Source organism: Wyeomyia smithii, chromosome 2 (assembly GCF_029784165.1).
Source record: "Wyeomyia smithii strain HCP4-BCI-WySm-NY-G18 chromosome 2, ASM2978416v1, whole genome shotgun sequence".
Classification (NCBI taxonomy): Eukaryota; Metazoa; Arthropoda; class Insecta; order Diptera; family Culicidae; genus Wyeomyia; species Wyeomyia smithii.
The window spans coordinates 25,305,023-25,449,201 of NC_073695.1; the positions used below are offsets into that span (position 1 = coordinate 25,305,023).

General features: G+C 40.6%; 2 protein-coding genes across 2 annotated transcripts; both read right to left on the reverse strand.

Annotated features, from left to right (window-relative positions):
• Positions 1–2,446: 2,446 nt before the first annotated feature.
• LOC129719534 (uncharacterized) lies at positions 2,447–104,747 on the reverse strand. The gene is made up of 3 exons (XM_055670929.1): positions 104,588–104,747; positions 104,251–104,537; positions 2,447–2,599 (listed from the first exon to the last, which is right to left on the reverse strand). The coding sequence occupies exons 1-3, from the start codon at positions 104,745–104,747 to the stop codon at positions 2,447–2,449; spliced, it is 600 nt and encodes a 199-aa protein (XP_055526904.1).
• A 211-nt stretch (positions 104,748–104,958) lies between these two features.
• LOC129719535 (uncharacterized protein K02A2.6-like) lies at positions 104,959–106,073 on the reverse strand. Its single transcript, XM_055670930.1, has 2 exons — positions 105,887–106,073; positions 104,959–105,812 (listed from the first exon to the last, which is right to left on the reverse strand). The coding sequence occupies exons 1-2, from the start codon at positions 106,071–106,073 to the stop codon at positions 104,959–104,961; spliced, it is 1,041 nt and encodes a 346-aa protein (XP_055526905.1).
• Positions 106,074–144,179: the final 38,106 nt, after the last annotated feature.

Genomic DNA, 144,179 nt, shown 5'->3' on the forward strand with positions numbered 1-144,179 from the left:
GGGATATCGGACGATTTGCGAAACATGTTCCAATTGTTTTCGTCCACGATGCGACCAAATTTTTTTAATTTTGAGAGAGTTTTAATTCTAACGCCGGTCAACGCATTTTTATAATCGAATCGCGTATTCCGCCAAATTATTTCAAATCGTCGTCTTTCTGAGATCGATTTAGTCATCGATTGAAATAGCTTTTGCATATCGTGGAAGTAGTCCACGAATTTTTCTCTAGGTTGCTGCCGACGATTGGTAGCCTGACTTTCGATTTGATAATCGAGATCTGGCGGTAAAAATTCCCGTTTCAATTCTCGTTTTAGTTCTGCCCATGTCCGAAATTCCCGATTTTCGAAACCATCCATAAACCAATCTTTAGCTCGACCGGAAAATAAATGGATCGCGCCTCGAAAAAGTTCTCGCTCGGGAATGTCTTCCGCTTTGCTCCGCATTTTAATTTCTTTAAGAAATTCCGAAAGCCTTCGTCCTTGATCTTTTCCGTCGTACTTAATTCTCCATTCTGAAACAGGAATTCTTTTCAAACTGTTCCTTCTTGTTTTCCGTTTCCGATTCTTATGTTTAGTGTAACTCGAGTCTGATTCTGTCTCAGAACTCTCACTAAAGCTTTCTGCTGTGCTTGCGCTAGACGGCGAAGAGCTTACATAACGAGTATGTTTCCTGCTCTGTTTCCAATGTGTCTTTTTCTTTTTTCCACTTTTAGTTGTTTTCCTTGTATTCTTTTTCTGATTTCTATCCGATGATTCATCGGTACTTTCCTGTGTTTCATAGTTTTCCTTAACGTTATTATAGAATATTTCGTTAACATTTATATTAAACTTTTCTGAGGGCAACGCGGTTTCTTTATCATTCTCTCGCTTTGGCTCGACAATCGAGTCGGTTTTCGGTGCTTCGTTTTGTTTTAATTTATCGTTCAATTCAATTAATAATTTTTCTAGTCGTTTTTTCTTTTTCATATTCTCTTCTGCTTCTTCTATTTTCTTCCTCTCTAGTGCAGTTTCTCTTTCCTTCATTTGTTTCTGTAGTTCTGAAGTCTGTATTACAAAATCTTTAAAGATTTTTAATAATTCTGTTGCATTATCCAAAGAACCATTCTCGTAGTTTTTCAATACCTTCATCACGTCTTCTGACCTTTCAATCGCTAATACAATTTCTTTTTTCTTTGATTCTGATGATTTATTTCCAATTCCTCCACTTGCTTCATCTTCTATCATCTCATTTTCCAAATCCTTTCCTGTTGCAGTTTCATTCAAAATTTCAATTTCAGATCGAACGTCCTCTAAAGCTACGGATATATCATCTTCTAAAGGTTTCGGTGCGGGTGTATTGCATTCGGGTTTTCCCGCAACAAAATGTTTCTGAAAAATTTCATTGGCTCGTTTGCCAATGTTTACCACCCAGTTAGAGGTATTTGCTCCCGGAGATTTCATAAGCAGAAATATACGTACTCTATAGTGAATCACTCGTGTTTTCAATTTTAACCGTTGCCGGATATCACATTTTGGATTATCCAGTAGATCGGCAATAATCGTCAATGTCGTACTAATCATTGAAATTTCTTCAACTAATTTCATTCGGCTTGGGGCAAAAGAAAAAACCTCAGTCTCCCTTTCAATTCGCATCTTATCTTTTAACTTCCTTCTTTTAACACTTTCGTGTTCCTTGGAATCAAATGGAACACTTCGAACCGCTAATTCATGCTCAACCTCGTTAATTGAGAGATGAGACACATCCAAGTTTCTGTAGAGCTGTTGTAAATCCATCGCGCTATATTCTATAATTACTGAGACACACTTTAACCGACTCAACTACTTCTCTAAATGTTTATGGTAGGTAATAAATAATGAGAAACCAAAACCGAAATGAATTCGCTTTGTTTGAAACAACGAAATTGTTTGAATATATTGATCGAATCAAGACCCACTAATTGATACAAAATTATTTGAAAAATCGCTACTCCCGCTATTAGATTAAATAACTACACTTTTTGTTCGCTTTTGCATGCGTACGCGCACTAGTAAGCTTGTGCAATGTAAATCAATTTTGGATTGGGGGAAATAATTTTCATGTTACCCTTTTGGCACTACTCCTAATTTCCCTGAGACTTTCCTAACCTCTCATACACTCCAGATCCTGTCGACTATCCAAAACCTTGATCAGCTTATGTATTTTAGTTGGGCGCCATTTATTACTTGGTCGGTGGAGGACCTACCAAAACTAAACCTCGATCGCTGGGCAACACCATCGGCGATCTAGTGAGGGTGGGCAACACTAGCCTCTTTTAAACGGCTAGCACAGCCGTGAGCTGCTTTCTCGCTCTCAGGGTCGGCTCTGACATCGAAGGGCTGATCAAAGAATTGGATGTTCGGGCAATAAACGGACAATTGTTAATTTTAATACTATATTAATCTGCTATCCACTTACACGATCGCAAGTTTTACTGTGCCGGCCGGGCTTTCACTGCTGCTTCTGTTGCTTCGGGTGCTGACGATGCTCGTTGCTGCTGGACTTTTATGCTGCTTGGCTCGTTCACGCAGCGGTTAACGCTGCCGCTGCCTCTGCTGCCGTTGATCGGACTCTGCTGCTGTGGCTGGGTACTTGGGGAACGGTTTATTCCCGCTCTAATGGGCTAGGGGTTTACGCTGTCCCATCTCCGGTGCGTTTCCTGGGCGGAATAAGGCTCTCGTGGCCTAATCAGCTTAACCCGTCCCGTGAAACCGGACCAAGGGAGTATTTGCCGCCAAGTCGGCTGCTGGTAACCGCTTACTTCCGATCTGTATCTAAGATACAATTCTGGGTCCTGATTCGACAATTTTCCGAAAATTAGCACAATTTGCTTCACTGTCGTAATATGAAGAGGAGTATCTTCTTTTTATTTTTAACTATCTTGAACTTTATTTTAAGGCCACTTAACGATTAGCACATTCGACCTTTCTCTGATGGTAGCACAGGTGTAAAAGGCCTCTACTATTCGTTGGACCCAGTAGCTTACCCCAAATTTCCCCTTTTTTTCTTAGTATAAATTTCCCATTATAACGCCGGGAGCATTCTTCTGACAGCCTACTTGGGTGGTGCATTTTATTCAGCAGCATCAGGGTTGCGTGTCGAGTGGATTTTTTTCTAACTGTTCTACGGGAGTGTATATTTAATTTTAAACTATCCTACTTTTAGCTTTTAAGTTTTTTTAATAACTACTTAACAAAAACGTATTTAGACAAGCAAAATGAGCAAAGTGCCTCAACGGTAACAATCTTAATTCCCCCATTGTTAGGGCAGCTCAAAGGTTGTAATTAGCAACCGATTTTGAACAGCAGAATGCTTTTTTGAAGGCAAATAAAAAAATAATTGAAGATTAATAATTTTCTGGCATCAACACAAGCAGACATTCTGTGCGGGATGCTATCAAATTCTGTTGTAGTTGTCTAATTTTTACTTTCACTTTATTTAGTAAACCCCCCACTGTAGGGGCAGCGCAAAGGCTGCGATCAGCATAACCGACATTGAATAATTAACTGCCCTGTTAGTACGCATTCACAAAAGCAGTTAGTCCGACTATGCAGAGCTAATATGAAGTCGATTCAATCAATCAGCATAAACAGAATTTCGTCGTCCCCCAGCTGCCAAGTTGCAACATGATGCAACACGCAACAGCGAGCAAACGAAATCGCTTGATGTTACAAACCGCAATAAGATACGGGTTAAAACCGTTGCGTGTGTGAGAGCACCATCGGTGTTTATTCGCTGGATACACTATCTACTGTCTACTGAACGCAATAATCTGCTTACATGCGACATGGGGACGGGAACATTTTCTTCAACCAAGCTGCACAACACGACACAAAACATGTTATTTTGTTGCTTCAATGAGAGTGCTATCGGTCCGGCTCGACAAGAAATCATTTTTGTGCATCCGTGCTACGAAACTGAGGAAAAACTTTAGAAACTGAAAAAAGAGGTGGAGCTTATCAAATGATCTCTCTGAGCCGGAATGAAGTCACACATATTTTTCAAGTTATGTCGATCCACCACGTACAAAAAATGATTCATTCCTATTTTCATCCCTATATAAGAGCCTGTTTCAGCCGGAGCCGCTCATAATAGTTCTGAACAGCGACGACAGCAGTCCTCCCTTAGCAGCAGCGGGAGCGAGCAGTGGGTACCATCGATAGCGGAAGCGGCCACAACTGTGGCATGGCTGTGGATAAGCGTAGCAGTTCCAGCGGATCTCACCATCGATAGCAGCAGGGCCAGCAGATGCAGTTACAGTGGATACCAATGGCGGCCACAACTGTGGCATGGCTACGGATAGTGTTGCAGTTGCTCAGCAGTTAGGCCAGCGTATAGCGGCCACAACTGTGGCATGGCTATGCATAGCGTAGCATCAGACAGCGACAACAGCAGTCGTCCTTCCTTAGCAGCAGCACTAGCCCTGTGGTTGGTTACCACGTCTCAGGAGCAGCGCGGTTTTTCTCAGCGTGTGTCGCCAGACAGCCATTATTCACCCCGTGTTGGGGCAGCATGGAGATTGCCATCAGGAAATCCAGTTTTGGAAATCAAAATGCCTTTTTGAAGGCAAATAAACAAGACATTGAAAGTTAATAATTTTTGTCAACGCAAGCAAGCATTCTGTGTTGGATCCTAGCAACTTAAATCTGTCGCACCCGTCTAATTTACTGAATGTGAAATAGCTTCCACAGTGCATGTTGTCCGTGTATCTTAATTCCCCCAATGTTAGGGCAGCTCAAAGGTTGTAATTAGCAACCGATTTTGAACCGCAAAATGCTTTTTGAAGTAGAATACTTCTTTCAGGAAGTTCGGCTACATAGGGATGTGAAATGAAAATCTAAAACCGAAGAAAGTGAAAAATACGTCCAATTTCAAATGCTAATAAATCGGTTAGTATTCGATGGATTTTCTTCGTTCTTGCAGCAATAGATTGGAAAATCTTCTAAGATTCATTCCAAAATAAGATAATTGTAATTCTATTATTCACACTATTGTACTATTGGAAATAGTCAAGCCTTGTTAAAACGAAAAATTCGACCTCTGATTGGTAGTTATATGATTGCTTCTCAAGCACGGTCGACAGAATCATATACCTTGCAATTGAAAACATGCTATTTGGCCTATATAAGAGCCTCAGTTTCAGCCGAAGCCGCTCATAATAGTTCTAGACAGCGACAACAGCAGTCGTCCTTCCTTAGCAGCAGCACTAGCTCTGTGGTTGGTCACCACGTCTCAGGAGCAGCGCGGTTTTTCTCAGCGTGTGTCACCAGACTGCCATTATTCCCCCTGTGTTGGGGCAGCATGAAGATTGCATTGAATTGAATTTACGACAACACAAGCAAGCGTTCTGTGTTGGATCCTAGCAATTTAAATCTGTCGCGCCCGTCTAATTCACTGAATATGAAATAGCTTCCACAGTGCATGTTGTACGTGTATCTTAATTCCCCCATTGTTAGGGCAGCTCAAAGGCTGCGATCAGCAACCGATTTTGAACCGCAAAATGCCTTTTTGAAGACAAATAAACAAGTAATTGAAGGTTAATAATTTTCTGGTATCAACACAAGCAGACATTCTGTGCGGGATGCAATCAAATTCTGTTGCAGTTGTATAATTTTAACTTTATTGAGGTAACCCTCCACTGTAAGGGCAGCGCAAAGGCTGTGATCAGCATAAGCGATTTTGAATAACAAACTGCCCTATTAGAACATCCTCACAAAAGCAGTTAGTTCGACTATGCAGAGCTAATGTGAAGTCGATTCAATCAATCAGCATGAACAAAATTTCGTCGTCTCCCAGCTGCTAAATTGCAACATGATGCAACACGCAGCTGCGAGCAAACGAAATCGCTTGATGTTACAAGCCGCAATACGGTTAGGGGTTAAATAAAGTATTCTACTTCAACCTTGCGGTCGTGGCTTTGCACACAACCCTCCTGTGATTTTTTACCGCCGACGAGAGACATGGACCGCAATTGCTTACAATCCAAAATCTTCGCCTGTGTTTCTGTATTTTTGAAGCAACCGGTTGCGCTTTTTAGGATACACTCGACAGACAGACTCGAATCGGTTATGACACCGTCGATCTCCACGTCTCGTGCGGGTATGTAAACGCGATACTCGCGTGTGAAGAGCTCAGAGCAAGCGATAGCATTGGCCTGTGTCAGATCACTGACCACCACACGGAGCTTGTTAGGTCGGACCTTGGAAATTTCGGTCACGGCCTTGTACCCCTTCGTCAGGTCTTTTGAAATTTGCAGTATGTTTAATCGCTTTGAATTCACTCCTGCCTTTGGACGAAAATAAACAGTATAGCTGCCCTGTTGAGATCCGTCCGGGTAAAGCCTGGGGCGAGGGGGGACTGGAGAATGAACAGGGGAGGGGGTAACAGAAGGGTCAGGGTCAGGGGGGTTCGGGGATGGTGGCACGGGAGGCGAGGGATCTATATCCATCGCGCTTAATGTAGCGCACTAGCGCACTTGCGCCGACAAGAACACGTACCTCTTTACTTCTTCCTTCCAGCAGTGGTTGTCCGATCGTTCGAAGCTGCACCCAAAGCAGCCAGCGGCACCAGTACAGCAGCACCAATACAGCCACCAGCAGTGAGCCGGGTGTGAGATCACTCAGCACAGCGACACGGACTCGACTGTCAACTGATGGCCTTGAATAAAACACTCTTTTGTTTGGCTATTCGTACACACGGACCGGATTGTAATAGAACCACTTTGCACGTCCGTTTCTGTCGAGTGTTCGACGCGGAATCAAAAGTCGAACTGTTATCGTTGCAATATATAATTTAGGATATTTTTATTCTCTTCATTCTTATTGTTTTTGTAATATTGGAAGATAAAATTGTGTTGATAAAGTGTTGGATTGGTAATAAATTCTTAAAGTGAATTTCAATTTCGATGAAGGGCTAACATTTTCTTGAGCGAAAAACAGTACACCTCAAATTCGAACAATAAATTCAAAAAATTGATCTTTAAGATCTTGAGAAAATTACGTTTTCATTTACAACTTTTATCTATTGCAAAATTTTCATCCTTACCGAGGCATTCACTTTATTTTATAAGACAACATTAGAGTTATTGATGAATTCATAAAAAAATATCAACTTGGAATGCAGTTCCAAACATATACAAAACTTCGAAACTTTCCAGAGTTTGTAACTACATACAATTATTTATGTTCCCGTCGTCGGTCAATGGGAACCGTTTCCCGGCAGCAGGAAAGTTTCCCCAGCTAGTTCGAAATGTTCACTTTTGTTTCATGTCCTTCTCGCTGAAGCCGGCACCATTCGTACCATTGTTCCTCTCAAGCAGAGAGCCAGCAGCAGAACTCACCGCCGCAAACTAGCAGATATCTAATTGACTAAATTCGCTTAGCAATTATTTCACCACATACATTTTAATTTGAATCTGTTCGAGCGAAAACGATGTGCGCCCACTCTGAAGAAAAGTTTGTTCCGTTTTTCTCCACTCACGGACCACTGCGCTGCACGCAAATATCCCCACCATGCCTCTATGCGACCGCAAAAATAGTTCCGAATCTCACCGAAAATGTTTCCAAGCTCCCTCTGCATATTTGGTTACCCGTTCGGGTTCACACACATGCACTTATTTGTAGAGCAAAAAGCACCCGCGCCATGAAGAGCACATTAGAGTAAATACCATTAGCAACAGTAGTAGTAACACAGTAGTAGCTGCGGCAACAGAAACGAACATCCACAGTTCATATATTAAAAGGTTATGCGCAAATTCTGCCGGCGAGTTTCATCCGCCAGAAAACCGTCCCTACTGGCACTGTCTATAGGGGACAAAGCGTGGACACACGAAGTCCTCCCGCAGTCGCCGGCGAACCGCTATATGCCAGAAGCATTAGTTTTAGTTTCATTTTAATTCATTAAAATTTTAACATCAAAAGATTTTCTCTCACGCCTCGATTGTTTTGGACTCCACAACGTTCGGGTTCGGCTACTGGCACTAGAGTTAGAGCTTTCACCACATTCTGCATCATCCGCCGGACTCGAGAGCGTACAGACGAGAATTTCCTAGGAACAAGAGTTCTAAGTGTACGGAACAGGACTATCGACTGTATAGAGTGGGTTTCGGGGTAAGAAGGTGCGAAGAGTTTCCAAAACTTTTGCGTTCGTGTCGCGAAGGGTATATTCAGCCGCAAAATTCTTTCACTAGGCAGAAGCAGCTAACGTTTTAGTGGGATTGAGACGTTGTACAAACAGACACATCCAAGCGGTAATCACTCACAGTCCGAGATGGTTTCGAGCAAACTTTACCAATTTACCCCATACCACTCCCCGAGCGAGAACGCCAGAAAAGCTATAGATGCAACTGAAAAGCTGCTGCTGCTGCAGTCTCCAATTCGGCTGTGGCTGCGGTGGCGGCGGTCGTTGCGGTGGGTGCAAAACTTGCGCACTGTGCGGTGCCGGTGGCTTTATTTATCTTTCTTCCATCTGCACTAATTTTCGCCTCAGCACTAGGCAGGACTAGTACTTGTACAGCAGCTTCGAGTCGTTTCCTGCTTGAGCAGTTTGAGGCCGCCCGAAATCGTTGTTCATCAATTTGCTCAGGTTTACCTCGGAAATCCGTGCTGAATAATGGAAATGTGAATATGATTGCCAGTAAGTGACTGCCGGGTATCTACTGCTGCTTGCCAAATGGATGCTTTTCATTAGACAAACCGAATCCGGCGCAGGTACTGGCGGGTAGTGTTGCTGTTGAGAGCATTCTCGCCGAGTAATATTTCGAGCGGAAGCAAGATTGCCCCGGTGGATCGTATGAACGATATGTCTTCCGTAGTTCTGTCCGAAAGGAAGTGGAGTTTTATGAACTTTTAATTACTTACTACGATTTGATGAAGTACTCACATTAAATAAGAATTGCGTCTTCATCAAGGTAAACCATATGAAGTGAAACGAAGCACAGCGCAAAACGCCTGTCACGTTTGAAACGAATAGAGAATGAAGAATTTTTTTTTCATATGACCTAGCCGCTTAGTGAAAATTCTAGAAACATAAAAAAATAAAGAACTTTCTCTCTGTGCTTTAAATGTAAACCGTTACAATCTTAAGGAAACATCAATTCTAAAATGGGTAAAAGCAAAAACCAATTTCATTCTATACACCGCCAACCAGCGAAACAGTTCAGCAAGTCATCTCTATTCAAAAGCTGCTGCATCTTTCGTACCCGTGTGATTCCGCTAATCAAGAACTCACGCCAGGGGGCCATCGCTTGCAAATTAGATCCCCGGCTGGAAAGCCCTGCTGCGCGCACTTCCGCCGTTAACGATAAAGTTAGCCGGGAAACTTTGATTCTTTTTCCACTCATTCGTGAAATCGGACCGATTGAAAATAAAGACCGCCCAGGAGACCAACTGGCCGCCAGCAGCCAGAGCGACCCACATTCGGTGAACCCCAGAACATCACCATTCGGAAATTGGGGAAAATTTATTTTTATTGCAAATTAAAAATTGGATCAATAAATTTGCATGCCCGGATCGGATTCCAACCGAGCCGGGTCCATCTGCATGCCGATCCGTGTAATGGCTGCAACGCAGGACAGCTTGTTCGCGCGTTGCATTTCCCGGCTGTTTCGCCGCCAGCGGTGTTTTTAGGGTCGGCTAAAGTTTGATCATCTAGCTAGGAGCATTTATTTTTTTTCTACCCATCTTCCCATTTGAGTCCGATTTGTCTTAGGGGGCACTCGGGAGGTATGGGAGGCTGAGAGACAACAGAGCGTTGGCTTGTGTGTTCCATGTGCAGCCCCAGGCGAATAAAAGCAACTTGTAATCGATTTTGCCGTGCACCGAATCCAGTTTCAATTTGTAAAGATTCGAAAGTTTGTATGTTCCGTCCTCCCTTTCTTGTGTATTGGATTCTTTTTTTTTTTTGCTGTCGGTGAGCACGATCCTGCAATTTGGCTGCCAGTTGGCCGTAGCATCGCCGGCAGGATATTTTATTTGTTTAGCGTTCGCTTGGGTTACCGATTGCTGCTCTGGTGCTTCCTACCATGGCAAATGTGTCCCTTCCAGGACAACTGCTGCCAATTTGTCACCGGGTTGAAAATTTTCTTGTTGCCGTTTGGCTCGCAGACTCTAGGGGCCAGGCACAGTGCAGTCCCCGGTGTCCTGTTGGCGAAAAATGACTTTACTCTAGCAGACTGGGCCCGGTCGGAAAAGTGCGGTCGATGCTATGCTCTATGTGTGTGTTTGTTTTTTTTTTATTTTGTTCAATTTTTATCCAACTCCATCACAATTTGGAAACTGAAACAATTCCGTTTTTGTGTATGTGTGTGTGTTTTCACTGTGTATCTGGGCAAAATTGGCTTTGTTTGATTGGATTTTCATGCACGTTTGGTTAACTTCAGACACTTTGGAAAACCTAGCGGTAAAGTTTTGCCACCATGACGCTCGAATCGCTTGCGTTCGTTGAATTACACGACAGAACTGACAGAAAACTGCACTAGCTTATAGTGTTGGTTTTTTTCGATTGTGGAATAACCAAATATTTAGACAGTTTTAGGGTCTTCAATGATTCTTATGTACTGGTCTTTTTTCAATAGGAGTTCAGAGACACAGTTTCAGTCACATCAGTGATCAACGTCGAAATTAGTAAACCATATCATATATTGAAGACCAAGGAATCCTTCACATCAACCACCAGTATCTGGATCCTCGGTAGATCCTGGTATCTGAGTCTACCGAGATTGGGGGTGCCATATATATTATAAAAACTTACGAGCGATACCGGTTCCTTGCTGTCTTTGGGCATTCGACCACCAAGAATTAGTTTGTTTAAAACCGTGTCCGGGAGAAAAATGTACCAAGCGATCGAATGTCTTGAAAAACTTTATTCGAGAGCGTTTCTCTGTAACAGTAGTGGTATTGGCAAAATAAAGACAGCCGACAGAAAAAAATATTTAGCGACTATAACGTCGCCCTCTAGTTCCCCATACACGAATGTAACATCCGATATGCAATACACACATCGCTCATTACACAGCTGCTCTATTGCCGAGTTTGCTTTTCCTTGCGCTATCGGTAAGGTGTTGCGTGTTATTTTTCTCGTGACATTACTGGACAAAATCATAATAACGCGCGCGGGCTATAATAAATAGCCCTCTATAAGAGGAAACTAGAACATGCTTGAACGGGCTCGTTGAAATGATGAATAAGCTGATAAGCTGAATAAGCTGATGACCAATGTCATAAAAAATGGGTAACCATTTTACCATTTTATATCTAGCTGAAAATTTGCTAAAAATGAAGGTGTAATTTTGTGCTATAACTGATTTTTTGACACACGAGAAAATTTTTGAAAAAAAACATATGTAAAAATTGTATTGTAGTTTAAAAATATTTCTGGAACAAGAAGGGTTTGTTTGGTTGGTTTGACGTCTTCGGTAAACTTGTGGATATTAGCTTTATCTTTCCAAAAAAAATATACACCGTTATATTTCAGAAGAAAATAATTTACAAATATGCAGCTTTATTATCCCTTTTTGAAAATCGATATTTTTTACGAAAACTTTAAAAGGTTAGCTAAACATTGAAGTTTGCCTGTTCATGGAAAAATGATAAAAAAGTTACCCCGAACGATTTGTTTGGTTGGAACGATGTCTTCAGCAAAGTTGTAGCAAGTAATTTTTGTCCTTCCAGAAAAAAATATACATCATAACACAAAAAAATAAGAAAACAACAGAAAAATGTTTTTTAATTAATTATCTCAAGAACCCACTTCATAAAAGCTGAATGTACGAAATTAAAGCAATATTAGATGTACTGATAGTTGTTTGAGCTTAGAGAAATCAAAACTAAAAAAAAAAAAAATTAAAATTGGAAAAAAAATCTTTTTTAACGATTTTACTCTGCATTTGTTAGTAAGAACAACAAAATTACTTTCTGCAATACACTGGATTCTTTTTTTACGCGATTGATGCGTGCGTGCAAAAAAAAAGCGTAAAAAAATCACAAAAAAATTACAAAGCGTAATTTTGAACAAATCGCGTAAAAAAATCGCGTAATTTGGAGCAAAACGCGTGAAAAAAAAAGCGTCGTTACAAAATCTTTCGCTATGTGGTAAATGTATGTGTGTGTAAGTGTGTATGTATGTGTATGCATGCGTATGTGTGTGTATGTTTGTGTGTGTGTGTGTGTTACATCTTAGCTCATAAACAATATTTCCCATGTTACATATCGCGTAATTTCAAGAAAATCGCGTAAAAAAAATCGCGTAATTTCGAGAAAATCGCGTAAAAAATCGTGTAAAATAAAATCACGTAAAAAAAGTCGCGTAAAAACAGAATTCAGTGTATAAGCAAAGCACTAATCAAAACATTTTGGTTCAGAGAATATTTAAAAAAAAAATTTCCCCGTTGTGAATATTTTTTTCGGAGAGACAAAATTATTATCAACAGTTCAAACTTATTCTTATTACTTTGAAAATATTTGCAATCATCAATACCCTTTTACATGAACCCTTTTCAAAAATTAGTCGTTATTCAATAACAAAAAAAAATACCTTGAGCACAATAATGACAATCTAAACATATGAAAATGAAGTTCTGTCTGTCTGTCTGATCCATATAGATTTGGAGATGACTGAACCGATCGGCGTGAAAATTTGTATTTAGAGATTTTTGGTGCAGGAGAAGGTTCTTATGCTGGCTTGAGTGAGACTCCTCCCTCTTCTGGAAGAAAGGGCTCCCATACAGATGAACACAAATTTCTGCATAACTCGAGAACATGTGAATGTTTCAAAAAGCAACAAATAATTCTATGGTAGTTTGACAAGAATAGGCTTCCATACAAACAAAACACAAATATCTTTATAACTTGAGAATAAATTAGGTATAATTGGAACTAAATTTGGCGTGTGGAGGTTTACGGGAACAAGAAATGTTTATGTGGTAGATCGACACCCCTTCCTCCTCTAGCAGGAAGGATTCCTATGCAAATGAAACACAATTTTTTTTATAACTCAAGAACAAATCAAACAAACGGAACTAAATTTGGATGTGAAGGTTTTTGGGGGCAAGAAATTGTATTATGGTGGTTCGATACCCATTCCCTTCTCTAAAAGGAGAGGCTTCCATACAAATTAATACAAATAACTCAAGAACTAATCAAGCAAATGAAACCAAATTTGGAAAGTGAGGATTTGAGTGCACAACGTTGATAATGGTTTGACGCCCTTTTAGACGTAGGAAATGAAACACATATTTCAACCAGTTTTTCCGGCTTGAAATGATCGGGATGACACACACTTTCTTCCTTCTCAAACGCTTTTACATGAAATTGAAAAATAGCTTTTACATGAAAGAGAAATCTACCATCAAAAGGACATATTTTGCTTTCATGCAATGCATATATCAAGATGGCTTGACAAAACACTTTTTTTTTACTCTTTCATCACCAATATTTAGTGGTTAATTTGTGAGTTCGAAATCCAATTTATGATAATTTGTGGTAAAGTGGTTTCCGAGAAATTTTCAAAATACTACAAGTATACAGCCCTAGGGTTGTATGAAACGGTGACGTGGAACTAAACACTGTAATTAGGGGATTTTTTGTTACAAAATATACAGAGTCTGCAGACAGAATCAATGTGTTTGCTCAGCGACTATACGTATTTTTATTTCCAGCCTCCCATGGAAATCAATTTTTGAAATATATTCAACAACACTCGCAAGAATATCGTTTATATCTGACTATATTATGCCTGTAGTATTTTTTTGTGCAAACAACATGTATTTGACAAGGCACAAGCATATCGTACTTGTTGAAGAAGCACCAAGAATTTCTCGTAATGCGTCAAAGTCAAAATTACCTATAAATCCTCAAAAACCACATCCAACAATACTCACGTTAGCATAATGAATGGTTTTGTCTGTCTGTGTGTCTTACGTTATCATAATTAATGGTTGGTTCGATCAACTCAAATCTATAATATGGATCTTACTTTCAATATAATATGGAAACCCTTACAAAGGTTCATTAATTGGCAAACATAAGAAGATATTTTTAACAAAATTATTAACAAGTTCCAGCAAAAAATCGTAGCAATCCACAACTACATTTTTGTTTTTTTTTGGTTTTAGCTTGACAATTTCATTTACCTTTTAATTTTTTCATTTACCTACAACTACATTGCATTGCATAGCATTGCAGTTTTTCTTCGATTGCACAAGTATAGAAATGTATGAACAAAAGTGTACCACTGCAATACGAATAGTACTGCTGCAGTACGAATAGAAGTGTACCGCTGAAATGTACGAATAGAAGAGTACCGCTGCAATCATAGACGACTAGAGACCTGCGGTTCTTCACTCCACTGGTACTGTTGCTTTTACTGGCATGTTTTCTTTCAAGACATCAGTTTTTATTAGGTTTTGAAAGCAGGTTTAGAAATTGTTCAAGAATGAGGATTATTTCAAACTTTATGGAAAACTTTTACCTTCGGGACATCATATTGGTCTAAGCTTATGGAAGTAAAAACAAATTGACCTATTGGGACGGGGAGACTCTGTCAATTTTTATTTCGATATTGATACAGAGAATATCACAGGGAACGGATGGTGTCCATTCACGTCGTCTGTGCTAGGAATGCTCGCATGTAATTGGTTCATTATTCGCGTAAATTTGTTATTGAAACTTTTCATCAATTTTACCGCTTAGCAATGAAATTTGAGTGATAACTAGCATATTACAAAATTGTTATACATTTTATCTATCCAACAACATATTGGTTATTGTTATCCATCATGTGGTTATACTGTTATTAACGTTTGAAATCTGACGTAACATTTGCCAGTTTCATTTCCAATTTTACAGAATGCATCCCAGTATAGTAAACAAAGACGTAGTCCCACGTCAAAACTGAGTCAAGCAATCTTGAAACATGACTTTTCTTCAAATGAATCGTACAACGATGATATATACATCAATCGAAAGCTCTTAATTTGTGGTTCACGAAAATGTAATTTTTAAAGTCATAATTACTAGAGTTTGTACAGAAATTTGTGTTTTATTGTTTACGTAATTCTACGTTCTGTTTATTTGTTGATGACGCTGCTAGCCGCTAGTGGCGTTGGCTGTTTGCGGTGTTTGTCACTGCTATACTGAGCGTGCGTGTGGGGAATATGGTAAATATCGAGATTCGGGGAACTAAGCCAACACACTTGCTATTATAGGTAGCCCAATAGGCGCAGAATGGATATTAGGGTGGAACAAAAAATAAATGTTAGCTCCCATGCCCTTTTCGTGTTCCTTATGGGTCCCATAACAACTGTGTAACTTTTCAGATCGATCGGCGAAACGCCCGATTTGCGCCCGATTTTCAAAGTTTCCATACGATTTTATATGGGAAAATTCCCTAGAGATGTCAAGTTGGCTCTTAAAAAAATATCAATACATGCTGCTTGTAGGAAATTTTTCTGGGAAAAAAATAGTAGGAGGGTGGTATTTAAGACACGACCGCATGACGTTGACTACCGTATTCTTTTATTCCATTGAAGCAAATAGTAGAGGGAATTGCAACGCTTCTTTTACAAAACTTCTGTAACAAAATTTCGAGGCACTGAAAGGTACCAGTTGCCGATTATTCTCGTTTACTGGTTAGTCCGTCCAGAATTCCAGCCATTTTAGTGTTTTGCATAAGCCATTTATTACTAACAGCCACCAGCATAACGGGTGAAACCGGCACGAGATGACCGGTACTATTTTGTTTATCCTCCGTTTTGCTGCTAACACCTAACCTGCTAACACCACCATCGATCTGAAAAGTTACACAGTTGTTATAGAACCCATCCCGGGTAGACAAACAATTTAACAACCAGCAAAGAAATGACTATCAGCGCGAAAAAAATTTCTTCGGCGGCGCGTCGACTCAAAATCATCGGCGGCGGTGGCGTACGTAGAAGTGTAGGCGGCGGCGGCACGGCGTGGCGGCGCACAGGATTAGGTGCGAGTTATTTTTCAAAAAGAAGGTATTTGGTGGAAAAAGATTAATAAATCGGAGAAACCGATTAGTGAAAGAATAGAACCTTAAGGAGTATTCAGGTAACCACGGTATAAGATGATGGATCCGCCGCCGTAAAATATCTTTGAACCAGGCTAATTTTGGGAAAACTGTTGTGTGCATACAACGCAAACTGGATTGCTAGAACCGAACCTGCTCAACGGAAATTTGGACGGCACGCCCTACGTTTTCTTCCATGGCGAAATCCGCAGCAGTTACCGGTATATTTTGATCGCTGTGAAAACACTGCAACAAAAACGTTTTGATACATAGACTTCCTTTGGCTACTGAATCGCTCGGCTCCCAATTGCTCTATAGGCCTAAACACAATGGAAACGTTGTGACAGTTACCCCATACATTTTCTGTCAAATTAACATCAACGCAACGTATCCATTGTGTTTGTGCCTTATGTCAGCTAGCTTTAACGTAACGTGGCAGGTTTAGTCTATTTCATCATTCTCGGTAGCAACGTTCAAGCAAATTCTCCGTAGATGACAAGCTTAAATGTTTTTTAAGTTTGTCGTCTGTATATATTATTAGTAATAAGTAGTTTATTTTACAATTAAGACCACCACCTTTTGCCTGGTTACGTGCCTTCGATATTCGTATTACATGCTTGAGTGATTCATCTAACAGTTTTCAGTTCTCGAAAAAGTTGGTTTACCATTATAAAAGATTTTGAAGAACACACACAAATATTGTTGCAATCATTTGTTGCAAACTTGAAAAAATTGCTCTTACTCCTTTTATAGCAAATTTCAGCACGAAAAAAGCAAGCTGATACACATAGGTACATGAACGATAGTTATAACCAGAAGTACAGCGTAAAACAATGTGGCCAGCTTAATTAATTACATGTTTCTTCAGTTGTATTACAGCTTACACGCAACATGTGGTAGCGAACTATATCCCATACCCTTTGTATCATAAACGTTTGTTCCACTTTCGTTCTAAGGTGTATTCGACTGTATAATACCAAAAAACCGGTATTCGGCATTCCGATTACTAGAATACAGCCTTCAAATATCGCTCTTAGCTACCAAATCAATAAAGCTTCATAGCAGGATGAATTGTTATCACCTCCAAAATTTCAAGAAATATGTCGCGAATTCTATACTGTTTGGAGTTTTTACTTCAAAACTTACGAGTAAACAACAATTTCAGTAGTTTTGCTACTAAGATGAGCAATCCGACTGGTTTTGGTACATTTTTTACGCGGTCGTTATAGAAGTTGAAATGAGCTATTCTCATATCACAGCTTAGTTATTTACCCGTGCATTGTCTCGATGCGTGAATTGAGTATATCTAAAGTACACACTCGAGGCTGGTTTTCAAAGTTATTTATGTTGACACTGCTGGTGAAGCCAAAAAAACGTACTGCCACCGCAGGGTTGATTTCCCTGGGCGATAAAACGAACTGCTTCTGGATTCTAGCGATTTTTCATGTCCAAAATTAGCATATGTCACATAAATAGCTGGAGCAGTGACTCGGCGCCGGGATTTCCGTCAACAGAACATTTTGGTTGCGAAATGAATTTGACCCAATTGCCGGTCGGCTTGGAACGGGAATGGTTTAAAACGGTCACGAGATGCGTTCAGGAAATCACAATCGGCTTTGTACATGCAACAATATCACAAAGCTCGAACTGTTCTTAAACATCGTTGCTCGTACTTTCCTTCCTGTCTCTTAGCGCTACTACCGGAGAATGAAATCAGCTGAAATGAATTTCCATTGTCGGGGCTTACGGGCAGCAGTAGCTATTAGCAAGTAAAGCAGGCAGTTCGGAATCAGGAATGACATCCTTCAACCCCGACCGCCAACCGTGTGTCACCATCGTCGGCATCCTCATCGTCTACGGTGGTTTGTACTTGGCTGGAAGCTACTGGTTGCTTCTGCTGCTAGCCAGCGGCCCACACAGATCTAATCTGCATGCGTTGTGGCACTCGCAGCCTCGACACTTTCGGCTCCGACAGCAAAACGAATCCCCACATCGGGACGATTTAGCTCGGAGAAAGATTTCTCTTTTACACACGAATCTCGTCCGCAGCACAATAAGCCAACCTTATTTATCTCGCCCGACGACGGTCCCATACTAATCGTATCATTCAGGTCCGCCGGCAAGCCCAGGACCATAGTTGGCACCATAAAGTGTATTCACACCCTCCAACCATTATGTCTGTGTTTGTTTTTCTTTGGTGAAAAGGCCATGTGATCTGTTAGAAAATATACTATTGATTAACCTTGGTGAGAAATGATTCATGCAATTGAAATATTACAAACTTATTCCAAACTGATAGATCTCCATATATAGAGTGTATGGAATATAGAGCAAGGTGATTAAATGAGTCATTCATGAAAAAGTCAGTAAGTGGATAGAAACAGGCTCTCACTATCGATAACCTGTGTTACAGAGAAGACGGTGTGTCGAATAGTGTAACTGTACTGACAAAAGATTTACCAGCTGTTGTTACACTTTTAACAATATGAATATTTTTTCAAAAGACGAATTGTTACCATGCCCAAGCTGTATTGATACAAGCGATTAATTATTTTTTTTTGTATTTATAACCAAAAGCAGAAATTGTTTACTGATTTTTGATTGACTTTCAAAGTTTTGTATTTTCCAAAAAATGGTGTCGTAATTTTCTCGCTTGCTCACTACACTACTTTAAACTTTGAAATGTTTACCTCAAATTTCCAAAAACAAGCTTGAATTAGCAGAAATATATGAGTTAAGTTTCTACAAATCCTAAATTTCAACTGTATGTATTCTCATCTGTTTTCACTACGTTGAAGAAAATCATTAGTTGCCAAATCAGTTTCTGTTAATACGAAAAAATCATACTGAAAATGTTGAACAATTCCGACATAATTGACATAAATCTACAGCACTGTAGTGGTTACCTAGGTTACCTATTTTGCACGTGAACAACTGCAGCGGATATCTAGGTTACCTACTACGACGGGCTGCGACTACGTTCATTCGTGATAATGTGATTCATTCATGATTAACAGTGTGATAATATGGAGGCGTCGTGAGATGAATAATTGAGCAGTGATTCAAGTTTTGAGATGGATATGGAAGCGTTGTGAAAAATGGTTTGTTTTACGATATTCAGGATATATCTAGCTATGTTTACCAAATATATAATTTTGAACGATTCCATATGAGCCCGTAAGCGTATTTTGTTTATTTGTTCAATGATTTCGTGGAAATTTGGTGTTTAATCCGTGAATTTTTCGTGAATATCGGCTTAATGAGATGAATAATTGAGCAGCTCCCCAATAAGGTTGCAAACGTGATACTAAAAAACAGGAGTGAACATATTCAGAATGTCAATTTTGCAGTCTGCTCAATCAGCGATCTACAGTTTTGAGTTGGAGCTTAAATTTTCTAACTTGCGACTCGGATTTTGCTATTCGGGCTTTAAATTTTGGACTTGAAATTTCGAACGATTTTATTACAAAATTGGAATTTTTGTTTTCAACAGTTGACTTTCAACATAGTATTGCAGTCATTTATGCATTCGAGCGTTATTGGACTTCGCCTAGCAAAATTGGATTATGAACTTGAGATGTTAACCACAATAGAGAACAACTTGATGTTGAATTTTGAATGTTCGATTTTTTTTTCCATACATAACATTCGATGTATAACACTCAATCATAGATTATTCAGTACTTGAGCATCAGAATTTGGCATTTTGGGTTCAAAATTTCGGATTTGAGATGTTGAATTCATGATTAAACTGTATATGGTTGGGGTGCCAGAGCGAACCAAGCTTCACTTTTTTTATATTGAGTTATAAACATCGGTGGATGTGAAAACTATTAACCTATCTTTCATGAAAAAAAAAACGAAATAATTTGAACAGATTATAATGGTATTATAATAAAAATTATATATAGCAGCTTGCAGGAAACATACAGGATGGATAAACTTCGAACGCCGATTAGTCTAAATATTTTTTTTGGCGCTTGGTCCGGTTTGCCAGCACCCCGACCACATAAGTACGTTTACTGGAATTAAGACGAGCTCAGAATTTAGGATTCAGGTTTTGGATTTAAGGATTTAGATTTAGGACTCAGGATGCTATAGGTCTAAGGATCTAAGATTTAGAAATTAGAATTAGATTACAACATTGGAGATTAAGCATCTAGTTAGTTTTTGGGATTTGGAATTTACGATTAGTACTTAGAATTCAGACTCCGGAATCTGGAGTAGATCTTGTAAATCTTGGGGTCTAGGATTGAGAATTTAGAGTTTAGGATTAACGAGTTGGGTGGTATCATATACTTCCAGGCATAAAATGAACCCTATTGTAGTCGATTGCATCATTTCTAGCAACTCCGTGATACGAGAACCCGGCGAATATCATGGTAACCAACCTGTTGTGGGACATCGGTCGTATACTGACTATAAAGAAGGAGGTGGGCTGACCTACATGTACACTTATAACTATTCACGGTGTTGCACAATGAAAAATCCGTCCTCCTCTGACTGCCGAGAACTACGCGTGCCTACTTAACGAGACACTGCCTTCTACGTAGGAACTAAGCGGAGAGGAAGAAGATGCATTTGATTTTTTAGTGGATGACCCTCGTCTGGCTAGTAAGTCGGCCTTCTCGTTTCCTTCGATTTCACAATGACCAGGAACCCAGTATAAGTTAACCTGGTTTTTCATAGTTAACTGTCGGAGGGACAGGATGCATTCCCACACTAGTTTAGAATGGCAGAAAGGAGAATTTAGGGTTTTAAATGCTGCCTAACTATCACAGTAAATGCAAATATTTGCGTATCGATAATGTCTTTCCTGACACGTATTCGTGCATTCTAGTATTGCGTATTTTTCCGCCTGGAATACTGTTGGCCAGTGTCTCATGGGAAAAAAAAAATTGATTCCTGGTCCTGTGAATCCCGCACCCACGGAATCAATTAAGAACCGTCTGTGTAGAAGCAAAGTGAGCCGTCCGAATTGTGGGTCCACCTTGCTGCCAACTTTCTCGTTCTATTTCTAATACTCTGTAGGGAACTTCGAAATTTGGTTTCCTCTCCAGCCAATCCTCCTTACTTTTTATTAGATTATTTATTTGGAATCTTCAGTATTCTCAGGCGTCCTGCTAGATCTCCTTCTTCAAGGTTGAACTGTCGATTTGGCCTTAGAGCACATTTTTTCGCTTGTAGTGGAACCACCTGATGAAGTGGAAGAAAGTGAAGTATTGCATCTAGGATTTTTGATGGAATGCTTCTCATAGCTCCACAAATCGATGCACGGGCGCATTTGATCATAATCAGCTGGGATCACACACGATGGAGAGAAAACAAAAAAAAAACTTGAAAAACCCAAGACAAAACGCGGCCAAATGTTGACAAGTTCAAATTAGTTTGACCATGATCCTGAGAAGATAGAGATCGCGAAGAACTGGAGAAACTATTTCGGACTAACGACAACCATCAGCTTAATGAAAAGATTAACGAATTCCGTAAAGGTTATACTCCATGTTCATATATTCAGAATGATAGAAGTTTCCCAGTTTTCGACATCATGAAGATCAAACGAGAAGTTGGGTTACTGAAGAACAATAGAGCCACGGGAAAGAACTAATTGCCGGAAGAACTCTGGAAACCAGACAAACAGGCACTAGCAACAGCACTTCACTGAATTATTTCCTGGATTTGGGAGGAAGAGAGACTACTGCAAGAACGAAGTGCAGTAGTTAACTACTGTGGCATAAAGTTAATCAACGCCGTATGCTGGACCTCCATCTTTTTCAAGCAAAAAATGGGTTTATTCTCAGGCTCCCCACCACTTACCCTTCCTTTACGCTGAAACCTATAATACCTTTGCGTGACTTCCTCTTAACAAAAATAAGTCCCTCTTATCAATAAAACTTGCCAGAAGGATGCACGACTAAACTTCTCCAGGGAATAATGATTGGTGATATTTGGTAAGAGGAACAAGGCTCGGTATAAGAGAACAGTAAGCGTGTAATAGGAAGGATAGCACATTACACACAAGCACTGATAAAAAATAATAATAAGCATGCCACTTCTCAATAGCGGTATTTCTAATAATAGAAGTGCGGAATACAGCAGGCACCCGGGCATATCTCACAATAGATCAACGATTCTGGTCGCAGTGTGGAAGTCCATACAGGAAAAAAAGGGCTTAGAACTTGGAAGTTTGTATTTAATATAAAGGATATATGTATGATTTTAAATTTGAGATTTGGGATTTGAGAAATTTAATTAAATATTTATTATTTACTGCTAAAAATTTAGAATTCAGGATTTAGGTTTTAAGATTATGCATTCAGAATTTAATACAAAGAGTTTAGTATTTAGTGTTTCACTTGTGGAGTGTAGGATTTCGACCTTGGCGATTTTGGTTAGTTTTTGGTAAAAATTCTTAAATTTAGATTGTATGATTTAGGACTTAAGAGGAAAGATATGGAATTTATGATGCAGGAATTTGAAATTGGTACTCGAGGAATAGGATTAGGCATGTAGAATTTGATATTGAGGATTAGAACTAAAGATTTTAGATTTAAATTTGGCGATTTCTAATTTATGAATGGGGATTTGGGTTTTTGATAGAAGCCTTTTGGATTTGGTACTTTAGCATTTAGGATAAAATATGGGTCATTCCATACGAAGTGACCACGAAAAAGCACAAACTTGGACACGACCATCACAGATTTTGCTCAAAATAGGGCGAATTATTCATCTACTGTCACTTTGGAAAAATCCCAAATTTGGTGTCGATTGGAATACCCCCCGCTCTGTGGGACCCCCCTGTTTATTGCAAAGTCACGCGTTTTTTGTTCAAAATCTCTTTTCTCTTTTTCTTACAATTCATATACGTAAGATTTCCGAAAAATACTGATAGAAGATTTTTGAAGAAAATAAACCAAGGAATCCAGAAAAAATATAAGTTTTGACCGGCAGTGTTGCCAGATAAACTATTTTTGTATTTGCAAACTAAATTTACATTTTTCGGCAAATGCAGCCATTTTGATTTTAAATTGGATAATTTCATCGTGTTTCTTGTAAAATTCCACATAGGAAACAACTATCATCCCGAGGTAGTATTAGCCAATCTCAAGATATAGCATTTTTACGAAAATAGTTATGAATTAATACAGCCAAAACAGTGCTATAAAACTTTGATAAAACCAGTTTTGTTATTTGGGAGTGGATCATACCACTCCACAACCATCGACACCTATGTCTGTGTTGGGATTCGAACCCAGGCGTCGAGCGTGGTTGGTGGAAACGTTACCAACCACGCTAGGCCCCCGCCCTATTATTTTGAATTTTAGATTTGACATTTTGAGTTTAAGAATTTAGGATTTGAGGTTTATTTTGTCTTAGATTTGAAGTTCAAGGTTTGGGATTAAGAATGTAGAATACAGAATGTAGAACTTACGACTTGGGAGCTCGGGCTTAGAATTTCGGGACCCTGGATGTTGAATTCGGGATTTTGGAATAAGATTAAGCATTTAGTATTTACAGTATTAAAGGCCAACCAGTATTATAGGCCAATACACTTTGTATTGGTTCCTAACGTATGTCAATAACTTGTAATAGTCAAATTTAAGTTTGGGAAACGTTGTTCACGTTCACTAAACTTAAATTTGACTATTAAAAGTTATTGAAATATGTTAGAAACCAAAACAATGTGTGACCGGCCCCTAATACTGGTTGGCCCATAATACTGGGATGAGTGTAATATTGAGAGTTTAGAGTTCAGGATATGGGGTTAATAATTTGGGATTTAAGATTTACATTTTACGATTTAGAATTTATGGTTCTGGATTCAAGTTTTTTGTTGATGCATTTTGGATTCAGTACTTCGGATTCGGGATAATATATGGAATTATCAAGTTAGAATTTTGGATTTAAGATTCAAGTCTTAGTACTTGGTACTTGGGAGTATGAGTTTGGGACTCAGGATTTAAGATTTGGAATGTCGGATTGGAATATAAGAATATCGCGATTTTGGATTTCCCGTTTAGGTTTAAAAAATAACACTAGTTTACAAAATGAAAAAAAAAGTGCATTCTGAAAAAACGAAAGGTTGTAGCTATACAACCATTGCTGAGAATTTCGGTGCCCCTATCCATTACCAAAACGCCTCAACTTACGTGAGAGTGTCGTACAGAAATTGCTCGGCAGGTTCGTCCCTTTAACGTTACGTTTACGAGAAAACTTATTTAGGTCTCTGAAAAAATAGTTATGGTTAGGGACACCAAAATTTTTCCGGTTTGAGCTTTTGGAGCGCACCTGTGTTGACCAGTGTAATAAATTAAAATTTAAGAATGAAGATTCAGGATCTGAGATTTAAACCACTGCATTTTGGATCCAATATCAAAGAATTAGAATTTAGAATTGATTTTGAACATGGGATAAAACATTTAGGATTGAGGATTTGGAGCTAAAGATTAAGGATTTGAGATTTGAGATATAGCATTGAGAATTAAATACAGAATCTAGTCTGCTGGGTTTTGCATTTGGAATTCAGGATTGGTTTTGGAATTCGAGAATTTGTTTTCAGAATCAAGGATTTGAGGTTAAAAACTTAGAATTTAGGGTTCACGATGTGGCGGTTTGAACTTGTGTATTGAGAGCTTAGGTTAGAAGATTTTAAGTTTGAAATTAAAGATTTGGGAAATGTTATTAACCATTAAAGAGGATTTAGAATTCAGAATTTAGGATTTGAGATTCATCATTCAGGATTTAGTACGTAGAATTCAGTGTTTATGGTTTAATATGTGGAATGTAGGATTGTTGCCTTTAAGTTCGAGATTTGGTTTCAGGATTTAGGATTCAGGCTTTAAAGTCTAGAACTCGGGATCAAGGATTAAGAATACAGGATGGAATTTATAATTTAGAATGTAGGAATTTGTGATTTGGGATATAGGATTTGACATTTAAGTTTTGATATTAACAATTGATATATACTGTATTACATATTTAAGATCAATCTGTTATCCAACCACACTAAACAGTTTCATCATGCAAATTTTCAAGTATAATTTTTATACTTGAATCAAAATTTAAATATTGGGGAATGGGTTAATGATTTAAAGTTTATGATTCAGTTTTTGTCGGGGGATTAAAATATGTTGTCCAACTATTTGAATTTTTATACTATTTAATCAGGGAGAATTGAATTTTTTTCTTCATCTAAAGGATTGAAAATTTAAGTCTTTGGATTTGGGACTTGGAATTTCGGATTCAGTACTTGGGAATCCGAGGGTTTTGAGTTTGGTACTCAGGATTTAGGATTTGAAATGTTTGGGATATAAGAATTTTCGTTTTTTGGATTTCGTATTTGGGTGTCAAAATAAAAAATAAAAATTTGAGATTAAAGATTCAGGATCTCAGGATTTAGGATTGCATTTAACCCTTTGGATTTAGATGATATATCGGGAGTTCAGGATTTAGGGCTGATGAATTTTGAATTTGGGATTCAAAACCAAGAGTTCAGGGCTAAGGATTTGGGTTTTAGAATTTATGATTCAGGATTTGAGATTTGAGATTTACTATGCTAAACAGTCCCTCTACAATTATGGGTCAGCCAACGTGTTGTCAGAATGTTCAAGAATGAATATAAAATCGGAAAAATTATCAACTACGAATGTTTTACTATCTATCTCTGTGTTCTGATGTGTACTTTCGATCAACAATTAGTTTCACTGCAGTTGATGCGTGTAAATCGGTTGGGAAGAAAAATATAACTTACATAGCTATAGACACAATTATTGGCCACTTATGGCATTCAAAATCATTTAGTCTATAAAATCGTCAAAATACATAACGCAAGTTAATTTAATGGCTGTAAAAGCTTGATAACAAGTTATTTTATTTAGTCTTGATGCATTATCATGTAAAAGTTATGAAAATTTCCAAAATATGGACTGACCCATAATTGTGCACCGCAAAATGTAACATTACTACAATTATGTGTCACTTCACTTATTGCGCTGAGCAGAATTATAGTTCTAAGTGACATTTTCAACTTTGAATCATTTTAATCGTATAAATGAGGTTACAAGTAAGTTACAAAAAATACCACTGCTAATTAGAATTATTCTGTTTCGTGATTCCGCCTGATTATGTCTATTACGTATTTGCGTAAAAGTGACCCACAATTGTAGTTGACCCATAACTGTGGAAGCACTGTATGTAGAGTTAGGTATCTAGGATTTATTATGTGGAAGCAGGGTGTTAGCATTGGAGTTCGAGATTTCATTTCACAATTTAAGAGTTAGGTTTTAGTGTCCAAAATTTGGAATTCAAGATTTAAAATTAAAAATTGGCGTATTTTCGTAGAAGTGACTAATAATTGTAGCAATAATTGTACATTTTAATCAAGTAGAATAATTCTTTTCATTTTCAGTAAAATTAAAGACAGAAACTTTTTCCAATATTTCCAGTATTCGGCTCACCGCGCAGGATCTATCGCCTAGCATTCCGTTGAGACGAGTAAAATAGATAATACCAAAAGCAGGACGGAGGATACAAGCGCCGGACGAAGTGTTACCAGAAGAAAAATCGTCTATTTGAGATGCACTTGATGACACTACTGGGTATTAGAATGGTGAAAAACCCGTCTGTCTGCTCCCTATAATTTCGGTGTAAACTATATATGTGTGTAAACTGGGCTGTCGAGAAGTGCCACATTGTCCCGTCCATACGTCGTGAGACCGTCATAAGATAGCGGCAGAGTTGCCAAGGAAGCGACATGTAAGGATTGATATTTGTGGAAACCATTTGAGCGCTGTTTAAAATAAGAAAAGAAGGCCAGAATAGACATTGATTTTTTTGTTCAATGCTCTCCTATACCCAACATACGCAACAGTTCTGTCCAACCCGGGTTTCGTGCAGGAATATGTATTTATGTAGTTCACACTTTTTCCTCATCGATGGGATAAACCAGCATTCAGGCTAGCATCACATCCCACAATCTCGTTTGTGGTCGCTTTGCTTTTCATTCCGTTCTGCATTGAATCTAGCCCATATGTTCCTGATCCGCTTTATTCGGTGTGGAGCGATATGGTTCTTGTTAGTGCCTAGTACTCGTACCAAACTTCTTTGTAAAGGGTTGAACTTTCGAGAGATTACAGAGTGGGAAAAGAGGTACACACATGTTAAAGTAACTGAATAAAAGAAAAAAAAAATGTGATTTCCACTGAAGGTACGTTCAGGCTGCCTTTGTGGAAGAAATAATGTTAAATTTTCCTGCATCAAGCACACCTGTCAACTTAGTGCTTCCACATTCAATCATCGTCGGATTGTTCGGTGATGAGCGCTGCGCGAAAAAGGATGGAAAATAAAACCAGAAAGGTAAAAGGCGAAACAAATTTGCATGATAACAATTCATGAGAGGGAAAGTTTGGTTGCCGAGATTGGGTGATAAGTTGGAAGGTTTTCCCTAGAGACGACGCATATTGTCGACAGTTTTTTCTCCCCAGTACCGAAGACGTCTTTCTCAACTTTGAACCATATTTTACCCTCTTTTACACTTATCTTGATGTTCTGAAGGACCCAATGTAAATTGGTTAGACGTTTAACAAATAACTATCACCAGCGTTAGGCTTTTAAAGTTTGATAATGGACTCGTGAAAAAAAGCACAAAAGCTAAACGTATCGCTTGCATCATAGTAATTGCTATCAATCATCACAATGGTCCAATCAATTTTCATATTTGAACAAAGAAAAAATTGCAACCCATTCGATAGCAATATGAACATCAACAGTTCAACCGCAAAATACACATGTACGCGGCAGTGAACATCCACCGCCTGTGATGTGTGCATTGTGAGTTGAGATTAACTGGTGCACAATGCGATCAAAGGAAAACGGCGCCTGCCCGATTTGTTTATGATGCAGAATTTACATACCGAACCATAACCGATGATTCAAGTGGCTTTTCACGCAGCGCGTGCAGTGTGGCCCACAAACGCGCTATTTGTGTATAATGGGAAGGAGGCTGCTTACGGTACGATTTGTTGATGTTTTGTATTAGTTGTTCAGCTTTTAGAATGTAAATAATTCCAATTGTGTCGACGATCCGGTGATAATTAGTTACTGGGGAAAATTGCTAGTGGGTTGGGGAACATTTTCCCGTACCATAATTGGACTGAAATGGCATCACCAGGTGCTTTGTGTTGCTTGAATTTCTATTGCAAAATATTGATAATTTACTATATTGGGAAATGATTTATCATATATAGAAGTTCAGTCAAAGTTATCTTAAAAAGTATATATCGACTCAGTATCCATCAACAGTTTCTATATTCCAGATAGAATTTTAATATGAAATTATTCATTTAAAAAGTTTTATACAGGTTACAATTTTAGAGTAAATAAATCGGCCTGTAATTATAATTATTGTTATGACATGTTTGCTGTCAACATCAGGTTTGTTGATTTTATTTTCAATTCCACATGTCACGTTGGTCTTTAATTGTCAGTTTGTTATCGTTAGTGTTTCATTACATATGATTGTCTAATTTTCTGATTGAACATGAAGATAGTTGATATAAATAAGTTCAGTAAAAATATAACACCACAATGTATTAGTTTTTCGATACATTTAAGGAGATTGAATTCAACAAAAGTTGAAAGCAACAATCACTCCATTTTAAAGCGTCAAAATCAATCTCCTGTAGAAGCCGCCCTGTTAATGGATTGGTAACCAGAAAACCCATGCTAAATTGAATGCGCTTTACTGTCGTAATCCTGCTGTAAATACATTTCACGAAAAAGCGAATTGTTCACGAGGAGCTATTCCAGTGCAAACAATGATCGCGAAACTTTCCCTTTAGGTGCATTTGTTGTTCATCGTTGCGGAATGTTTGTGTGAGTGTATAGGGGCAGACGGAGTGCGATAAACAAGAGCGGAAATCAATTGATACAGATCTGTTTCGTCATCAATAGTGCCGCACTCGGGCAAGGACAAACATGGTGATGGAACGCCCCGGCGGAGAGCTGCGCACCAATTAATCGCAACGTCAATCAGTCAAATGGTTTTTCCGCCCCAGTGAAAGCCACATAGGAAATAATTACTGCTATTTGCTGTACCGGGGTACAGCAAGCAACAACGTGCCACCACGTTAGACATTGCGTTTCAAATTCTACCGAGCTTACAGACACGGATACACGCGAGCCGAATGTGCAACCATCATTACCGCGTAAAATATTTGAATTTGGTTTTGAATATCATGCGGTGTGTTTCGTTTGTTACAGATAGCTAAACAAAGAGTTTCAACTGTGTAAAACTGTTCCAGGCTGAGTGATGAATTGTCAGAATCGAATTTCTGATGAATTGTTTTGATGGAAACAATCACCGTCCAGAGGTCTACTGGAATTCGAGGGGGCTTCCGACGGCTTAGATTCCCACTACCGATATATTAACAACCAAAGGATCTAAAGGATCTAATCATATTAGCATATTCTTACCCATCGTTAAAGAAACAGATCTTAAATCGAACAAAAACTGAGCTCAAAACGGTGATTCTACGAAACCAGTTTTGGAATGGTTTTAGTATATTTCACAAAGCAAAATAATATTGAGTATGTCCAAGCATTAACGGTAATGCGCTAATATTTAAAAGTGGTAGTCAAATTATGACTCATATTGAGTAAAAAGGCTCAGGATATATTGAGTAAAAAAGGCTCAGGAATCGACTGTATGGTGTCTGATCTACGTAAAATGTCAGCACTTAGAATTTTGATATTTTGTCTTAAAACTAAATGGCGTCAAAAAAATATCGAAAATTTCCAATTTCTTAAAAATTCAAAATGGCGCTGTTGTTACCCCTTAAGTTGAAATATGTTTAAACTCGGGGAGATTTATTTTCGCATCAAACTTCATCAAAAGTCATACATAGAAGCCAAGGTAAAAAATATGTTGCACTGTGTAATAGGTAATTGGATAAAACTACCTTGGATGGAGTTCCTTCTTTGTTTTTAACAGGGTTTTACATTTTTATATTGTAGAATAGCTAGTATCATAAAACCACAATTCCTCGCAGTTTGATGAACGCAATTTTTATTTTCCAATAGATTTCAGCAGGAATTAAGGAAATAGGGTAAAACTAGTTTGGATGAACCAAGTCCTTTAGTGGATCACCTGTTAATTACCTCATTTTATGCGAAAACTCAAGGGATTTCCAGAAAACTTCCATCGGCAAACTTCTTATCCAGCTAATCTGCATCGGAGTCATAAGAAACATTTGTAAATTCCAATTTTTTAAAAGCCGTTTTCCGAAGCCGGCTCAGTAAGAGAGAAACATTAGAAGATATATCAACCAAAATTCTCAACAAATGGCAGCGTAAAAATAATGACAATCAACAATTACAATGAAAAAAAAATTTAGAAGAATTAACTTTTGGTTTTTCTTTGACATTTTTTTTTCATTTTCCAACAATTACATTCACTGTATTTTTAAGTCAGCTCATTTACGTTTACTATTTGTAAAGTTAAAAATAAAAATGTCAGCTAATAGTGTCGGAATGTAAATGATTCAGCATGAATCTTAGTTAATGGACAATAGCTTTCTCCGACTCTTACTCTTCCTCAAATTTATATCCTTAAAAATTTACTCTTTCGATATAATGCCGGTCACGATTATTTGGCAGTGGTGGGCACCGCTAATCGAAAATTTAGCGACGCTAATCGCTATGCCGCTAATCGGAAAATTTAGCTCGATAATCGCTAAACGCTAAACGCTAATCCCACATTAGCGGAACTTTCGCTAATCGCTAATCGCTAACTTATTAATATGTAAATAGTCACATCGCTATATTTATAGCTCGTGTTTTGTATGTTTTGGACGGGGACGGGACACGAGGCATATGGATGCTAGGCATATGGATGTTAGGCATAGTATGCTAGGCATACAGACGCGAGGCATAATGGATGTGAGGCATAATGGATACGAGGCATACTTCCAAAAGGCATAACGGACGCGAGGCCGAATGGACACAAGGCCGAATGGACGCGAGGCCGAATGGACGCAAGGCCGAATGGATACGAGGCCGAATGCGATGTTGTACGATCGCATGAGATCCAATTATGTAGTTCAGGTGTTAATAGATTCCTAAAGAGTTTAAGTTGGGTATAATACTTTTCTTGAAATCATGCGGCGAAGACGCATAATCGAGGGCAAGGAAACGAGGCGGCACTAAGCCGCCGTGGTTTCCGCAGTCCGAGCCGGCCACCGACCCGCCGTCGGAAGCGGCGGCCTCTCGCACCCAAACGACTGATCTACTGGTTTGCTAGGTCTACTCAAACAGAGTTTTCTTCCCTTAGTTAAGTCCGAACGAGCGGTAGCGAGTGAGGACAGCATTCGCTCGAACAGCGAGTCGGCCGAAGGGCGCGAGTGTATTGCTTTCCAAATGACATTTTGAAGCGAAGTACATGTTATTGAAAGGAGGCTGTGATGATGATGACGATAATAACATTCCGCATCACTTCCCCTTGGCCTTGTGTCCTTTCGGCCTCGCGTCCATTCGGCCTCGCGTCCATTCGGCCTCGCGTCCATTCGGCCTCGCGTCCATTCGGCCTCGCGTCCATTCGGCCTCGCGTCCATTCGGCCTCGCGTCCATTCGGCCTCGCGTCCATATGCCTCGTGTCCGTATGCCTCGCATCTGTATGCTTAACGGGGTGTCATCGTTTTGGACCACTTTGATCTTTTGTGGTAAAACGAACGAAAACAATTACTTTTTAGAGCTATTCACAATGAGAGGTTCACAAAACGGTGTCCATACTTGATTTTGTAAAAACGATGAATAACAAAAGTTATTCTCCTTGCATTTGAAATAAATACTTCTAGGGATGTTTTCATAAAAATTCAATTATTATCTGAATCGAAAAAGTAGAACAAAAGTTGTCATAATTTCAAGCGCATTGTAATTTACAAAAGTTCTTGGTGTCCCGAAAATTCAATCTAGGCCTTGAGTTTGTTCTTCAAATTGCTCCTGTGGCTTGTACGATATCTGGAGCTCCATTCTAGGGTAAAAAGACTGACATGCACTTGTGTCGTAAAGAGAGGTACTTTAGACAATTAAGACAATTGAAAGTTGTTTGAATGAAACGTTCATCTTTCGAAGCAATTTACGTACGCCATCAGCAATTCAGTTTTTCTAATAGTTCTACCATCGCTTCTCTACAAAGTTTAGCGGATTAGCGATTAGCGTTTCATAGGTCAAATTTTTAGCGACGCTAACAGTTTCGCTAACTAGCTAAAAAATTAGCGAAATCGCTAAACCGCTAACTGAATATTAGCGTCGCTAATTAGCGATTAGCGAATTAGCGGAATAGTGCCCATCACTGTTATTTAATCATCGAAGAAAATATAAAATCAAAATTAGTTATAACTTATGAGTGTGAGTACAAAATTATGTAGTTCTTGTTAATTAATTTAAAGTTTTTAAACTGTTTAAACTTATAATCGCCATTAACTGCAGCATTTCACACGAACAAAAACCGCTCACCGCTGCAATGTTAGACCAGCGGCGCTCTTCTCTTTCTGTACTGCATGGTACTGTTGCCTTTACTAGCATGTTTTCTTTCAAGACATCACTTTTTTAGGTTCTAATGGCATCAAATTAGTCTAATTTCATGGAAGCAAACATTAATTGTCCTGTTGGGACGGAAAGGTTCTGTCAATTTATTTTAAGCAAAAATAACGAAATGTATATCAATGTCGTCTGTGCTAGGCATGATGTCATGTGATTGGTTCATTGTTCACGTAAATTTGTCCTTGAATACTTTACGAACGAATTTCATTTTTTGTCATATTGACTTACATTTTAAGTTTAGTAATGCGGGCAATGTACGGACTGGATGAGGGAAAAATTTTTCTAATTCTAGTCACACCTTCTGTTCCCGTTCATCTTCGCATTCCCGCGAAACTACATACATTGCCCGCTTTACTAAACTTGTCCTTGAATGTTTTTATCAATATTTCCCGCTGAGCAGTGAAATAATGTGGGACAATGGGCCACACACGATGAAACCAGGGAAAGCCCTGGTTTTGGGAGGGAAGGAAAACCTTGCGATATTCGTTCGGTCAAGTGACCCCCGTTCTAAAATCGTAAGAGCAGCCAACTCCTACCGGCTGTTTACTCGACGCGTCCCATATTAGGAACCAAATCTTGATGCTGGGCTGGAGCGGGTGGGTGGCGGGTCCGGTGGGTTCTCCTCATTGAATCGTTAATGTTGGGGTTCTACATCACTTTAGATCAATGCGGAGTACTGACATTTTGGCTATTTTTGGAGGGAGACCGGTGTGGAGAACTGATAGCGGCCGGCACCCCCTTGCACTGGTCTTGATAGGGTGGTATCAAAAATGTTAAAAAATAAATAAATAAATAAATAAATTCCTGACTAGATCGTAACCTCTCAAACAAATCTTTAACGTGCGAATTAAAAGGTTAATAACTACTAGCAACTGTAATTTAGATGAAGTTTTGCATCATTTTTTGAATCATAACAACCCCCAATATAAAATAGCTGAATGTATTATAGATGAACATAAACATAAACCTATACTATAGAACAACAAAAGAAATACCAGCCAATCGGGATAGTTAGGATTATATTATACACAACAAAATACACAGCATCCATCATACACAGATATCATAGTAGATAAACATATAAGATAATCATTTACTCACTTACGCACACAGAGAGCATTAATCATGAAGCAAGATTTTCGTAAACATACTTGCATAAACAAACACACTAACACCCTTATACTACAAGATAATAATATTAATCTTTTTTTTCCTTCTCTTCCTCTATCCTGATTCCTGCATGATCCTGAGCCTATGAGCTATTAATAAACATAAAGTAAAGATCTGAAGTGAAGAAAACAGAAACGATATATGAAAAGAACAAAATATAGGAAGAAATAGGAAATCTTCGAAAATGAAAACGGAACTAGTCCAAGTACAGCAGGGTATACTGGAAGCGTGCATAATACCAGGAGATAGAAATTACCTATACTCATCGCTTGCGCACTAAATTTGCAATAAGGCTCCAGGAACTTAGGAACATGCACACTACACGAGAACTCTACGTGCTTTAGTAGTATCCTTTCACAAAGAACGAAGCAATCTATGGTTAGACCAGCTATTCCCACAAGCGGTCACGATTTTTCAGAAGGAGGCAACCACTATGCAACCCATTCAGTTAGTGAACCATTTCTTAGAACAACTGTCAAAAAACTCGTCAAAAAAAAAATCGTTTGGCTTCAAGATAACGATATATAAAGAACACTCAAGCAGAATTGAGATAAGCGCAGGTGAAAATATAAGAAACTGTCTGAATATCGTTCATCGAATGGCGGGAAATAGCGACTATAATCATTATGATAGTATACTAAAAATAAATCTCACTCAAGCACAGAAACATCGACGGCACCCAGTGAATAATAACACTAATCTGAAATTTGCTACCCCGACCGTACCTCATCGAGACAAGGATGGCTTCAACCCAAACAATTGTTCAGAAGTCGCATCAGCAGCTCACGCGGGTTTTCTCCTGCCGAAAGTGCTAGCTTTCCAACAAGTAGCTTCAATAACCGACCACGAGATAACGCAACAAACTATACCCGCAACTGAAACTGAAGAACCCATATCAGACAGGACACTTATTGCTACTACTTGGAACGTGTCCAGGTGTTCGCAAGTTGATGACCGCGATAAAATAGATGCCTCCTTAAAAGACCAATGAGTGACAGTAGCCTGTCTGCAGGAAACACGTATGGCGTCATGTACCGTTCAAACATCAAATTTCGTCTGGTTCAATGTAAACCAACAAACACAAACATCAGCTAGGATGGGTGGAGGCATATCAGTCCTTGTTCATCGCAAGAAGTATAACACGGCGAACTTTCACAGGATCACAGATAACATCTGCATGGTACGGCTACCTATCTTTGGCGAAGACTTATATGTAATCTCAATCTATGCCAGATCGATGGGGTCGCGAGCGGATCCGCAAATATCTAACCTGATTAGATTCCTTAATGGAACGAACGAGAATCAAAAGGCTACCGTTATCATAATGGGAGATATTAATGCTCACATCGGATACAGGGACTTACTACCAGAAGAACGAAGTATAATTGGACGCCAACTCTACCATCCGGAATGTAACACAAACGGTGAGATGCTAAAAGATCTTTTGCGATTATTTCGATACAAAATGTACAATACATTTACTGCCGGTACCCGAATAACTGTCCCATGATGAAAAATAACATGTTGAGAAAACGGCGATTTAATATTAACCGTGAATTTTCGGATTTTCAGCAATTACATCCAGAACCAATGACCATAACAGTCTAATGGCACCACAAGTTTATCGTTGAGAACAAAAAACCATGGATGGAATTGGTTTTACGTTATATAACTTGGAAAAAGTAGAAGGTTATATCTGACACACAACCGCATTATTGACGTAGGACTACTCCGAGTAATCGTTCATTGACACACATCACAGTGAGCAAGAGGAAAGAAAACTAGAATTACCACATCTTTGATTTTTACATGCTCAAATCATTGATTTTAATTTCTTCACAGCTCTATTTTCATTAGGTTTCATTGCAACGACATATCCAGCACAAAGCTTCTCCCTACCCTCACCCAGCGAATGACAATACTGGCTCGTTCTTGTCTTGTTAAAAAAGAACCGTCCGCGCGTTCAGTCATTTCGCATTTTGAGCTAGACCTGTGCGCGTCGCGGTCGCAGCATTTCTGTTTGCAGTTAGCGGACTCCCGATGTTCCTGTTTGCACAACTTTAACACGCAGTTCACAAACAGTCTTTTTCAAGACTTTTATTAAATTTATAAAGAAAGTTAATTCAATTTTACTCAACGATGGGAATTTCGAGCCCAGTGAATGGACAGTGAATAATAACAGGTTCGTTTTGCTTCAGAAACGGTGCGCTAGCTTGTTTCAACCGGCAGCAATACTGTTGTAATGTAAGATCAAAATCGAATTTCATGGCTATTAGTGTTTTAAAATCGTTTCTGGGGGTTCTGACGAGCAGTGGCAAGCCGTCATAAATCAAAACTTAAATTGAATTCATTTGTCCTGCCGCAGATTGCTTGAGATAATTTCTCATTGCGTGTGATTGCGGGAACATATGCAGCTAAGGAAATGAAAGAAAAATTAAACCGGGTGGAGCTTATCAGTTGCCAGTGTGCGAGTATAAAAGGAAAAGAACCGTCCGCGCGTTCAGTCATTTCGCATTTTGAGCTAGACCTGTGCGCGTCGCGGTCGCAGCATTTCTGTTTGGAGCTAGTGGAACGCTGGATGTTCCTGTTCGGATTAGACAACGAACTCTAATCATTTGACTGATTCTAGCGCTAACACTGGAGACGGAGAAAAATAGTTGTGATGAAAGTGATGGGCTGTCGAAAGGCTACTCTGCCGTTCCAATCATAGTAGTCCCATGTTCTACACAAAACTTATGCACGCTGGGACAACTATGCTTGGAAGGGCAGTACTTGTAGTAAACAAATTTGCTGCAGCGAAGGAATCTGCCGAAGCCCAGCACACAACTTTATCAAGCAGTTCAGAAACAGTCTTTTTCAAGACGTTTGAAAAATGTATAAGAATAGTTAATTCAATTTCATCCAACCAAGGATATTCATACTTTTTCGAAGCTGTATTTTAAATGGAATAGTTGTTTAAAATGTCCGAAAGCGTAACAAAAAATCAATCACGACGTGGCATTTCAAGAATCAATTTTACGTTTACATGCGCCATGGTTTGTGTCTACTCATGAAGTCTGTGCCAGGCATGCGCGCACGTGATTGGTTCATTGTAGGGGAAATTCGATCTTGAAAGTTTTCACTAATTTTCACTGTTGAACAATTAAGTAATAATGATCACTGAAGTATCACAAAAATGTCCATCATTTTATCAATCCAACGACATATTGATCATTGTAATCCATCATGTGGTTACACAAGTATTACCGTTTGAAATCTTTCATTCCGGCGTTACACCTTGGTTTTTAGTTTTCTCAGAATGTATCTCAATATAGTGCGGTTAGACGTAGTCCTACGTCAAAAAGACAAAATGGGACAAAATATGCGGGTACATTTCAAAAGTACTCGCATATTATGTCCCATCACATATAAATTCAACCAGCAACCGGCGGTATCATTGGCAACGTAGATAGTACTACAGAAAAACAATTTTAGTCTAGTTAATCAAATGACATACTTCTATATGCCTAATATTATCCGATATGCACTTATCTGGAGCAAAATTATATGTTTGCAGTTTGCACCACTATGCAGTTGGACTGTAATGCGAGTACTGTCAATATGGGACAAAAACAACTTGGTATTTTTTCCATGTTTTTCCATACAAAAGTATCAATTTTAATTTTTTTCCAGAAAATATGATAACAATTAAGTCGATTCCCGATGATAACTCAAAAGTGACCAAATCAGTATGGGACAGTTATGCGGGTACCGGCAGTTTAGCCGATGCAAAAGTGTATTAACAACATGGAGCAGAGGATCTCGCTGATCACAAATTGATCACATTATTATGCCGGTAATCAGAAGATTACAGTTACCGAATATACAATGTCTTGATGCAGCACCGGGTTTTTCGGACCACAAGCTTCTCCTTCTGAATCTGAAGCATCAAGAAACGGCAAACACATCAAATGGAGCCACAACATTATCGGCTGCGAACTGTTCTAGTGCCGCAAAACATGGATATGATGTAAACTTATTAAAACACCACTCACCATCAAGAAAACGTTATCACAGTGTACTAACAAGTCAGATGACTAACGCAGAGAGCATTATGAACCCGACGGCTTTGTTATCTCAGCTTATTGAGAGCATCAAAAATGCGGCTAAGGTTTCACTAAAGGTAAAAAAAATCGCCCAAGTATTAAACATGTGGAGTTTAAACGAGGTGCCGCGCAGAATAATAGAGACGTTGCAAGTACCGATACCTAAAACAACAAGCCCCAAAGGACCTGATGAATTTCGCCGAATAACACTGTGCCAATCTATCTATAAAATTTATGCTCGACTCTTGCTAGAACAAGTAGAATCTCTCTTAGGTGAGGTACCCAACTACCAATTTGCGTACCACCGAATTCGTTCCGCAGAAGACCAAGTGTTTATCGTTCGTCAGATTCTTGACGACCGCTGGAGGAAAGGCAAAGTCACTTACATCTTATCTTTGGACCTACGACAAGCATTCGACTGCATAGATTTGGCCCGTGTACCACATGCCCTCAAAGAGCTGGAAGTACCAGCGTACCTCGTAAACAGAATCATAAGATGCTGCATGACGGAAAGAACAACGCTACAATGAATGGTTCGGACAAAGAACAGAAGAATACAGCAAGGTACGAGGCATAAAGCAGGGGTGCCCACTTTCACCTAAACCTTTTGTGTATCTAATGAACCAAGCGCTTTTGCAAGTACAACGAGAGATGCCAGAGTTATTATTGGGACAAGTGGACCGAATCAAGCTTCCTTGTTTACGAGTGTACGCGGACGACATAATTGCCATATTAACCCACCTCTCGCAAATTGAAAGGCTGATAACAACAGTAACTCCAGCTCTTCAAGCATTCGGGTTAGAACTGAACGTTAATAAAACGGAAGTACTTATACGGGATCCGTCAGTAATGGTGGCACGCGAACCTCCCCACGTGGAACCTTTTGGCTTATACATCCTAAAGGTAGTGACAAAAATGAAGTACCTAGGCACATACCTCACCAGTTCTTTAAACCGAAAAGAAGCAGTAGTGGAACGCATCGCGAAGGCTTTCAGGGTATACAGAAGTGTATTGAGCTTCGTGAAAAACTTCAAAGTGCAAAGGAGAACGACGAGAAAAATATACCACACGGGTATAGCTCCGATCGTACTGTACGGCCTGAAAGTAACCACGGCGGAATACAACATTCCAGGACCATTAAAAAAGGGCCGTCCATGTTTTAATTGGCAGTATTGCGTAGAATAGGACGTACAGTAACTGTTCGCTAACTGGGTGCTGTTTAACTGGGCTGCTTTTTAACTGGGCGTTCGCTAACTGGGCTATAGCCCAGTTAAAAAGCAGATGAACGTCAAAAATCAGCGTTTGGCATGTTGCTGTCAAAACGAGATAGGGGCACATGAATAGTAAATTGAGATTGATTTTTTCAGTTCAATGGATTCTGGTTGTCGTTACACATGCGATCCATTACATATTCATCTATTTGTTTCCAGGTCAAATAAATGTTTTGTGAAAACAACATGTTTCCAGGCAACGGTTAGTGCAAATAAAGCACACGCAAGGCTAACAATTTATTTTTTCTCATTATCTGTTCATCAATCAGGATTTTTAGTGTATTTATTCAAAACATTTTACAATTTTCGCTGAGAGTTTTGCCTAGCGCCATTACATCGAAATCCCCCTCGATATTTGACGACATTTGAAATGTCAGCCCAGTTAGCGAACGAACAGTGTATTATGCACAGGAGTATCAGCTGAACACATTCGTTACGTAGCTGAGGACAGAAAAAGAATAAAATCATTCCATCATACAACACGACGAATCCAATATCTGAAGAAGTGTCAGAACTCATTCCGCGTCGAACACTCGACAGAAACGGACGTGCAAAGTGGTCGTTCTATTACAATCCGGTCCGTGTGTACGAATAGCCAAACAAAAGAGTGTATTATTCGCGCTAAATGCCAACTAGATTGTGAGTTGTGTCGCTACGTTCTGTACCCGGCTCGCAACTTTGGCTGTATTGGTGCAAAATACCAGCTGCAGTTTTGATCTGTGCACAGTGAATAGATCTTTCTAATTCAAGGCCATCAGTTGACAGTCGAGTGTGCTGAGTGATCTCACACCCGGCTCACTGCTGCTGACTGTATTGGTGCTGCTGTACTGGTGCTGCTGGCTGCTTTGGGTGCAGCTTCGAACGATCGGACAACCACTGCTGGAAGGAAGAAGTAAATAGGTACGTGTTCTTGTCGGCGCTAGTGCGCTAGTGCGCTACATTTAGCGCGATGAATATAGATCCCTCGCCTCCCGTGCCACCATCCCCGAACCCCCCTGACCCTGACCCTTCTGTTACCCCCTCCCCTGTTCATTCTCCAGTCCCCCCTCGCCCCAGGCTTTACCCGGACGGATCTCAACAGGGCAGCTATACTGTTTATTTTCGTCCAAAGGCAGGAGTGAATTCAAAGCGATTAAACATACTGCAAATTTCTAAAGACCTGACGAAGGGGTACAAGGCCGTGACCGAAATTTACAAGGTCCGACCTAACAAGCTCCGTGTCGTGGTCAGTGATCTGGCACAGGCCAATGCTATCGCTTGCTCTGAGCTCTTCACACGCGAGTATCGCGTTTACATACCCGCACGAGACGTGGAGATCGACGGTGTCATAACCGATTCGAGTCTGTCTGTCGAGTGTATCCTAAAAAGCGCAACCGGTTGCTTCAAAAATACCGAAACACAGGCGAAGATTTTGGATTGTAAGCAATTGCGGTCCATGTCTCTTGTCTGCGGTAAAAAAGTTTACACTCCGTCAGACTCATTTCGCGTTACGTTTGCCGGATCTGCACTCCCTAGCCACGTCTCGATCGACCGGGTTCGTCTGCCTGTGCGATTGTATGTACCCCGTGTTATGAATTGCACCAATTGCAAGCAGTTAGGCCACACAGCCGCCTACTGCTGCAATAAGGCACGATGTAGCAAGTGTGGGGAGACTCATGCGGAAGATTCTTGCAGTGTTAATGCTGAAAAATGTATTCACTGTGGGGAAAACCAGCATGAGCTCTCCACATGCCCGGTGTACATGCAGCGCAGAGATAAAATCAAGCGGTCACTTAAGGAGCGTTCAAAGCGTTCTTATGCTGAGATGCTGAAGAAGACCGTGACCACTTCTACCATAACATCGAACCCCTTTGATCTGTTGTCCTCTGATGAAACCGATTCTGACGATTCATCAGCGGGAACATCTTATGCCAATCCTGGGGAGTCTAGGAAGAGGAAAAATGTTTCTTCTCCTAAACTTCCCCGTAAAGGTCCTAAGATTTCTCAAAGTGTAATGAAAAGTACGAACAAACCAAACTGTGCTGCGGAAAAACCGAAGCAAACTCCTCCTGGGCTTGCAAATTTAAAGTCCCAGAAGGAGTTCCCAGCACTGCCAGGAACATCTAAAACCCCAGTTATTCCTTTTGCACATCCAGTTGATGAAACAAACTCTGGATTAGTGAAATTTTCTGACATTGTGGACTGGATTTTTGAAAATTTCAATGTACCCGATCCAATTAAAATTTTTCTTACAGCATTCCTCCCAACAGTTAGATCATTTTTGAAGCAGTTGACTGCCCAATGGCCCCTCCTTGCAGAGATTGTATCCTTCGATGCCTAATTCAACCGCGTATATGAAGGATTCTATCTCTGTCTTACAGTGGAATTGGAGAAGTATTTTACCAAAAATTGATTCGTTTAAAGTTTTGATAAATAAAAACAAATGCGATGCATTTTCCCTTTGTGAAACTTGGCTTACTTCAAATATTGATCTCAACTTCCATGATTTTAATATTATTCGCCTTTATCGAGACACCCCATATGGAGGAGTACTTTTAGGGATTAAAAGTGCTATTCTTTCTATCGTATTAACCTCCCCTCGATTCCAGGCATCGAAGTTGTCGCATGTCAAATGACAATACAAGGTAAAGAGCTTTGTATTGCCTCAATATATTCCTCCCAGAGCACAGGTTGGGCAACGGCTGCTCTTTGATTTAATAGAACTTCTTCCCTCGCCACGTTTGATTTTGGGAGACTTCAACTCTCATGGCGTGGCTTGGGGTTCCCCTTACAATGATAACCGCTCCTCTTTAATCTATAACCTTTGCGATGACTTCGACATGACTATTTTAAACAACGGTGAAATGACACGTATCCCGAAACCTCCAGCGCGCCCAAGCGCTTTGGATCTATCCTTATGTTCGACGTCGCTACGGTTGGATTGCACATGGAAGGTAATCCTCGATCCTCACGGTAGCGACCATCTGCCTATTCTTATTTCAATTACAAACGGGTCAACTCGCATGCGACCAATTGACATTCCGTATGACCTCACACGGAATGTCGATTGGAAGTTATACGAGGAAATGATTTCAAAAGCGGTCGAGTCGATTCAACATCATCCACCACTTGAAGAATACAACCTCCTCGCGGGCTTGATTCTCGACGCCGCGTTGCAAGCCCAAACGAAGAAATATCCCGGCGTAACGATCAAAGAACGGCCTCCCACTCCGTGGTGGGACCAAGAGTGCTCCGATGTCTACACGCAAAGATCCGACGCGTTTTTGGCCTTCCAGAAGGGAGGTATACCCGACGACTATATACGGTATTCGGAGCTTAATACCAAGCTTAAAAGCCTGGATAAAGCAAAAAAAACGCGGATATTGGCGTCGGTTCGTGAACGAGACGTCGAGGGAGACATCGATGAGCACTCTTTGGAACACAGCCCGAAGAATGCGGAATCGCGTAACGGTCAACGAAAGCGAGGAGTCTTCAAGTCGGTGGATATTTGATTTTGCCAGGAAAGTATGTCCGGACTCTGTTCCTGAGCAAAAAATTGTTCGCGATGCGTCTCCCGGCCACGACGCGATAGAATCACGTTTTAAGATGGCAGAATTTTCAGTTGCCCTCCTGTCCTGTAACAATAACGCGCCTGGGTTAGATAGAATCAAATTCAACTTGTTGAAGAATCTACCCGGCAATGCCAAGAGGCGCTTGTTGAACTTGTTCAATAAGTTCCTGGAGCAAAACATTGTACCGCAGGATTGGAGGCAAGTGAAGGTGATCGCCATCCAAAAACCAGGGAAACCAGCTTCTGATCACAACTCTTATAGGCCGATTGCAATGCTATCCTGTATCCGGAAATTGATGGAAAAAATGATACTCCGTCGTTTAGACCATTGGGTCGAATCAAATGGTCTACTATCAGATACTCAATTTGGCATCCGCCGCGCCAAAGGGACGAATGATTGTCTTACGTTGCTTTCAACAGATATTCAGCTGGCGTATGCTCGCAAAGAACAAATGGTTCTTGGACATTAAGGGGGCTTTTGATTCCGTTTCTGTTGACATTCTTTCGGGCAAACTTCACCGACAAGGATTTTCTCCAATTTTGAACAATTTTTTGCACAATTTGTTGTCCGAAAAGCACATGCATTTTACGCACGGCGATTTGGCAACTTTTCGCATTAGCTACATGGGTCTTCTCCAGGGCTCATGTTTAAGCCCCCTTCTTTACAACTTTTATGTAAATGACATCGACGAATGTCTGGCAAACTCATGCACGATAAGACAACTTGCAGACGACAGTGTAATCTCTGTTACAGGGGCCAAAGCTGCCGATTTGCAAGGACCATTGCAAGATACCTTGGACAATTTGTCTGCTTGGGCTTTACAGCTAGGCATCGAATTCTCTCCGGAGAAGACTGAGATAGTAGTTTTTTCTAGGAAGCATGAACCTGCTCAGCTTCAAACACAATTAATGGGTAAAACGATTTCTCAGGTTTTGGTACACAAATATCTTGGTGTCTGGTTCGACTCTAAAGGCACCTGGGGAGGTCACGTTAGGTATCTGATGAAAAAATGTCAACAAAGAGTGAATTTTCTTCGTACAATAACCGGACAATGGTGGGGAGCCCACCCAGGAGACCTTATAAGGCTTTACCATACAACGATATTGTCTGTCATTGAGTACGGGTGTTTCTGCTTCCGCTCCGCAGCAAACACACATTTGATCAAACTGGAGCGAATACAATATCGTTGTTTGCGTATCGCCTTGGGTTGCATGCAATCGACCCATACGATGAGTTTGGAGATCTTAGCTGGAGTACTACCATTGAAAAGCCGCTTTTGGAGCCTATCTTCTCGTATTCTAATCAAATGTGAGGTCTTGAACCGTCCCGTGATTGAGAATTTTGAAAGGTTAATCGAACTTAATTCTCAAACCCGTTTTATGACATTGTATTTCAATCACATGTCCCATAATATTAACCCTTTTTCGAATATTCCAAATCGTGTCGTTTTATCAAATACTTCTGATTCTACTGTGTTTTTCGATACATCCATGATAGAAGAAACTCGTGGAATCCCGGATCATTTACGCGTGCAGCAGATCCCTAAAAATTTTTCCAATAAATATCGAAACATCAACTGCGACAATATGTACTACACTGACGGATCACTTCTTGATGGGTCCACTGGCTTCGGTATCTTCAATAACAATTTAACCGTCTCCCATAAGCTCGATAATCCTGCTTCTGTTTACGTCGCAGAATTAGCTGCAATTCAGTACACCCTAGGGATTATCGAAAAAATGCCCACGGACCATTATTTCATCTTTACGGACAGTCTCAGTTCCATTGAGGCTCTCCGATCGATGAAAGATGTTAAGCACTCTCCGTATTTCCTGGGGAAAATACGGGAACATCTGAGTGCTTTATCCGAAAAATCTACTCAGATTACCTTAGCGTGGGTCCCTTCTCACTGCTCGATACCGGGTAATGAGAAAGCGGACTCTTTGGCTAAGGTGGGCGCAACAAACGGTGGAATTTATGAAAGACCAATTGCCTTTAATGAATTTTTCGCATTTGTACGTCAGAATACGATCATCAGTTGGCAAAATTCTTGGACCAAGGGGGAACTGGGAAGGTGGTTACATTCCATAATCCCCAAGGTGTCGACGAACCCGTGGTTCAAGGGGTTGGATGTAGGTCGGGATTTCATTTGCGTGATGTCCCGGCTTATGTCCAATCACTATAGATTTGACGCGCATCTCCGTCGTGTTGGGCTCGGGGAGAAGGCTATCTGTGCCTGTGGTGAAGGTTATCACGACATAGAGCACGTTGTTTGGTCATGCCCTGTACACCGTGACGCCAGGTCTAGATTTATAGCTTCCCTGCAGGCCGAAGGTAGGCAGTCGGCTGTTCCTGTTCGTGATGTCTTGGCGAGCCGTGACCTATCCTACATGTCCCTTATATACGTTTTCCTGAAATCCATCCACGCCCCAGTTTAATCCTATTCCCTTCCGCCTACATCCAACCAAACGACAAGAACACGTTAAGACCCCGGATCCGGAAACAGCAACTAGACCCGCACGATACTCTCAGGCCCCGAGGGAGACAACCCAATATGCCAGTCCGTAATATCTTGGCCCAGCAGCGGAACAAATTTAATATGCTGCTTACCTATGGCAATGAAAATCATCAAACAGCAAACCTGTGCTTTTAATGCAAAATATTATAGCTTTAAGTTAGATTTAGTTTCAGCTCGTAGTCGGCAGCGAGGACAAAAAATTTGCTTTTAGTTATTAAGATACTTTAGAAATTAAGCTACCAGATATAATTGGCGCCGTTAAACATTGAATTGTATTTGTGCCGTGCCAAATAAACTATAGATGAAGAAAAAAAAGTGTCAGAACTGGAGGAATACGAGGATGACTTCCTTGGTTTTACTGACACAGAAGACGAAGAAACGCGCCCAGAACCACAACATGATCATCTCCACCTTGAAACATCCGATGATTCTTCGTCGGAGACCGATCTCGAGTAACAAAACATAAACAATTGAAGGACACTTGAGTACGGAAAGTCTAACACAACAAAAGGTGAGTAAAAACAAAAATAATAACAATAATAGATTTATATTAACAAACTACGAATGCATAATTGACTGGAATCATTCCAGCATAATAGTGCATGTTCGGTTAATTTCTTATATTAAATTACCCATCTTAAGTAATATAATACTTTAAATGACAAGTGCAGAGAACTGAAATTATTAGCAACAATACAAAATGCACTTATGCATTTAATTTGTTCACTAAGATCTCAAATTTTCCAAAATACTTTCCAAAACATTTTTAAAAGCAACTGAATGACAATGGGGGTGGGATTAATATGTTAATGTACCTGAACCTGCCCGGACATTGCGCCTACCCAGGGGAGGACCCGGATACGACCTCTTATGTGAATCTAGAGTATCGCACATGCCGACACGTGCAACGGGAAGGACCAGGGGTTAGTCCCTAGATATGCTGACTTAGCGGAAAGCACGGGCTATACACTTAACAATGACATTGACAATTTCCCGCTAAGCAGTGAAATAATAGTTATCACAAATTACAAGATTGTCCAATATTCTATCTATTCAACAATATATTTGTTAGTGTTATCCATCACAAGGTTATGCTGTTATCATCGTTTGAAATCTGGCGGAACGTTTGCCAGTTTCATTTCCAATTTTACAGAATGAACCTCAGTATAGAAAACAAAGACATAGTCCCCGTGACGTTCTTCAGCAAACCTTTGCATCGAATGCTAATATATGTCAGATGTCATTGACAATAAACATAGAAAAAAAAAGTTTTATGTTAACAAGGTCAGTGTGCGTACAAATTTGTAGCGTTTTAAAATCGGGATGAAATTTATTTGGAATATGGATTCGAAACTCAAGGAAGTGCTGTAGAATCTGAAAGTCCAACGTTGCGAGGTACAGGAATTATTTAGTGCAAGGAATAGTAAACGAATCTTTTTTTTCTGCTCGGTGTTCGGTGGAAGGCGATGGCAGATATTTTGAAGTCATTCCTCGGTCATCGATTGGTAGATTAAAAGCAAAGCCTTGGTGCTACATTCCGATTCGGAACTCGACCTTCTGTTAATTTATACACAGACTTCGCAGCCGACTGTTCAGTGTACAGGACAATTGCGGGGCTAGCGCTACGATCCTATTGACACTAACAGTCTCTCCCGAGCCGAGACTCGAACCTACGACGACTGGCTTGTTAGGCCAGCATCGTACCTCGAGACCATCTGGGATAGGTAGATTATGGGAGTTAAAAAAAGACCACAAATTTAGTAATAGGAATTTCAGCCACCTCAAGCAGCATATTATTATGGGACATCTGATGAAGACAACCAGAATACCACAAGTAGAAGTTGGTAATGCTGTTCTAACAGATCTACCTGGAATGGAGGGTAACGCTTCACTGACAAGAAACCTTATTGACGTGGAACTACGTTTTTGTTTATTTTACTGGGATGCATTCTGTAAAATTGGAAATGAAACTGGCAAATGTTACGTCAGATTTCAAACGTTAATAACAGCATAACCACATGATGGATAACAATAACCAATATGTTGTTGGATAGATAAAATGTGTAACATAATGTGAATGCTATCGACTGTGACGTGTATCTATTATGGCTTGGATTTTCGGCTCATCAGTCTTTAAGCTGAACTAAAAGAAGTACTGCCTCTTTTCCTTCAACGTTTCGACAATATATTTTGTCTTTATCAAGAAGTCTACAAAAAATAAAGCAGAGATGTGTTTTCCCTATTTTAAAACCTTTCCGAATGTCTGGTACTTACTAAAGCTTTTCGTTTTGTTTTCATTTGTAACTTATATAATACATAATTAACTGTGGTCTGTTTGCGTTTATCACATAATATGGAACTATTTTAAACAATTTTTGTCATTGAATAATCTAGAAAAACTTGTACTCGGAAAAACCTTATTTATGGTCACAATTGTTAATTTTCTACTAGTGTGTTGTCGAAATTTTATCTAGATCAGATTGTCTGAGTGCGCATGATTGTCAGTTTCATGACGTCTATGAATTTTATGTTGTTTATTATTGTTTTTTACTGTGTTAAACACACCTGCATAAATAGAACATAACCCGTCTGTATCACTTTTCTTGTTAACTGTATTGTTGTTCGTTGCTATGTGGCATATTTCCAGAATCGGTAGTGCTGTTGTGTTTCTGTGTTGGTCGAATATTTTAACATTGTTAAGATCAAATGTGTGTTGGGTTCTAATACAGTGGTGCAAGAGTGCTGTCTTTTCACTTAGTGTTGCGAATTGTGGACCTTCTACGTCGGTGCCTGTGTCAACAAGTTTCTGCAGTGCATTCAAGTTCGATCTGTGTCCCCTAATTCGCGTTTTTAACTTATTTGTAGTCATGCCAATATATTGTGAACTACAGTCGTTGCACGAAATACTATAAATAACATTGGTGTGGTCGTCTTTTGCTATTTTGTCTTTTGTTTGTGTATAATATTGTTTGGCCATGTTTGTCTTTCGTGTGGCTAACTTAACTGTTTTGTAATCGTTTTTCAGGAACTTACTGATCTTATCGGTGAGATACGGAATGTATGCTATTGACCGGTAAGTGTATTCCAGCTGTTAACTCGGCGATTGGTTGGAACTATGTTGCTCGGTACTCCTACAGTTTCTCTGGTTGATCAGGCGATGTCGCAGTGTCTTAGGGTAGTCGTTCAGCTTCAAATGTTGGTCCATTATGTTGACTTTTGCAGACTCCGATAGGCCGGTGGACAACCTGTTCACTCGACTAAAAAACTTGATGGCCATGTTTATTTTTTGGTGAGGTGGATTTCGACAACACAGATCAACAATTGTGACCATAAATAAGGTTTTTCCGAGTACAAGTTTTTCTAGATTATTCAATGACAAATTTATTTAAAATAGTTCCATTTCATGTGATAAACGCAAACAGACCACAGTTAAATATGTATTATATAAGTTACAAATGAAAACAAAACGAAAAGCTTTAGTAAGTACCAGACATTCGGAAAGGTTTTAAAATAGGGAAAACACATCTCTGCTTTGTTTTTTGTAGACTTCTTGATAAAGACAAAATATATTGTCGAAACGTTGAAGGAAAAGAGGCAGTACTTCGTTTAGTTCAGCTCAAAGACTGATGAGCCGAAAATCCAAGCATTAAAATATGTAACAATTTTGTAATATGCTAGTTATCACTCAAATTTTATTGCTAAGCGGTAAAATTGATAAAAAGTTTCAATGACAAATTTACGCGAACAATGAACCAATTACATGCAAGCATTCCTAGCACAGACGACGTGAGTGGACACCATTCGTTCCCTGTGATATTCTCTGTATCAATATCGAAATAAAAATTGACAGAGTCTCCCCGTCCCAATAGGTCAATTTATTTTTGCTTCCATGACCTTAGACTAATATGATGTCTCGAAGGTAAAAGTTTTCCTAAAGTTTGAAACAATCCCCATCCTTAAACAATTTCTAAACCTGCTTTCAAAACCTAAAATAAACTGATGTCTTGAAAGAAAACATGCCGGTGAAAGCAAAAATACCAGTGGAGTAAAGAACCGTAGGTCTCTCGTCGTCTATGATTGCAGCGGTACTCTTCTTTTCGTACAATCAGCGGTACACTTCTATTCGTACTTCAGCGGTACTATTCGTATTGCAGTGGTACAAATGTTATTCTTTCGAGTGTTGTTGAATATATTTCAAAAATTGATTTCCGGGGGAGGCTGAAAATAAAAATACGTACAGTCACTGGGCAAACACATTGATTCTGTCTGCAGACTCTGTATATTTTGTATCAAAAATCCCCTAATTACAGTGTTTAGTCCCTTGTCACCATTTCATACAACCCTAGAGCTGTATACCTTGTAGTATCTTAGATTTAAGACGATATTGAGCAATTTGGATCTGCTTATATAAGAACAAAGCAACCTGTCAAGGCACCTATTTACAATTACAGTTTGTGATCAATAAAAGAAGTGTTTTATAAGTGCAAAAGAAATCGTTTGGACTTCCTATAGGTAGTCCTCTTGGTTGTCGTCTCAGCGAATCGCTATCATTTCCATCATTCCGAGAACCCGCGTGTGTGATTCAAATGTTGCTCGTTAACAGCACCGCAATACGAGAAAGAATCTGTGTCTGCTTTAACAAGCTGTTCATGTAGATATTTGTTAGTTTTGATATTAATGTAGACCAGCGCTTTAAAATTTTTCTGTTTTTTTTTTCACTAGAGCAGATTTAAATATGGAAAATCTATCTAGGGGTACTGCGAGTAAGCCCGGCACTGGGGGTAAGACCGTCACCCCTATGGATTTACTAGAAAACGCTAATTAAATGTGTTTTGGAATACGTGAAGTGTTGGTATTTAATATTTTAGACATTTCAAGATACATCGAAGCCACCGTGAAACGTCAAACGTCAAAATAATAGACAAAACATACGCTACTGCAGCTCATGCGTAAACGGATGTAATTTTTCGTGAGTGAAACTTAAGCTTTTATTCACTTGAAAAGACTAAAATAATTTTTCGTTGCTCTACAATTTATTGCCTGTATTGTTAGCAATCAGAGGAATTCGATCTGAGGTAAATTGAAGCGATAAATTTGTAGAAATACTCTTTTTAAAAAAATGTGTACTGTCGGGGTAACACCGTCACCCAGTGAGTGGGGTAAGCCCGACATGGTCTGAGGCTAGTTGAATGTTACTGACACATATTTCTCATCTATTACCGATGTCTTGCTGCTAAATAAATTAATTAATCGACTAAGAACCATGCACTCAAGTTCCTCTGTGATTTATAATGATCTCAAGGGTTATTAGAAGTGTCAAATGTACTGAATCAAGTCACAAAACTGACCGCTTTCCCGGTGGTATTTGGAATATGCTCCGGTGTGGTCAATGTGATCGTGGCTTCGATTAAACTAGTTAATAATATGATTTCAAGTGCCACATGATAGGCTTGCCGAGTATCAAATTCTTTCATTGTTTATACATAATGTTCACCGGAACTTGCTCCGGCAATCTCCCCAGAAACAGCTAACCGACAACAACCAAATTCAACAGTAACATACAGAAATGTAAGATTTCCCATTCGGCGGTTACTGAATTCAAATTGGGTCAGTTAATTCGAGTAAATTCATGAACAAACTTAGGTGCCGGTGTTACCCTCAAGGGGTGCCGGTTTCACCCGCACTGGTTGCTAAACGTCGTTTTTATCTTGGTTTCAAAACTTCACTATTCCTTGTAAAATAACAGTTTGAAAGTACTGAAAGCTTTCAATCAATTCAACAATCTGGGCAATGATTCTGTGGAAGAAATATAACAATATTTGCCATCAAGTCCTACTAAAGAATCATTTTCCTTAGGGGGCCGGGCTTACCCCCAGTACCCCTACAACTGAAGACTACTTTTTTCTACAACTTAACTAATGTAATGATTTTCATGAATCTCAGTCAATATTTTCCATTTAAAAAATCTTTGGATCAAACCTTTTGATGTCTGTTTCAGAGAAATTCTAACTACTTACTTTTCCTCAATCTTCAGCACGTAGTAACAGAATGGTAAGTAACTTTTTTTCTCTGTCCTGATTGCTGCGTCCAGAAATATTGCTTCTTTGTGATATTATCACTATGCTATACTTTTGTTGCTCCTTCAAGCTTGCTAGTAGCACCAATCACAATTTCATGGAGAGAATATTTATACGTCAATAAAAGTTACCTATTTTGCCAAAAGAAAGTCATTGCGGTATTGTACAGTTCCCTCCTGTTCCTTTAAACCAACAGTCAATGAAGAATTATTTCCACAGTTGAAAAGTCGAATAACTGACAGCCAGCACAAGCGCATCGGTTGACAAAATAAATGAACTCAACATTCGATAAATAAATTCCAATTCTCCATCCATTAATCTCTCCGAACATTGCACTACACGTATGAAAAGAAATATTGCCAATCCGAGCCGCTTTCCCGGATACCGTGGTTAAAAAGTCACCCCCGCTAACAGAGATTATAAAATATTTCCGCTAGTGCACGACTGAAGCCTGACCTGAATGTCTATACTTCAGAAAGTGTTCACTATTCAGAACCCAGCCTCCATCGGTTGGCGCTTGTTTGTTGAAAGTTCAAACTCTGTCAACAGTAATTCATCCTCCGCAAACATCGCATTATTCCTGCTTATGGAGTTGCCAGTCGACGTTTTCCTTATTCTTGACACAGGGAAAGTGATACATTTTCCGAAACAAGTCTCTCTCGAGCTCTCGAGCGTAGTAGATATAGTTAACCCTCAAATGCGCAATGTTGTTTTAAAACAACACTTCTAAAAACGTTTTAAAATATAGGTATTTTAGTATTTTTTAGAAATATAATTCATTAGAACAGCTCTCTAGACTCTCACAAGGAAAACTCAACAGCTGGAAGTGCTGTATTTTAATGATTTGTTTTTATTTTTGCTGTCACAATCTCGGAAACGAAAAAAAACATGGCGAGATTCCCGACTGGTGCTGAATGTCTTTGTAAATAAATTTTAAAATAAGGTTAGTGGTTAGTGAAAATGTCTGAATTATCAGTAATTATACTAACAAAAGGTCAACTTTACAGTTACTGTTAACAAAAGTAATTGTTTCGACTTTATTCTGCGATAAAGTCACAGTGTTGTTTAAAAACAACATGGTAATATTTGCACATTGAAAAGTAAATCTTTCAATTGTTTATGCATTTTGGTTAGTTTTAGAGCAGTAAACCTGTTGAACAAAGATTTTATGTTTTTAGATGATTTTTAATGTCGTGAGCATTTAAGGGTCAAGTATATGATAGTGTATGTTGGTTTGTTTTTAGTCCATGGTCGGAGCTTACTCACTCAGAGTGAGACGAAGTACGGGATAACTGTATACATGTAGATACAGCAGCATTCTATCAACCAAACCCGATACCGATGATCAACAGTCATGTCACTCAGTCGGTGTGATTGGGAAAGGGCGTCTTGAGGCGTACGTTGAAGCATCATAACTTTATACTGTTATGCTTCCCTTGCCGGCGCTTGTTTTCGGATGCAAAGCTGCTGCTCTAGTTTGTTCGGTTTGGTTCGGTCACAGGATGTTGGGCTTTGCGAAATATTGTCGGATGTTGTGTCGCATTTGTACACACTCAAATTGTTCGATGTTAGGGTATTAAAAAACTTTTTTTCTTGAAGCAAAGAATGTTTGCAGCTCCTACAATTACAAGCAAAATTTAGTAATTACATTAAAGCTTTTTAGCAAACTTCATACAAAGCTGTTTTTTATTTCCAGACCAGTCAGAATTTTTCACCATCAAATTACAAGCAAATGGCATTAAGTCATAACTTGCGAAAGTCAGCACGATTCACGACTGCGCACCCAAAGGTGGAAAATATACACCGCTATAGAATGGAGCAAAATACTGTCCACCTCAGCTGCACTAATTACTGTCCATGGGCGTCGCAACCAGTTCAGTGTCAGCAAATAGGAGCAGAGAATGCGCACGGTAGCAGCTGCTACCGGTGCTGCTGCATTGAGGAAGCACAGAAAAAAGAAACTTAAACGGCTTCGCAAAATACATAAAAAGTACATTAATTGCATTTCGCTTTCGCCTTCGAGCGATCGCATCGTAATCGTAATTTTCCTTCCTGTGGACCGTGGAGAGTTGTTGTCAGAAGGAAAAAAAATGAAACGAGGATGTGTTTTTGTCAAAAGCTAGAGGTGGAGAGGGGGGACGACATCCGCATGAAAATTAAATAATAATTTAGACTAAATTTCGTGGTACTTGCACCTTCCTGACTTTACTTTTCAATATGTTTGTCCGTTTTCTGTATTCGTTTCACGTCTCTTTTGTGTTTTTGCTTTTGATATTCGTTTTATAGCAGAACAAAACTAAATTACTTAAAATCATTTTAAGTACCTACCACCTATGTGATACTAAGCGTCTCCATCTTTTGCAAAATCATGTTGACGCATGGCTGTTGTCAATAACAATTAAAAAAAATTCAATTGAATGTGTCTTATCTCTATAAGGCCACTAGCATTAGGCAAAAACCTCAGTTTCAAAGCGGTGGCAAATCAAAACACGTGCATTAAGCAACGGTAATCGGGGTTTTCTTACTTCGGGTCTAATTAAAAGTACCGTGAAACCAAATTGCTGCTGGATTCATAAACTACTCCAGCTAAAAGGGGCGATAAAAATAAAGCCGTTCAACTTCTTTCGGCGGAATCGCCAGAAAAGGTGCAGGAAATCATTCCCGAAACTTCCGGCGCTGCGAAAAGGCACGCACAATGCAGGAAAATATTTCGATAACAGCTCTCATTAAAAGTTATGCGAGTGCGAACCAGTATTAGGGGAAAATTTTGCGGCTTCCCGTTCGCAGGCCGCGGGGTACGTGTGAAAAACGATGTGACGACCTGCAAATTGGTTATTTTGTTACACCACGAAGCTGCGATGAGACGTTGAAAATTTCCAGGCGAAATAATAAAAAAATTCGTTTTGTTTCCGTCTTATATTATGGATGCTGTTTCTTGGCAAATTTGCGAGAAAAAAATTACGATCCATCACGGAAAGTATTTAATGGCCGTTTTATAGTTTAAAATACCGCAGTGTTTAGGTCCGAAACGTTAAATCTATAAATCTAATTCAACTTACCTTTTCCAACGTTTCAGGTCCAATAACATTTTGCCCGGGTGCTTACAAATTTATCGTGAAAGTTTTTCAATAAAACCGGTGCCCCTCCCTGCAATAATTTATTCCGCTTCTCGTCGCAATCAGCATTTCCGTCCTGTCGTAATAGAATGCGTCCGATGTCGCACCGAACTTGCCACTCTCGGTCAGAGTTCGAGCTGTGGTTGTGTTTTTTCTGAAGTGAATTTTATTTTTTTGAACAAGAATCGTACCATAGGAAAACATATTTTGAGCGATGCTACAGCCAAGCGGTACTTTTTAATTTCTAGACAAAATTGCTTTCTATATACCTTTCTTCTACAACGCAAAACGGGAAAGTTTTTCAATATTAGTCCTTGGAAACTTTTCTTCTATATGCATCCGGTGGTTTGTGTAAGACGAGATGATTTGATCTCAGGAATTCATTTTGAAATTAAAACGGAAACTATTTTTCTAATTTTTTTTAACAACGGAAATAAACAGGTACCAATGATTCCAGTGCTGGTCCAGATGGAACCCCATTAATAACTATCACTTGTAATCATGTTTTTATGCGCTTCTAATAAGCCTCAATATATTTTAATCGCAAATTACAATACGCCGAAACTGCCTTCATTTACGATTCTAATGACCAGTTTATCATACAGCCAAATGGTGCACAATTTCAGCATATTTCCCATTTAAATAATTATCTGCCAATATCTGACACAAAACTATATTTATTTTACGTTCTGTTTAGAAAGCTTCTATTGTAAACTGCTGCCCAATCCTCCGCCCGTCCGTGCGTTGGTAAAATAATGTTTTCAGGAAAAAATAACAACACCCACGATACCCAAATATGCAGCAAAATATGCATGCATTTAAAGCACGGCGAGCATTAATTTAAAATTACATTTATCGATACCTTTCCCTAATTATAACAGTGGGTTGGCAGCGCAGCGCCGGTGGTTTACGGAATCATCATTGCGGCCGCCCAAAATAGTGGTTAACTAACCAAGGATCGATTGCATATTGGGTGCAATGGCAGCACTTATGGCGATAACTTGGAATACATAAAAGCATACTAGTCTTAATTTGGTGGCCCATTCTGTTCCTAATTGAATAACCTCAGGATATAAATATTTTATCGTCTGTATTCCGCTTTCATCAATTAAAATAGATAATTTGGCCATGATTGTTTATTTTGAGTAAAAATACTGATTGCTAATGATTGAATGACCAATATTCGAGTCTTAAAATATCAGTCATCCTTTGACGTTTTTCCTAGTTGTGGATGGGAAAAATTGATTAAACTCTCTGACATTAGATTACAGTTTCAAGGCTACTGAAAATGCCAACATAAGAAATATTTTCATCATCGTTTCACAGCTTTTCAGAAAACGGGAGTCGCCATTGTGGATAAGAAAATGGCATTGGACAACAATTTTCAGTTTCTGGATAATGTCACGGGCCTTGAATACCTATCATTACCATGGATTATTTCAACATTTCTCGAAGTTTTACACAGCGTTGCGGAAACCAGTTGGCGCCAGTGTGATTTGGAAATGATATTAATTATCAATTTCCAGTTGTTTCTGAAAAAAAAAACAATATTGGGAGTATTTAAAAATTTTCTCCAATTGTATCCAGATTTTCATAAGTGGAAATCGCTAGCCTTAATTTAAAAATGGCATAGGACTTCGGTAACACTGGTCGATCAAAGCGAAAAAAATGTTGTCTCAAAAAGATTACAGCCATTCCTGTGAATTTTTGTACCCCTTGTGTATGCAGTAGTGCATCAAACTGCGGCAGAATAATTGCTCACCGGGTTCGTCGCTTCTACGTTGGTTTATGGAAAAACTAATTTAAGTCTCTTAAAATGTTATTTCCTCCAGAGGCACCAAAATTCACAGGATTGGTAAAAAGCTAAGACCTTTAATTTTTACACAAATTAATATTTTCCAATTTGATCCAAGGATTGATATTTCGACTTGCAGTCTAATGAATTGCATTGATTTCTGAATGCTCATCACCGACGTTTCGGTCCTTTTATGGAAGCATCATCAGGGCCTAATATATATTGAACATTTTACGTAAAATTGAACATACACCGAACTACTCACTCGAAACAGTAATCAATAAGTTGAAATATTCATTCTGTGCCGAACACGCATCAGTATCGGACGTGTTTGGTGATCGCTCCGATAGAATATAAAACAAAAGACGCGCGAGCAAGTGTTGGCATTGTTTGCCTGGTCGAGTGAAGGTTCAAGGTCGCCCGCCTTTGTGCAACTGTTTCGCATCGTGGCTGTTTGCTGGTGCGTAAGCCGATTTGGCTGCTAAGTGATTTGTGCTACAGCAGTGGAAGAGAATCTCAACACAAAGGAGAAAAAAGAAGAAGCCAACAGTTGACAGCGAGTTGTGTCGCTGTGCTGAGTGATCACACACCCGGCTCGCTGCTGGTGGCTGTTTGGAGCTGCTGTATTGGTGCTGCTGGCTGTAACGGCTGCAGCTTCAACCGTTCGGACAACCAACCCTGCTGAAAGGAGAAGTAAAGAGGTACGTGTTCTGTCGGCGCTAGTGCGCTAGATTTAGCGCGATGGATGTAGATCCCTCGCCTCCCGTGCCACCATCCCCGAACCCCTCCGACCCTGTCCCTCCTGCCAACCCTTCCTCTGTTATTTCTCCAGTCCCCCCCCCGCCTAAGGCTTTACCCGGGCGGATCTCAGGGCAGTTTTACTGTTTTCTTTCGGCCAAAAGCAGGACCGAAATCGAAACCGTTAAACAACCTGCAGATTTCAAAAGACCTGACGGAGGGGTACAGGGCCGTGACCGAAATCTCCAAGGTCAGACCCAACAAGCTCCGTGTCGTGGTCAGCGACCTGGAACAGGCCAACGCTATTGCTCGCTCCAAGCTTTTCACACGCGAGTATCGCGTTTAAATACCCGCACGAGACGTGGAGATCGACGGTGTCATAACCGATTCGAGTCTGTCGGTCGCGTGTATCTTGGCAAGCGGTTTTGGCTGCTTCAAAAATGCTTTGTGTCACGACGTAAAAGTAAAGATCATAGATTGCAAGCAATTGCGGTCTGTGTCTCTTGTCAACGGCACAAAAGTGTACACTCCGTCAGACTCGTTTCGTGTTACGTTTGCCGGATCTGCTCTCCCTAGCCACGTCTCGATCGATCGGGTTCGTCTGCCTGTGCGATTGTATGTACCCCGTGTTATGAATTGCACCAATTGCAAGCAGCTAGGCCACACAGCCGCCTACTGCTGCAATAAGGCACGATGTAGCAAGTGTGGAGAAACTCATGCGGACGATTCTTGCAGTGTAAATGCTGAAAAATGTATTCACTGCGGGGAAAATCAGCATGAGCTCTCCACATGCCCGGTGTACATGCAGCGCAGAGATAAAATCAAGCGCTGAGATGCTGAAGAAGACCGTGACCACTTCTACCATAACATCGAACCCCTTTGATCTGTTGCCCTCCGATGAAACCGATTCTGACGATTCATCAGCGGGAACATCTTATGCCAATCCTGGGGAGTCTAGGAAGAGGAAAAATGTTTCTTCTCCTAAACTTCCCCGTAAAGGTCCTAAGATTTCCCAAAGTGTAATGAAAATTACAAACAAACCAAACAGTGCTGCGGAAAAACCGAAGCAAACTCCTCCTGGGCTTGCAAATTTGAAGTCCCAGAAGGAGTTCCCAGCACTGCCAGGAACATCTAAAACCCCAGTTGTTCCTTTTGCACATCCAGTTGAGGAAACAAACTCTGGATTAGTGAAATTTTCTGACATTGTGGACTGGATTTTTGAAACTTTCTTTGGCTTACTTCAAATATTGATCTCAACTTCCATGATTTAAATATTATTCGCCTTGATCGAGACACCCCATATGGAGGAGTACTTCTAGGGATTAAGAAGTGCTATTCCTTCTATCGTATTAACCTCCCCTCGATTCCAGGCGTCGAAGCTGTCGCATGTCAAATGACAATACAAGGTAAAGAGCTTTGTATAGCCTCAATATATATTCCTCCCAGAGCACAGGTTGGGCAACGGCTGCTCTTTGATTTAATAGAACTTCTTCCCTCGCCACGTTTGATTTTGGGAGACTTCAACTCTCATGGTGTGGCTTGGGGTTCCCCCTACAATGATAACCGCTCCTCTTTAATCTATAACCTTGGCGATGACTTCGACATGACTATTTTGAACAACGGTGAAATGACACGTATCCCGAAACCTCCAGCGCGCCCAAGCGCTTTGGATCTATCCTTATGTTCGACGTCGCTACGGTTGGATTGCACATGGAAGGTAATCCTCGATCCTCACGGTAGCGACCATATGCCTATTCTTATTTCAATTACTAACGAGTTAACTCGCATGCGACCAATTGACATTCCGTATGACCTCACACGGAATGTCGATTGGAAGTTTTACGAGGAAATGATTTCAAAAGCGGTCGAGTCGATTCAACATCATCCACCACTTGAAGAATACAACCTCCTCGCGGGCTTGATTCTCGACGCCGCGTTGCAAGCCCAAACGAAGAAATATCCCGGCGTAACGATAAAAGAACGGCCTCCCACTCCGTGGTGGGACAAAGAGTGCTCCGATGTCTACACGCAAAGATCCGACGCGTTTTTGGCCTCCCAGAAGGGAGGTATACCCGACGACTATATACGGTATTCGGAGCTTTATACCAAGCTTAAAAGCCTGGCTAAAGCAAAGAAACGCGGATATTGGCGTCGGTTCGTGAACGAGACGTCGAGGGAGACATCGATGAGCACTCTTTGGAACACAGCCCGAAGAATGCGGAATCGCGTAACGGTCAACCCTTTCACCTTTTACGATGGCAGAATTTTCAGTTGCCCTCCTGTCCTGTAACAATAACGCACCTGGGTTAGATAGAATCAAATTCAACTTGTTGAAGAATCTACCCGGCAATGCCAAGAGGCGCTTGTTGAACTTGTTCAATAAGTTCCTGGAGCAAAACATTGTACCGCAGGATTGGAGGCAAGTGAAGGTGATCGCCATCCAAAAACCAGGGAAACCAGCTTCTGATCACAACTCTTATAGGCCGATTGCAATGCTATCCTGTATCCGGAAATTGATGGAAAAAATGATACTCCGTCGTTTAGACCATTGGGTCGAATCAAATGGTCTACTATCAGATACTCAATTTGGCTGCCGCCGCGCCAAAGGGACGAATGATTGTCTTGCGTTGCTTTCAACAGATATTCAGCTGGCGTATGCTCGCAAGGAACAAATGGCGTCTGCGTTCTTGGACATTAAGGGGGCTTTTGATTCCGTTTCTATTGACATTCTTTCGGGTAAACTTCACCGACAAGGATTTTCTCCAATTTTGAACAATTTTTTGCACAATTTGCTGTCCGAAAAGCACATGCATTTTACGCACGGCGATTTGGCAACTTTTCGCATTAGCTACATGGGTCTTCCCCAGGGCTCATGTTTAAGCCCCCTTCTTTACAACTTTTATGTAAATGACATCGACGAATGTCTGGCAAACTCATGCACGATAAGACAACTTGCAGACGACAGTGTAATCTCTGTTACAGGAGCCAAAGCTGCCGATTTGCAAGGACCATTGCAAGATACCTTGGACAATTTGTCTGCTTGGGCTTTACAGCTAGGTATCGAATTCTCTCCGGAGAAGACTGAGATAGTAGTTTTTTCTAGGAAGCATGAACCTGCTCAGCTTCAAACACAATTAATGGGTAAAACGATTTCTCAGGTTTTGGTACACAAATATCTTGGTGTCAGGTTCGACTCTAAAGGCACCTGGGGTTGTCACGTTGGGTATCTGATGAAAAAATGTCAACAAAGAGTGAATTTTCTTCGTACAATAACCGGACAATGGTGGGGAGCCCACCCAGGAGACCTTATAAGGCTTTACCAAACAACGATATTGTCTGTCATTGAGTACGGGTGTTTCTGCTTCCGCTCCGCAGCTAACACACATTTGATCAAACTGGAGCGAATACAATATCGTTGTTTGCGTATCGCCTTGGGTTGCATGCAGTCGACCCATACGATGAGTTTGGAGATCTTAGCTGGAGTACTACCATTGAAAAACCGCTTCTGGAGCCTGTCTTCTCGCATTCTTATCAAATGTGAGGTCTTGAACCATCCTATGATTGAAAATTTTGTGAGGTTAATCGAACTTAATTCTCAAACCCGTTTTATGACATTGTATTTCAATCACATGTCCCATAATATTAACCCTTCTTCGAATATTCCAAATCGTGTCAACTTATCAAATACTTCTGATTCTACTGTGTTTTTCGATACATCCATGATAGAAGAAACTCGTGGAATCCCGGATCATTTACGCGTGCAGCAGATCCCCAAAATTTTCCAATAAATATCGAAACATCAACTGCGACAATATGTTCTACACTGACGGATCACTTCTTGATGGGTCCACTGGCTTCGGTATTTTCAATAACAATTTAACCGTCTCCCATGAGCTTGATAATCCTGCTTTTGTTTACGTCGCAGTATTGGCTGCAATTCAGTACACCCTAGGGATTATCGAAAAAATGCCCACGGACCATTATTTCATCTTTACGAACAGTCTCAGTTCCATTGAGGCTCTCCGATCGATGAAAGATGTTAAGCACTCTCCGTATTTCCTGGGGAAAATACGGGAACATCTGAGTGCTTTATCCGAAAAATCTACTCAGATTACCTTAGCGTGGGTCCCTTCTCACTGCTCGATACCGGGAAATGAGAAAGCGGACTCTTTGGCTAAGGTGGGCGCAACAAACGGTGGAATTTATGAAAGACCAATTGCCTTTAATGAATTTTTCTCATTTGTACGTCAGAATACGATCATCAGTTGGCAAAATGCTTGGACCAGAGGGGAATTGGGAAGGTGGTTACATTCCATAATCCCCAAGGTGTCGACGAACCCGTGGTTCAAGGGGTTGGATGTAGGTCGGGATTTCATTTGCGTGATGTCCCGGCTTATGTCCAATCACTATAGATTTGACGCGCATCTCCGTCGTGTTGGGCTCGGGGAAAGTGGTATCTGTGCCTGTGGTGAAGGTTATCACGACATAGAGCACGTTGTTTGGTCATGCCCTGTACACCGTGACGCCAGGTCTAAATTAATAGCTTCCCTGCAGGCCGAAGGTAGGCAGTCGGCTGTTCCTGTTCGTGATGTCTTGGCGAGCCGTGACCTATCCTACATGTCCCTTATATACGTTTTCCTGAAATCCATCCACGCCCAGTTTAGTCCTACCCCCTTCCGCCTACATCCAGCCTAACGACAAGAACACGCTAAGACCCCGGATCCGGAAACAGCAATCAGACCCGCACGATACTCTCAAGGCCCGATGGAGACAACCCAATATGCCAGTCCGTAATTTCTTGGCCCAGCAGCGGAACATGTGCTCACCTATGGCAATGAAAACCATCATACAGTAAACCAGTGCTTTTAATGCAGAATATTATAGCTTTAAGTTACATTTAGTTTCAGCTCGTAGTCGGCAGCGAGGATAAAAAATTGGCTTTTAGTAATTAAGATACTTTAGAAAGTAAGCTACCAGATATAATTGGCGCCGTTAAACATTAAATTGTATTTGTGCCGTGTCAAATAAATTATAGATGAACAAAAAAAAAAGTTGAAATATTCTTGCAAATGTAAAACAATCGGGTCGTAAAGGTTTTACTGCCGTACATCCAAAGCGCAGATTCAAATTACGGTAAATTATTTTTTAGTGAGCTTCAGTGGACTACCCGCCGGATTAACCCAATTCATGCAAAAATTCGAGGGATTTCCAGAAAAATTCAATCGGAAAACATTTTATCCAGGCAATCTGCATCACCAACATTTTTAGATTTCGATTTATGCTAATTGGAAATTGAGTTACTTGTAACAAAGCATAAGGGGTCCACTATAGGTTAGTTTACCCTAGCTCGTTTTTGGATTTTGCCCGAGGTGTATTTTGGCGGAAAACCTATCAAGCGATACACTTCACCTCCATCACACCATATTTTCCCTCTCGAACTGCCGAACTCTAGCCAAATACAATACAAACAGAAGAAGAAAAGAAAATACTGTGTAGACGAGTCTACGAGCTTTGATTGGTGTTGGAAAGAACTGCTTCGTTGGTGTTGGTGGTGTTGGTGTTGGTGTTCCGCTCTCAGGTTTCCCCCGAGATTCTGGAATTCTGCATTGACGCCTGTTTCCGAGGAAATTTTTTGCCCCAACGTTCGGGTACCGCAATGGGCCGTCCTTTGTCACCTATTTTGGCCGACATTGTATTTGATACCATTATCACCAAAGAAGCGCAGGAAGCAAGCTTTCCCACCGACCGCACTAGAAAGTATGTTGATTTTGCTGATCCGTAAAGGCAGGGCACAAGAAGTTCTCGACAGTTTCAATCTGTAGGATGAAACATAAGTTCACTTGTGGAGTGCAGGAGACTCCACGGGCCCTCGTACAAATACTCATCGATTTCATTCCCTTACCTGTGCTTTTTCTCTTATATTACATCTCGTACTAGAGATCGGAAAAAGTGATAGAACTGCATGAAAGCTAATAACAAAAGCCTTCGCCGTACAGTATTTTCACCTTTTTTATTATATTCTATAAAGTAATTTAATCTATCGTGAACCCATAGTGGACCAAAGCAATTTAATGGTGAACCAAAGTAATTTAACATATAGTGGACCCATAGACCCAATCGTCAAATGTGTCTTTAGATTCTGATGCAGATTGCCTGGATAAGATGTGTTCCTCAAGGGAGTAACCTTGGGCCACTTCTATTTATATTGTATTTCAATGATGTCGCAGGTCGTCTTAGGATTAGTTGTAAGCTGTTCTATGCTGATGATTTAAAATTTTTTGTGGTTGTTGAAAAATTATCCGACTGTCAAAAGCTGCAAGAGTTATTGGATATATTTGAGGATTGGTGCCAAAATAATCTAATGGTCATCATTGTTAATAAATGTGCTGTTAATTCGTTTCATCGTGGTAGCAATCCTATAAAAGCTACATATACAATTGGACGTAAACCTCTAGCTCGTGTCAACGAAATTAATGACCTTGGTGTACTGCTTGACGAAATATTGACATTCGGGCCACATCGAGCCAATAATATTGATCGTGCTAATCTTCAACTGGGATTTCTAATGAAAGTCTCAAAAGATTTCACTGAAGTGCATTGTTTAAAATCGTTGTACTTTGCATTAGTAAGATCCATTGTGGAATCGTCTGCTGCAGTGTGGGCCCCATATCAAACCACCTGGATGGACAGGATTGAACGGCTACAGAAGCGCTTTGTTCGATTCGCACTCCGTAGTCACCAGAATTATACGCACCTTCAACAAAACGGGTCAATTTTTTGATTTTGGAAGTTCATCTATTCTCTACAAGCGGAAATTGCTCACAGCTAGACTATTTCAATTAATTTACATCTGTTAGGTTAAGATAGTTTTTAAATTACATTCAATAAGACGGTTATTGTCGGATGAATTAACAATAAATAACAAATAAATAACAAATAAATAACATATATAACCGGTGCACACTGTTTCCAAAGCTGCAAAAACGTGATCGAAATTATTTTGACCCAGAAAACTTGATTTTAGAGCCACAGTGTCTTTTGTAGAGTTGTTCCATTAATTACTCTGCATGTTATAAAAGTTACAGTTTTGCGAATAATCCACTTAACAGTGAAAAGTGAGTTTTATTTTTTCATTTTTTGCATATAAATATTCTTCGTGTTTAGCAAAGTTGTTGCACATTTCATAAGAAACAACTTTTTCAAAGACACCATACTTTTATATGCTAATTTAAATGGACTTTTGTGGTGTTTTCTATAGATTGCCACTAAAAATCAGTTTATTTCAATATAACTTTTAGCAGTGATTTTTCACAATTTTTCAATGTTCTGCAATATTGTTTGCTATATAAAAACTGACAATTTAAGCGAAAAAAGTTTATTTTTATCTCACATATTTCCCTGGTTATTGACGATTTTGATTAGAACAATATATTAATTTACTAACAGATATCTTTTAAACCTGCAAATATCTGCAAGCTAAACCATTTTTATATTAAAGTAAAAGTTAAAGATCATTCAATCCAGATATAGGCATTTGTCTCCCGTTGTCTCCTGTTTATATATTTGTTAGTAAATTGGTGCATTATTCTAATAAAAATTTCCAATAACTAAAGAAATATAGGAGATAAAAATAAGCTTTCTCCGGTGTACTCGTGTGTTTGATTATACTGAAAATTATTGTAGAACATTGCAAGATTTTAGAAAATCACTATAAAAAGTTATAATCAAAAACTATTCTAAGGCGTATTCTAAAGGAAACTTCACAATAGCTCATTTAAATTAGCAGATAGAACTATGATGTCTTCGACAAACTTATTTCTTATAAAATGTGCTAAAACTTTACTCAGTGAAGTGGATTTTTATATGCAAAATTGAGAAAAATGAAATTCGTTTCTCGCTTTTTGGTGGATAAGTCACAAAATTATAACTTTCAAAAAATGAAAAATTATTTACAAAACAACTTTGTTGAAGACACTACGGCTTCAAAATCAATTTTTTGAGTAAAAAGTAATTAGTTTGAATTAGTGCATTATTTAAGTAGAAATCGTCAATAACCAAAAAAATATGTGAGATAAAAATAAACTTTCTTAGCCGAAGTTGTTTGTTTTGTTATAGCAAACAATATTGTAGAATATTGAAAAAATTTAGAAAATCAATACTAAAAGTTCTATTGAGAAAACTGATTTTTAGTGGCAATCTGCAAAAAACTCCACATAAGTCCATTTAAATGGGTAGATCGAAGTATGGTTCCTTTGACAAAGTTGTTTCTTATGAAATGTGCAACAACTTTGCTGAACACGATGAATTTTCATTTGCAAAAATGAAAAAAGTAAAATTCGCTTTTCACTGTTAAGTCGATTGATCACAAAACTGTAACTTCTATAACATGCAGAAAAATTAATAAAACAACTTTACTGAAGACACTGTGGCCCTAAAATCAAGTTTTTGGGTCAAAATAATTTCGATCACGTTTTTGCAGCTTTGGAAACAGTGTGCGGTGGTTCACTGAAAGACGTGGTCCATCCAAAATACCTTTACACTAAATTCCGAATCATATCAAGAAAATAAACAGTTTTTTGTCAGGTTGATCCACTGATGGAAGTAGGCTCCAAAATAGGTATACCCTAACTACACTGAAAAGGGATAGAAAACATTGAATAGGGTAAATTTATCATTAGTGGACCACTTGCCCGATTAACTTAATTATTGCGAAAATTCGAGGGATTTCAAGTAAACTACTGTTGGAAATCATCTTATCCAGCCAATCTGCATCCAAATCACGAGAAACATTTATAGCGTAGGACTGCTTTGGGTTACTTCTTTCAGTATACCCCCTCGACGAAAAACTGTTTATTCTCTCGATATAGGGTAAATAAAAATTTAGTGGACCTTTTCCCTTTAGTGGACAGTGGTCAGATTAACTAAACTTCTCCTGACATAAATCACAAGTCATGATTATAAATAGATTTGGTCAAATTACTCTACACAGGACCCTTTTTTTATCAACCTATAGTATGGACCATCCAGCAGGTTCACTCATTATCTCTTAACATAAATAACAACATTAATTTTTTGTAATACAGATTGGATAGATAAAATGTATCCCGATGAAAGTTTTATGAACATCCCTCGAGTTTTCTCTAAAATTGAGTTAATCTGACGGGTGGTTCGTTGTAGGACTAGAGGTCCACTATAGGCTAATTCACCCTACATATATCCTGATGAAAGTTTGGCGAGTGGTCCGCAATAGGAACTGGGACCAATATAGGGTAATTTACCCTAAATTGCAATTTACAATTACTTCTCCTGATTCTAATGTAGATTAGCTGCAGAGGAAGTTTCCCGCTGGAAGATTTCGGAAAATTTCTCGCAAATTGAATCTATCTGACCATTGGTCTACTAAAAAAAGTGGTCCATCCAAGGTAGTTTTACCCTCAATACCGATTATATCAAGAAAATAAGGAAGTGATGTATATCCTAACTATATCGAAAAAGGAGAGAAATTATTAAATGGGGTAAATTGATTACTAGTGGAAACTCGAGAGATTTTCAGAAAAAATCCATCGGGAAACATCTTATCCAGCCAATCTGCTTTAGAATCACAAAAAGAAACATTTATAATTTTCGATTTAGGGAAAATTAACCTGTAGTAAACCACCCTCTACATAGTATAATTTAATTTATGGGAAGATTCCAGGGATTTTCAGAAAATTTTCATCGGGAACCATCTTATACTGTCAATTTGTATCACAAACATTTATTAATTCTCAGATATGTTAAGAGAAAATGAGTTAATCTAACGGGTGGTTTACTATAGGGAAGGGGTCCACTATAGGCACTTCGGGGACTTAGGGACTTCTATAGGGACTTCGAATTTGTTCACCCCTTAATCGTCCGGTAGGGTACTCGGATATCCACCCAAATGATGTTCTAACTGGGACCAAATTTGGTTCCTGTAAATCCGGATTTTTAAGACCATGCACCTGAGACAAAAAAATGCAATTCTAAATAAACATTTTAATTTTCATTTTGGTAATGATTCAACTTCAGTAGCTCTCTTAAGCGTGGCTTACGTTCAGAAGGCAAGAGTGATCTTTTCGCTATCAACTTGTGCAAATAACGTGTCATAAAAGGTGTTTGATAAGTTGTGGTGTTTGAATGAACGTGATCGATCAAAAAATCGATCAAAGCAGATAGGACCTTTTAAAATGTTTCTCTAGGATTGTCAATAAAAACGAACAACACTAATACCAAAATTTGTGAAACCAGGAGTTCCAGGAGTTAATATTTATTCATTTTAAGTCCATCTTATGATTTACCTTCGAAATTGGCTTTCTGGAGCAGATTTCCGTGGGGCCCTTTATACCAACCAACATTATTGGATAGAAACTAGAACCTGCTTGGCAGTGAGCTTTCAGAAACAACTCGGCAAATGAACTCAGAATAGATTCAAGTCAATTCCTGAATAGTTTTCATAAATATTGATACCAATATTATATCTTTGTATAAGAAACACATAGGTTAAAGTTTTGATCGAAGTTGGTTCAGGCTAGGTGTGTAGTAAAGTTTTTATTGCAATACAATCATAATTTTCGCAAAGTCAAGTATTTTAATAAAAAAAATATTTGTTTATCAAAAATATCAATTAATAGTCACCCTTTATCTGTGTCTGGCCCGGAAACCAAGTCAACGAAAATCATAAAACTTATGAAATTTAATTTTAAAGTAATTTCGTGTCCGAGCAGTGGCGTAGCTATGGTTTGGTGGGCCTGGTGCGGTAACAAAAATGTGAGCCTCCAAAGAAAATGACTGGGCAGTTTTTTCTTCCATAAAAGGATTTGAGACAAACAAAAACTTAGATTTTTCTACTCATTCATTCCGTTGTCCGCAAAATCAATAATAAGGTATTTAGATACTCTCTTTCCGAGCCGTTTGGTTGACAAAATCTGAAATTACTGTGTGATGCTTTTCTTAATTTGTTGCGCACCAAGCTAAAGATCAAAGCACCTAGCCCGAGTGCGTGTGGGCTATGGAGCTAGAGCTACTCAAGCTCTGCTTGAGATGCTGTGCGTACTTTACCAAGTTTGATTAGGAATTTTGTAATATTTTTTTAAATATAAACTCGTTTTTTTTTAATAAAGATTGATGATTATGCTTCCTGGAACGACGGAAAGTATCAAAATAGTGTCTTGATTACATTTCACTGTATTTTCTGGCTGAAGGCTCAAAAATATAAAGCAATTTAAACCTCTTATTACAGGAAATATTTACCAAAACGCATGCTGTCTTCAAAGGAAACAAAGAAATCCGAGTAATTGCAACTGTTGCAGGTAAAAAAAATTCACGGCATGTTCTTTTAGACTATTAAACAGAACATTATTTTGCTGCTTCATTACATTAAATTTCATTTCATTGAAATCATGACATTTAATTTCAAAAACAACACAAATATATAGTCACCCACTCACCCGCATACGTCGTCAGCGCACACTCTCTGCATTAGCTGTAACGTGTAATATACATAGCAGGGGTCTCCTACGAAAGGCAGAATCACGAAAAGCAGAATTACGAAACGCAGAATATTTCATAAGGCAGAATAACAAATGGCAGATTCAAAAAATGGTCTTTTTTCTTTTTAACAATACACACTCGCGGCCTTTGGCCGACTCTATTGTCCAAGTGTATGCTGTCCTTACTCGCTACCGCTCGTTCGGACTTAACTAAGGGAAAGAAAACCTGTTTGAATAATCCTAGAAAACCAGTAGATCAGTTGTTTGTATGCGAGAGGCCGCTGCTTCCGACGGCGGGTCGGCGGCCGGCTCGGACCGCGGAAACCACGGCGGCTTTTTGCCGCCTCGGTTCCTTGTCCTCGTTGATGCGTCTTCGCCGCATGAATTGTTTTATGCTAATTATAATCAACTAGCCGTTGAGACTAGTGTAAGTTATACCTACCATCGAAAAATTACTCTCCGCGATGCCGTGAGACTCTTTAGGACCTGAGCCAAACCAGTTTGCGCGTTTCTGATCTAATAATTAGGCTTGATTTGCACCGCCCATCAAAACTGGTCATTGCTTGTGACCAGTTATTATGTCTGGTTACCAAATAATATCAAATAATATAGGTAGAGTAGCAGCTTTGATACCGTGACCAGGATTCGCACCAATTTGTCATTACGCACTTGCCTATCGTGAGTTGGGTTTTGAAACCAGTGATTCTGCCTTTCGTGCTCTTCGAAATTCTGCCTTTTGAAATATTCTGCCTTGTGTGTACGGTCATAGAGTTCTGCCTTTCATGATTCTGCCTTTCGTGCTTCTGCCTTTCGTGATTCTGCCTTCTGTGGCGAACCCCATAGCAGAGAGAAGCAGAGTACAAGAAGACGGAGATGCCACGAAGCAAAAAAGTAAGCAAAATGATTCAGGGCTACACCGTGCGCTCTATGTAACTTTAGAAAAACACCAACAAAGAGATATCCGCTCTGTGGTGGTATTCTTCATTCTTCGCGTGCCGAATCATCGACCGAAGCACCCGAATGCGTGATACCTAGCAAGCAAGTAAGAGCAAGATTTTTGTTCCGCTTCTAGTGCGATGCGTGCTTTACCAAGTCTGGTTTTCAGGATTGCAAAAAATCGCTCATTCGTTGCGTGTTTCCACGTTGCATCGAATGTTTTCTGCGATCGCAAAACATTCAACTCCGGCGTAAAAATGAACATCCGTATCACGTATACTTTGTCCGTGTGGATCACGAGAGCAGAGTGGCGAGCACAAAAACATGAGGTTAAGTTCAGATGGGCAGGTTGACCGGTTCGGTGTTCGCATGATTTTGGGGCCCCCTTGAGTGGTGGGCCTGGTGTGGACCCCCCTAACTACGCTACTGTGTCCGAGATTCATTCCCAAATGTAAAATGTCAGAATACTTCGTCAGTGTTTTTTCCGAAATGTTTCGCATTAGAATACTATAAAAAAAACCTGCCGAAGATATCCGATAACCTTTTTTAGTTTTATTTCAGACGTTTCGTTACATTTATATTGCATACATCGCACTACGAAACTAAGAGAATGGTGTAATTTGAAAAAGGGCAGGACTTTCGTCAGATGAACAATGGGATTCTCTCCAAGCAGCACGTTTTCATACATCTACGCCATCCTCCGTTTCCTCTTGTAATCCGCCGTTAATTGTCCGTGGCACCTTCCTTTCTGAAACTCCAAGAGCATTCAGATCCCAACCATATCAAGCTTGTCGTCGTTCACAATGGCCTGCTGTAGGGGCTGTTGTTGTACTCTTTCTCGCCTGTCCTTCCTTCACTTTCCAGCCGATTTATTGTTTTTCAGCTACTTGATGGTATCCTTAACATCGTCTATCGTCGGGGCTGGCACACCTTCTACGTTTGTCCCCCGTCCCCCCCATGCCCATGGACAAGCGTGGACATTTACGAAATCACCTCCACCCCCCCCCCTCCCCTCTTTGTCTACGTCGACATTTTTTTTTTCATAGAAAAGTTGAAAAATGTTTTTTTCTGAAGTTTTATTTAGTGACTAAGCAAAAAATGTCAGCAACAAAATCACATAAATAATTTCAAAACCAACCAAAATATCATCAAAATTCAGCCTAAGAGAGCCGAAAAATGCACCAAATAAACAGAGAAGGGGAAAGAAACCGAAAGAAATATTATCACAAATTATGAGCCCTATAACAGAGAATGAGGCGAGCGGCGTGTTTCTCGTCTAACTAATTTTGGTATTGCAAATGGCGAGTCGGCTGGATTTTGGACGAGTACCTCGTCTGTCACTCAGCTGTCAGCAGCCAAGTTTCACTCGCCTTTCGTAATACAACAGCTCACCTTGTTTCCAGTAATACAGGCCTGTGCTTTGGATATTTGAAAACAACAACACAGCAGGTTAAAATATCCACTCTATATAGATTTCGATTTCCGAGTAGTTGTGAACTGCTCCAAATCGTACGGCAGAACTAGGACGAAAGCTGCTATAGAAAATGTATCCAGGAATTAACGTCAAAAAATGCTAAAACGTCTCTAAAAACTAGTAAGAAACCATACAAAAGTTTACACTATAAATACATCTCTGATATCCAAAGAAAGTCGAAAAGAAAATAATCCTGAATATCAAGTATAAACGAAACGAAAATTTCAAAAATTTGTGAAAGTAAAATAAATTAAAAATGAAAGCAATTATACTTTTTTAACTTTTTCTAAATAAAAAACAAAATATCCAAATGTAGTCAACTCAACGAGAATTAATTTAAAAAACAGTTAAGACCAAAAACGAAATATTAAATCCAAAACAAAATTATATTTACATGTTATAAGCAAATGGAAGTCGATTGTCATTTTCAAAATTTTTATACATCTTATCGCATGCATAGGAAGAAACCAAAAAAATATGGCTCCAGACGCGGCCTAAAAAGTATGAAAATAAATTCATTTCAAACATTTTTCAGTCGGAGCAGTCAGAAATTTATATTATAAAAATTCAGCAAAAATGCCTGCAATGGAAGACAGCTTGAAATGAATTACAAATTAAACAGTAAACTATTCGAATGTGCAGAGAAACGCCTCAAAAACGAGAAAAACAGCAAAAAAATTTATCACAAATTTGTATCTAATAACTTAAAAGAGCAACTATTGCCCAGAAAAAATATTAAACTCAAGAAAAAACTATATCAAGTTTGATTTTCAATGCATGAAAACTCTCGTAAAAGTAGCTTGAAACATCTGAAAACTTTACTTTCAAATAGAAAAGATGATTACTAAATATTATTCAAAATGATTGAAATACTACAAGGTATACAGCCCTAAGGGTTGTATGAAATGGTGAAGTAGGACTAAATGTATATATTATATGCTGCGCAAAACTGGTTATAGGCAACACTACCGTTTATTTTTGATGGTCGTTATTGTAAAACTAACGATGCATGAATACATCAAAATTTTACACTAGTTGTAGTTGCGAAAATTCTCATAACTCTTATCTTCAAGCATTTATAGTTCTGAAAAGAACCGATTCCATAATCTTCAGTTAGAAATTCGTGCCACAGAACTCTGATAATCGCACCATCGCGCACTGTTTCCAAAGCTGCAAAAACGTGATCGAATTTGTTTTGACCCAAAAAACTTGAATTTAGAGCCGTAGTGCCTCCAGCAATGTTGATCCATTAATTATTCTACATTTCATGGAAGTTGTAATTTTGTAATTAATCCACTAAACAGTGAAAAACAAAAATTACTTTTTCCATTTTTTAATATATTTATTTCTATATCTATTTCAATGGACTTTTATGGAGTTTTCTACAAATTGCCACGAAAAATCATTTTTTCAATATAACTTTTAGTAGTGATTTTCTACTATTTTTCAATGTTCTACAATGTTGTTCGTTATAACGAACCAAACAATTTTATCAAAGAAAGCAAATTTTTATCTCTCATATTCATTTGGGTATTGACGATTTTTATAAATACAATGCAATAATTTTCTAACAGATATCATCAAAATCTGCAAATATCTGCAGACTAAACTATTTCTGTATTAAAGTACAAGTAAAACACCATTTAACCCAGATATAGGCATTTGTCTCTCGCTGTCTCCTTTGTATATATCTGTAGGCAAATAAGTACATTATTTTAATAAAAATCTTTCCTAACTGTATAACTATAAGAGATAAAAATAAACTTTCTTTAGTAAACTCGTGTATTTTATTATAGTGAACAACATTGTAGAACAGTCAAAAATTTTAAAAGATCACAATAAAAAGTTATATAAAAAAAGAGATTTTAAGGGGTATTTTAAAGGAAACATCACAATAGTTCATTTAAATTGGCAGATAGAAGAATGGTGTCTTTGACATAGTTGTTTCTCATAAAATGTGCTACAACTTTGACGAACAAAGTGAATTTTTATATGTAAACATGAAGAAAATAAAACTCGTTTTTCACTTTTAGGTAGATTAATCACAAAACTCTAATTTTCATAAAACGGAGAATAATTAACAAAACAACTTCGCTGAAGATATTATGGCTACAAAATCATTTTGTTTGAGTAAAAAGTGATAAGTGTAAATTAGTGCATTATTTAAGTAGAAATCGTATATAACCAAAAAATAAGTGAGATAAAAAGAAACTTTCTTCGAAGAAATTGTTTGTTTCGTTATAGCAAACAGTATTGTAGAACATTGACAAATTGTAGAACAACGCTATAAAAATTTGAATTGAAAACAATTGATTTTAGGGGTGATCTAGAGAACACTCCACAAAATCCATTTAAATAGGTAGATAGAAGTATGATGTTTTCAACAAAGTTGTTTGTTATAAAATGTTCTATAACTTTGCCGAACAAAATGGATTTTTATATTCCTAAATGAGAAAAGTAAAATTCGTTTCTCACTGTTAAGTGGTTTAATCACAAAATCGCAACTTCTATAATAAGGAGAATAATTCATAGAACAACTTTACTGAAGACACTGTGGCTCTAAAATAATTTTTTTTTGGGTTAAAATAGTTTCGATCCAGTAGCCGTGCCAGCTAAATATTCTGCAGCGTACGATGGTAACTGTTGCTGCCGTATGCAAAATAAAGGTAACATGTTCCGTAGTGCCTGGAAGTTGACTCGTATGCAGCTCTCGTTTCTCAATGTCGCGTACCTTTAACAGCTGCGCTGAACTTGCTATTGTATAACAAACTAAACTGAAGCTGAATTTTCTACTCGCAGTCTTTTGTATCGAGTTCAGCGTAAATTTTTACCATTAGGGCGTGGCCACGCAGCTTGGAGAAAGACAAACAAACCAAAACACCTTTGATACTACTGAGTGATTTTCATAAGCATTAAAAGAAAGTTTTTGCTTCCCCGATGCGAAAATCACTCTGGTTCTTAGATTAACTAATATTCGTTTCTAATATTTGACTGATAACGGTGTTCGAGTGGGCACAAACATACAATTAAACCGGAAAATCACTCAATTTAGCAATGAAATTTCTTGGAATGAGGGTTATATCTTGTTGTGATAAACTGTTCATAGTCAACACTACCTTTGGTGCGCCCTGGTCGTTGTTGTAAAAATGATTATTGAGAAATATATGAACATTTCACACTAGTAGTAGCTGTGAAAATTCTCATAACTCTTACTGTCAAGTATTTAAGTTCTGAAAAGAACCGATTCTATAATCTTCAGATCGAAATTTGTGCTACAGAATGCTGATGATCGCACCACCACCGGTAGCATTGAATATTTTGTTGGCCGCGCATAAAATTTGCTCTCCGCTGTTCTCCTCAAAATATCATGCAGTGTACGATGGTGCCTGTTGTTGCCGTATGCAAAATAAAACCGAACCGATTCCATAATCTTCACGTGTGCAGAACAACAACAGAGCGAACAGAACGCTGATGATCGCACCAACGGTAGCTTCGAATATTTTTATTGGCCGCGCATAATAAAACTTGCTCTCCGCTGTGCCCTCCAGTAGCTGTGCCAGCAAAATATCCTATAGCGAACGATGGTACTTGTTGCTGCCGTATGCAAAATATTTGTTACATGCTCCGCAGTGCTTGGAAGTTGACTCGTATGCAGCTCTCGTTTTTCAATGTCGCGTACCTTTAACAGCTGCACTGCACTCGCTATTGTGTAACAAACTAAACTGAAGCTGAATTTTCTACACGCAGTCGTTTGTATCGAGTTCAGAGTAGATTTTTACCATTAGGGTGTGACCACGCAGCTTAGAGAAAGACAAACAAACCAAAACACTTTGTTGAGTCAAAATATGTAGGTAATGAAATTTATTTCGTCCATATTATTGTTATCTGTGCTCGGGAAGCAAGCCAATAACGAGGGCAATGTATGGGAATGCTTGACCTTGGAACTTTTCACCTTTTTCCACTATTAAGCAGTAAAGCAACAATGTTGAACATTATATCAAACAATTTCCACACATTTTATCTATCCAATGACATACAAATGACTAAGATGCATTAACTCGTTCGCTTGCTATAATCGTTTGAAATCTGACGCAACATTTGCCAGTTTCATTTTCAATTTCACAAAGTGTAATCTAGTATAGAAAACAAAGACGTAGTCCGACGTCAAAACGTCACTGATGTCTAGAAAAAGCCAACAATGGAAATTATGGTTTATGACGCTTCAATTAGATAGAAAAGATAAAAATAAAATATGATCATAAATAAACCAAAAATAAACCAAAAAAGGCAGTGTTTCGCAGGTAAAGAAAAAGTCATCCAAAATTATGTTAAAAAACGGAAAAAGCCTTTAGGTATTCTGAACTGACTTAAAATGCTCAGGAATGCTCCTGGAATGCCAACAAAAACTAAGAAAATGGTCTTAAATTTGGTTTAAATTAAATGATTCATGGAGAGAAAATGGTCAAAAAGGAAATGATTTAAATTCAGCCAAATGGTTGAAGAATAGAAGCGTTTGGAAAGAAAAGAGCAAAGTAGAAAACGATTCCAAATCTAGCGAAAAGTGGATTGATAGATGGATTAGACTAAAAACAAAACTTATTCCACATTAAACTAAGTTGAAAGTGCCCCAAACACCTCTGCTAACAAAGGAGAATGATTAAACAAGGAAGTCATTTTGGAAGTCAAACTTACCACAAACCAAAGGCAGTAATATGTTACCAAAACGGCTCTAAAATTAGAACAGCTGTAGTTTTTTTATTGCGGGTCAATTTGTTTTGACAGATTTCCATTTTTTTGGGAAAATGTTGTGTCCACGTGGACATTATCATTACCCTCTCCCCTCACCGTAGACAAGCGTGGACATTTGCGTACCTTCTACCCCTCTCTAAGTTGTCCATGTGGAATGTGAACAGCCCCCACTTAGTTCCAACTTTTAAAACTTGAGCCATTTGAACAACGTTACAATAATAACTTTTATTTTTCGTAATGCTATCGATGGTACTTTTTTCACCAAGAAAAAGAACAATATAATCCGCAAACAGAATAATATTGCATTACTTGCTTTCTTGTGTCGGTAATGTACAATATGAATAGTAATGGTCCTAATACACTACCCTATGGCACTCCCAGCAGTACACATTTGACTGTTGATATTTGGCTGTTGTATTAATAAATTCATTTTCGATTGAATAAATATGACTGAAACTAAATAAAGACTTATCCAGACATACCGTAATCGCACTTTTTTTAACAAAACAGGACATGAGATTGTTTCGATGTGCGTCGTTGTTTTGTGCTCGTTTAATATTCAAAAACAAAACTATTATCGACTTCTTTCTTCACCCATTCGTTTCGGCTCGTAAAACAGAAAATTTAGTACTGATTCGCGTGATTTTGTCTAAATTCCGACTGTTCCTCAATTAATATTTTCTGATCGGATGAATATACTAGCGACTGATCTCAGTAATTTCTACCACTAGTACTGGGCCCTGCGGCCAAATATCCTCCGTACGCTTTTTGCTTTCCTACAAATCAGGGTTACTATACTGAAAAGACAGGGTCCAAGCTGGTCCAATAAGACCCCGTTTGAAAATCAGACACTGTTCGGTGCTGCCCCTTCTGGAGAACAGACGCACCGGATTAGTAGACTAAGATGCATATGGCGGCATCGACTCGCTAAGGATCGTCAGGGAAGATTTTGTAGAGCCCACTGGGAATCTTCTGGCCCTAACTAGCTCCCACTGCATGTCTGGGGGTGTTACTATCTAATTTCCATATCAGAAAGCCGATCGTTATCTGCATCCTGCGACCCATCCGATTACCAGCTGCTAGACTGGCCATCACGAAACTTATATTGGTCATTCCATGTCAAGTGTCCGAGGAAATGCATCGACCATCTCCGATTTCGACCAAAATTTGTGAGTCAATGTATTTTGGGTCAGAACTTATAACTACAAAGTGTTGTACCGATTGGTGAACCCCTCGGCCAATGGGACTACCTCCACTTTTTACGAATTTAGCAAAACACCATGTTTATTTTGTGAATATCTCGGGACCCTGAAAAGCTACAGGTGATATTGACATATCATTTTGAAGGGTTTTAGACGTTTAGAATCAAACTTCGTGATCAATTTTTTTCTGTAGTGTTGCCAACATTGCATTTTCTTCGATTCAAAATTTAATTTGCATTTTCCTCGAAATACCCCGATTTTGATTTTCACCACGCCAATGTGGTTAGCAGACGATTTTACATAGGAATCATTTATCAGAAAAAAAACAAAATGTAATGTTCCAGAGATACAACATTTTCAAAATTGCAAAATTTTGGATTTTGTCTACACACGGAAGCGCTTCTACATAAATTGCTGCTATTTAATGGCCTGCTAGGAGCGTTTGTGTTATTGAAGAAATGTACCTTAGAGGAGCCTCCGTTAATGATGTAATACAAAAAAATCCCGCTCTAGAATCTTTGTCACGAAAGGTTACAGGAGAATTTTGGTTACACTTTTCACATGGATCTTCATTTTATTGGTTTATCACGAAACTTATATTGAACAATATAGAGATAATAATCAAGATATCATAATGAGCCTTGAGAGAAACACTACTACACTTGGACGACCTTATAAAAGACGGTTAGTTCGACTCCACAGCAGCTTTTTCGTACATCATTATATAAAAAAAAGAAAATCATGACGCTACGCAACGAAGCTAAGAGAATGGTATAATTTGAAAGTGGGCGGAGACATCTACAACATGGGTATGAAGCAAATTTCACGGAGCGGGGAAGCAATATCAGTCGTATAGCTTAATTTGTTGCTAAAACCTTTCAGTTTTGAGATCCCCAAAACAGCCATGTACTAAGCTACTCGAGATAAGAAAAAGATTGTAGAACAGTTATGTATGGTAAATGGTTTTGAGGCACTTTTATCCTGTACCAATTTTGGCAGTTGGCGTTTTTTACTAACTTGTACGATTGTGTAGGTTTAGAGCCTTCTAGTAATATTATCTCTCCAGCTATCTCGCTGTGGGTGTTGATTGAGCTACTCCATCTAATATTAAGGGATGAGAAACGATGAGGAACGAGAATATAATAAACCAACTGGAAATTTAAAAAAAACTATTTTCATCAACTCGTTCTCGCTTTGAGTCCTCACCCACTGTCCAACATCAACCGAATACTGTCGTCGAGCTACGGTAAACATTCTCATGTGCATAACCGACCGTATGCTAAATAAATAGCATTAGGGTAATGAATAATTTTATGAACAAATAAGTGCGCGAATGATTAGTTTCCCAGATAACGTGGGTGTTAGAAAAAAACAGTGGCCCACTAAATGAGTGACAATACATTTAACACTGCAATTATTATTATAGGTTATCGATTGTCCGGGCAGAAAAAACTCTCCCTACATAAATCAAACAACCAATAGAATATTATAAAATATTTAAATCTGCGGTTTCTGTGTGGTGTTGGTAAATGAAAAGAAAAAAAGATCCATAATAATCTGCTAGATTGATTTATATAATTTATAAGCTGCAGCAGCAATTTCAATAAAACCTTTTAATAAAAGGCAGCTTATTTAATGCACAGCATGAGTGTGCTTTAGGTAAAAACCATTAATGCGAAATAAGCCAATGCCATAAAACATTCCATCCAACTATACTATACTCAACTTTCCAATGGGATTACGGACCTCACGTATATTTTTTTTTCACTGATTTCAACCCAACTCTCTACCCAGCAAATGAAAATGAAAGACAAAAAAGAATAAAATAAATACTTCCACAAAACAAAACTATTGAAATTTAATTACGAATGCAAATTTAATTTGAAATAAAATGTTTAACTATCATTGCTTCAAATAATCGAAAGCTGCTGCAGCGCCGTTCTGGAGCACAAAAAGGGAGCGAGGTTTCTCTCCCGGCGCGTTCCAACCACCGCAAAGACCATCAACCGGGGCAGAATAACTCACTCCGCTTGCAGTCTGTGTGTGATACGCCGGGAAAAATTATTCACAATGCTTATTATTATTGCATATTTGATACCCTGTGTGCACTCTGCTTTTCTGCCGGCTTAAATGTAGTCATTTCATCGTCGTTCAAATATTTACACATGAAATTAGAGCTGTAATCCAACGGAGTGTGCGGTAAAACGCAAAGAAGCGTTTGCCGGAGTTTGAACCTATAATTATGTGCACAGTGGCTGCAAAGTTGACCCAGCTCGAAACAATCATCGAACGGAAGAGTATGTATAGCAATGCGGGTGGGGTGGGGTTGTGATTGACTTCCCTTCCCAACCTGCTGCCAGGATCCGCCAAACCGGATGGTCCCTCTTTAACCAAAAGAGCATCGAGTTTACGAGGAAATATGTTCGAGTGCCTTTAATTGAAAAACAAAAACGGATTCATGAAAACCATCCGTTTCGAGTTGGAGAATATGCGTTGACTTAACGAGCGAACCAGTATCGAATGATTCCTTTTTGTGCGGCGATGAAAATGTGCCTGTTAGTAGTATTTCATGACAGAATGTGTACCATAAACAGATTCGGAACTTTTTGTTCGTTTTAAGAGGGCCATCGGGGTCAGTGGGCAATTGCAATTGCAAACCCATTGATCTTGAATAAAATATTCAATCGGTAAGGAAATCAATGTCAGAAAATTTTCGGTTTTTAGAAATACAGTTTAATTCTCAAAATAAAACATGTCCAATATATAAAAATGAATGCTTGACTCGATTGTCGACGCAAGGGCTCAACAGATTGTGAGTCTTTTAGTTTTATTTGAAAGGTTTTGTTGTGTAGTTTCTTCAGAAAACAGCGATTTGTTGCTTTGGTTAAAAATGAATCGAAGAATTGAAGACTATTGTCGTCAAACTTCCCGTATCTGCAAGTGGTCGAATAAAGTGCATTCGAATTGAGCAACACCGTATTAGAGACTGCATCGTTATTCATCTCTATGACACTTACCAATCAGTTTTCTACTTCCATCCATACAAGCTTCCCTTGCGTTCGATTTCTTAGTGTGACTGAGTTGTTTGCTGAGCCTCCATGATTTTTGATATCGGTCTTGTTTTTTCTAGGTCGTACCGATATCCTATGCTATAGCTTGCAATCATCACATGGAATAGCAAAAAATACTACTTCACTTTCCACTTAATGCCGCCAAGTTCTATGGCTTCAGATGAACAGCATCCACCACCAGCACAGCAACGAAAGAGCGGTCCGCAAGTGGAGTCGGGGACATGTTGACACGTATGTCAAGAAGATTCACATTTGCAGAAAGACTTGCCGGTTCTATATGTACAGCTATGGCAAGAGACACAGAAAAGAGATTGACTGAGAGTCGGTGAATACGACATTTTTTCCAACTTTTGTAATTCAGTCACTTTTTTTCACAACCACTCAGCGATGCGTGAGAAAGAAAATGTTGATTTTCCATCAGCATATGAAATGGAGGCGACATTCGGCTGTTGAGTTTCTGCTCCTCGAGCCCGAGTGGGGATGGGAGTGTACGGGTGACTGGGAGAAATGAGATGCTCAAGCAGACTGCGAACTTTCCACACAATCAGAACGCTCGGTTCAGCGAACCGATGCGTGATGGCGTTTTCTCAATTGACGAAGTGATCCGGAAACAATTTATTAGCGATTTGAACAGTTGCTTCCTGGTGAATCCTCTGTCCGTGTGCGGTAGAAATTAGTTTGACTGGGAGGAAGGTGTATCAGGTGTGGCGAACAATACAATGTTAGAATAATATTCTGTCTTCCACACTTGTTTTAGGAGTATTACAGTTATTAAAAGATCTTTCAACCTCCTGACATCGAAGTTATTGAAAAATTAACATAAAACTGCAAATTGGCTTTATTTAGAGAGAAAACAATTTTAAAAAACCCTGTTAATATAATCTCGTATGCAGCAATTAGAACAATTATCGAAATAAGCCCATTTTGTGTAAATCGCAGGATTCCATAAAATTACTATGGCATAAAATTCACACATAATCACCATAGCTGTACAGATGCAAATGTGAATGCGCCAGTTGCACCTATCAATCAATTAGTTCAATGGAATCAAGTATCAAAGTATGTATGCGGGAAACAGTGCCGCATATGCATCACTTGCTAACTGATTGATTGCACGCCTAATAGGTCGCTAAACAGAGGATATCATCAACTGAATGATGGAGGTTTCGCGGAAACGCAAACAATGATTCATGCTCTAGAAATGCGATTCAATGGCTTAGAAGTGGCCATGACAGTTTTACACTTTTGATTCGAATTCATCACTCAACGGTAAATTAATGAATGTTTGCATGTACATATTAAATTTGTTCAATCAATTGTTTCCCACGTTATCACTAATCATCTTTAAATTTCGAGTACCGCACCGTTTATATGTATTGGTATATATTGTATAAGAGCGCCACCGATTTTCAAATTATCTCATTCTACGACATTATATTCTCTATATTAAAAAAGCATACGGAACGACCAAATCTTTTACATGTAAATGTTTTAGATGTAGGCAGCCGCGGCTTTCGGATGGTCAGAGAGAATCGCTTGCGAATAATTCTATGAATTCCTGTTACCATGGCACTTTGAAAAACATTAACAAATCAACCTAGTGGTGAGACCTAGCCTTTCTCATTTGCACTTTATTATTAGTTGAAACAAATTTGCCAAAAAACTTCGAAGTTTCGAAAAAAAATTACATCTTGATAATTTCTGCTGGATTCATAGTTTATTCTTAATGATAAAATTGGGTAGCCATCAGCACAATACATCCTAGGATTGCCAAATACGATCTAATAAAGGTATTTTCACTCTTTGCATTTCAAGAATAGCAATGTTGTATTTCATGTAAATGAATTTCATAATGATAAAAGTATAATGTATTAAATTTGACGTAATATTTTAGAAATGAGTTGTGCTAAAGAGGTAGTATAATGGAAGAAATGATTCCCAATTTCGAACAATTCAATTCCTAGCAACGCCCAGAACATTTTACTTAAAAAAAAATAATGTTGAGGCCACATATTTTATTCTAAGCAGTTGATTTTCAACAATTTTTCTTCAGTTTCTTTCCAAATTTTTTGAACCACATAATAAATTAATATGAAATAAATTACTTGTTAGCAACAACCTGTTCCTATGCCACCTGTTATGTTCATATAAGTTATGTAATTTTCTCAAGCAGACAATGCATGCAGTAGGCAAAGCGAAAAATAAGCGAACTGGAAATATGATACATATTTGGAAAAATATACCGCAACCCGCAATCTCCGGGATTGCGGATTTGCGGATTCAAGTTGGAAGATTGCGGGTTCAAGTCCCGTCGGGATGCGGTATATTTTTCCAAATCTGCATCATATTTCCAGTTCGCTTATTTTTCGCTTTCCCTACTGCATCCATTGTCTGCTTGAGGAACTTGAATGTTAAGGGGTAAAAGCCGTTGTTAAATATAGAAATTTATTTTGAAAAATTTATACAATCTTTGAGATAAGAGTTTCCATTATTTTTACAATTTGATGATACTAATACAATTTGATATATAGTGGTTAAAGTAAAAGTCTGACTGTAATAAAACCATTTAGAATCTTTGGGACAACTAGACATTTTATTTGACTCTGAGAACGCCGAAATCGATCCAACCATCTCCGAGGAAAGTGAGTGAATTTAAAAAGTCTTCGGAGTAAACTACTTTTCAAAACTTTTAACCCACATGTCTAATCATTGTGAAATCAATTGGGTTAGGGTTTTGAAGGTAGCCCGTTCATTTTGGGAAATTAAGGACAAAGTTACAGTCTAATTCAATGTAATTCAATAGTGCATTATAGGGTACCTAACTAGATCTTTCATTTGACACTAATTTTGTAAAAATCGATCTTACCAGAAAAATTAGTGATTTTAAGCAGTCTTTGGAATATATTTCTTTTCAGCACGCGATTTCACATTTTTTATACGTAACGGACAAAGTTTCTGTCCGATTACAATAGAATTCAAAGGGGGCTTCTGGGGCAGCTAGACCTTCCATATAATACTAATTTTGTGAAAATCACAGCCTCCGGAACACGTTGTTCAATCATTATAAAAATCATTAAGGACGTTCAAGGGAGTCTTTATTAAACACCAGTTTTGTAAAAATTGATTGCGTAGTTTAGGAGATATTGAATTTTCGCCTAGTATAGAATAAGTATAACAAAACCGTTTCTCTTAGAAAAAGAAAGGGTACTTCAATATCACTAAAAAGTTGGATGATAAACTACGTTCATTATGCGGAAGAATCCCGAATTTTTTTTAAAGAAACTTGAAGTTAAAACGCAACTTTTGAAAAAAAGTTCAGGATGGAGAATTTTTTTTTCTCGCTTATTTTCCGTCGGTCTTGTTCCGCCACTGTTGTGGCCAATCACCGACGCCCAGGACCCTAACTCACGACCCGTTCATTAACGGACCGGCGCCAACGGCTTTACTTCCTCATGCGATGGAAGGCGTGATCCCAGAGATTTTTCGCCTCAGAAAATCTCCCAGTGTCGGCTAGGATTGAATCTAGACCAGTTGGGTTGGTTGTGAGTGGATCACGCCACCTCACAACCATCGACACCTATGTCGGCGGTGGGATTCGAACCCAGGCGTCGAGCGTGGTTGGCGGAGACGTTACCAACCACACTAGGCCCCCGCTCTTCAGGATGGAGAAATAAAAAATAATTTTCTTATGGTAGATTTTTTTTTTTATAAAAAATCCAATTCAAACATTTTTCAAAATATTTGTATTCTGATGATTTTGAAAGATGCAGAGAGCTCTTGTTAGTTAACTTTCTAAAGGAATCGGTTTTAATAAGTAATATTTATTAAAATACACGTTTTTCTTAATTTGTCCGTGGTTCTCCAGCAAAAACCATACGATCATTGGAATGCTTGATCAAAAATATACAATTCAATCTATGACAACAAGACGATTGGGTTAACGTTTTTCAAAAAAAGAGTCAATCACTCTATATCCATGTTGGTCCTAGCGTCCATCCATTTGGAGACTGTAGTTAATATCGGAGTTAGTTTGAACTCCCTAAGTATGCGAAGGGCCGATTTGGTTCCCTTCGAGTATTGTTTTCCTCCTTTGCAACCTTAGAGCACCAAGCTCTGCTTCCTTTTTCACATTAAGACATAGAGGCAGTAGGCAGAGCATAGTTTCCATGGCTGCAGTTGGAGTTGTTCGCATAGCGCTGGTAACCGAAAGACATGCAAGTCTTTGATTTTTTTTGAGTTTTGCTTGAGCAGTCACTTCGTTCACCTTAGGCCACCAGAGCAGCATAGGTGATTCTCGGTCGGGCAATGGTCTTGTAAGACTAGAGGGCCAAGTCTGGTTTCAGTCCCCAGGTCTTACCGAACAGAGTTCTGCAGGCCAAGATCGCCGACCAATTCAGTTTCTTATCCAGAATAGTTCCGAGGTATTTGACTTCATTGCTGAAGCTCGGTCTAACTCCATTCAGTGTTGGAGGAGTGATAGAGATCTTCCTCCGTCTACTGAATGGAATTAGGACTCCTGCGTTGGCACAGGCAAGTTGCAGGAAGCCATTTTTTAGATGGCAACCGTTGAACTTGGGCTTGGTGGTCGGATTTTCGTGATCAGCAATGTGATCGAGGATGTGGTTCGGACCCGATAATCCCGAAGCAGTGCCGTTCCGTAGTTTTTAAGGCTGCGAACACTTAGCACTGGTGTTTGGGGACACCAAGTCATCCGAACGCTGTCGCTTCACGGCGACTAAATTCTTTTGAGCAAGCTGCTCTGTCGGAAGGAGGGCCAGTTTTCTGGTTTCTTCGTACGAGAGACCGGAGCGAAGATTTTTGCTTAGTCGCCGCCTTTGCGTATTAGAAAGTCACTTGACAAGGAGTGTCTTGTCTCTGAACCGGGAACTAAGTCCATTTGACTTTCGTCATTCCCTTGTGGGGAACGTAGTATTAAGGATAAAGCAGAGGGTCCTCCGTCCAGCGATTCGCTGTCGAGGTTGAAAACGCCCTCATACTTCCTTACAACCATCCTCCTTTCCAGAGGCTTTGGATCCTCTGCTTCAGTTCTCAACAATTCAATATTTAATTTACGCCACAAATATTTATTTATGTCATCAAACAAAAGTATACTACATATATTTATAACAAACTTACATGCTACATATGATTTATACTAGTTAAAAAAAAATAGTTCATATATAATTGATTAAAGATTTCTTCGCTTGATTCGAATTATTACAATAATTGATTTCTATCAATTTAAATTGCGCGTAGATTTGAAATATTGTTTAATTTAGATCTTAGCATAGAAAAGTCAATGGCTTCGCAGTTTTGATTATACTAGTGCTGGGATTTTTAACCGGATATATTCGTGATCCGGGTATCCGAAGCTTGGTTCACGGATGTGTAAACGAATATTATTCGGATGTCCGGATGTCCGGATACGGATAATCAAATAGTCGGATATCCGGATATACTATCCGGATATCCGGATTTTTTTTTCTGTCTTTTAGGCCCGTTCGAATAAAATGTAACGCGAAAAATGGCTTTTTTCACAATCCCCCATCCTCTCGTAAGTAATTATTTACATAATTCTCATTAAACTATGTTCGGATACAATATCCGGATATCCGGATATCCGACTATCCGAAAATCCGGATATCCTGTCGGATAATATCCGGATATCCGGTTGATCCGGATTTTGGATATTTCTCGGATATCCGAGGTCGGATATCCGGATATTTTAATCCGGATAGTCCCAGCACTAGGTTATACACTAAAATCATTTGATTAATGGGTCCGAATTTAGCATAGTTGTTCCGCTGATGTTTTAAAAAACCCAAATTAATCCACCTAGCGGTGAGACCCAGCCTTTCTCATTCAAACTTATTATATGTTAAATTAGATTAACACGATTTATGAGAGAAAATACTCCTTTTTTTTTTCTTCACCTATCGTTTATTTGACACGGCACAAATACAATTTAATGTTTAACGGCGCCAGTTATATCTGATGACTTAAAATCTTTAAGAAATTTTTTTTTCCTCGCTGCCGACTACGAGCTGAAATTAAGTCTATCTTGAAACTAGCATATATTTTTCAATTAATGTTTTGTAGTTGAATGGTCGTCTGATGATCGTCGAAAAATACTCCTTGAAAATATTTGCTGGTTTCATTTTTCACTCCAAATAAAGAATTTCGGTTGGTTGGCGAATGGTTGGAGACGTGTCACTTGAGATCCTATTGTGGTCATTCACCTCTGTCCAGCAACTCCTATCCTAACCTCCACATGGTGCCGACCGGGATACGAGTAACCTAAGCGGAGATCGGGTAACCAACCCCGGTGGAAACTTTGGTCATATGCTGACTGGGAAGGGGGAACGTACGCGGCTGTTTCCCCATGTTAGGGGCGGCCTACAACAGCGTCTGATCCGGAGCTGGCGGCTGAATCATGAAACGCGGTGTCTTGCCAGCTATATCAAAGACGGCAGCCCCGTCGCGAGACTAGGTATCGCAGCCCTAATAAGGTAGCATACCGAATATTAAATACTACGAACAATCCAGATATAAATACGGAACGGAATAATCGGCATGAACCTAGGCGAACGAAAAAGGACAATGATTATTGGAAACTCGGTACTTGGAATGTAAGGACTCTACTCGAACCGGCACGCGCAAGTATCTTGGCTAGAGAGCTGCGGAAGGTGAATGTGGAGGTTGCAACTATCCAGGAGGTGCGGTGGCCGAAATCGGGAGAACGCGAATTCCGAGCAGTAGATCCTATTGCGGACACTTCATTTAAGTACCACATCTACTATAGTGGCGGCGTGAAAGCAGAAAAAGGAGTCGGTTTCGTGCTAATTGGAAAACAGATGCAGCGTGTCATTAGATGGAGGCCGATCAGTGACCGTATATGCGTGTTGAGAGTGAAGGGCAAATTCTTCAACTACAGCCTAATAAATGTGTACGCACCGACCAACGAGAAACCCGATGACGAAAAGGAGGATTTCTATGAGCTCCTGGAAAAGACATACAGTGAGTGCCCAGGACACGATATAAAGATTGTCATTGGAGATGCAAATGCACAGGTCGGGCAGGAAGACTTCTTCCGCCCCGTAACTGGTAGGGAAAGCTTCCACTCTACTACGAACGACAATGGCCTGAGGCTTGTTAATTTCGCTGCAGCGGGGGATGGCTATCTTTAGCACTTATTTTGCACGCCGGAACATACGTAAGCACACCTGGATGCACCCGAATGGAGAACTTTGCTCTCAAATTGACAACGTTCTGATTGATGGACGGCACTTTTCAGACGTCACAGACGTGAGGTCGTTCAGAGGACCGAACGTTGACTCGGATCACTATCTCGTAGTAGTCGAAATCCGCGCCCGGCTGTCCAACGTGTTGAAATCCAAGGCAACGAGGAGGATGCAGTTAAACATCCAGCGGCTATCAACTGAAGGAGTGGCTGCAGAGTACTCGCAGAAGGTTGATGAACGGATTGAGGAAAGAGTTGAAGGGAACCTGAATGAACAGTTCGATCAGCACCACAGCGCGAGAAGTGTTGGGTACAACTGCGGCAGCTGCGTCCAATGAGTGGTTTGACGCTGTGTACCAGCGAGTGACGGAGGAGAAGAACCGTGCCAGGGGTCACATGTTGGCCACGGCTGTGACTCGTCAGAGCATGGTAAATATCGAGATGCTAGAGCCGCTGAAAAGAGACTCCATCGCCGGAAGAAACGACAGCATTGGGAGCGTATTTTTGCGGAGGCGGGAGGTTGCTTCTCCAGGCACGATGCGTGGAGCTTCTACAGGGATGGGGAGGGAAACAATAGAGTCGAAAGGAGAAGGATGACTATTGAGAATGATGGTCAAGCTGTGAATCCACCATTCATGGACGAGGTGAAGAAAGCAGTGAAAGAGCTGAGAAACTGAAAGGCAGCTGGGAAGGACGGAATTCCCGCCGAACTCTTCAAAATCGCGAGCGAACAGCTGTATCGTGCCATCTATCGGATCATGCTAAGAGTGTGGTCTGATGAAGAATTGCCCTCGGACTGGTTGGAGGGTCTCATATGCCCGATCTACAAAAAAGGTCGCCTGGACTGTAGCAATTATCGGGGCATAACTCTTCTCAATACCGTGTACAAAATTCTATCCCGTATCCTGTTACACAAACCTAGGCCGTTGCAGGAGACCTTTGTTGGCGAGTACCAATGCAGTTTTCGAGGGGGACGCTCCACGACGGACCAAATGTTTACCTTGCGACAAATCCTCGATAAATTTCGAGAATTCACCTGCAGACGCACCATTTGTTCATAGACTTCAGGGCAGCGTACGATTCAGTCAAGAGAAATGAGTTATGGCAGATCATGATCGAACATGGCTTCCCAACAAAGTTGATTAGGCTGATACGTGCCACCCTTGACGGTTCTACATCAAGCGTCAGGATAGCCGGTGAGATATCGGACTCGTTCGTGACGTTAGATGGTTTGAAGCAGGATGACGGGCTGTCGAACTTATTGTTCAACATCGCATTGGAAGGTGCTATACGGAGGGCTGGTGTGCAGAGAAGCGGCACCATCATTACGAAGTCGCACATGCTTCTGGGTTTTGCGGATAATATCGACATCATTGGTATCAACTGTAGAACTGTGGAAGAGGCCTTCGGACCTCTCAGGAGGGAAGCTGCGAGATTAGGGCTTGTCATAAACTCTGCCAAAACGAAATACATGGTGACTGGCAGAGTGCGTGGTAGTCCGTCGGAGGTTGGGGCTGCGGTGCTGCTAGATGGGGAAACATTAGTGACATGTGACAACGAGGTTAGCAGTGAGATAAAGAGGCGGATAGCAGCCGCAAACAGGGCCTTTTACGGATTACGTAGCCAGCTAAGCTCCCGTAGTCTGCAAATCCGTACTAAACTTGCACTCTATAAAACACTGATTTTTCCGGTGGCTCTCTACGACCATGAATCATGGACGCTGAAAGAGGCTGATCGGCGAGCTCTTGGTGTTTTTGAGCGTAGGATTTTGCGTTCAATCCTTGGCGGCAAACTAGAAAATGGTGTTTGGCGCAGACGCATGAACCATGAAGTGTACCAGGCATACAAATCGGCGGATATAGTCAAGTGGATAAAACACGGCAGGCTTCAGTGGGCTGGGCATGTAGCGAGAATGCCGGATGAGCGTCAAGCGAAGGCTATATTTAGCAGGAATCCCGATAGAGGTCGTTAGGGGCGATTGGAGGATAGCAGCCCAAGACCGAGGAACATGGCGACGTATTGTGGATTCGGCACTGGATCGGTCTGTCGCCTTAAAAGTAAAGTAGTAAGAAACGAAATACAAAAATAATTGCTTGAAGAAAAAACCTTCATGTCCAATTTAATTTATTTATCACTCATACACTTGTTACTGCGTTTATTATGATGTTAACTTCGCTCTGAACTAATGTCTTCAGCTCCGAAGAGTTTGTGTTTTGGTACAAGAAGGAAAGATGTTTATACAACTTCGCGTGATCAATGTCTGACACTTACACAGAAAATGTTCCAGAATTCGCAACAAAAACTAATTCCTGCACTTACCAGCTTTGATCGAGTATCTTGTAATTTTCACTACTAAAAGCCACAAAGAAACAACGATTGTTGTTTTCAAAACAGATTGTGTGTTTGGAAATCCGAGCGATTGTTTATGTAGCAGAGCCCTCAGAAAATTTCTGAATACCACAGAAGATAAAAAGATTTCGACAGCTCTCGCTGCAAAACTTTGTGCAATATTTTAGTGTAGTAGTATACATTTTTCCTGTAAAAAGCAATCTTTCAAAATAAATGCTACGTCCATTTAAATCCAACCCCCCCTCCCCTTGTCACAGCTTTGCACAAAACAATGATATCCCCCCTCCCCCCATGAATGCTACGTCATTCAAGTATGGTTCCTAATCCATGGAATGGATTCTTCTTAGTTAATTTTAGAGTCTCATAAAGTATAATCCTCAAAAACTCACTTAAAAGCACTAAATTTGATATTATAGTCTGGCATCTGCACTCGAAAACTCATTTAATTCAATCAGAAAACCTCAGACAGAGAACCTCAGACTAGAGAACCTACCTCAGAAAACAAAATCCGCGAAACGTTCTATACGGCTACAACGGGACTCGTTCAGTAGCCAACCAATGTTTTTTTTATTCACTTTTTATTTTAATCACTAAACTAAATCACTCACTACACTAAGAATACTTCAATCTTTGAAATGTTCACCTTAAATTTCCCTAAACAAGCTTGAATTAGCGGAAATATATAAGACGAATTTCTACAATTCCTAAATTTCAACTGTATGTATCGTCGAAAAATACTCCTTGAAAATATTTGCTGGTTTCATTTTTCACTCCAAATAAAGAATTTCGGTTGGTTGGCGAATGGTTGGAGACGTGTCACTTGAGATCCTATTGTGGTCATTCACCTCTGTCCAGCAACTCCTATCCTAACCTCCACATGGTGCCGACCGGGATACGAGTAACCTAAGCGGAGATCGGGTAACCAACCCCGGTGGAAACTTTGGTCATATGCTGACTGGGAAGGGGGAACGTACGCGGCTGTTTCCCCATGTTAGGGGCGGCCTACAACAGCGTCTGATCCGGAGCTGGCGGCTGAATCATGAAACGCGGTGTCTTGCCAGCTATATCAAAGACGGCAGCCCCGTCGCGAGACTAGGTATCGCAGCCCTAATAAGGTAGCATACCGAATATTAAATACTACGAACAATCCAGATATAAATACGGAACGGAATAATCGGCATGAACCTAGGCGAACGAAAAAGGACAATGATTATTGGAAACTCGGTACTTGGAATGTAAGGACTCTACTCGAACCGGCACGCGCAAGTATCTTGGCTAGAGAGCTGCGGAAGGTGAATGTGGAGGTTGCAACTATCCAGGAGGTGCGGTGGCCGAAATCGGGAGAACGCGAATTCCGAGCAGTAGATCCTATTGCGGACACTTCATTTAAGTACCACATCTACTATAGTGGCGGCGTGAAAGCAGAAAAAGGAGTCGGTTTCGTGCTAATTGGAAAACAGATGCAGCGTGTCATTAGATGGAGGCCGATCAGTGACCGTATATGCGTGTTGAGAGTGAAGGGCAAATTCTTCAACTACAGCCTAATAAATGTGTACGCACCGACCAACGAGAAACCCGATGACGAAAAGGAGGATTTCTATGAGCTCCTGGAAAAGACATACAGTGAGTGCCCAGGACACGATATAAAGATTGTCATTGGAGATGCAAATGCACAGGTCGGGCAGGAAGACTTCTTCCGCCCCGTAACTGGTAGGGAAAGCTTCCACTCTACTACGAACGACAATGGCCTGAGGCTTGTTAATTTCGCTGCAGCGGGGGATGGCTATCTTTAGCACTTATTTTGCACGCCGGAACATACGTAAGCACACCTGGATGCACCCGAATGGAGAACTTTGCTCTCAAATTGACAACGTTCTGATTGATGGACGGCACTTTTCAGACGTCACAGACGTGAGGTCGTTCAGAGGACCGAACGTTGACTCGGATCACTATCTCGTAGTAGTCGAAATCCGCGCCCGGCTGTCCAACGTGTTGAAATCCAAGGCAACGAGGAGGATGCAGTTAAACATCCAGCGGCTATCAACTGAAGGAGTGGCTGCAGAGTACTCGCAGAAGGTTGATGAACGGATTGAGGAAAGAGTTGAAGGGAACCTGAATGAACAGTTCGATCAGCACCACAGCGCGAGAAGTGTTGGGTACAACTGCGGCAGCTGCGTCCAATGAGTGGTTTGACGCTGTGTACCAGCGAGTGACGGAGGAGAAGAACCGTGCCAGGGGTCACATGTTGGCCACGGCTGTGACTCGTCAGAGCATGGTAAATATCGAGATGCTAGAGCCGCTGAAAAGAGACTCCATCGCCGGAAGAAACGACAGCATTGGGAGCGTATTTTTGCGGAGGCGGGAGGTTGCTTCTCCAGGCACGATGCGTGGAGCTTCTACAGGGATGGGGAGGGAAACAATAGAGTCGAAAGGAGAAGGATGACTATTGAGAATGATGGTCAAGCTGTGAATCCACCATTCATGGACGAGGTGAAGAAAGCAGTGAAAGAGCTGAGAAACTGAAAGGCAGCTGGGAAGGACGGAATTCCCGCCGAACTCTTCAAAATCGCGAGCGAACAGCTGTATCGTGCCATCTATCGGATCATGCTAAGAGTGTGGTCTGATGAAGAATTGCCCTCGGACTGGTTGGAGGGTCTCATATGCCCGATCTACAAAAAAGGTCGCCTGGACTGTAGCAATTATCGGGGCATAACTCTTCTCAATACCGTGTACAAAATTCTATCCCGTATCCTGTTACACAAACCTAGGCCGTTGCAGGAGACCTTTGTTGGCGAGTACCAATGCAGTTTTCGAGGGGGACGCTCCACGACGGACCAAATGTTTACCTTGCGACAAATCCTCGATAAATTTCGAGAATTCACCTGCAGACGCACCATTTGTTCATAGACTTCAGGGCAGCGTACGATTCAGTCAAGAGAAATGAGTTATGGCAGATCATGATCGAACATGGCTTCCCAACAAAGTTGATTAGGCTGATACGTGCCACCCTTGACGGTTCTACATCAAGCGTCAGGATAGCCGGTGAGATATCGGACTCGTTCGTGACGTTAGATGGTTTGAAGCAGGATGACGGGCTGTCGAACTTATTGTTCAACATCGCATTGGAAGGTGCTATACGGAGGGCTGGTGTGCAGAGAAGCGGCACCATCATTACGAAGTCGCACATGCTTCTGGGTTTTGCGGATAATATCGACATCATTGGTATCAACTGTAGAACTGTGGAAGAGGCCTTCGGACCTCTCAGGAGGGAAGCTGCGAGATTAGGGCTTGTCATAAACTCTGCCAAAACGAAATACATGGTGACTGGCAGAGTGCGTGGTAGTCCGTCGGAGGTTGGGGCTGCGGTGCTGCTAGATGGGGAAACATTAGTGACATGTGACAACGAGGTTAGCAGTGAGATAAAGAGGCGGATAGCAGCCGCAAACAGGGCCTTTTACGGATTACGTAGCCAGCTAAGCTCCCGTAGTCTGCAAATCCGTACTAAACTTGCACTCTATAAAACACTGATTTTTCCGGTGGCTCTCTACGACCATGAATCATGGACGCTGAAAGAGGCTGATCGGCGAGCTCTTGGTGTTTTTGAGCGTAGGATTTTGCGTTCAATCCTTGGCGGCAAACTAGAAAATGGTGTTTGGCGCAGACGCATGAACCATGAAGTGTACCAGGCATACAAATCGGCGGATATAGTCAAGTGGATAAAACACGGCAGGCTTCAGTGGGCTGGGCATGTAGCGAGAATGCCGGATGAGCGTCAAGCGAAGGCTATATTTAGCAGGAATCCCGATAGAGGTCGTTAGGGGCGATTGGAGGATAGCAGCCCAAGACCGAGGAACATGGCGACGTATTGTGGATTCGGCACTGGATCGGTCTGTCGCCTTAAAAGTAAAGTAGTAAGAAACGAAATACAAAAATAATTGCTTGAAGAAAAAACCTTCATGTCCAATTTAATTTATTTATCACTCATACACTTGTTACTGCGTTTATTATGATGTTAACTTCGCTCTGAACTAATGTCTTCAGCTCCGAAGAGTTTGTGTTTTGGTACAAGAAGGAAAGATGTTTATACAACTTCGCGTGATCAATGTCTGACACTTACACAGAAAATGTTCCAGAATTCGCAACAAAAACTAATTCCTGCACTTACCAGCTTTGATCGAGTATCTTGTAATTTTCACTACTAAAAGCCACAAAGAAACAACGATTGTTGTTTTCAAAACAGATTGTGTGTTTGGAAATCCGAGCGATTGTTTATGTAGCAGAGCCCTCAGAAAATTTCTGAATACCACAGAAGATAAAAAGATTTCGACAGCTCTCGCTGCAAAACTTTGTGCAATATTTTAGTGTAGTAGTATACATTTTTCCTGTAAAAAGCAATCTTTCAAAATAAATGCTACGTCCATTTAAATCCAACCCCCCCTCCCCTTGTCACAGCTTTGCACAAAACAATGATATCCCCCCTCCCCCCATGAATGCTACGTCATTCAAGTATGGTTCCTAATCCATGGAATGGATTCTTCTTAGTTAATTTTAGAGTCTCATAAAGTATAATCCTCAAAAACTCACTTAAAAGCACTAAATTTGATATTATAGTCTGGCATCTGCACTCGAAAACTCATTTAATTCAATCAGAAAACCTCAGACAGAGAACCTCAGACTAGAGAACCTACCTCAGAAAACAAAATCCGCGAAACGTTCTATACGGCTACAACGGGACTCGTTCAGTAGCCAACCAATGTTTTTTTTATTCACTTTTTATTTTAATCACTAAACTAAATCACTCACTACACTAAGAATACTTCAATCTTTGAAATGTTCACCTTAAATTTCCCTAAACAAGCTTGAATTAGCGGAAATATATAAGACGAATTTCTACAATTCCTAAATTTCAACTGTATGTATTTACATCTGTTTTCACTGCGTTGAAGAAAATCAAATGTTGCCAAATCAGTTTCTGTTAATACGAAAAAATCATACTGAATATGTGTAATTATTCCAACATAGTTGACATAAATCTACAGCACTGTAGTGGTTACCTAGGTTACCAATTTTTCACGTAAACAACTGCAGCGGATATCTAGGTAACCTACTACGACGGGCTGCGGCTACTTTCATTCATTATAATGCGATTCATTCATGGTTAACAGCGAGATGAATATAGGGGCGTCGTTAGATAAATAATTGAGCAGTGATTCAAGTTTTGAGATGGATATGGAAGCGTTGTGAAAAATGGTTTGTTTTACAAAATTCAGCATAAATCTAGCTAATTTTACTCAATATACAATGCTGAACGATTTCATAAGAGTAAGTAAGCATATTTAGTTCATTTGTTCAATGATTTCGTGAAAATTCTGTGTTTAATCCGTGCATTCTTCGTGAATATCGGCATAATGAGATGAATAATGGAGCAGTTCCCCTATATATCAGGTACTTTATCATATTGTAACGTTTATTATTTAAAGAATTATTGTAAACAACTTTTGTAATTTTTGATGGTTAACAAACGTTGTACCTGAAACACAAACTGTACAGGTACAAATTTTCGGAAAAGATTATACAGATGAAACAGATTTTTATTTTTCCAGTACAAATGAGAATGTGGCAATACTGGCTTGTTGCGCCTTACTGAATCGTATGCCGCCTTGACTGCAGGTTTACTTTCCTGAACTTGTCATTGATTGACGTAAGGTGAACCATTAATCCGTTGTGAATTGCCCGGAAATCGCACTGGTACTTTCCAACAAAAGTATCCTGGTACGGGTTCAGTATATGAAACAGGGTGCGAGAGAAAATCTTATACGAGTCCCTTTCGATTTTGGCAACACGTCCAAATTTAAATTTTTTCATGATGCCTACCGAACTAAAGAAAAAATTCAATAGCCAATTACTCAAGCTACAATTGAAACATAATAAAAAAATAAATTATGATCATTTGTTGCACTAATGAAATTCCGAGGTTTTAAGAAACATTTTTTGTTACTATGATGAACTTGTAAAGAAACAAGCAACAACTAAAGTTGCATCGCTGCTTCAAAAATCTTCACACCAACAACGTATTTCGCGAGGTTGGATTTGTTGTTGAAACGTGTAGACGGCATTTGAAAACCTAACCTTCCCTGAATAGATCTAGTGGGTGGAGCATATAGGTTGCCAACGTGATGCTTGCGAGATACAAAAAACAAACACACAAAAATACTTCTCAAAGTTGCTGTCATGTTCTGAAGCCATGTAACAGCAACTTTTGCTCGATCGTTCGCCTTATATTTGTTTTTGAGATGAGGTTATTTACTGCGTTGTACATTTGGGTTCTCGGACTAGAAGTCGTCCAAAAAGTGTGGGTCTCTAAAACGAAATGTGATAAATTGCTTTGAATTTCATTATCACGCTGAGGTACTGATGAATTGAAAAAGCAAAATTAAAACTGGTAATGACTATTAGCATGATAAGGGAAGCAATATTTAAAAAGGAGCCATGAACTTGCATGTGTTTCTACAGCAAATGACGTAAATAGTACGAACGAGGAAAGTGAATAGAAAATGATAACTGGGGTTGAATCCTCAGATTTCTAGAAATAATCAAAGATAAATCGCTATACAGACATTCTCTTTCCATTCTGACCATTTGCCGTTTTACAATCTTACCACAACGCCATGAAGTTTCTATTGCGCCCTAGTTGCTGTTACGATGCATTTCCGTAGCTAAAATTTTACCATGCAGCATTTACCATGTTATTATAAAATTCCATGCATTATTTCATACACATTGCGGTTTCATTCTTGAAACTTGTGTTGAAACAACGAAAATGTTGCAATTGGCTCCACCTCCTGCGCTTTTTATGTCATTGTATAAGAAACTGAGATATAACTGCAACTTAATTTCGCATAAGAATTTGTTGCTGTGATGCACAAAGTTCATAATCGAAACAATTTTTGCTGCTTGGGTATATAGCCAACCCGAACAGTGTTGCCCGATGCCTACCGGACTGAAGTGAAAATTCAATCCAACGGTTGGATGAATGTTGGTGGCAACACGTCCAAAGTTTTTATGTTGCCAAAATTGAACCGTGTCAAAATACCGTGCCGTGTTTGTATACGAAATTGGGGAGTGTTAGATTATTTGAATTTATTTGTGCTCTATAAGTACTTGTGTTTCCATGTCTGATGGGTCGAAATATGTATTCAAAACAAGCTCTAACATTTTCCTTTTACAGATTTTCAGAACTACACCGTTCTAGAAAATAGTTGAAATAATGAGTTTCGAACATTTGCAAAAAACTTTCTTCTCATACGAACTTTAGCTGTCAATCCACAAAACACTTTTACGGACGCGCTTGTTGGCTACATTTCGTGGCGAACAATCAAGTCATAAAGCAAAACTGTGCGTCTCTCCGCTCGCACACAATCACTAAAACTGCCGCGCTGCTAACCGCAACCATCCGTCGGTGGTTGCGGCTTCAGCCGGGGGTACGGGGGAAGCGGTAGGATCTGTCGGTCGCTGTCCGCCATAGACCAGCTTTAAGCCAGCCAGTATACAACATGACAGGCTGGATAATTGAAAGTAATGATGATTTGCTGATATTTGTGGCCGCCAGGCCATCAGCTTTCCGTCGCCTTGGTAGCGAGCCGCACTTTCACATTTTCACACGGAATTGGAGATATACTTTATTCCGGACAGGGGGGATGATTGGGACGTGACTTGGGCGAAAAATGCCCTCTCCAGTCTAATTCCAGTCGGCATTAGAAAGCTTCGCTTTCGAGATTCATGTCTTGGCGAGATAAAATTAGGATTACCCTTCGTAGTGAATCATCGTAAGGACGAGGGCTTAGCGCAAACCTTCACAGTTGTTGAGCTACGCCATATGGCGGATATTTAATTCCCGGCGAATTTTATCCTATTCACATTCTCACTTCAAACGCTTTGCCGACTTCAATCAAACAACAAAAGTGTAATAATCCAAAGTTGAAACGGCAACCATATTTGTATACGCATACGCATACTGATAAAATATCCATTTCCTTTGACTCTTTTTTTTCATCTTTCACTGTACACGTGCACGTATTATCACGTTGAGCAGCGCTTTCACCACTCACGTCGATGAGTTAATATGAAGCTTGGCAAATTCGAGCACATGCAAACACACTCCGTTTGCCAAACTGCTTTGAAATTGTGACTGCATGGATGCGCGCACTACCAGGCTGCTCCATTCGCTGTATGTGCGTCCCCTTTGACTACTGCTACCACCGCCGTTACGCAATCGTTTCCATCCGGGCATCACCGAAAAAAAATGGATATTTTATGAAAAGTTCCATCAAATTAAACGCCCGGTTGTTCACAAAAGCACCAAATTCTTGATTAAACTTTGCTGCCAGTCGGTGGAAACTGTTCGCATCGGACAAGTATGTCTATAGCAAAGTATGAATCCGTTCTCTTTCCCTTTCCACATGAGAAGGAAAAAGGGTACAAACATTATAAGTTACAGAGTAGATAAGGTACCCAGCGCTTCTGCCAAAACCAAACCAAAGCGGAAAGATTACATCACTCTTAAATAGAGACCGCTTTGGTTCGGAATGAGCGCCTTGTCGGCTCTGTAGTAAAAGAATTGCGAAGATAGCTTGATTGTGGAGGAAATATTCATGCTCTGTCTGATCTTTGTGCAACGATCCGCGCGAATCGGTACGCCACGTATGATTGTGCCGCGGATGCCTGCTACCTGCGTGTGTGTTGTGTTCTGAATTTTACATCCTGTGCGCGATGCGTAGCCGAAACGACGACGTGAGATGCGGCATTTCATAAACCGGAGCTTCAATATCGCCAGCCGGCTTCACAAATTGACGATGAAAACGGTACGAGCTGCCGTATTCCTGACTCACGACCATTTTAGATGATTGCACCCATACGAGGTTGAGGAGAACGGTGGGCGTAGAAGTTTTGTAGAGGGAAATGTCAGAAATGTAAATGTATGTTGAGAACAATGTCAGGGTTTTCTTTTTTTTTCTGAAGCCTATGCGAGGGAGTTGCATAACAATGTGTCACGTGTATTGAATATGGTTGACTGCTGGAAATTGAGCACAGATTTTAACGACTTGTTCGATTGGGCTTTATTGTCCACGTTCAAGCAAAATTATAGACAGGGGCATGATTTCATGTTTATTTTAAATTACCAAAGCGGTCATAAAATCAGAGCAACAAACCGGTCAGAATCCAGCCTAAATTACCTGAAGAATATTACTAAAACATCACAGTTTCACGAGCAGAACTGCGGCAAAGGTTGTTTAAAAGTGGATAAGAGAGGATGACATCTAAATTTATTTATTTTCCTTTTATTGCATAAATAATAAGGAATTTATTTTGAAGTTTTTCCATTCTCGAGCGAGCTTTCTCCTGCGGTAAACTGACTCATGACTAACCATTACAGTGGATGATCAAATCTGATACCAGCATCAACAGTATCTTTCAATATCCTACACCTATGCATATATTGAACACAGGAAATATTTCTACACATATATTTATTTCCATTTTTTCAATAAAAGCAATGAAAAAGTGCCTTAGAATTTGTTGACATAATCGGTATCCATTCTAGTGATAGCCATAACGGCTTGAATAACGCAAGATTTTCACTCTGCCTTTCATCTCAATGCTTTATGTTATTTAAGCTTTCTTCGAAAGAATCATCTCGATGAGTGCAACCCGCTGAAGAATACGTATCATACTGAGAGCTTACTGGCTTGACTTGAGAATAAGGATATTTCTATCGGTCCGTGTGTTGACATCCTTGTGAATTTTATTAGACGCTGAAGGTACTGCACTCAAGATAAGAAAGAAAACTACTCGGCTGCGTTGTCCTTGGCATTGATACTAGTTGCAGTCACGATGTAAGCATCCCCAAGGAAACGTCACAATGACATAAAAATATCAGGTCAAAGAGGTACTATATTGTAGGGTGGCTTTTCGTGAATGTTTTGTCATGAGAAGGTGATCACACTGCACTAAAGAATAGTTTCTTTCAGAGCTTGCTCACAATGCGGAACGAATAAAGTTATAACAATAATTTTTACTCCGAAATGTGATTCTAAAAACTCCATGCTTGTAGTTTATGCAAATATTTACTCTGTTGTCAGCTCTGGAAGCGCTGAATATGATATACTATACTATCCAATCGGTACAATTCTGAACCGCTAGTGTTTCCTGCCGACAGGAAGCACCGACATCCGTGCAGCCTAGTATGTGCTACATGCAATGTATTTTTAGCTACAACCTCCTGTTCGCTATTTCCGATCAACTTTTCCACGCCCGCATGACTGTAGCTAATTGCTCAACCGGTTGTAGGGTTCACCGTACAGCAACATCGTCTGTCTGCTCGACCGAGGGCAACGAAAAAAAAAAAAACGAGGCAGGCAAACGCAAAACAGCAATTCATATTCATTGTTTGGAGAGGAATATTTCACGCTATTTTATCTCTAGCGATTGTTGTTTGTCCAGCTAAATTTATTCCCGCCGATTGTTTGCACTAATGAATCGCTTCACTGGTGCAGTAAAGGACGACCGTACTTTGTTATATATTTGGTTTTGGGTCTGATAAACACTAACTTACACATGAATCTGACCCCGTCGGAAGTTCGCTTAAATACCAGGCGAATCCATCAAAAATGTTTTAGTTGGATCACTCGTGAGCTACTAAAATGGGTTTGCTACGCAAAATTCCCCAGCACCAATCCCTTACCTAATCTAATTCTATTCCACAGATTTTTGTATGCTTATCGCATCGCGAAGAAGCGGATGGGAAGCAGAAAATACGTAAAAAATTCGATTAAGAACCGGTGTTCACTACTAGCCCAGCAGTGGAGCGACACAACTCGGTCCAGTTTAACTCGGCGCCAAGCTGCAGATGGTTATTGCCGCTCCCGCGTAATTCAATTACCAATAAAACAAAAACAATTCACGTCATAAATTTCAATCTGGTCCGTGCAGCGACGCAGTTTTTATCGGCGTTAATTTTTTTTCTCTCTCTTCTGGCTGGGTATCGTCAATTTCACAGTTGTTTGCCAGATCCTGGACGTTGTTGATGAGTTCAATGCTAGCGTCCGTTCGCGCTACTGCTGCTGCTGCTGCTAACAGAAAACATGCATACACACTAGCGCCATCCAGCTGAACAGGGTAACGTTTGCGTTTGGGTGTGCCGGTGCGTGTACGTGTCCCGTTTTGTGAACGGCTGGCCCGCTAGGCATTCGCTGGTTGGCTCAGGTTGCGAGAAGGATAATTTTTCATTGCAGCAATAATTCAATGTTCACCTTTTGTTGCCAGGCGAGGAGACCCTTTTGCAGCCCGGGTTACCGGAACACGGTCAACTGATGGCCGGTTTGTGGGATCGAAACGATGCGTTTATGGCCCGGGTAAATCAATATTAAATATTTCTTCCAATGCCCGTGGCGGGAACCTTTAAAGAACAGTCCGCGTGATGCTGTCGGGAGTGTGTGTACACATGCAGAGGGATTAGAACACTTTGAGCATTTTGTGAGAGCTAGAAACCAGAACAAATCGAAACAAATAGCATTTGGTCGCCTCTGTGTTGCATGTGATTGATCATAACCAGATAAAATCAATAGTAACGCAGCTGACCTCACCCTGTGCAAAATTGTGAGATAAGGATTTTAGGAATATTAGTTTGATACTTGCTGCAGGTAGAATACAAGGAAATCGCGCATAGGTTTCATAAAAATTCACCGCGCGACTGATACTTTACAGGCCGGGAAGCGGGAAACAACACGTTTGAAATCGTAACATAATCCCAGCATCGGTTTATAAAAAATCTATAGAGCCAAATAATTTCTTTTGCCTACCATTATTATCGCTGACTATTCTTATGGAACAAAACAACACATTTCAACTTGTGGAAATTTTCATTCACCTTTTTATGAACTAATTATTTGCTTGATTTCGTAAAACGTAAGCCAAATCTTAAACAACACCCATTTGAATGTATCACTATCACATCACGGAGTCATTGACATTAGAGCACGTGTGAAATCTGTTCCAAACTACCTGACTAGAACTACCTACTAGAACGCGCTTTCGCGATTCCGTGGTTATGACCATGCTTGTCATTCTCCTCAGTATGTGAAAGGAGAGGAGAAAAAATTCACCGCGCACTTCCCTTCCAGTATGTGCCTGCGTGTAGCAAATGCTTTCACCACAATGCACTGCTTCTTTCTCACTCCAAAGTGTCTCAACCAGCTTACAGAGAGACAAACACACTTCCAGCTCACCCCACATCTGATAGAAACAAGAGGGGTGAATCACTCTACAGAGAAAACGCACAAGTGCACAACAGTGTCCACTGGCGAGTAGTCCGGAAGGTGAAAAAAAACCTACCGGGAAAAATGTAGTCCTCGTGAAGCTACGAACGAATTCCACCAGAGTAAATTCGACCAGCACGAGCGGCACGAGCAACGCAGTCTATTTTTTTTTTTTCTTTCAATCTCTTTTCCTCTTCTGCCATGCTCAAGAAACCAACTGTGAAATGCACCGCAGATAGCTCTGCAGTGTAATTATTGTGCGTGAAGTCCACACGTGTAAGAAAGTACACCATAGTTCATTGTCTCGCAAGAGAGAGATTTCAGATTTCACCGCAGTGCGTTCAGGTAGCTCAACAGCGTTTGTCGCTCTCTTCTAGCATGAGCGTATTGATTTGCTCTTTAGTGTGACGGCAGTTGTCTCCGCAGTGCAAGATGTTCTCCTGCACTCTAGAGGTTTACTGAGGAGAAAAGACAAGCATGGTTATGACGAATAATCTAAAACACCTATATAGTTGGACTCGTGTCACGTCAACTTAATATATAAAAACATGATTAGTAAAATAAGCCCAAAAGCTTTGTAAAACCGAATAAAATGTTCGTAACCATCCGATCGGAAATCATTGTGGCACATGATGCGACTTGACATTTCATATAACTAACTAACTAACATCTCAACTAAAAAGTTTCGGTAATTTGGTTTTTCCTAAATATTTTTCTTGTGAGAGCTAGCGTGTTCGAAGGTTCAGGGCACCCGAATTGATTAAGAGAATCATACATTTCATCTAGTCGGGTGTGGATTCCGATAAATAATACGATTCTTTTTAATGAACAACTCGAGGATAGGGACAGATTCTACTCCGCCGTCTATTTTCATTGGTGAATGAATTCGTAGGGCAGTACCAAGTAGGGATTCATATAAGCACGCGCTACTACGGATCAAATTTTCACTCTCCGGCAGATCCTTCAGAAATGCCGGGAGTACAACATGCCCACTAGACTGGGACACGGTTATCTGGAAAAAAAGCGATGGTGTTATTTTTTCGCTCCCATGAACTTTTCGTGTTCCTTATGGATCCCATAACAACTGTGTAACTTTTCAGATCGATCGGTGAAACGCCCAAATTGTGCCCGATTTTCAAAGTTTCCATACGATTTTATATGGGAAAATTCACTTTTTCAAAACTTATTCTCTAGAAATTCCCGGTTGGGTCCTAAAAATATATAGATACATGATATTTGTAGGAAATTTTCCAGGAAAAAACTCTTCTGAAGACCGTAAGGCGCTACGATGCTTGTAGAAACAGCTATTTACCCCAAACTGATTGAATGTCTGACGGACGGCTCACCATTGAATTTGACTAGCAATACTGCTGCAGCATGCTGCTGTTGCAAATTCAATCATGTGTTGAGAAATGATATCGCTTAAATTTATCTTGGAGGCTTTCCCGGAGATATTATGAGCAAAAATCACATTTTTAAAATTAATTCCAGGCGAAATTATTTCTCATACTTAAGTAAGTTTTCAATAGCAACAGTGTTGCTGGGAAATTTCGATGGTGAGCCGTCCGTCAGTCATTCAGTTAGTTTGGGGTGAATAGCTGTTTCTACAAGCATCGTAGCGCCTTACGGTCTTCAGAAGAGTTTTTTCCATGAAAATTTCCTACAAATATCATGTATCGATATATTTTTAGGACCCAACTGGCAATTTCTAGGAAATAAGTTTTGAAAAAGTGAATTTTCCCATATAAAATCGTATGGAAACTTTAAAAATCGGGCGCAAATCGGGCGTTTCATCGATCGGTCTGAAAAGTTACACAGTTGTTATGGGACCCATAAGGAACACGAAAAGTGCATGGGAGCTAGCATTTATTTTTTGTCCCACCCTAATGCCCACACATTATGTTTTCGTGGACTTCGAGGCAGCGTATGATACAGTCGACCGAAACCAGCTATGGCTAATAATGCACGAATACGGGTTTCCGGATAAACTGACACGAGTTATCAAAGCTACCTTAGACCGAGTGGTGTGTTACGTGTGCGTGTCGGGGACACTCTCGAGTCCCTTCGAAGCGCACAGAGGGTTGAGACAAGGAGATGGGTTATCCTGAACGTTGTTCAACATTGCCCTTGAGGGTGTAATCCGACGAGCGGGCATCGAAACGGGAGACACGATTTTCAGCAAATTATAGGCTTATTTAATTAAAAAGGTACATAGGTGAAACGCGGCGAGGATTGTACTATCTGCGACTCGTAGATATCTTTTCTGTGGTATCGACTGACAACTCACTTCCTCGGTAGCATCATCACTCTTTCCGAATGTGTCAGAGGATGGGTTCACCGGCGTTCAAGTGGTGCACTGTTGGCTCGTATGGTGGTCCTGCCAACTCCTCCCCCTCTTAGAAGAGTTGATACGCCTCATATCTCACGGGTGGCCTTCTGACTCTCGAAGACTGGTGAAGCTGGCTCGATTGCTGCTGAGTTAAAGTTCTTGGTGATCTTGCGGGTGTTTGGTGAGGAACTTCCATTGGCTGTGATGATTGGGCTGACCCTGGATTGACTGACATGGGTCCTTCTGGTTCAGTAGTTGAGGACTTGCTTAGACCGCAGGACTCCAGTAGTATGTTTAACGGAATTTGGGAAGTCTGCTGTGTTGATGGTGCTCTTGGTTTTTCTGATTCATACCGCTTCTTCAGTTGATTCGCATCGGACCTCACGAGATCCCGCTTCGCTGGTAGCCACACGTTGTAGATAACTCGACCAATCCTTTCTAGAACTCGCCGGGTTCCCATGACCAGGTGTTGTTTCGGTGTACTTTAGCCCAAACCAGATCTTTGGCATCGCAATTCCTTGCTTTTGTGCCATGCTTCCGGTTGAACTGATCTTCCTGCTTGGATTCGGTTTGCTTGTAGAATAAAGTTGTCGGTTTCAGTAGATCCATTCCTGTTCGTAAGTTTCTGCCCAGTAGTAGTTCTGCAGGCGACTTCCCTTCAGGTGCGCTGCGACATGGAGTGGAGCGGTAGCACAGAAGAAGAGTGTCGATTGCTTCGTCGAGGGCCTCTCCCCCCCTGTGATTTTCCGAAGTCCTCGCTTAAATGTGTCGACGAATCTCTCGGCGAGTCCGTTCGACTGCGAATGGTATGGTGGTGTCTTCAGATGCAGGACGCCAAGGTTGCTGCAGAAGGCTGCGTACCGTTGGCTGTAACCAAAGTCTCCGGTAATCCGTTTCTGGCGAAGATTTCCCGGAACATGGCAACAGTTGCAGATGTTGTGATGCGCTTGGTTGAGACGACTTCTGGCCATTTGCTGAAAGCGTCGACAACAATCAAGTAATAATTGCCATTAAACGGCTCAGCATAATCTGCATGTATTCGCTGCCAAGGCTTTTTTGGTGATGGCCAAGATTCCAGGTTGGTTTTAGAGTTGGTCTTGGCTACCCTCGAACATTCGACGCACGAACGAACACACTGACTGATTTGCTCTTCGATTCCTGGCCAATAGACGTAGCTACGTGCTACAGACCGCATCCTTTCTACTCCTGGGTGCCCCTTGTGTAGAAGACGTAGAGCTCGGTCACGGAATTTCGCTGGAATCACCAGTCGATTTCCGTAGATGAGACAATCGGCAACAATTGAAAGACTCTCCCGTCGTTGATAGAACTGCTGTAACTGTGAATTACCGATTTTTGACTGACTTGACGGCCAAGCTGTTTGGACGAACTGCTTCACCTGCTTCAGTACTGCATCCGACTTAGTTCCAGATTGAATCATTTTGAACGTAACTGGAAGAGCTTCAACTGACTGCTTGACGATGTACTCCATGGTATCCTCCAGCTCGATCGATGCTATGACGTAATCTTCGTTCGAAAGGACGTTGGTGTTGATCAGACGGGACAAAACATCTGCATAGCCAAAACTGTCTGTACTGACATACTTGATATTGAAGTCATACAACAGCAGAGTTAATGCCCATCGCTGGAGCCTGTTGGCTGTATACACGGAAATGCCTTTTTTGAGCCAAAAATGGCTAGCAAAGGCTTGTGATCCGTTTCCAAAACAAAATGTCGTCCGAAAATCATACGATGGAACCGTGTTACTGCGAAGATCAACGCCAACCCTTCGATCTCGATTTGACTGTAGTTAAACTCGGTTTGCGTAAGACTCCTTGATGCATATGATGTCGGCTTTACTGATCCATCTGGCAGTTTGTGGGCAATGCGCGCTCCAATTCCATAATTTGACGCATCCGCTGACACTATGATCTCCATGCTGGGATTATAATGTGTAAGCACCAACGGTGACTGTAGAATTTCACGGAATCGGTTAAATGATCGCTGACATGCTTCCGACCAAATCCACTTTTCTCCTGACTTCAACAATTGATCCATCGGTAACCGTAGCTTTCGCATTTCCGGAATGTACTTTGCATAATAACTAACGGCTTCGAGGTATGAACGGAGTGAAGGCACATCTGGGAGGCGGTGGCATGACGTTTTGCCCGAATCGGCCCCAAGTATTCCACTTCTTGCATGTTGAACTTACACTTCCCTATTCGTTCTGTAAATCCGTATTCTTCCAGACGTTTAAGCACACGTCATATGAATAACCACAAGCTCTTCTAATGCCACTCACCACTGCGTCCATTATCTGCAGGAAAGCACCCGGAGCTGACTTGATTTTTTTTTTATCCTCGCTTATTTTCCGTCGGTCTAGTTTCGCCACGGTTGTTGTGCCAATCACCGACGCCCAGGGAGGCAACTCCACCCAGGACCCTAACTTACGACCCGTTGATTAACGGACCGGCGCCAACGGCTTTACTTCCTCATGCGATGGAAGGCGTGATCCCAGAGATTTTTCGCCTCAGAAAATCTCCCGGTGTCGGCTAGGATTGAATCTAGACCAGTTGGGTTGGTTGTGAGTGGATCACGCCACCTCACAACCATCGACACCTATGTCGGCGGTGGGATTCGAACCCAGGCGTCGAGCGTGGTTGGCGGAGACGTTACCAACCACGCTAGGCCCCGCCCTGAGCCATGATGTCAGCTTCTGGTAGGGGAAGCGGACACTGATTCGATTCCAAAACATCGTTGAGGCCTGTTGAAAAATCGACACAAATTCGGACTCTACCGTTTGGTTTGCGCACAACGACAATCAGTGCTGCCCAATCTGAGTGATCGACTGGTTGGAGATTTCCCAAATTCTGCAATCGTTGAAGTTCGTCTTTTACCGCCCCTTGAACACTGTATGCACCTGGACGTTTTGCACGGTATACTGGCTTAGGATCTCCTTTGAGTGTCAGTCGAACTTTTGTCCTCGAGCAGAGTCCCATTTCATCTGAGAAAACTGGGAACTGGGCTTGCAGAGATTCATCCGTACGGACCTGTTGACTGTTAACTTTGTTACAGAACGAACTAATAGGAACGTCCCATAACCTGAAAAGCTCATTCCAGTCGGAACCCAGAATGTTAAGATCGAGATTGGGTGAAGCCACACGACACAAACCTCTCTTCGTTTTCCCGCCGATGTTTACATCACATCAAAATTCCAGGGCCAGCTCAAGAGAACCCGCAGACGCAGATTTAGCGTTGCAGGAGGGTGCTGTTCCTTGAGGTTGTCCGATTTACCGCCAACATTCGTCGGAGATGATTGTAATATCCGACACAGAGTCGATCTGCAATCGCACTAGAACCTTGTTGATTTCAATTTCGGAAAACTTTCTCTGCTGACCTATATTCTTTACCGACACTATCTTCACACCTTTGTTCTTCCCACCGTACTTCTTTTTTACTTCTTGCTATTGCCACTGTTGTTGCCGGACGAAAAACAAGCACAATATCCTTCTCTATGGCCTTTCTTCTTACATTCCCGACACAGATGTTCACGAAATGGGCAATCTGCAGAAAAATGCATGTCCCCACGCGACCAACATGGGGTTCTGGGTTGATTGTTGTTAACTGCACCCCTGCCACCTTGTTTGTTGCTAGGTTTCGATGGCCGCTCTTTATGAACGGCATTCCCAGCACTGAGCGATTGCTGCTATTTAACAAGACTGTTGTCCTGCTTCAGGTTCAGTAACGTTTTACAATCTTCCACTACTTTTTCCAGAGAAATGTCTTCTGTCTCATTTAGTTTGTTTATCAACCTCATGCGAATTTCTGAATCTCGAGATGATTTCAAACCGCACACAAATAGGAGACATTTAAACTGATCTTCTGATAGGTCTCGCAACTTAAAATCCACACACGCCTTATTCACTTTGCACGAATACGACACAAGATCATCGGAATCATCCTTTGCCGTATGAAGGCACAAATAACGGCGATGAAACACAGAAACTGGGGATCCGAAAATCGTGTTCAATTTCGCAAATGTTTCACTGAAAGTTAGTTCCTTCGACAGTTCAGGCAGAATAAAACTGGTAAATCGTTCATGTGCCTGCGGTGCGGATTCAATTTCCTTATCAATAACCGGACTTTTGCCGCATCATCCAGTTTTTCGACGTCTTTGTCGAACAAGTCTTCATATCGCGCATACCAAGAGTCAAAGGTACAGCTCTGCTCTGGATTGTAGGCGAACTCGTTGATGTAGCTGGATAACGAATCCAAAATGGTTTCGTCCCTTGACATCCCCTGAATGGCCAGCTGAGTAGCAGAAACCTGCTGGGTGAGTTGCGCCATCAGCTGCTGCTGTTGAAGGATTTGTATCAGCATCTGATTCGGCTGCTGTACTTGTGGTACTGGATCCGGCATAATGCTAACCTCACTTCTCACTTTCGCCACGCGGAAAATTAATTGATCGATCGATAAACTGACTGTATCGCGACGGAAAAACTGATTTTCGCGCAACCGGCTAAAACTAGCCGCCACTTTGTTGTAATAAATAGCTGATGGTTTTCACAACATATAAACTAAAATATTAACTCATAGGCTTCGCAGACGACCTGAATATTATAACGAGGAACTCAGCGACGGCGGAGGCAATCTACGCCAGACTAGAAGTGGAAGCTAGAAGAGTTGGACCAGAAATAAATGCGTCGGAAACCACACGCAAAAGTTGGATGGTGCGAAACCAGTACAAAATTGTGCGTTTTTAGCGCAATTGTTGATGTAATTCGGAACCAGTACAATGATTGCGTGTTGGGCATAACGCAATTAATGCTCTAGCGTTTCTCCAATGTATTTGGCAGCTCCAAACTACTACACCTAAACAGTTTCAACTGGTATCAAGCAGCATTGCAAAGCGAGCGAGAAGCTAAATCATTCTCCTCCTTTCTGCTTGAGGACGAGACATATGCTACGCTTTTCAAGTCTTTTGCACACACGCTTTCGAGATACTTTTACTTCTTCATGCATTTCTCTGAATAGCAGCAAGCACGCACCGACAGTATGAGTGAGACTAACAACACTAGTCTTGTCGCATATTTCCCCGAAGGTTGCAGATAGTAGCAAACCAGACTATATGCATTTGAAAGTTTGTCGAAAGAGTTGCATTACTCAAACGAGTTCCACTGTTTCTAGTTGTATCCAACCGAGTACAGAATGAAGGGAAAACACCCCTCGTAACAGTCAGATTCAACAGTTATGACGTATAAAGTTGAAGCATTTAGTAAAAAAAAACTATTTTATACTTTTTTTTTCACAACATTTATTTGACACGGCACAATACAAATTAATGTTTTACGGAGCCAATTTAATCTAATGCCTTATGGTCAAAAATATCTTATAAGCTAAAGACAAATTTTTTATCCTCGCTGCCAAATACGAGCTGATACTAAATCTAATACTAAAACTAACATGGTTTTTTTTTATCCGGGATTCGTTTCGCTGTTAAATTGGCACTTTGATGCTCTTCAAGTAGTTATAAACATGTAGCATGTATGGCAAGTTTCGCTGAGCGAGGATATCACGAACTGGCACATAGGGCTGTATTCCTCGGGCCCTGAGGGTATCCAAAAGTAGAGATCTGGCGACGCGGAATTCAGCACACACCCAAACCACGTGTTCAATGTCTTGGTACCCCAATCCACAAACGCAATGATTACTGCTCGCCAGCCCAATACGCAGGAGATGTGCGTCTAACCCGTAGTGGTTGGACATAATCCGAGACATCATGCGAATGAAATCTCGTCCTACATCCAACCCCCGAAACCAAGGTTTGGTGGAAACCTTGGGGATGATGCTGTGTAGCCACCTCCCCAGTTCTTTCTTATCCCACGAGGCCTGCCAGTTGATAAGTGTATTCTGACGTGAAAGTTTTAAAAATTCGTTGTAGGCAATTGGTCTGTTGTAAATATCACCGTTTGTTGCGCCCACCTTAGCCAAAGTGTCCGCTTTCTCATTGCCCGGAATGGAACAATGAGAAGGGACCCACACTAAGGTAATCTGAGAAGATTTTTCGGATAAAGCACTCACCAGGAAATACGGAGAGTGCCTTACATCCTTCATCGATCAGAGAGCCTCAATAGAACTGAGACTGTCCGTAAAGATGAAGTAATGGTCCGTGGGCATTTTTTCAATAATCCCTAAGGTATACTGAATTGCAGCCAATTCTGCGACGTAAACAGAAGCAGGATTATCGAGCTTGTAGGAGATGGTAAAATTATTGTTGAAGATACCGAAGCCAGTGGACCCGTTGAGAAGTGATCCATCAGTATAAAACGCATTGTCGCAGTTGATGTTTTTAAATTTGTTATAAAATATTTTAGGGATCTGCTGCACGCGTAAATGATCCGGGATTCCACGAGTATCTTCCATCATGGATGTATCGAAAAACACAGTAGGAACAGAAGTATCTAACAAGTTGACACGATTGGAGGTGTATGAGGAAGGATTTATACTTTGAGACATTTGATTGAAATCCACAGTCATGAAACGGGTTTGAGAATCAAGTTCAACTAGCCTATCGAAATTTTCAATTACCAAGGGGTTTAAAACCTCACATTTGATGAGAATACGAGTTGTCAGATCTCAAAAGCGGTCTTTTAATGGGAGAACGCCCGCCAAAACTTCCAAACTCATCGTATGGGTCGAATGCATGCAACCTAAGGCAATACGCAAACAACGATACTGCAATCGTTCCAGCTTGATTAAATGGGTATTTGCAGCGGAGCGGAAGCAGAAACACCCGTACTCAAGCACCGACAATACCGTTGTTTGGTAAAGCCTTATAAGGTCCCCTGGGTGGGCGCCCCACCATGATCCAGTAATTGTCCGGAGAAAATTTACTCTCTGTTGACATTTTTTCATCCAATACCGAACGTGACATCCCCAGGTGCCTTTTGAATCGAACCAGACACCAAGATATTTAGATACCAAAACCTGAGAAATCGTTTCACCCATTAACTGTAAGTGGAGCTGAGCAGGCTCACGCTTCCTAGAAAAAACTACTGTCTCAGTCTTCTCCGGAGAGAATTCGATACCTAGCTGTAAAGCCCAAGCAGACAAATTGTCCAAGGTATCTTGCAATGGTCCTTGCAAATTGGCAGCTTTGGCTCCTGCAACAGAGACCACGCTGTCGTCTGCAAGTTGTCTTATCGTGCATAAATTTGCCAGACATGCGTCAATGTCATTCACATAAAAATTGTAAAGAAGGGGGCTTAATCATGAGCCCTGGGGAGACCCATGTAGCTAATACGAAAAGTTGCCAAATCGCCATGCGTAAAATGCATATGCTTTTCGGACAACAAATTATGCAAAAAATTGTTCAAAATTGGTGAAAATCCTTGTCGGTGAAGTTTGCCCGAAAGAATGTCAATAGAAACGGAATCAAAAGCCCCCTTAATGTCCAAGAACACAGATGCCATTTGTTCTTTGCGAGCATAGGCTAGCTGAATATCTGTAGAAAGCAACGCAAGACAGTCATTCGTTGCTTTGGCACAGCGGAAGCCAAATTGAGTATCTGATAGTAGACCATTTGATTCGACCCAATGGTCTAAACGACGGAGTATCATTTTCTCCATCAAGAGTAGTGATCAGAAGCTGGTTTTTCCGGTTTTTGGATGGCGATCACCTTCACTTGCCTCCAATCCTGCGGTACAATATTTTGCTCCAGGAACTTATTGAACAAGTTCAACAAGCGCCTCTTGGCAGTGCCGGGTAGATTCTTCAACAAGTTGAATTTGATTCTATCTACCCAGGCGCGTTATTGTTACAGGACAGGAGGGGAACTGAAAATTCTGCCATCGTAAAAGGTGATTCTATCGCATCGTGGCCCGGAGACGTATCGCGAACAAGGTTTTGCGCAGGAACAGAGTCCGGACATACTTTCCTGGCAAAATCAAATATCCACCTACTTGAAGACTCCTCGCTTTCGTTGACCGTTACGCGATTCCGCATTCTTCGGGCTGTGTTCCAAAGAGTGCTCATCGATGTCTTCTTCGACGTTTCGTTTACGAATCGACGCCAATATCCGCGTTTCTTTGCTCGGACCAAGCTTTTAAACTTGGTCTCAAGCTCCAAATACCGCTTAAAGTAAGCGGGTTCACGTTTTACCCGAAAGAAGGCCTTAAACGCGTCGGATTTTTCCGTGTAGACATCGGAGCACTCTTTGTCCCACCACGGTTAGGAGGCCGTTCTTTGATAGTCACGCCGGGATATTTCTTCGTTTGGACTTGCAACGCGGCGTCGAGAATCAAGCCCACGAGGAGGTTGTATTCTTCAAGTGGTGGGAGATGTTGAATCGACTCGACAGCTTCTGAAATCATTTCCTCGTATAACTTCCAATCGATATTCCGTGTGAGGTCATACGGAATATCAACTGATCGCGTGCGAGTTGAACCATTATCAATTGAAATTTGGATAGGCAAATGATCGCTACCCTGGGGATCAAGAACTACCTTCCATATGCAATCCAACCGTAGCGATGTTGAACATAAAGATAAATCTAAAGCACTGTGGCGCGCTGGAGGTTTCGGAACGCGTGTCATGTCCCCGTTGTTTAATATTGTCATATCGAAGTCGTCGCAGAGGTTATAGATCAAAGAGGAGCGGTTGTTATTAGAAGGGCAACCCCAAGCCACGCCGTGAGAGTTGAAATCTCCCAAAATCAAACGTGGCGAGGGAAGAAGTTCTATTAAATCAGAGAGCAGCCGTTGCCCAACCTGTGCTCTGGGAGGAATATATATTGAGGCAATACAAAGCTCTCTACCTTGTATTGTCATTTGACATGCGACAGCTTCGACGCCAGGGACCGAGGGGAGGTTTTTTTTTGTAAGGGGGGGATTTGTTAGTAGCTTAAGTAAATATTAGTATATAATGAGTATGTGTGTCCAATCACAAATGGTGACTTCTCAACACTGTTAGAAATTTGTAATTTTAATTGTTAGGATTTGTTTGCTTTCGCAATTAGGACTTATCATTCGTAGGGATTTAAACCTACTTGTCAGAAAAGGGGAAGTAAACTTAAAACTAACTTAATTGCTGACTTATTGGCTATAAAGAGAGCTTATCGTAGCAATTGAGGATTGCAACGATTTTTGTCGAAAATTGTTAATAATTTTATTTGACATAGCTTCTAATGGTTCAACACCAGTAAGTCTATGTAATTTGAGTTTATTCTGAATTCTTTGGAGCATTTTCTTCCTTGTTGAACAGCAACTTGACCAGATCGGTACATCATAAAGCATTGCTGGTCTAAAAATTTGTTTGTAAATCAAAAGTTTGTTCTTTAAACAAAGTTTAGAATTCCTGTTAATGAGAGGATATAAACACCTCGTATATTTGATGCACTTGGCTTGTATACTCTCAATGTGCTCTTTGAAAATAAGTTTTTTATCATAAATTAGTCCCAAGTACTTAACCTTGTCAGACCAACTTAAAATAATCCCATTCATTTTGACAACGTGATTATTGTTTGGCTTGAGAAAAGAACCCCTAGGCTTATGCGGAAGAATTATCATTTGAGTTTTAGAAGCATTGGGAGAGATTTTCCACTTTTGCAAGTAGGAAGAAAAAATATCTAAACTTTTCTGCAATCGACTGCATATGACACGAAGACTTTTCCCTTTACGGAAATGCTTGTGTCATCGCAGAACAATGATTTTGTGCATCCTGGAGGCAAATCAGGAAGATCTGAAGTGAATATGTTGTACAGGACTGGACCCAAGACTGAACCTTGAGGCACACCTGCTCTGACAGGAAATCTATCAGATTTTGAATTCTGATAGACAACCTGCAGAGTTCGATCAGTAAGATAATTTTTTAAAATTTTGATTAGGAAAATTGGAAAATTAAAAGTTTGCAATTTCGCAATCAAACCTTTATGCCAAACACTGTCGAATGCTTTTTCTATGTCTAAAAGAGCAGCTCCAGTGGAATAACCTTCAGATTTGTTAGCTCGTATCATATTAGTAACTCTGAGCAATTGATGAGTTGTGGAATGCCCATGGCGAAATCCAAACTGTTCATTTGCAAAAATTGAATTTTCGTTGATGTGTGACATCATTCTGTTAAGAATAATTCTCTCAAAAAGTTTACTTATTGAAGAAAGCAAACTGATTGGTCGATAACTTGAAACTTCAGCTGGGTTCTTATCCGGTTTTAAAATTGGAGTATTTTTTGCATTTTTCCATAATTTGGGAAAATATGCAATTTTGAAGCAGCAATTGAAAATTTTCACTAAAAATTCCATTGTGCTCTCAGGGAGATGTTTGATTAGTATATTAAAGATTCCATCGTCACCAGGTGCTTTCATATTTTTAAAATTTTTAATAATTGGTCAAATCTCATTCAAGTTAGTTTCAATTATTTGTGCAGGTAAAAAATTCTGGGAAGAAATTAAATCAAATTGACGAGTGACTTCATTTTCAATTGGACTCACAAAATTCAAATTTGAGTTATGAACACTCTCAAACTGCTGAGCAAGTCTTTGAGCCTTTTGTTCATTGGATACAAGAAAACGTTCACCATCTTTTAAAACTGGAATAGGCTTTGAAGGTTTCTTAAGAATCTTCGACAGCTTCCAAAAAGGTTTTGAATATGGTTTCAATTTTTCAACTTTGGTCTCAAAAGTTTGATTTCTCAGAAGAGTAAATCTATGTTTAATCTCTTTCTGTAAATCTTTATAAATAGTTTTAAAAACAGGGTCACGAGAACGTTGATATTGACGTCTGCGGACATTTTTCAAACGAATTAGAAGTTGAAGATTTTCGTCAATTATTGGTGAATCAAATTTCACTTGAGCCTTTGGAACAGAATAATTCCTGGCATCAACAATTGCACATTTTAATGCTTCCAAAGCGGAATCAATATTCACTTCGTTTTGCAAATCAAGCTCATTATTGAAATTTCTCTCAATATGAGTTTTGTATCTTTCCCAATTAGCCTTGTTATAATTAAAAACAGAGCTCATAGGGTTTAAAACTGATTCATGTGATAAAAAAAAAGTTATTGGAAGATGGTCAGAATCAAAGTCAGCATGTGTGATCAAATCACTACATACATGACTTTGATCTGTTAGCACCAAATCAATTGTTGAAGGGTTTCTTACAGAAGAAAAGCATGTAGGACTATTCGGAGACAAAATAGAATAGTATCCTGAAGAACAATCATTGAATAAAATTTTGCCATTGGAATTACTTTGAGAATTATTCCATGAACGATGTTTAGCGTTAAAATCGCCGATTATGAAAAATTTCGAACGATTTCTGGTGAGTTTTTGTAAATCACCTTTAAAATAATTTTTGAGCTCGCGTGTGCATTGAAATGGTAAATATGCTGCGGCAATAAATAAAATCCCAAGTTCAGTATGAACTTCAATTCCCAAAGTTTCAATAACTTTCGTCTCAAGATGGGGAAGAGCACGATGTTTGATTCGGCGATGAATAACAATTGCAACTCCACCGCCGGAACCCTGAATCCTATCATATCTATGAACCACGTAATTGGGATCATATTTTAATTTTATGTTAGGTTTCAAAAATGTTTCAGTAATAATTGCAATATGCACATTATTTACTGTTAAAAAATTAAAAAGCTCATTCTCATTGGCCTTCAATGAGCGAGCATTCCAATTTAATATTTTAATTGTTTTATTTAAAATCATTGCTAAATTTTAAATTAGAAACAATTTTAATAGTAAAATTTGTGCCTATTTGAATGGCTTCAAACATTGATTTTGCCTGCAACATGGCGTTCATAAGATCGAACATTGCCTGTTGCAAAAAAGAAAGTTTACCTGCCGTAATAGGCCCCAGGCAGTTGACATTAGAAAAAATATTTTCGGCAGCAATATTAGCTGGAGTAATAGGTGTACAATTATTTTCTAGCGTGTTTTGCTTGCCCATATTAACGGTCATTTTCGAACTACCAACACTAGGCGGTATAATGTTCTAACTACCTGTAACCTGTGCATAAGTTAAACGGGTATGCAAAGGAGTAGGTAAACTATGCGTCACTGGTACGCTTGGAGAATTTTGGTTTGAAGTTGGTTTTAATTGAGAAATTAAATTTTGTTTACCTTGCCTTAACAATTGCTAAACGGACTGGGCATTGATAAAAATTTGACATATGGTTGCCGTTACAATTTGCACAGCGAAAATTTTTACTCTCTTTCACAGGACAGGTGTCCTTTTTGTGAGAAGAGTTTGCACAATTAAGACATTTTTGGTCCATGCTACAGAATTTGGAACCATGGCCATAACGTTGGCAAGTACGGCATTGGGTGATATGCTTTTCACCTCCGCCATACTTCCTATAAATTTCCCACTTTACACGCACATTATACAAAGCATGTGCTTTTTCAAAAAAATTTAAGTTGTTAACCTCATTGCGGTCAAAATGAATTAAATAATTAACAAGGGAAATTCCAGTTCTCTGACTGTTATCGCCTCGTGATTTTTGTTTCATTAGAATTACCTGGGTAGGGGCTATGCCAAGTAATTCTGTTAAAGTAAGTTTGATCTTATCAACGGTTTGATCGTTGGTGAGACCTTTCAATACGATCTTGAACGGCTTGGCGCTCTTCGTGTCATATGTAAAAAAATTATACGTATTTTCAGTTAAATACTGAATAAGACGATTACGACCCTTTATAGAGTCGGCTAATAAGCGGCATTCGCCTCTACGACGAATTTGATAGGTAACTTTAACGTCAGAAACAAACGTTGAAAGTTCCTTTTTAAAAATATTGAGTTCAGAAGAAATAGTTACCACAATAGGAGGAATTTTTTCCTTTTTTAAAGAATTTACATTTTGTATAGTTTCATTACTCATAACTTCCATTTCACCAGCTTCTTGCTCAGGCGAAACATCGAAAGGATTGTCACTACAGACACTCGAAGTGTCAGAAAGAGATGCCTCTCTTTTCCTCCCCGCAGCGATGCGAGGTTTCTTTTTCCGTCCAGCCATTTCAGGTGATCCAAAAAAAGTTAAAACAAACGTGAAATTCAAAAGTAGGTAGACTTGAGAAAGACTGATGGGAAATAACTTTCAGGTAGTCTTTAAAAAACACACTGACAAAACACAAACTTTGAAGCTATAGGCAGTCAAAGACCAGTCCACAAGCAACCGAAAAAACGCCTGATCTGTAGGACAGTTCAGGACGCACTGACCGAGGGGAGGTTAATACGATAGAAAGAATAGCACTTCTTAATCCCTAGAAGGACTCCTCCGTAAGGGGTATCTCGGTCGAGGCGAATAATATTGAAATCATGGAAGTTAAGATCTTCATTTGAAGTGAGCCAAGTTTCACAGAGGGAAAATGCATCGCAGTTATACTTATTAATAAAAACTTTAAATGAATCAATTTTGGGGATGATACTTCTACAATTCCACTGTAAAATAGAAATAAAATAAGTAAAATAGAAATTAGATAGCCATCAAAGGATACGATCGCTGCAAGGAGGGGCCAAACGTTTTCACTGTTGGTAGAAATGCCAGCAGAACACTTTTAAGAGGATCAGTTATGTTAAAATTTTCAAAAATCCAGTCCACAATATCTGAAAACTTCAGCAGTCCAGATTCTGGCTGAATCTTGGACGAAAAAGAAGGAACAGTTGGGTTTTTTTATGTTCCTGGAAGTGCCGGAAACTCCTTACTTGAATTCAATCTTGCCAATCCCGGAGGAGTTTGCTTCGGTTTTTCTACAGCACTTTTATGTTTCTTAGTATCAGCCACTTCAGATGGAGACCTTCTCTGTCCCATCCTAGGAAGTCTAGGAGAAGAGAGGTTTTTTCTCTTTCTAGACTTCCCTGGTTCAACAAAAGAAGGTTCCTAAACTGAATCGTCAGAATCAGACTCATCGGATGACAAGACCTCGAAGAGATTCGGGGAAACCAGTTTGATGGCAGCGGCCTCTTTAAGCATTTCTGCGAAAGTGCGCTTAGAGCGCTCTTTCAGAGACCGCTTGATCTTCTCTTGGCGCTGTTTGTACGCGGGACATGCAGACAGCTCATGCGGAGTCTGCCCACAATAGAGGCACTTTTCAGCACCCTTATTACAGGCGTCATCCGCATGTTGCTCTCCGCACTTGCCACAACGTGCTTTATTGCCACAGTGGAAGGCTGTATGGCACAACTGTTTGCACTTGAGGCAATTCATTACCCGCGGTACAAACAAGCGCACGGGTAGACGCACTTTGTCCACGAGCACATAGCTCGGCAGAGCAGACCCGGCGAAAGTCACGCGAGAAGAGTCTGAAGGGGTGTAAATTTTTACACCCTTGTCGAGCGATACTGAATGTACTTGCTTACATTCAAGTATCGTGGCAGGTTCAAGGCTAGAATCCTTGAAAAGGCCTTTTCCAGCCTTCAACAGGTCCTCGACAGTCAGACTCGATTCGCTGACCACACCGTCAATCTCAACTACGCGAGCTGGAATGTACACGTGGTACTCCCGCGTGAAGAGCTCACAAGCAGCAATCTCGTTTGCTTGCTTGAGGTCGGACACCAAAACACGCAGCTTATTCGGGCGTACTTTAGTAATTTAAGTCACGGCTGTAAACCGTGCCAGATCTTTACAGCTTTGCATTGTGTTCAATGCTTTCACTTTCGGCCGGAAAAAAAACAGCCCCAATACCAGCTTTGCCCTCCGGGTACTGCTTAAGCCGATGGGTAGCTTCCTGCGGGGCTCCATTTTTAACCCTTGGAACTTTGTATCCGGGAGGGCTAGGCGGTAGAACGAGCGGGTGTTCATCCCCGCTTTCGGTCATGCCACCATCGTCGTCCATGTTGGACGCGTGAGGCACACACGCAAAATGCCAATCAGTAAATAATATTGTAGAAAAAAAAAACCAAAAAAAAAAACTACGTAGCTTATGCAGCCGCTCTATTTCACAATCAGCGCACGGGCGATGCCAATCTCTGCTTGCTGCTTCCTTACTTGGTTGTCCGATCGACCAATGCAGCCAAACGGCCGTGCGCCGGCTACCGAGTTTCTTCTGGCAGCGACACAACGCACGGGCTATTGTTGACTTCTTCTTCTTTTTGCTGTCTTCAACAGCGACGACGGCAACGAGCAGCAGAGCACAATGCACGGTGACCTTGTGGGCGAATTACTGGTCGGCACTATCGAGATCGAAATAAAATTGCGACCGAACACGACGAGAGCACAACTCGGAATGTTTTTATACTTTATGTTTTCAGTTTCTAATGATTTACTCTACGTCAGATGCTTCCGATGATTCCAAATCTTCTTCTGTTTTAGTTAAATCTAACAAATATAAAGCATCAGTTGATAAACTTCGCTCAGTTTTACAAATGATGCTACGTTTGCTAGAAATAAGTGGATCCGATAGCTCCAGCAAGCAGTGAAGAATATCGGTGTTTGTAGCCACCCGCGAAATTTTACGGGAATGATGTTTACGTGTTTCCCGTATAATTTTGTTTAATGCTTCCTGTGCTTCTTCCAAGAGCTGTCCTATCGGAACCAGAAAGTGGTCAGCAATCTGTGCACCGTGCATCAGTGTTTTGTGCACTGACGCAGGTAGATAGTACCATGGATATAGCTCCACTAATTTTCGCGCCATGTCGATGCAATATTTATCGAATTTTTCAGTGTTTAACTTACTACCAGAAGCCACAGCTTGAAGGATGGCTCCACAACGCTTCAGTACATTTATATCAAGTCCTGTGGAAAAAATACATGATTATAAATGCAAGCAAATAATTTGCAATCTTCGAAGAAATATGGACTCGAAATATGGCTATTTTCAGCAAAAAACTAGAAATATCTTTACAACAAATGAAAATATCAAACCAATGTATTCTACAAAATTGCGAGGTTTAGCAGAATGAACAAAATCTCAGAACATCTTGAATTGTTTCGACGATTACAGAAAAACTAATGGACAAAAAACTCATTTTGAGGGGTGTTTTCCTTTCATTCAGTACTCGATTGGATACAGCTGGAAACAGTTAAACTCTTATAAGTAACGCAGTTCTTTTGATAGACTTTCAAATACATACAGTCTGGTTTGCTACTATCTGCAACCTTCGGAGAAATATGGACTCAAATATGGCTATTTTCAGCAAAAAACTAGAAACAGTTCTACCACATACATAAGACATACGTAACACTGGCGTTTTTTTTCTGGTACACGTTGCCCCATAGTACTCCGTACCTCGCCCTGTCAAACTGCTCGATAAATAATGAACAAAATGAATTTTCTTTTTCTCGGCCTTATCGAGCCCCAAAGAAAATCCCATAAGGAACTGTCAAACAGTTATTTACAAAATCAATGCAGCATTTTTCGAGTAGGAACGAGACAAATGCAGGGCTGCGCAGGTACACTGCCTTCAAAAACAACTCAAACAGAGTTTTTTTTACAGAGGTTGGTACTTTCGAGTAGTTCATTTTGTACCAACTTTTTTGGAAGATTTCTTCCTGAGTGTTACGTATGTCTTATGTATGTGGTTCTACTCCATCAATGAGCAATCCGTAACCTGTGCACAGCAATCGGGTCCCGCCACAAAAGACAATTTGCAAGTATGTCGCAGTGGCATTTCAGGACCCAGTGCCCTTCAGGCATACAGGAAAAAAAACTATTTCGCTTTCACTCTTCGACTTTTTCTATATATCGAACCGCACGATGCTGCAATTTTATATATCGGCATCATCCTATGCTGGAAAAAAATCACAGGAGGGTTGTGTGCAAAGCCACGACCGCAAGTTTGAAGTAGAATACTTTATTTAACCCCTAACCGTATTGCGGCTTGTAACATCAAGCGATTTCGTTTGCTCGCTGCTGCGTGTTGCATCATGTTGCAACTTAGCAGCTGGGAGACGACGAAATTTTGTTCATGCTGATTGATTGAATCGACTTCACATTAGCTCTGCATAGTCGCACTAACTGCTTTTGTGAGGGTGTTCTAATAGGGCAGTTTGTTATTCAAAATCGCTTATGCTGATCACAGCCTTTGCGCTGCCCTTACAGTGGGGGGTTACCTCAATAAAGTTAAAATTATACAACTGCAACAGAATTTGATTGCATCCCGCACAGAATGTCTGCTTGTGTTGATACCAGAAAATTATTAACCTTCAATTACTTGTTTATTTGTCTTCAAAAAGGCATTTTGCGGTTCAAAATCGGTTGCTGATCGCAGCCTTTGAGCTGCCCTAACAATGGGGGAATTAAGATACACGGACAACATGCACTGTGGAAGCTATTTCACATTCAGTGAATTGGACGGGCGCGACAGATTTAAATTGCTAGGATCCAACACAGAACGCTTGCTTGTGTTGTCGTAAATTCAATTCAATGCAATCTTCATGCTGCCCCAACACAGGGGGAATAATGGCAGTCTAGCGACACACGCTGAGAAAAACCGCGCTGCTCCTGAGACGTGGTGACCAACCACAGAGCTAGTGCAGCTGCTAAGGAAGAACGACTGCTGTTGTCGCTGTCTAGAACTATTATGAGCGGCTTCGGCTGAAACTGAGGCTCTTATATAGGCCAAATAGCATGTTTTCAATTGCAAGGTATATGATTCTGTCGACCGTGCTTGGGAAGCAATCATTTAACTACCAATCAGAGGTCGAATTTTTCGTTTTAACAAGGCTTGACTATTTCCAATAGTACAATAGTGTGAATAATAGAATTACAATTATCTTATTTTGGGAAGAATCTTAGAAGATTTTCCAATCTATTGCTGCAAGAACGAAGAAAATCCATCGAATACTAACCGATTTATTAGCATTTGAAATTGGACATATTTTTCACTTTCTTCGGTTTTAGATTTTCATTTCACATCCCTATGTAGCCGAACTTCCTGAAAGAAGTATTCTACTTCAAAATACTTTTAAACCAATTAATTCGTTGTGGCTAACCACTTTCAACACATATATTTTGAAAGTTCTCATCATCATGGAATATTCTCATCATTATGAAGTGTTTTCATCATGATCATCATAATCACGCACACGTACACTATGCACACGCACACCATGCGTACATAGGGCTTGCACGCATGCATCATACATACATACATCATGCACATATACGCCTTGCACACACACACGTCATGCACACATACACCATGGACAACTCTAAATTTTGCATTTTGGAAGGCAAACGATGCCGAATATTGTAAATTTTCCTCCCACGACACCCCGTTTCTTAGGGGTTTCAAACGATCCAGAGTTATAAGTAGTGGTGCTACAACACAAATCGAAATTTCTCAAACAGTTAGTAGATAATGAAAATTACGTTTTAACTTGTATACCGTGCTCATAATATTCGCATAATATACCCAAACATGTTAAATGATGATTGGGAAATCTTAGTTTAGTTTTCTTGAAAATTAAATTCTCGACGCTAATTTTCAAACGCATTTTTCTCGAAACTATGCGTTTCTAGTTGTGCCACGAAACGATAATATATTTGATACAATATAACAGACTTAAATTCAACACATCGACTAAGAAGAGCATCAATTAAGAAAAAATGCAATCAGAACTTTTCGTGCTTTTTTATGCAGATATGACATTTAGATGAGGACTTATGGTATATCATGTGCGGAACCTTTTAGGCACAGTTCAGACCTTTTGTTTCAGTAAACTGTTGTACCTTTTGTAAATCTTTGTTTATGCAACGAAAATGATGAGAATTAAAAGTTAGAATTATTTTGCCTTTAATTACATCTCTTAGGAGAGTTCAAAAGTTATGCTTATATTGCATGCACGACAATATATAAATTTCATCATTTCCGCAGTATTATATCCAAGGTAAATTAGACATGAGAGCATACGGAATAAATAAATGGTTCGATTTCTCCTACCTCTAGTAGAAGGCCCTTCTCCAGCGTCCCAACCAGAGGTTGGACACGTGTTACCTCTGGCTGCTTTTACATTGACCTCCGTACTGGTACTTGGTTTCTTCGATGCACTTCCCCCATGCTGGTCCTTCGCGCGTTTCCGAGCATCCCGCTTGTATTTGGTGTTCATATATTTAGACATAGCACTGAATACACTTCCGATGGATTTCTCAATAAATGCGAAAAATGCACTCGTAGTCTCTTACCCGAGAATAATAAAACACTTCCAAGAAATGTTGCACTAGCAAAAAGACAATTTCCACGTGTTGTAATGTGCTGGAGCACGAAATCTATGTCTGTGATAGGGAACCATCACGTTCACGAGGCATGACTGGAGAAACGCGTCTAATAATGCGGTAAAATTTTTAATGTCTTTTTGTGCAAATTATTGTACTCAGACAAAAACCTGTTTTGAATTGGATGAATTTTTAGTGAATAAACGTTAACCGTTTGTTATTCAAAGTTGGTCATGCTGATCGCAGCCTTTGTGGGGGGATTACTAAATAAAGTAAAAATTGGACAACTACAACAGAATTTGATTGCATCCCGCACAGAATGTCTGCTTGTGTTGATGCCAGAAAATTATTAACCTTCATTTATTTTTTATTTGCCTTGAAAAAAGCATGGTGTGGTTCAAAATCGGTTGCTAATTACAACCTTTGAGCTGCCCTAACATTGGGGGAATTAAGATACACGGACAACATGCACTGTGGAAGCTATTTCACATTCAGTAAATTAAACGGGTGCGACAAATTTAAATTGCTAGGATGCAACACAGAATGCTTGCTTGCGTTGACAAAAATTATTAACTTTCAATGACTTGTTTATTTGCCTTCAAAAAGGCATTTTGATTTCCGAAACTGGATTCCCTGATGGCAATCATCATGCTGCCCCAACACGGGGGGAATAATGGCTGTCTGGCGACACACGCTGAGAAAAACCGCGCTGCTCCTGAGACGTGGTGACCAACCACAGGGCTAGTGCTGCTGCTGAGGAAGGACGACTGCTGTTGTCGCTGTCTGATGCTACGCTATGCCACAGTTGTGGCCGCTATACGCTGGCCTATCCACAGCCAAGCCACAGTTGTGGCCGCTTCCGCTATCGATGGTACCCACTGCTGCTAAGGGAGGACTGCTGTCGTCGCTGTTCAGAACTGTTATGAGCGGCTTGGTTACAGCTTAAAATTACTATTTACAGCTTAGAACTAACTTAACCTACTATGTACAAACCGCTTATTAAAGCGTATTCTGAATGCTGACATTTATGTACAAATTTGGTTTTGGTTTCTGTTATTCTGGCATCTACTTTTGGAGTAACTGCTTCTTGGTGGAGATCTGTGATCCTGGTGTCATAGGGACAATCGAGGATCATCCGTAAGATTCGGTTTTGCGCAATCTGTATTTTGTTCCTGTGAGTTTGTGCACATGACTCCCACACCGGAGCTGCGTAAAAGACCGCGGGGGCAATTATTTGTTTGTAGACTGCCAGTTTGTTTGTTCTTGAGAGGCGAGATCTGCGACAAATTAGCGGGTATAGTGACCGAACCAAAGCTGAGCACTTAACCAGTGTCCTCTCCACATGCGATCGGAAAAGAAGTTTCTCGTCGAATAGCAGTCCAAGATAGGTAACTTCGGAAGACCACTCAACCCCTGTACCGTTCATAACCACAACGCATGATGGAGGGGGCTTCAGTTTGGGGGATTGTCGATGAAGGAACATTATTGTCTGGGTTTTGGAAGCGTTGATCTTGATTTTCCAGGTGTTAGCATACTCGACAAAGGCGTCTAAGCATCGCTGAAGTTTGTTGGTGATCTCACGAGGCATTCTTCCCTTGACGGCAATTGCAGTGTCATCTGCGAACAGAAAGAGCACGCAGCCATCTCCCAGGGAAGGAATGTCGGAGGTGTAAATGTTGTATAGCAAAGGGCCCAGCAGACTGCCCTGCGGGACCCCTGCTGGGATGGAAAAAGTATTTGATAAACAACCATTCAGCGATACCCTGAACGACCTCTGCCGAAGGTAGCTGCAGATGATTTTCGTCAAATATGATGGAAAGTTGAAGGCACAGAGCTTGTATACCAGACCGTCATGCCAGACATTGTCAAACGCCTTTTCGACGTCCAACAATGCCATGGCTGTGGACTTGGATACAGCCCTGTCCCTTCTGATGTTGTTCATCACCCGCACCAGCTGGTGCGTGGTGGAGTGACCCTTCCTAAACCCAAACTGTTCCGGGAGTAAGATGTTGTTTTCCTCAGCCACCTTCATCATGTGGTTGAGGATCAGTTTTTCAAACAGTTTGCCCAGCGATGAGAGTAGGCTGATCGGACGGTAGCTTGATGCTAACGTCGGATCTTTCCCGGGTTTGCGGATCGGTATGATCTTGGCTATCTTCCAAATGCTTGGATAGTAGTGCAATTCCAAGCATCTGTTGAAGATAGAGCTCAACAACAGGTGAACCCTGTTGCTGAGCTTTTTTAAGACCATATTGAAGACCCCGTCAAACCCAGGAGCCTTCATGTTCTTAGTACTCATCAGCGCTGAGCAAACCTGTTCTGCTGTGATTTTATGTTCTTGAGGAACGGTACAGGGGGAGTTTTCGAGGTCGCGGACGCACTGCTCGACCTGGTCTTCCATTGGACTAGCCATGGTCGAGCCAAGCAAATGCGATGAGGCAATGTGATTGCCTACCGCATTTGCTCTCTCGACCGGTGCAACAAGAAGCCTCTCTCCGACCCTGAGGGGAGGAACTGGTTTGGGGTGCGATTTCAGCACTTTGGCTACTTTCCAGAATGGCCTGGAGCGGTCGTCCAAACTTTGGACTAAGCGTCCGAAATTTTCATTCCGGAGTGAGACCATCCTGGAAGCAATTTGCCTATTCAGATCGGTCACCTCGAGCCTAATGTCCAGATCCCTGGTCCTCTGGAACTGGCGTCTACGCACATTCCGCAATCTAATTAGCAGCCGGGTATGGGAATCAATAGCAAGGAACTTACCCCTCACAGGAACACGTCGCACACACGCCTCGTCGGCCACGTTTATGGCTCGTTGGAGACCCTCCAACGCCTGGTCGATGTTTTCCACGCTGTCGAGCGGCGGCGCCTCGTCGATGTTGTTGTCCACCATTCGAGCAAAGCGCTCCCAGTCGACATGATGGTAATCTTTCCGCAGACAGCTGACAGGAGCAACACCGATCCCCACCTCAGCAACGACAGGTTGGTGGTCTGAGCTCAGATCGTTGAGGGCCACTGGTTTGGAGAGCTCGATGTTGGCCAGGAAGAAGTCCAGGGTTGAAGGGTTCCCCGCTGGGGAGATGAAAGTCGGCTCATCCGGAAACTGCACCGTATAAAACCCATGCTGCGAGTGTTCGAAGAGTTGACGACCGTTCAGATTCTGCCGATAATTTCGCCAAGCCTCGTGCCGAGCATTTAGGTCTCCCCCAACGACGAAGCGGGAGTTGGTCCTGGTGATGGTTGCCAGGTCGTTCTTGAACTGCATTGCTGTACCGTTGCTTATACTACACTGGCGAGGACAGTAGACGACGATGAACCGGATGAACCCGGTAGCTGATTTGACCTCCACACTAAGGGCTTCGATGATGGCGGTGTGGATGTGCGGCAAGATGTTGTATTTCATCCCTTTTCTAACGATGATCGCTATACCACCCCCCCTGGAGTTGGTGCGATCGAGACGGATGATGTTGTGATCCGGCAGCCAAAAACTGTCGCCGGACTTTAGGTGGGTCTCTGTGAGTAGACCCACGTCGATGTTGTACTTGCGGAGAAAGTCAGCAAGCTCAATGTTTTTTGCTCTAATAGAGCAAGCGTTCCAGGTGACGATGGAGATGGGTTTAGGATCCATATTGGATAATAAATTTACCGAGCACATGGATTTGCTCGGGCTTGTTGCGACACGCACGAAGGGCATTGGTCATGCTGCTAAAAATTTCTAGCAGCTCATCCGCAGAGTACTTCTCGGACTCAGCGCTCGGTGGTGTTGTTGTGGGTGGACGCCAGTAGCCAGGGGGGGGAGGCGACCGTTGACCGGCTGACCCGCCGGATGGTAAGTGTGGAAGGTCAAGTTGCGTACGCGTACTTGGGTGCCCTGCTTGCTGGGATGAACGCAGAGGAGGAAAATCTTCCGCCCTGAAGACCGGTGGTTTGTCTTTCTTCCTGCTCGGCTGGTTGGTTGACGACGCCTGCTTGCGGATATGTTTGAAGCTCTCCCTTTTCGGGCACTGTCGATCAGAGCTCTGGTGATCACCGCCACAGTTAGCACACTTAAACTGTACCGCACCGGCACCGTCCACAGGGCAATCCGATGTAGAGTGGTCCTTGGCGCAAATGTTGCAACGCGGTTTGATGTTGCAGTTCCGGGTACCGTGACCGAAGTTGAGGCACCTCTGACACTGCGTAACGTCTCGGCGGCCTCCTCGATAGGGCTCCCAACGGATGATAATGGAGAACAAAGAGCGGATGGCTCGCAAAGCGCTCAGTGTAACTGTCCCTTTTGGGAAATGAACCATAAAGAGGCAGTCCGGGTATTTCCTTTCATTTTCATTTCTGCGTTTGATCGGATAGACAGCAATTGGGGCCAATTTGTACCGATCCTTGATTTCGGCACCGATCAGCTTGGGGTCGAAACCTGGCAAGCCTCTGATGACCACCTTGAAAGGCTTTTCCCCAGGAATGTCGTGGGTGAAGAACTCAGATTTAGAATTCTTCAAAAACTTCGTGGCCTTCTCAAAATCCACCTTCGTGTGGAGCATAACCTTCGTACCGATGCCGCATAACTTATATTCAGCTGCTACGCCCAGCGATGCAAAGTCGCTAATGAGCTTGTTGAGAGGAACGTTTTTCACTACCAGCGGGGGAAGCTTCACTTTCACCGTATTGGGGCTGGCAGAATCCGGAACATCAGTCGGCTCGCCAAAATCTCCAACGTCGCTAGCGTTTGTCACCGTGTCGCAGTCAGCCACACTTTTCGAAGTGCAACTGCTTCCGCCTGGTTTCTTCTTTTTACTGCCTACTTCAGCAGCAGAGTTTTGTTTCGCAGGGCTCGAGCCTGCTCTTCTCTTTTTCTTTGACATCACACAGCGATGCAAGCGACGAACTGTCGCACAAAACGGAATAAAATTTTTAACTAACCCGGCTTTTCAGAAATAGGACTGTACTTCTCAACAGTCTGAGAGCGAAATGTATGATCGACTGATGTATGAGCGGCTTGGACTAAAACAGGCTCTTATATAGGGATGAAAATAGGAATGAATTATTTCACGTACGTGGTGGAATGATATAGCGATCATTTGATAAGCTCCACCTCTTTTTTCAGTTTCTAAAGTTTTTCCTCAGTTTCGTAGCACGGATGCACAAAAATGATTTCTTGTCGAGCCGGACCGATAGCACTCTCATTGAAGCAACAAAATAACATGTTTTGTGTCGTGTTGTGCAGCTTGGTTGAAGAAAATGTTCCCGTCCCCATGTCGCATGTAAGCAGATTATTGCGTTCAGTAGACAGTAGATAGTGTATCCAGCGAATAAACACCGATGGTGCTCTCACACACGCAACGGTTTTAACCCGTATCTTATTGCGGTTTGTAACATCAAGCGATTTCGTTTGCTCGCTGTTGCGTGTTGCATCATGTTGCAACTTGGCAGCTGGGAGATGACGAAATTCTGTTTATGCTGATTGATTGAATCGACTTCATATTAGCTCTGCATAGTCGGACTAACTGCTTTTGTGAAGGCGTACTAACAGGGAAATTTATTATTCAATGTCGGTTATGCTGATCGCAGCCTTTGCGCTGCCCCTACAGTGGGGGGTTTACTAAATAAAGTGAAAGTAAAAATTAGACAACTACAACAGAATTTGATTGCATCCCGCACAGAATGTCTGCTTGTGTTGATGCCAGAAAATTATTAACCTTCAATTATTTTTTATTTGCCTTGAAAAAAGCATGGTGTGGTTCAAAATCGGTTGCTAATTACAACCTTTGAGCTGCCCTAACATTGGGGGAAATAAGATACACGGACAACATGCACTGTGGAAGCTATTTCACATTCAGTAAATTAAACGGGTGCGACAAATTTAAATTGCTAGGATGCAACACAGAATGCTTGCTTGCGTTGACAAAAATTATTAACTTTCAATGACTTGTTTATTTGCCTTCAAAAAGGCATTTTGATTTCCGAAACTGGATTTCCTGATGGCAATCATTATGCTGCCCCAACACGGGGGGAATAATGGCTGTCTGGCGACACACGCTGAGAAAAACCGCGCTGCTCCTGAGACGTGGTGACCAACCACAGGGCTAGTGCTGCTGCTGAGGAAGGACGACTGCTGTTGTCGCTGTCTGATGCTACGCTATGCCACAGTTGTGGCCGCTATACGCTGGCCTATCCACAGCCAAGCCACAGTTGTGGCCGCTTCCGCTATCGATGGTACCCACTGCTGCTAAGGGAGGACTGCTGTCGTCGCTGTTCAGAACTGTTATGAGCGGCTTGGACTAAAACAGGCTCTTATATAGGGATGAAAATAGGAATGAATTATTTCACGTACGTGGTGGAATGATATAGCGATCATTTGATAAGCTCCACCTCTTTTTTCAGTTTCTAAAGTTTTTCCTCAGTTTCGTAGCACGGATGCACAAAAATGATTTCTTGTCGAGCCGGACCGATAGCACTCTCATTGAAGCAACAAAATAACATGTTTTGTGTCGTGTTGTGCAGCTTGGTTGAAGAAAATGTTCCCGTCCCCATGTCGCATGTAAGCAGATTATTGCGTTCAGTAGACAGTAGATAGTGTATCCAGCGAATAAACACCGATGGTGCTCTCACACACGCAACGGTTTTAACCCGTATCTTATTGCGGTTTGTAACATCAAGCGATTTCGTTTGCTCGCTGTTGCGTGTTGCATCATGTTGCAACTTGGCAGCTGGGAGACGACGAAATTCTGTTTATGCTGATTGATTGAATCGACTTCATATAAGCTCTGCATAGTCGGACTAACTGCTTTTGTGAATGCGTACTAACAGGGCAATTTATTATTCAATGTCGGTTATGCTGATCGCAGCCTTTGCGCTGCCCCTACAGTGGGGGGTTTACTAAATAAAGTGAAAGTAAAAATTAGACAACTACAACAGAATTTGATTGCATCCCGCACAGAATGTCTGCTTGTGTTGATGCCAGAAAATTATTAACCTTCAATTATTTTTTATTTGCCTTGAAAAAAGCATGGTGTGGTTCAAAATCGGTTGCTAATTACAACCTTTGAGCTGCCCTAACATTGGGGGAAATAAGATACACGGACAACATGCACTGTGGAAGCTATTTCACATTCAGTAAATTAAACGGGTGCGACAAATTTAAATTGCTAGGATGCAACACAGAATGCTTGCTTGCGTTGACAAAAATTATTAACTTTCAATGACTTGTTTATTTGCCTTCAAAAAGGCATTTTGATTTCCGAAACTGGATTCCCTGATGGCAATCATCATGCTGCCCCAACACGGGGGGAATAATGGCTGTCTGGCGACACACGCTGAGAAAAACCGCGCTGCTCCTGAGACGTGGTGACCAACCACAGGGCTAGTGCTGCTGCTGAGGAAGGACGACTGCTGTTGTCGCTGTCTGATGCTACGCTATGCCACAGTTGTGGCCGCTATACGCTGGCCTATCCACAGCCAAGCCACAGTTGTGGCCGCTTCCGCTATCGATGGTACCCACTGCTGCTAAGGGAGGACTGCTGTCGTCGCTGTTCAGAACTATTATGAGCGGCTCCGGCTGAAACAGGCTCTTATATAGGCCAAATAGCATGTTTTCAATTGCAAGGTATATGATTCTGTCGACCGTGCTTGGGAAGCAAGCATATAACGACCAATCAGGGGTCGAAATTTTCGTTTTGACAAGGCTTGACTATTTTCAATAGTACAATAGTGTGAATAATAAAATTACAATTATCTTATTTCGGGAAGAATCTTAGAAGATTTTCCAATCTATTGCTGCAAGAACGAAGGAAATCCATCGAATACTAATCGGTTTATTAGCATTTGAAATTGGACATATTTTTCACTTTTTTCGGTTTTAGATTTTCATTTCACATCCCTATGTAGCCGAACTTCCTGAGAGAAGTATTCTACTTCAAAACGTTTTGTTGTAATGATTGTCACCTATACTGCTAAACTTCTTTCTCTCCATAAAGTTTCGCCTCTCATAAATAAAAACGAAATCGCCTTATTGCGATTCCGCCAGTACGCAGAAACGATTCGTTATGCGGAGATTGATTCGAAGTATCCTGTCATTCATCATTTCTCTCGTCACAAGATCGTATGTTCTTTCCATGTGTAACTTTTTATTGACATAACCAGTTCAACCGATACCATCTGATTGATGTTTTGAGTTAATATAACCGATGTCAAACGTCAGTCCGATCAACTGCCAGGGTTTTCTCATAGAGTATACACTTTGCGAAGTTAGCATGACGGAAGTGCGTACATATAGATGAAGTCCGTGGTAGTTAGGAAATAATGGAATATGAGATGGATTCAAGCGTTAAAACAGTTGAAGAGGAAATTCGAAGCGAGTTAATAATGCTGACAACAAGAAATAATGCCCATTCGGAAGCCGAAGTCGATCACTTTGAAGCATAGCAGTTGAATGAGACAGAGCGGCAATAAAATAAAACATAAAAAAACTATCAAATATGTTTCTACGATTTCTGGGGAAAGCTGAATGGAACTGACGCTGGTCAGAAAAAAAAGTCCATTTCGAAATACATTGGACTGTTATTGATAGGTATCCACCGCGTGCCTTCTTGTTCGAAATTACTTTCAACCACAACGAGTGACATAAATATCAGACCTAGAAACATGCAGCAGAAGTGAAAAAGACACATACAGACGAAATGCTTTTCGACCACTCTGGACTGGAAAAGGTGGAGAGGAGATTACCACGGTACAGCTCAGAACACAAGTTGAACAAATAGTTAATGGCTGTCACCGAAAAGTTTTAAGCCGCATGCATGCAAAGTGCGTTCCATTATTGCAATGCCTGGCTGGAATGCTGTTAGCACAAACCATTCGGTTTTCCGTAGGAAAAAGAACGTGTAAATCGAAAATCACAACCCAACTTTCGCTTTGCATATGCGGTCATCTCAATTCCGTTCCCATTACCAACCCGGCTCCGGGTTGGTCATCAAAATAACGTTTTCCGTCACATTCGTACCGATTACATTGCACAACTCCCGCCGGGATCCTCAAGTGTCGCCATCCTTTTGCTCTCAGAACAAGCACGAAAATGGATCCTATTATGTGGTATTCTTTTACATTCGATAGAGAAGTTTTGGTCATCAGCAAAAAGTTTATGCTACTAGTCACATTCATTCTGGCTCTCCTTATCCCTGTGAATCACGGAACTGCAATAGAAGCGCAACAGCAATACTGTACACATTCAGATGTCACTGTAAAAAGTCACCAATGTCTTCCCGCAGAATTGGCATCATTTGTTTTTTCGGAGCAAATTATACTGCCCTAGGGCATGGCTAACCATTCGTTGCAGGCTGATGCGATAGCGTAGCGGATTCTTGTTTTATTCCCATTTGAACGAGGAACCCGGCCGGACGCCAATACCAGAGTTAAGCGCGGTTTTCGGTTAAAACTTTCCAGCGCGGAGGAGCGTTTTGTGGTGGCGATTAGGGTCAGAAGTAGGAGATATAATAATTTCCAGCCCAAAATTATGTGCTTTCCCTGGAGCAATAATTTTTCATTGCTAAGTAAGTTTTGCGATCTGCAAACGGCAATCGACGGGGCGGACGATGACTTTGTCAAACGCTGCAACTCCGTAGCTTATCGCTGTTCGTCACGAGAAAGTGACTGATAGGCTCGAGCAAATTGAGTAATTATTTGAGATTTTTTAGGTTTGCTCCATTTTTACTGGTTTTGCCGCGGTCGGTTAGATAATTTATTTTTATTTCGTCTACTATCAATGACTTGAAATAACGATCCCGCCACGAAGCGAAAAAGTTTCACTAAACTCTGAACCCTGAAAAGAAAAAAAAGGCCAAAAAGATTATAGCTTTTTAACCTTTCCTATACTGCCGGTACCCGCATAACTGTCCCATACTGATTTTGGTCACTTTTGAGTTGTCATCGGGAATCGACTTAATTGTTATCATATTTTCTGGGAAAAAAATAAAATTGATACTTTTGTATGGAAAAACATGGAAAAAATACCAAGTTGTTTTTGCTCCAGATTAGTGTATATCGGATTATTTTAGGCATATAGAAGTAGGGTAATCGCTCCATTATTCATCTCAACAGCTAGGTGCACCTATATTCATCTTATTTCTCTCATTTGATCAATTTACCGTCAAATTTCTACAAATTTTTGAAAGTAAATCTATCTGCTTCTCGATTTTGTCAAGTGGTCGAAAGTTTTACGTTCGAAATATGGGGGGAGTTTCTTTCGGCTTCGCAGTCTTTAAAATGTGAAAAGAAAACGATATTTTTCTCTTACACCGACGTTTCGAATAATATATATTCTTTATCAAGGCTCTACAAGTAAATTAAGATCAAAACGATTTTTAGAAACAAATACATAAATTATGCACATAACATCATTACCGAGAGGACCATTTTCCTGTGAAGTGGTTCTTCGGCTAGAGCATTAATTGTCAAAACAGAAAGTAATCATCCTAACAGAACATCCAAAAATACATTAAATTAGCTAAACATGATATCAAATACAATTCATGCTTCTTACATTATGCAAATTAAAAAAAAAAAAAACAAATTAAAAACTGTACACTTTAACGAAGCGGAACTCGTAGCACTCTCAATCATACTAAACCATTTTTTCCGTAACCAGCAACCTTGCATGCAAACTCTATTGCGCACAAGTTATGCTGTGTGACACTCGGTGGAAGCTGTCAGCGACCGTTGACGTTTGCTGTTGTTTATTTCTGTACTCCGCTTGACGTGTTGCATGATTGCTGTATATGTTGTGCTTAAGCCTTCAACATCACTGCGTTTGTTTACCGTATGATCGTTCGTGATAATGTGGCACATTTCCAACACGTTCAACGCTGTTTTTCGCCTATGTTCATCCAGGATACACACCTCATTCAACTTGAATGAATGGTTCTCGTCGATGCTGTGTTGGAGTAAAGCAGTTTTTTCCCTCAGGTGATGTATTTTGGCAATAGTAGATGGGCTGGTGGCATGTTCGTTTGACTTGAGCTCATCCAGTTTTTTAATGTTTGACCGGTGGTTGCTGATTCTTGTTTTGAGATGCTGTGTAGAGAGTCCAACATAGCACGCATCGCAGTTGGCACAGGGAATTTTGTAAATGACGTTGCTGCGATCTAATGTTGCGATCCGATCTTTGGTGTTCGTGAACAAATGGTTTATGGTGTGCTCATTACGTGTTGCGAGGGTAATTTCTGGGAAATCTATACGCAGTGATTTCTTTATGCGCCCCGTTAATCTGTCGATGTAGGGCATAGGTTTGTATGTTGTTGGCAATGTTTCTGCTGGGGCATCTTGTTTGTTCTTTCTCATTAGTCTGTTCTGCAATCTATTTCGCAGCGATAAAGGATAGTGGTTGACCTTAAGATGTTCGTCTATGATGTCGTTGATCGCTTTTGGGGGGAGGTTTGTGCTGAGTTTTCGTACTCTCATGATAAAGTTGGCAACCACATTCATTTTCATATGCAACGGGTGACAAGAGAAAAAGTCCAGGAATCTACCCGAGGCCATGGGTTTGGAATACCATTCCGTTTTGATGGACTGGTCTGCTTTGCGGACTAGCACCATGTCGAGATATGGAATTCTACCTTCCTCTTCTCTTTCACACGTAAACTGTAGGTTGCTGTCATAGCTATTAAAAACATCTAGAACTTCTTCGACTTTGTCTGCGGGCACAGCAAGGATTAAGTCATCTACATATTTTTTCAAAAGTGGGAGCGGGAAATTCAACCGTTCTACCACTTCTTCAAGCAAAAATTCCATAACTAAATCAGCTGCAGTTGGCGAGAAGGGATTCCCCATGGCGGTTCCAGAGATCTGTTTGAAGTACTGTCCACGAAATGAGAAGTAGCTACATTCCATGCAGAAATTTACAATTTCAATGAAAAAATCAAGGTTGAGTTTCGTGTGTCGTTTGATTCTATCCCATTTGGTTATTATTGTGTGTATTACTAGACTCCTGGGTATGCAAGTGAATAGAGATACCACATCCAACGAAATAAGAATGTAGCTTGGTGGCAGTCGTACCGTATTAATGTACTCGCAGAAACTGAAAGAGTCTGTTACATTATACTCACACTCAATCGATGCTCGCACGATGCGTCCAATATATTTAGACAGCATGTATGATGGTCCTCCGATGTTGGGTACGACTGGCCGGAGCGGTAGGTCCTGCTTATGTGCTTTCGGTAGTCCATATATTCTTGGGCAATGCGATGACAAGGTGCGTAGCTGATAGGCTGTTGTTGAATCAATCAACTCTAAGTTTAGCAGTCGATTTACCAAATCGTTGTTTTGCTTTTGAAAACCTGATGTGGGGTTGGTTTTGGTGGGCTTGTATGTGTTCTCATCAGACAGTAGGTGTAGCATTTTTGAGTTGTAATCATTCTCGTACATTATAACGGTTTGTTTTCCCTTGTCAGACTGAACAATAATCGTGTCTGGGTTATCTTTGACGAAGCGCTTTGTTATTTTGCAGGCATGTTGTAAGAATGCGTTCAGAGGATCGTATGATGCTGAATCAAACGTGTGCAGATAGTTCTGAATCATATTGACGACATTGCATCGATTACGATCTCGCACTGATTTATCCGGATTGGCAATAAGGACATTTTCCAAATCCGCGATCAAGTGGAAAACTGGCACGTCAGTGACGGAGGTATATGGCAAAGCGAACTTCGGTCCTAAGCTCAACAAAACCTCAGTCTCTGGTGGAATTGTTGTTGATGTAGCGTTGTGAACTGCTTTTGGGTTACCATTGGGGGTTGGCGGATTGCTTCGATCCACGGAAACGGAGAGCAAGTTGTCAAATTTTCGTTTAGTGGTTTTCGTGCTGTGTTCGGTATGTGTTTGCAAAAAATTATCCTGGAACCGAAGAAAGCTCTGTGCGATATGTTCAGGCAGGATATGTACAATCTGTCCTTTCAACGATTTGAGCTCGTTCTGAAGCTCATTTATTGTATAGTAGGTCTGTCTGATTTCGATATTTAAGAGTGACTTCTTAAACCTGTTGATGCTCCTTTTTAACTTGTTCATGAATGGGCTTTCGGTCTCGAGCAACGCGAAAACACACTTGAAAGAGTTTTTTATATGGTTTGGGAATATACCTCTCCTCCGACATCTTACGAGAAACTTTTTTCGACTTATCATATTGCCATATTTTTTGTTACTTGTTGCATACTCTTTTAGTATCGTGAGGGTTGTGCTTCCGAATTCGTTGTCAATCGCTTGATAAAAGCTGGGGGGACGCGCCATCTTATTTCCACTATACTTTCTATCGACTGTTAGTTTACTTAGGGGAGTTTCTTTCGGCTTCGCAGTCTTTAAAATGTGAAAAGAAAACGATATTTTTCTCTTACACCGACGTTTCGAATAATATATATTCTTTATCAAGGCTCTACAAGTAAATTAAGATCAAAACGATTTTTAGAAACAAATACATAAATTATGCACATAACATCATTACCGAGAGGACCATTTTCCTGTGAAGTGGTTCTTCGGCTAGAGCATTAATTGTCAAAACAGAAAGTAATCATCCTAACAGAACATCCAAAAATACATTAAATTAGCTAAACATGATATCAAATACAATTCATGCTTCTTACATTATGCAAATTAAAAAAAAAAACAAATTAAAAACTGTACACTTTAACGAAGCGGAACTCGTAGCACTCTCAATCATACTAAACCATTTTTTTTTTTTTTTTTTTTTTCCGTAACCAGCAACCTTGCATGCAAACTCTATTGCGCACAAGTTATGCTGTGTGACACTCGGTGGAAGCTGTCAGCGACCGTTGACGTTTGCTGTTGTTTATTTCTGTACTCCGCTTGACGTGTTGCATGATTGCTGTATATGTTGTGCTTAAGCCTTCAACATCACTGCGTTTGTTTACCGTATGGTCGTTCGTGATAATGTGGCACATTTCCAACACGTTCAACCACACAGCATCTCAAAACAAGAATCAGCAACCACCGGTCAAACATTAAAAAACTGGATGAGCTCAAGTCAAACGAACATGCCACCAGCCCATCTACTATTGCCAAAATACATCACCTGAGGGAAAAAACTGCTTTACTCCAACACAGCATCGACGAGAACCATTCATTCAAGTTGAATGAGGTGTGTATCCTGGATGAACATAGGCGAAAAACAGCGTTGAACGTGTTGGAAATGTGCCACATTATCACGAACGATCATACGGTAAACAAACGCAGTGATGTTGAAGGCTTAAGCACAACATATACAGCAATCATGCAACACGTCAAGCGGAGTACAGAAATAAACAACAGCAAACGTCAACGGTCGCTGACAGCTTCCACCGAGTGTCACACAGCATAACTTGTGCGCAATAGAGTTTGCATGCAAGGTTGCTGGTTACGGAAAAAATGGTTTAGTATGATTGAGAGTGCTACGAGTTCCGCTTCGTTAAAGTGTACAGTTTTTAATTTGTTTTTTTTTTTTTAATTTGCATAATGTAAGAAGCATGAATTGTATTTGATATCATGTTTAGCTAATTTAATGTATTTTTGGATGTTCTGTTAGGATGATTACTTTCTGTTTTGACAATTAATGCTCTAGCCGAAGAACCACTTCACAGGAAAATGGTCCTCTCGGTAATGATGTTATGTGCATAATTTATGTATTTGTTTCTAAAAATCGTTTTGATCTTAATTTACTTGTAGAGCCTTGATAAAGAATATATATTATTCGAAACGTCGGTGTAAGAGAAAAATATCGTTTTCTTTTCACATTTTAAAGACTGCGAAGCCGAAAGAAACTCCCCTAAGTAAACTAACAGTCGATAGAAAGTATAGTTCGAAATATGGTAAAATTTGACGATAAATCGACCAAAAAGGCGTGATGAGATGAATATAGGAACTGAGATGAATATAGGAGCGATTACCCTATGTCGTTTGATTAACTAGACTAATATTGTTGAATTTATATGTGATGAGACAAAATATGCGAGTACTTTTGAAATGTACCCTAATATTTTGTCCCATTTTGTCTTTTTGTCAAATTACATAACGTAGAACCAATTCCATCCATGGTTTTTTGTACTCAACGATGAACTTGTGGTGACATTAAACTGTTATGGTCATTGGTTCTGGATGTAATTGCTGGAAATCCGAAAATTCACGGATAATATTAAATCGCCGTTTTCTCAACATGTTGTTTTTCATTATGGGACAGTTATCCGGGTACCGGCAGTATAGATTTTGGTGCCCCTAGTGTATGCAGACATGCATAACTGTTGTTCATCCTATTGTGATTATTTGTTTAGATATTTACTTTTACTTTTGTTGTACGAAAGTATCGTTTCTTATATTGCGTTTTTTTTTTTGCTACTTTTATTCGTTTATGCTGGTTTTTGCTATTGTTTAAAATTTTAACTGATATGTTGCTTTAATTATTTATTAAAAAAAATCTGTTGATTTGTTTTAGCAAGTTATTTATTTTTTTTTAACTACAGAAAAGCATATTTTGTGTCTGGCTTCCACTCTAACATGTCTGTTTATTGAGGCATGCTTAATTTTGTGCGAATTTAAATTTTTCAATTCTTGGAGGACCAAGAACATTTCTAACCTCTTCGTGCACTGATGTATGACGAGTTTATTAAATTACTTCCTTCCTTGACGTTCTTCTGGTTCACTCTTTCCAGCAACCCTATCGTACCAGAAATAAAGCGGCGATGGCTTGACCAGATCAAAGGAGACTTGCGAAACTGACGAAACACGGTCAAGAAACATGGCGACAACTTCTTGATACAGCACGATTGGTAAGGTAAGTACATTGAACGTACATTCATTACCGTCGGGCTGAAAAGTTTTGAAATAAGGAATCATTTCTTATATTTTACTACTCTTTTAGCCATCTAGGGTTGCAAAATGACGTCAAAAGACTATTGACATATATTAGATGGTATGTGGTCATTTAAGTTGTTTTCCAGAAGTCACCAGCTTCAAATTTAAAATTGCATCCTGTGTCGATTGATGTTAACTATAGATCACACTTTTCAGGATAGCGGCTTGACCAGAAATTTCGGATTGATTCGGAAATCAACCTCGGTCCGGCTGACCGACAGCAAAGCGTCGAAGCGTACGTGGATAAAGTGATGACCATGAACCATAAGCTTGCTTCCGTTTGTTCTCAGGTGGACGACTTCTGGTTCACGGTAATATTTTTTATGAGCCTTCTTGAAAAGTCTGATCCCAAGACAATGGAACGGTTTCGAAGACAGTCATCAACAGCACTGAAGGTTCTCTATACGGCAAGGTAAGTAGCAAGAAGCCACAAAACTGAAGAACTGTACAAGAGGTGAACAAATGGGCTAAAATTGCAAAAATTGGACAGTTCGCAGTCAAGAAGTCTACAAAACTGAAGAACTGTACAAGAGGTGAACAAATGGGCTGAAATTGCAAAAATTGGACAGTTCGCAGTCAAGAAGTCTTTGGTAAAGGCTAGCAACTCTAAAGGGTTTTGCAGTGTCTTCGCTATAGGATGCGTAGGGACCGATGAGTTGTATCTCAGTTCCGGTGTCATCATCCATATGGCGCAAGCGAAACAGTTTTTTTTTGATACGGTTCCATGGATCATGACAATGGAACATCAAACAACGGCAACCTATAACCCGTTGCGGAGGAAACGGTTCCGATGGAAACTTCGGAAGCTAATGCCAATGTGTTCAAAATTCCAGACCTGGCAACCGCGGCCCCAGCGCGGAAACGAGGTTGTATTCACGGCGGACAAATTCGAAGTTTAGAATAAAAATGGAGTCATTACCGGAGTATAAGAAGAAAGTCTCATACGATCCTTTGGCAAATGCTCTTCTTGTAATTCTTCTTTGATAATATTTGTACAGTTTGTATAACACTTGGAACACATTAAGTGCTATTAGCACCCACAGTTTAAGTTCGTGATCGCTATGGCGATCGTTATTTACCGCGAGCTCGTTAATAACGTTCACATGGGCATCGCCCTTGATATCCGCGGTTTTTGATTGCAGTTTTCCCATTTTGGAGAAGGCTTAAAGATCCGGCAGTATAAAGAATAACTGGGGGTGGTACAGATTGCCTCTAAAACACTCGACGATTGCGATAAAAATGAATTTATTGAAAGCTGAATTCTTAGCCTGGTTTGAAGCATGCTGACTAAGGCTCATTTCTAGTCGAACACATATGCAGTGGGAACGATTGTAACGATCACACTGCGCACGAATAAGCAATACAGTATCTTTGGCGTGTGAATATTTTCGAAGAATTTCGGATTTCGCTTTAAAACCCCTTTCCCGTGACTGCAGCGATGTGCTTCGTTAATGTTGGTTTGATAACGACAAGTACTCTCAAGTTTTTAACTGTGGTCGTACGCGTCAAATTCTTTGACGCCATTTTGAACTCGAAGCCAATCGGTGCACGAAAGCTGCTGAACGGAATCACGCAATATTTGTTCACATTGGCTTCGGTGGCACGGTGGTGAAAGTTGCCGTTCAGGTCCCTGCACATGTCGGCTTGTGGCACATAGCTTTTGCGGGAACTGTTCTGCTACTCGTAGAACTTTGCTGTGTCATTCGCACGGTAAAATTCCTCCATCGCCTCGCGATCTCGATCCACCTCCTGGCGCTTCTTCGGAACCATAGTACCAAATGCCGCTACAGTAGTTCTATCGAATGTCCCTCCAGCCATCTTCAAGTATAGTTGCGCCAAGCTGCTCTTCCGGTGGTAATAATGCTTCCAACAACTTCGGCGTAGTTGCCCGATGTTTGGTAGCGGTGGGCGACATTGAGTCGTGTTTCGCACCTTCGAAAGTTTTGAGCGCATGCATACTGCAATAAGGTTATGGTCCGACTCACTTATTCGCACTGCAGTAGGTGCGAACGTTGATGATGTCGGAGAAGAACCTGCCGTCGATTAGAACGTGGTCGATTTGGTTCTCTGTCTGTTGGTCGGGTGATCTCCAGGTGGCTTTGTGGATGTCTTTGCGGGGGAAGAAGGTATTTCTGACTACCATTCCGCGGGAGGCTACAAAGTTCACACATCGTTGGCCGTTATCATTTGATGCGGCGTGCAGGCTATTCGGCCTGATCACCGGTCTGTACATTGCCTCCCGTCCTATCTGAGTGTTCATATCAACGATGACGATCTTAACGTCCCGTTGCGGACAGCTATCATACACCTGCTGCATAGAACGCTTCTTTCTCATCGTCGGCTCTTCCTTCGTGTGGGCAGTGCACGTTGATGACTTACACATTCTCGCACTGATCGGCTGCCATCCGACCACGCGTTGGCGCATCCTACCCAGCACTATAAAGCCCGTCCCCCATCCCTGATAAAAGGTAGCCTCTCGATATCCGCTCTTCCATACCTCCTGTCCCGATCAACAAAGTTCTTGCAGTGCTACGATTTCGAAGTTGCGTGGATTGAGTTCATCATATATGATCCTGCCGCAGCCGTGAAAGCCAAACGATCTGCAGTTCCATGTACCGAGTTTCCAATCGTAGTCTTTATTTCGTTGCCAAGGTCTGTGCCGATTGTTCCGATCCGTATTATTTCTTACGTTGTTTGTAACATGTTGTTTTCCGGGGTGGCTTGTTGGGTCATCCCCAACCCCCTGTATTGTCGGATCGTGTCAGCTCTGTTTAGAGTCCCACGCTGACAGCAGGACGTTGGTCAGCCGCTCCTAACATGGAGATCAGACGCTGTTTCGAGCCGCACCATCTTGTTGACGTTCAGGTTGATGAAGCATTTTCTCTACCGCCGAGATATAGTTATCGTGCGAACGATCGCGTTGCACCTTCTCTTTAACTATTGTCGGATGACAACATTGGCCAGGCAACGCCAACCAGCTGTGTCCATGTTTCAACTGGTAGTCTGTTGTATCATATGACTCGTGGAGGCTTGAGATAGGAACTTGTGACGACCGGAGCTAAGTTTGACGTTCCTTCCAAGTTGTCAACTCATCGCCCCAGCTTGGCACATAAATTGTTTTTCATTTTTTTGTATGAACAACAGAGGGCTCAGAACACTGCCTTAATGTACCTGAATTAATATCAAAAGATATAGAACCCTTTTTATCACCGTCACCGAAGAATTACGCCCCGTAAGGTAAAACGGAATCCATTGTATTAGCCACTCCGGAAGTCCTATATGCATAAACTTTTAGACAACTAAAGTATGTGGCACCGTGGCCTTCGTGGGACCGCAGGAGGAGCAACAGACGCCTCTGGAGGTACTCGGTGCGGTGAATTTATGTTTTGGCGAATTTGTCCACTTACTTCCGGAACATCAAACCGTGATTTGGACGTAGAACTACACTGCTGTAATCTCGCAAACTGACGTAAGTGCCAAAGTGGCTGATTTGTTTTTTTTTTGCGATTAAATGATAGAACACACCAAACCGGACCTATAGGCACCGAAATTTTATCAAAAGTGCAAAAAATAGCGTCATTGATTCACGAAAACGAAATGACGTAACCGCCATTTCTACTCAACGTGCCCAACTATGTTTGTTATGCTTTCATTGCATTCAACGACTCGCAAATTTACCCAAATTTGGCATGTAGATGTTTTTGGGAGCAGGAAATATTTCTATGGTGGTACGACACCTCTCTCTTCTCTGCAAGAAGCAGTCCAAGTAAAACACATATTTGAAACAATTTCTCCGGAAAATAGCTTAAAAAGATCGAAATGATGCCTAGGAGCCAAGAATTGCCCCCAGAGACTATTTCGAATTCCAAGATGGCAATCTCTTGTTTTCGTAATAATAGACCAAAATGGCCAAATACCACCTAATATGAGAATTTCAGCAATCAAAATGATACCCAGAGGCCAGGAATTAAGCCCTTTTTGAAATCCAAGATGACGACTTCTGCTCTCTGGAAAACATTCCAAAATTATCTAATACCACTCAATATGGATATTTCCCGAATCGGGATGATTAACAGAAGCCTACAATTGACCCCAGAGAAGACCGTGTTAATCTCCGACCACGGATTCAGCTTAGCGGGAATGAAATCGAGGAAGTTGGCAAGTGCGTGTACCTAGGTTAGCTGGTAATTACCGAGAACGACATTAACAGAGAAATCCGTCGAGGTCATATGGCGGAGAATTGTGCCTTTTTTGGACTTCGGAGGATGAAATGCTCGAATAAAACTCGCCGCGGAACGAAGTTGACTATCTACAAAACTTTGATCATACTGTAGCCCTCTAAGGCCACGAAGCCTGGTCCATGCCATGCTCGTGAACAACTAAAGCGCACTTGCTTTTTGTACGGAAGAAGTGCAGATGGAGGATGGCAGAGGCCACGAATTTGGCACGGGTCGACGTGTGGCGATCGTCGAGGGCGCACAATACAGGTGTGACCACTGACAGTACCGAACAGTCCCGGACCAGCAGCGGGAGGTCGCCTAGGGGTGGTAAGCGTCGGACCAGGGACAGTCGACTCCTCGCAAAAGCCACAATCACCCGGAAGCACCTCTGACGGAGCGAATAGAGCCGCTCCCAACACCCAAAAGCACTTACCCGCCCATCGGGACTGATGCCAGTAAGGTCCCGATTATGGCAACTGGCAGCGTAGTGAACGGATATGAGCTGGATTTCGGAATGGTACCGCATCCTCGGGTTGGCACCTGCATCGAGCTCCCTTAGTAAAGTCGTGTGACAACGGCTTGAAATGGCGAGGTGGTACCTGGTGCAGGGGTCTCCGTCCCATAAAACCTGGCAGGCCTTCCAGTACGTTCCGAGTCTATTGCCTGGTGGGAATCAGGCAGGAGTAGGATCAGATGGTTGTTCCTGACTTGCGCCGGTCGGTGGAGTCATAGTTGCCCATAAGGCGCTATGACTGCTTACCCTAGCCATGACCTCACTGCTTCGGCATAGGACCACATAGG

Coding starts and splice junctions, on each gene's coding strand:
- LOC129719534 (XM_055670929.1), bottom strand. CDS start 104,747: ATGGATCTACTGAAACCGACAACTTTATTCTACAAGCAAACCGAATCC. Junction 104,538..104,587: donor CACCTGGTCATGGGAACCCG/GCGAGTTCTAGA, acceptor TGTGGCTACCAG/CGAAGCGGGATCTCGTGAGG. Junction 2,600..104,250: donor AGCTTCACCAGTCTTCGAGA/GTCAGAAGGCCA, acceptor CCAAGTACCCAG/CCACAGCAGCAGAGTCCGAT.
- LOC129719535 (XM_055670930.1), bottom strand. CDS start 106,073: ATGGAGATCATAGTGTCAGCGGATGCGTCAAATTATGGAATTGGAGCG. Junction 105,813..105,886: donor CGCAGTAACACGGTTCCATC/GTATGATTTTCG, acceptor GGCTCAAAAAAG/GCATTTCCGTGTATACAGCC.